The sequence below is a fragment of the Pholcus phalangioides genome, unplaced genomic scaffold (assembly GCF_987345545.1).
Source record: "Pholcus phalangioides strain wild (caught in Gottingen) unplaced genomic scaffold, Ppha-v1.0 ptg000003l_1, whole genome shotgun sequence".
Classification (NCBI taxonomy): Eukaryota; Metazoa; Arthropoda; class Arachnida; order Araneae; family Pholcidae; genus Pholcus; species Pholcus phalangioides.
Window position 1 is genome coordinate 53,127,566 of NW_028301596.1, and position 144,179 is coordinate 53,271,744.

At 36.1% G+C, this 144,179-nt stretch overlaps 4 protein-coding genes across 6 annotated transcripts; 1 reads left to right on the top strand and 3 right to left on the bottom strand.

The window, feature by feature from the left end:
- Positions 1-1,730: 1,730 nt before the first annotated feature.
- LOC149088812 (poly(A) RNA polymerase GLD2-like) lies at positions 1,731-37,851 on the bottom strand. 3 transcript variants are annotated; one of them, XM_089250286.1, is made up of 15 exons: positions 37,768-37,842; positions 37,463-37,564; positions 35,667-36,060; positions 31,800-31,908; positions 31,423-31,611; positions 31,200-31,314; positions 29,882-29,973; positions 28,497-28,560; positions 27,534-27,600; positions 18,151-18,227; positions 17,364-17,492; positions 9,616-9,662; positions 9,250-9,383; positions 8,987-9,102; positions 1,731-1,963 (listed from the first exon to the last, which is right to left on the bottom strand). In XM_089250286.1, the coding sequence occupies exons 3-15, from the start codon at positions 36,056-36,058 to the stop codon at positions 1,806-1,808; spliced, it is 1,689 nt and encodes a 562-aa protein (XP_089106412.1). In that variant the 5' UTR covers positions 36,059-36,060; positions 37,463-37,564; positions 37,768-37,842; the 3' UTR covers positions 1,731-1,805. The 3 variants fall into 3 exon arrangements, with proteins under 3 accessions (XP_089106412.1, XP_089106411.1, XP_089106413.1); XM_089250285.1 differs by having other exon boundaries at positions 37,463-37,851; XM_089250287.1 differs by lacking the exons at positions 1,731-1,963; positions 37,768-37,842 and adding an exon at positions 2,425-2,571 and having other exon boundaries at positions 37,463-37,599.
- A 3,385-nt stretch (positions 37,852-41,236) lies between these two features.
- On the top strand, positions 41,237-85,142 carry Upf1 (Upf1 RNA helicase). Its single transcript, XM_089250288.1, has 25 exons — positions 41,237-41,647; positions 42,876-43,015; positions 49,544-49,633; positions 50,101-50,310; positions 53,408-53,546; positions 54,413-54,486; positions 54,785-54,957; positions 61,905-62,003; positions 62,439-62,547; positions 62,645-62,852; positions 64,112-64,258; positions 64,438-64,526; positions 64,622-64,736; positions 66,961-67,104; positions 67,291-67,504; positions 67,621-67,738; positions 68,115-68,271; positions 68,485-68,627; positions 72,277-72,319; positions 72,429-72,560; positions 73,854-73,941; positions 75,375-75,536; positions 78,186-78,316; positions 83,355-83,480; positions 83,749-85,142. The coding sequence occupies exons 1-25, from the start codon at positions 41,459-41,461 to the stop codon at positions 83,872-83,874; spliced, it is 3,366 nt and encodes a 1,121-aa protein (XP_089106414.1). The 5' UTR covers positions 41,237-41,458; the 3' UTR covers positions 83,875-85,142.
- Positions 85,143-92,170: 7,028 nt separating this feature from the next.
- On the bottom strand, positions 92,171-120,060 carry LOC149088814 (uncharacterized). The gene is made up of 5 exons (XM_089250289.1): positions 119,874-120,060; positions 103,421-103,553; positions 100,426-100,565; positions 95,619-95,727; positions 92,171-92,500 (listed from the first exon to the last, which is right to left on the bottom strand). Exons 1-5 carry the CDS (start codon positions 119,902-119,904, stop codon positions 92,293-92,295), a joined length of 621 nt encoding a protein of 206 aa, XP_089106415.1. The 5' UTR covers positions 119,905-120,060; the 3' UTR covers positions 92,171-92,292.
- A 10,536-nt stretch (positions 120,061-130,596) lies between these two features.
- On the bottom strand, positions 130,597-137,147 carry LOC149088815 (uncharacterized). The gene is made up of 4 exons (XM_089252377.1): positions 137,119-137,147; positions 135,851-135,990; positions 132,909-133,014; positions 130,597-130,810 (listed from the first exon to the last, which is right to left on the bottom strand). The coding sequence occupies exons 1-4, from the start codon at positions 137,145-137,147 to the stop codon at positions 130,597-130,599; spliced, it is 489 nt and encodes a 162-aa protein (XP_089108503.1).
- Between the last annotated feature and the right edge of the window lie 7,032 nt (positions 137,148-144,179).

The following is a 144,179-nucleotide window of genomic DNA, read 5'->3' on the forward strand; positions in this document are numbered from 1 at the left end:
CTTTTTTCAAGCTTTTCTTCAAATCAATGACTAAAATTACCTTCCCAACTCAGAAACTACATTACAATAATTACGACTACAAATAAAGAATATGTATTTCACATATTTGTCATATTTTTTTCTAATTCACCACAATTTGAAGTGGTGCTTCATTAGCATCGATTGGTGTTCTTTCTGTGATTTTAGCATAATATAGTACTTAGCATAATATAATACTGTTAATCTATATTAAAAATATTTGTTAATTTTTTAATAATGAAAATTGCGTTCAAAAAATGTAATATATAGTTGTGAAAAATAATTAAATAAAAATAATAAAAATAATTAAAGCATGACACTTTGCTCACTTTTGGCATCAATTTTGGTGATGATTGACAATTTCCAGTATTTCAAAGACCAATTGACATATTTTTCTTGTGCAAATATGGTCAGCCCAAGAAGAATGAACTAAACCGTACAAACTAGGCTTTCGATTCCAATCGGTAATTTTATCCATTGTCTTACAATTCAGCAATGTAATGCCCTTTTAATTTTTTCCCCCCCAATATCCTGGTTTTTTCAGCGAACTTACGTTATCTTCCGGTTGCTCAGTCACAGTATCTGGCCACCATATTCTAGTCTTGTGCTGCTCAAGTCCAGTCCTGCAGTGTAGATTGGCAATAGTTCTATGAGCAAGGTGAATTGTAATTTTATGCATTTTTTTCCCCCAACTCCAATAATAAAACTATAATTAGTGGTTTGACTAATTTAAGACTTTGGAATGGTGACCACATTCGTTTCAAATCATATTAGTTATAAAATTTCGATTGAAAAAAATATATACTGTACAACTTTTGGTATTTTTCTATGCAAATAAATCAATTTATTTTTTGAAAGTTTTTTGAGAAAGTGGATTCAGTGATGATATTTTTTGGACATATGAAATTAATCATATCTGTTAATCTATATTAATCATATTTGTTCATTTTTTAATAATGAAAATTCCGTTCAAAAATGTAATACATAATTTTGAAAAAATTCAAAAAAAGTCACGTATCCTTCCATTTCTTCAAAATGTGTGTCTTAATGAAAGACAATTTTCGAGAAAATAATTAAAGAAATTCGAAAAATTATTTAGTGAATTGCTAGATGAATGAAGTCATGTAAAAAACCCATTGCTTTTATGAAAATTTCTTTTGTTGATTTTTAAAATGCATTAATACTTGCTGGGGTCAAACGGAACCACAACGCCAGTTACGTACAGAATTTTCACAACGCCAGTTAAGTGTTAATGGAGAAAGATATAGAGCAGGATTTCCTAAAGTTGAAAATATAGATCCAAAATTGTTTTCACTATTTAAATTTAGAAAATAACGCAATATTTATAAACAGAAAGACAGGGATTGATAAATCCCCAGCGCTAAGTCACCATAGCGACTAGAAAATCAGCATTTTGCACTTGGAATTTTCTGTATATAATACAAGGCCGGAAATCCCAGACACCAGAGCCACTACATAAGCACTGTGCCTTGCTTATACAAATGATTGTGCTTAACTGTAGAGTGATTTTGCATGTGTCGCTCATATAGGCGCATAAACTAATTGCACCCACGGAGATACCATCTCAGACACTGGTGGAGAATTGTGTCTTGTAAGAATGCAAGGTGCAGAAAGTTTGGTTCCCAAATACAGCCCCATCCGACATACATTAAAATAAAATAAATTATGTACAAAAGCATCTAAAACAAATATATGTGTATCCAATATATTTATATACATTTTTCCCTTTTTACAATAAATACAGATTTTCATTGGATGATACAATCTCACTTTTTTTTTAATGAAAGTCTTCTCAAGTCTAAAATACTCTCTAGGTTACCGCTCCCTTTTAACATGTTCCAACTTCTTAAAAACACATCCCGAATATAAAAGAAAGCAGAATCCATAAATACCGAACATGCAGTATTCGTTAAATCAAATGGTTCTGAAAGAAAAAAATAATTTATATCAGACATATTACTATTGCACACCACACATAATTTAGCTACATTTTATGGCAGGGGTGTGCAACCTTTCAAGTCCACGGGCAAAAACGTGCATATTGTTATGGAAATCCTGTTTCATCATTATGCCATTGTCCACCTGCAAATATCTGTAGTGCAATATATTATAAATCCCTCAAAATGCCGTCAAGTTGGAGCAATGCCAAACCAGAAATGTGAAGATATGCTTGAATCTTTTAGATTGATCTAGAAACTCTTGTATGACCTCAAGACAGTGGCACCACCAGTTGTGAACTATGGGAAACTTTCTTGAAAATTCTTCGTACTTTAAAAACGATGTGAGGAATAGAGAGGGTGGTCAGTGTTGTACTTTATCCTCAGTGCAAGAACTTTATTTGTAATCACTGTCTGTAAATACATGTAGAATAGATGTTCTGTATAAATAATTTCTGCCGTTAGAAAGGAAACACCGCCTTGCTGACAAACAACATGTGTATAACAGGTCTTCAATATTTTCATTTATTAGGCCAATTATTCACAAACAGTGCATGAAAGGATATCTACTTCCATAAATGTGAGTACCAAGTATCTAAAAATGATAAAATTACAATGATAAAACATTAAATAATAGTTTGAATAACAGTTGAAAGTTCTTATTGAAGTTAAAACATACTTAGAAATCAGAATAAAAAATGAATGCTGGTGGTGACATCTATGAGCAAAAATCTTTAACTAAACATATCAAGTGTAGACGTAAAATAAAAAACAATGGAGTGTGCAAAGTGCAAGAGTGTTATTGTAGATAAAAATGAGGTAATGAAGTGTAAAAAATGTGTAAAATAACATCCTGGCTTCACGGGAATTACAGAGATAGGCCCCCGAAAAATGCCAAAGGCAAAAAAATATGCTTATTTCTGCTTGCAGTGAAGAGAACAGTTTTTTTAGAACAGTTGAAACAAAAAAAAAACCAGCTGACACAGATGTAAGATTGGAACAACAGAAGAGATTGGAGAAGCTCCAACAGGAAATGAAAGGTTCTTTTCATGTAACAATTCAAATATATTGACAAAGCAAAATGAAATAAACAAGGAAATGACTGATATAACAAAATCAATTAGCTACAACTCTCAGTGTGTAGAAGATCTTGTGAAAAAAATGGACAATATGAAATCTGAAATCGCACAATGTATAGACAAACAAAATCAAGAGCTAAAGTTAGAAAACCTCAACCTGAAGAAAGAAGTGAATGAGATGGAAAATAAGAGTAAAAAAAAATATATATTGAAATCAATGGAGTTCCTGAAGTTGCTGGAAATCGTTGAGAAGATAAAACAAGAAATAGATGTACAGGAGAGTACTGAAATAGAGAATCTACACAGCGTGTCAACGAGAAATGCAAATAAAACAAAACCAATTATTGTTTGGTTTACAAGTGAAGCGTCCAAGAAGATATGGATCCAAAAAAGCAAGATGCACCAGCTCACCGCGAACAACATAAATTGGAACTTTACATTAAGCAGAATTTATATCACCAAACATCTCTCCCAAGAAAGTAAACATCTGTTTCTCCTGATGAGAGAATTCAGAAAGAACTATGCTTTCAAATATGCATGGACTAAAGATGGGAAAATTTTCCTCTCAAAGTCTGAAAACACCAGGATCATAAGAATTAGAAATGAGGAAGACCACGGAAAAATATGTAATGATGAACAATGAACATAACCCAATGGACCATCAACAAGAGCAACCTTTTCTGGAGGAAATAAGTGATATAGATAAATTTTTTAAATATCCCCCTCTAAATCCAATAAATATTTCAATATCTTGATTTTAAACATACAAAGCTTGAAATCTAATCTTGATCATTTTTTTAGTGTTCTTGAGATCATTACCAGAATGTTTTGATATAATATGTCTAACAGAAATTTGGGTTAAAGAAAACAAACTATTGAGCTATAATATTAGTAACTATGATTGCATGAATGATCATGAACCCGGATTACATGTATTCCAATTGCAGAGCATACAACAAATCAGGTGGGGTTATCATGTTCATAAATAAAACAATTAAGAGTATTAAAAAACCTTGCCCTATAAATAATATAAATTTACTATAAGTAAATTTATATTATTTATAGAAGCTCTATATATAAAAATTTACCAGATTTCGATATTGATATTTCATTGCTTTATACATCGTTGGGCATTTTGCCTGTTATGGCGTTGTATTTGTATCACACATATACCGTATCTCAGTTTAATGAAGAGTTCAATATTTTTATTTTAAAAAAGGAGAGATATACTAATAACTGGATGTATAAATATTAATATATTAGATAACAAAATACTAAGGAAATATCAAATTATCTAGACAATGGCTGTAAATGGTTTGGATGCTTTGCAGGAATCCGCAACTAGAGAAACAGAAGGAGGTGGTACATGTATCGATCATGCATTTTACAGAACAAAGAGAAATTTGATACAACAATTTACTGCACTTAAAACCAGTATTACAGATCATTACCCAATTCCTATCCAATATTGATTACCAAGACCAGCTGTGTATTAAGAACAACCCGGATTACATTAAGACACAAAAATTAACTACGAAAGATTCAAAAAGTTCATCTCAAACATATCTTTCGAAAATGTTTTTATGAAGATGAAACCAAACAAAAATATCAACATTTCCTAGACATAATCACTCTCAGCTCTAACCTGTGGACTAAATCATCATCAAACATTAATAAAAGAAACAAAAATAACTGGATTACCAAAGAACTAATAGAGAAAATAAAATATCAAAGAAAAATTTTATAAAAAATATAGAAAATATCCCAATACAATTTCGTATGAAATAGAAAACAAAAATTATGATAAAATGTTGAAAATTTCAATACGAAAAGCTAAACAAGAGTATCAAAAGGCTAAATTTGTTGAATGTACTAACAAACAGAAGCAGTGGAAATGCTTAAACTATTTTGTGCTCAATAAAAGCAATGTAAAGAAAGTTCTACCAATTCATCGGCATCCACAAGTTTTAGCAAATGAATTTAACACAGAGAATTTATTGACAGAAACTTAAATAATACAAATGTTGGTGCAAGTACATATAAAAGCGAAAGCAGGAATGATGTTATAAACACAATGGTCAGCATGGATATTGACATCCCTTTCTTGAAAAAAAGAACCAATAAATGAATTAAATGAAACTAAAGCAGCTGGATATGATGGTCTAATTCCAAAAATGTTAAAAATTATTGCATCCTACAATATTGATGTACTTAAACACTTCATTGATTCATCTATCAGTGAAAATTATTCCTACAATGAATTAAAATTTTCTCTTGTCTACCCAATTTCTAAGAAAGGAGACCCAAATGAAATTATAAACTACAAACCAATATCGGTTCTTCCAATTTTTTCTAAAATTGTCAAAAAAAAGTATCAATCAACAACTAACAAGTTTTTTAAACCCTAACAATTATTTGGCCTTGAATCAGTAAGGTTTTTAAAAAATAAAAACACTGAAATGGCTATAATAAAAATCTGTCATTATTTAAATGTTGGTTACAATAACAATAACTACTCTATTGTTGTCTATTTAGACTTGAAACAAGTATTTGATGATGTGGATTTGACCATACTAACAGAAAAATTACATAGAGCTGGTATATGAGGACAAATATTGGAATGGTTCAAAACATAAAAGTCTGTCAAAGTTAATATGTTTTTTAGTAATAGTAATAAATCAGAAAATGTGTAGTTATCTCCAGGTTCGAAAAAGAGGTCCCCCAGAGATCAGTTTTCAGTCCCACATTATTTCTAATTTACATAAACAACTTCTGCAAACTGAAACTAAATGGCCAATTAATTTTATTTGCTAATGACAGAGCTCTGTACTTAGAGGATGATGACATAACAACTTTAAAAGCAAAGATAGAGGATGATCTGAGACATATCAATCACTGGATGGCTGCAAACAAAGTTGAATTGAACGTGTGAAAGATCAAATATCAGATTACTAAAACGAGAAGCTTAAATTCCAACACAGAAATTTTCATTAAAGTTTATCTGTCACCCTCCATCATAACAAAACTGCAACTGCCAAAAAATCCAAAGAGTACATGAATACGAATACTTAGGGGTAACCATACAGAATGACTTGAAATAGAATATTTATTGCGATAAAATTACAAAAAAAAATTTGATTTTACATAGTTCTTTTATACAAGCTCAAGTATTTGATAATGGAGGATTTTTTGAAAGATGTGTTTTACGCGTGGGTTTTCTCAATTATAACTTATGATTTATGTGCTTGCAGTGGAGCATACCATTGTAATATCATGAAATTAAGTAACACATATAACTGAAAACATTGGAAAAATAAACTGTCACACACTAGACATCAGACAATTATACATTTACAGAACGATAAACTTTGCGATGAAAAATGAAGATTGGCTTCAGAGAAAAACAAATAGGACTGCAACGAGCTTCAAACATGATTTTGAATAAAGAAAACAAAAACATCTCTTTCAAAAGCGTTTCTCATTTACTGCTCCTAAATTAATGAATGTGTTTCAGTCAAAAAACCAACTACTAATAATACTAACTGCAAATATGAAATTTACAAATATGCAAAAAACATTCAGAATTATGATGACACATTCTGAAACTGTTCATCGTAAAGATGGATAAATATAAAAATAAAGATATTTTTTTTTACATATTACTGCTTACAATTATATTAAAATTATATAATGTTCTTTTTCTGTAATTATATTGCATATTTGGAGACACACAATGGCAGCTAAACAATGCAACACAAATTCTTTTTGTCTTCATGGAAGTACTTAGCGTCCCTTGGGGACACATAGCGTATATTCGTTATATGTATATTCCTTTTTCTTTTGTATTCCTTTTTTTTTTGTTATTGTCCAATATTTGTGTAACGTGTATGTGTGTGTATTTGTTTACAATAAAAAAATCTGTAATATTCTGCAAATTGTTTCATCCTCTGCTCATTTCAAGGACTTGTGAGACATTATCTGGAACAATATATATGATTGACACCACATGTTTATATTTTATAGGACATTTACCATAATTTTAGTTGACCCAACTTCATTTTGTAAAAAATGTCCTTTTTTTCAATGGAGCTTACTTGAATTTTTATTCTTCACTAAAATCTCGGATTAAGATTATTTTCACAACTTATCAATAACATCAGGGGGTTCTCAAACTGTTCACCCTGATAGAGATTTTTTGAAAAGACTCTTTGTTGAACTGTTCTGAGAGTGAAGATAAGCATTGATTAGGGGAAAGGCTGCTGCTGGTGAAAAAAGTTTGAAATCCCTGGATTACATTATATAAAGTTGTGACTATAATTTATTAATTCAATTAATTTTATGATAATTATCATAAGTAATTTATTTATACAATATTGTTGGCCCTGGGGCCTATACAAGAGGATGTGATTGAAAATGACAAAGATCTTGTTTGACATTGGACAAAAAACTAGTGATAGTGGAGGATTCGGCAATAGAGTTTGGGAGTTTGTTCCATTCACCAGTGGTATAAGGAAAGAAGCTGTATTTAAAGCAGTCAGTGGAAGCAAAAATAGGTTTTAATTTAAGGGAATGGTCGAGTCTTATATTTGGTCAAATATTTATATCAATATTTGTTGTTCTATTTCACATATTTGTCAAATTAATTTTTTCTTCCAGAAGTACATTTAAATAAACTGTTATTTTCAGTGGCACTTCATTTCCTGCCAATTGGGAGTTTTTAGTGATCTCAGTGATAAATTACAGCTTTTTCTTGCAAGCTCTCGAGTAAACTGGTGAAATTTTGTATTTTCACACAGGGAATTCCTAATTTCCAGTATTTTTACCGAGAAATTATGGTTGACTATGAAAATGTATAGCACGTTGTGTGAATTTAAACTTTTCTACCTTTTGTGGGATTGATGGAACTCCCTGGAAGGTCGTAGGTTGTGCACCCTTGTTTTGTGCCATTCAGAGTCAATCACTACTTAACCCCTTCCTTGATATTAATCTAGAAATGACTTCTTTTTTTTTTTTAAGAAGGAAACTTTCTTTTTTGATTCTGTAAATCCATAAGAGAAATATAATATATGAAAATTGTCATTGAACAGATTTGACTACACTATTAATGGAGTCTCAATCGGTCGTGTTTCTGTTACCAAAGACCTTGGTGTTTTCTTTGACATTCGCAGCTTACATTCGCAGACCACATATACAATCTCACCAATAAGTGCTCAAAACTGTTAGGATTTGTTTGGAGGAGCAGCAACAATTTCATATCAATTGCGACACTATTCAGGATTCATGTGCTCCTAAAACTGGAATACTGCGTTATTATATGGAGTAAGTGCAACAATCTATACTCACTGATGCTAGAACGACTCCAGAACAGATTTCTGTGTTACATGTTTTATAGGCAATTCCACATTTACATTAATGACATAAGTACTACTGAACTGCAATATTTTTTCATTTTCAATCATTAGAATGTAGAAGAAGGTGCCTTCGCGTTTTGTATAAAATTGTAAATAATGTAATTGATGATTGTGATCTTCTTTAACTTATAGAGTTTTCTGCACCAGTTCGAAATAGGACTCTTCAATGAACTTATCCCTTGCCTGAACCTGGAACAAATATTTTGCAACGGTCCTCTATTTTTGAGATGTGTAATTTGTATAATCAGTACCCTTTGAAACCCAATACGTTTAATTCAAATATATGAGAATTTCTTAGAATTTATTATATATGATTGAGTGTTTGAATATAGGCCTTCCATTTGTAAATGTACAAATGTACAGGTAAGCAATAAAATATGAATATAGGATTTTTTTCTAAGTAATTACACAATTCAATATTTTAAACAACACCAGCCACAACCGACGTTTTGAGTGACAAGCAGACAATAAATCTATCAACAGAATCTCATGTTTTGCTCTGTAAATTATCTTCACCTACCTTCGATAGAAATATGTTTCCAGTGGCCTCGCTTGTTTTTAGGAGAAGAGTTATTCATTGCAGCAGCTTTGGGTACGACTCCCCCTGTTCTCACAGATATTACATCAGTTGAGTAGCTGGATAATAATAAAGGTGTTTTTTTTAAATAATGAACTAAAAGTAATATTTATGATGATTAATGACAAATTTCAATCTCTTTGAAAAAAAAAAATTCAAATGCAAAATAAAAAAAAAAAAAAAATTTCAACATGAGAAAAACTCACTTAAATTCATTGGCATAATAATCCAAGAATCCCAGAAAAAGTTCTGCTAAGGGAACAGAATTCTCAGAGTGAAATGGTGGAAGATCCAAAGAGAGTATTAATGACCTCACGTCCGAAAATGGATTAAATTTGCTCTGTGGAAAAAAAAGAAGAAACATGCATATAGTTCAATGAATATAATCACCTCTTTACTGTATAAAGAACTATCATACACAATATATGTTCATACACAATATTCGCTAAAAATACATGCCGGTCAATGCAAAGCAATAAGTATGACACGGAGACCCTTCCACTAAGTACAATAGATAACAATACATAAGATAACAACTTTTTTTTCAATCAATGATGAATAAGCATACTCACAGGCATCAATCTTTGAAGACAAGGCAGAACAGGTGGGTGACATTTGTCTAGAAAAAAGTAATTCATGTATCATTGTCTACACAGAAATCTAAAAAAAATTGTATTTTTTCGAACAAATGCCAAATCAGCATATCCATCACATGAGAAAAAAAACGAAAGCAACAAAATATATTTATGAGCATAACATAAGTAACATAAGTGCTATACAGGGTTGTTAATCTTTATTCTTTTTAAAAAAATTGATTTTTTTAAAAAATTTAAATCATGATTTTTTTTATTTTATTGATTTTTTTAAACAAAGTACAATGGAATCTTGATAACTCCACATATATTATTCCCTTGGTTAGCCCAATACTAATTTCAATGAAAGGGAAATTTTAACTCGACACATGTTTGGCTTAACTCTGCTAAGTCGGCTACGATTTTTGTCCCTTTACCACGACTGGTTTTTACAATTGCCCGTGTGTTACCATTATAAGAATTTTTTGACGTTGTCCGTGGGTACTTCGATAATCCTTTGTTTCTTTGTTTTATATGATAAGGGGGAGGGCGTTCATGTGAAGAAGGAATGTTTGAAGCCTCTTGGTTGGCCCATCATTTTAAAGGCGCTTCCATGACAGGTCTTTCTTTCTTTCCATGGTCAGAAGAAGTGTGGATGATCCCTAAAGTGTGGTGTGATCCCTAATGGATGTTGACAATTTCAACATCCAATAGGGATAAAAATCTTAGCTATTGTGAGTTTTGATATTGTCTGTTGCAGAGAATGTTTTTGGTGGAACTCGGTTTTATGATTTCTTGGAAAAGGAGTAAAAGAAAAAAAAGCCCGATTAGATGCTGAATACGTCATTTGGTTATCATATCGACAGCCATGGCTCCACGCGAACTCCATACTTTAACTTTAAAATCAAAAGTTTAAATTTTCAAAAACTAGGATCCAGAAAAACTCAGAGTGAACTCGCCGAAAAATATGGAGTTGCACGGAACACCATTTCCACATTTGCTAAAAATGAGGGGAAATATTTTTTCAGCATTTTTGAATCTTATGAATCAAGCAGAAAACAAATAAGAAATCAGAATTCAGCTATGTAGAGGAAGCAACTCTTTTGTAGTTCAAATCCCTCAATCTCACTTAATCCCATTATCAGGATCAATAATTCAAGAGAAAGCAAAAGATTTCGCAAAAAGTCTCAATCAAGGAAATTAGGAATTATCCTAAGTATGAAAACGTTTTACAGAAAATTATAGACAAAAAATTTGTGAATTTGTGGATGTTAGAATGGACGTAAAAATTGGTTTTAGATGCAGCTGAAATGATTGATTCTGCATGGAACTCAGGCACGAGTGCCACGATTTGGAACTGCTTTTTTTTAAAATCTGATTTTTGTTCTGAGTCTTTGGAAAACTATAATTTCTCCAAAGATTAAGTGTAGAGAAAACATAAATAGCACTATGGGTGATTGTATTCGATGACAAACTTGTAAGTAGACTCTGATCTTGTAACTTCAGGACTTTTAGAAGATGACAATATTCTAGAATCAATCAGCCAAAGCAAGTGCTCCATGTTTTGAAGAAATAGAAACAGAAAGTTCAGATGAAGAAGTATCTGCACCATCTCCCCATGATGCATTAAAAACTCTAGATGTGATACGTCACTTCCTACACAGTCAGAAAAAAGTCGAACAATCGCGATATAAACTGAATAGTGTAGAAATTTTTTTGTTTTCTCTTTGAAAAGAAAAACAAACAAATGTACTTGATTATTTTTCATGAGGTAAATTTTTTTATGTTTTGATTCTATTTTGAAACAACCCTGAATTAAAATTAATGAGAATTAGCATATCATTTAATACAATTGTTAGAATGTATATAATTACATACACAAAAAAGATCGGACAAAAATTTAAAGTGAAATCCCACTAACTCGACATCCGCTTAAGTCGGCATGTTTGTTGATGTTACAGAGAGTCTACTGTATATATTTAAACATATATATTACTAACACACACATTAGCCATTAATCTATATTTTCTTAGAATATACAATTAAAGAAATTTTAATTTATAAAAATAATGACTATTTAAGAAATATTTGCAAACTAAATAATCATATACCTGTGAAATATATCAGAACATTTTATTAAGAAAAACCTTACATTTCTTGAATAGATATCTTATGTATATTGTATTGAATTATTTTACCCTAAATAATTGTTCATTTTCTTCATTAGAAACACTAGTTTTGATGCTTTGTCAACTCCTAATCTGTTTTGCTATTTGGAATGAACTACACCAAATGTGCTGAAAGGATTTTTTTTCAGCGCACAGGCAATTGATACTTTGGCTGTGGTTAGCATGTTCCAAAAAATCTCATATCACTCTCCGTAATTACATCTTTACCTAAAACATTATAACAACTATTCCATGATTCAAAATCAGACATTGTATCAACAACCTTAGGGTTGAAAAAAAAAACATTTTCGGCATGAAATGGCTGCAAATTCTGCAAAAAATTTTAATGTAATTGCCAGGAACCTAGAGTCCCAGTCTTGTTTGATAAATTCAAGATGCTTATTTTGGTCTTCTTTTGTGACATCAATTCCCATATTAGAAATTAACACTGATGAGCTTAGAATAAATGCATCCAAGTGGGCAACTGTTAATATGATTGTTCATATCCCTTTTTATATTCTAAAGACAAGGCCTTTTATTCTCTGATGTGTTGATGCTTCTTTTATCTTCAATTGCAGCTTTTCCCCCATCCTAATACACATTCAGCTAGGGAGCAGTTGTTTTTTGTATAAAATTGATAGTTTTTGCTATGGATTTCAAAATCTCAATCATGTTTTTGACATTTCTTGTTAAACCAATACAGTAGAACCTTGATTAACCAAACACACCAGGATCGAAAAGTGTTCGGAAAAGTGAAAAGTTTGGAAAATCAATTTCGAAACTAATTCAATGAAGCAAAGGAATAAATTGAATTTAAGATGAATTCGTCAGATGAAAAAAAAGATGACAACTAAATCTGCTCCTATTCACACGTTTATTTGCTTGTCAATTGTTTATAACTACATACACTGTACCCAAATCTGCCCCCCCCCCTACATATCTATAGCTTACAGGTACGGTATGTGCAACTGTTTAGAAGTGAATTATTGTACAATAGAGCGAAGCTATCCAGTTGGGAAAAAATAGAATTCAAATTTCAAGAAAATACAAACTGTTGAGCATCATTGACTATAGGAAACTGAAAATAAGTTAAATTGAAAAGGTGTTCAGTTGACAGAGTTGTTCGGAAAATTGATGTTTGGATAAACGAGGTTCTACTGTATTTAGGATTTTACTTGAGATGTCACTATCTATCTGGAATATGTGGTCTTCACAAACTTTGGTAACAACTGACCAATTTCAACATAAGATTCAAGAGAATGACAATAAATATTCCATCGTACCTCTACAGCAAGTATCAATGCACTTCCACATTTTGTATGATACCATGCTTTCAAGAGATGATTGCAAAAATATTTAAATATGCTGTACTTGTAACATGCTTTGTTACAACAGTTATAACCAAATCTTTGGCTAGTATGTTTAAAATGTGGGCACTGCACCCATATGTAAGTCCAGAAAAACCAAGCTCTTCATTCAGAGTTTTTCTGGAAGAAACCATATTTTAGGGGTGGAAATGAAAATTTGATTTTTATAGCAGCAAAAATGTTGTTTATGTAGCAGCATTTATCAGTTTGGTAGCAATTTAAAATTTTGGCAGTAAATAAAATACACAGTTTTTATATACATATATGCAGTAGCGTACACTGGATTACTTTTTTTTTCAAAAACAGTGCTATCTCAGCTAAGAAGGGGGGGGGGTGTCCCCCAAAGGCACGAAATACATAGAGAAAAAAGATTGATCTCTTGAGCGAGGGTCTCTTCAAAATGATCAGTTATTTTTCACCTCTCTATCTTTCCATCACACAGTGATATATCAGACATTGCATTATGTGATTTAATTTTTTTTTTCATTTTCTGTACCAAACTTTTTGAAAGTTCTTGTCACATATATAATACGACTAAATGAAAATATACCTGTTATAAAAAATCCAAAAAATATTTTTATGTACTGTTATACCACTCCTGGAGAAATGATTTTGCTTGTAAATAAATACTTACTGATGTCAGTTTGGTATACTGTAGCCTGCATTACTTTGATAAGTTTCAAGCCTGAATCATTGAACAATTGAATCACTGACAAAGCTTGAAGTTGAAAAACAATAAATGTGTTCAAAGGAAAATAGTTTGCCCTATAAAACTAAATTGGAACATTCGCAAGCATTTAATATAGCAATGATTGTAGTAGAATTACATGAATTACATGAAATTAAAAAATGGCCCACACACAAAAATTTAGATGTTGGAGAATGGTATGCAAATCACTTGTGGTGTTGATATTTTTGCAAAGGTTATAAAAAAGTCAGCTATTCTTGAATTAGAAAAATGATTTTCACTGCAGACCTAGCTTTTTTCTAGAAATTTTAGGAATGAAATGCACACTTGTTCAATTTATGAGATTTAATTTTTCTTACAAAAAAAAAAATTATTCAACAAGTAATGGAAGCTTAGAAAGATTCTGTATATTCAAACAGAAATATAAAAATGTAGGGAAAGTGATATATCAGTACCACTGTCATTTAACCGTTCATGCACCTTATATCCATTACTTTACAGAATTTCTAACGAATTGGCACATGCCAGAATGTGTGTTCTGAGTGTATGTGCGGCTCTAACATATTTATGTTGTCGAGCAGCGCTTGTTTCGTGTTTGTACTGCCATCTGTCTTCTATTTTCTGAAGTAAATATGTATCAATACTGCATAAATGGCAAGAATTTTAATATTATGAGTGATTTTCAATGCATCATCCAACCAGCTAATTTAGTAGGTACTTATTACTCACAGCAGTGTTATCATAACAATATTTCTTTTCTCATTTTATTGTAACTTCTCATTATAATTGTCTTTGGCTTTACATCATAGTTTCCCAACCTTTTTTGTCCCATCGCCCCCTTCTTCGGAAATTTTTTTCTCCCATCACCCCCCCCCCCAAGGCAATCTAACCCGTAGGATCCTATGTCATACCCGTAGCTTCTACCGCCTCCCTGGAACATTACATCACCCCCAAGGGGGCGTTAACGCCCACGTTGGGAATCACTGCTTTACATAATATATATTTCTCTCAAACATTTTATTTTTTTCCCCTTTTAAAATAGCATAGAAAATAAGTAAAGTAGATCCCGCTTATAACTTTTTTCAAAAATCACAACTAAAAACGTTATAAAAGGGAAATGTCTATATATAAGAATTACAATACATAGTTTTTCACGGACCATAGATTTTATGTACTTTTTTTAAAATTTATTAACAAACATTACAGTACATATAGAGATTTAATAGGAAATTATGCATTTGTTATTCCATTAAATATTTACGTGCATTATATGTGTTGGGATTTAGCACAGATGTCGTTTAAAAGCATGAACTACTCATCAATTAACTAACAAAATAACTAATTTATTATAAAACAGAGATTAACATGATCACACGGAAAACACCACCATCATGCTACAGCAACTCCCAAGCTACTCACTATACTGGCAGGAAAACATTGTGACCTCTTTCACTTGCTGCTACAGCAGCGTGGCCACAAACAAACTACAGCAAAGGTAAGCGTTGAAGAAAACATTACAGCAAATATCTCAACAATATGAGATGTAATTTTCAGGGCAAAAACAAGAAATCTTACATTTGATTTATGTACAATGCATCTTTGAACCTAAGATGGTGCTTAACATGCTGGGAGGCAAATTGAATTTTTTGCGGTTGTAACTCTAGAAAGCAAAAGGTTATCTACAAATTTAAGAATTTTTATTCTTTCCTCTATACTTAAGGATTTTTTTTAAACTTGTTCTAAGGTATTTTAACTGAACTGTGCTCAGCAAAATCGAAGACCTTTACTACTTCACTTTCCGAAATTTCAAAGGTCATGAAAGCATTATACTGGCTGTTCTGTGAAGAATTAAATTCCAAGAAGTACAGTTGGGAAATCCAATTTTTTTTTCCTGAAAAAACTGCCTTTAAATGCTACTTGATGCTGTCTTCTGAAAATTTGTCAAGTTGTTTAATGTTAAATGTTTTGGGTCCATGTCACTCTCTTTCGGCTTGATCAATAGAATCACAGGTGGATGAGAAGACCCACCGTTTTATTCCTTTGTTACATGCCGACGTCATCTAACACCTCTATGAGAAGATTCATTTTTTGGAATCTATCTAGTACATCAAATTTGAATAAGAGCGAGGGGGGGGGGGAAAGGGAATTAACCCCTTCTGTGAACTTTTTCTAGCTCTTATCTATTTTGTAGTCTCCCTATTGGTAGTTTATGCTCTGCACACTAATGTTTGACAAAGTGAGAGAAAAAAAAAATGCCTAAATTAATATTGCACCTAACCCTTGAAAGAAACAAACATATTCTTATAGATTCAGATTTTTTATGCTGAAAAAAAATAACCGGCTTCCAAAGAGCCATAAAAGAAAAGCTCCACCCCTCTAGTTTTCACATAATACTTAATTGCTAGCACAAATGACCACAATTTTAGTTTTTTTTAGCTGTGAAAAAGGAGAAAAAATATGCTGTTTACAAGGGAGGGAAATGGCTGATGTGAATTTTTCGAACGTTGTAAGCGGGAATAGCAAAAAATTCAAATGAGAAATTGAATTGAATTGATGTTATGCCGAAACTGATATTTGGAAAGAAAAGTGATTTGCTTCCTCCGGGAATCGAGCCAGGGTCCCCTTGCATACTGAACAAGTGCGCTAACCAGAGAGACACTTTTCAATTCCTCATAACACGCATTAGTAGCATGAAACGCTGAGTGGGGTCATAGCAGTCTCCCTTAACTACAGCAAATTTCGCCCCAGTTGGCATTTTGTATGAAGAGATGGCATTTTTTTGGCCTAAAATATACCGAGAAATTGAATTTTCTGGATGTTATGCCGAAACTGATATTTGGAAAGAAAAGTGATTTGCCTCCTCCTCCGGGAATCGAACCCGGGTCCCCTTGCATACCAGACAAGTGCGCTAACAAATACACCAGAGACACACTTTTCAATTTTTACTACAGAAGTCTGTAGTTAAGGAAGGCTGCTAAGACTCCACTTAGTGCTTCATGCTACTAATGCGTGTTATGAGGAATTGGAAAGTGTGTCTCTGGTGTATTGGTTAGCGCACTTGCCTGGTATGCAAGGGGACTCGCGGGTTCGATTCCCGGAGGAGGCAAATCACTTTTCTTTCCAAATATCAGTTTCGGCATAACATCCAGAAAATTCAATTTCTCAGTATATTTAAGGCCGAAAAAATACCATCTCTTCATAAAAAATTTAAATGTTGTATCCGGGAAAAAAATAACATTATCAATATTCGCAAAAATGAGTCGTACTAAGCTGGAAAACGTTCTAAGCAGGATCGGATGTATATGCTAAAACACAAAAACCACAAAATATATGTAATACAGTGAAACCCTCTCTTTTGTGGACTTTAGCAAGAATGGAAAATTCATTTGTAATCCAAGAAGTCTAATCCAATGGGAACAAATCCCAACCAATGTTTATTTCACTGTAAAACAGTAATAGACATATCTGCAAGGTGACTACTATCTAGAAAGTTTGTGTTTTATGAAAAAAAAAAAATTCACTCACATTGTAAATAATGGATGACCATAAGCACTAACGAATAGCTGGACAAAGTATGATTTTTTGCATCGTTGATATCATGACACTTGGCCCACATTTTCGTAAGGAGAACGAGAGGTGGAACTCTTTCATCCACTGCAATATAAATATATGTAGATGCTACTCACACAGTACACACCATTAACAATATTTTAGTAAGTAATTTTGTACAATAAATCAATGACATTATTTCAGAAATAGAAAAGCAGGAAATAAATTCCAATCGAGCACTTCATCATTTACTTCCCAAAAAATCAGACTAGCTCACCATTTAAGCAGAATCAAGTGAGGCTGTCTTAGCTTTAGTGAATATGTCTTGATGAATCTCACAAAAAATAAATTCTCAAACCTCAACTCCAGAAGAAAGAAAAAAAAAAGCCCACAGACCAAGATTTTTCTATGGAAAATCCAAAAAATTAATAGGCAGGCACACATATTATTGTGAGGTGAGAATTTAAAATTATCCCTGTGTAATCTGTACTATCACTTCAGAAATATAGATTTGGATACCAAAAAAATGTAATTCAACATATGCTTAATGGTTTTCATGTTTGGGGGGAATTATGTTTTTCTGATTAATCATTACTTGCGTGAAGATGTCTAAAAAAAAGTGAACCGTTTCACATGCAGCGCATTAAAACTATATTAGTGCTCTGATTCTGAACTAGTTTTCTACAACATGAGGTTTTTGCGTGATCACAAATAATGGGCTAAGAACATAGGTACAAGAGTCTTACTTTCTCCATAAACTTACTTCGAGCATAGGATTTTAACAGCTGGGTATTTCTAATGCCAACTGCATTGTTAACATTTAAGTCGACATCGACTTTTCTGGGGGTGAAAAAAAAATATTAAGAATCATCAGCGAAATGATTTTGAAATAATAATTTCAGAGAAATCTGTACACACCCAAAAAAGCAATTTGGGAATAAAAAGTGTCTCAAAAAAGTATGAAAAACACCAAACTTACTTGGAGGAAAAACTTACTTCATATCGTTCACAGGATCACAAGAAACTCATACTTCATCACAAGTTTTTAGTTTGTCAAAAAAAAAATTTTTTAACTACTTTTTCTTTCCAAGAAGTGTTACCAACCAAGGGGTCAATTCGAAAAAACAAATACAATTATTTATCTCAATGCATGCTAGTTGGTAAAACAAAAGCATTATTTGCAGATTCAAACAATGAAATTTATTTGAATAACTGCAAACAAAAAAAAGGATCAGAAAATTAGCTTGATCACAGAAAACTGTGTATATAAAATCTGTTTGGTTTGTAATAAAGAATGAATGACGCTTCATTCTGCTAGTAGATACCAATGCAAATTACAGTAACAGGTTGAAAACATTGTAGACAGCCAAATGAAGAAAAGGGTAATCACGAATCAGATTTAAATTGAGAAATAAAGATGTAACAAATTGGTGGATTAGACTTCCATTATAAAAGGGGTGGGGAGGGGGGCAAAACTGCCCTGTTTTGATAAGTTTGTAATCATTATCATGTGACGAATGAGTTCAAAATTCATGGTAATCAATATTATTTCTTTTAAACAATCCACACTCAATCCGATTGTATGACAAACAAAACAACAAAAATAAACACAAACCCGGATCCCAAATCACTCAAGAGGATTCTATGGCTATTGTGTATGGCAGACATCTCAACAAAGCAAGACATGAAAACTGAATGAATTAAAATGAAGCAAATATATTTAGATATACTTCAAAGAACCAAATCATGTAACTAACAGACAGATTGGGTAGTTATTTATTGTATAGTTTTAAAATAGATTCACAGACACAGTAAAAAGGAAAAAAAAATTAGTCTGAAACGTGGCCAGACATCGTCGTGTTAAATTAATAAATCAAACTACAAATGGATTCTAACAGAAAGATAGTATGCAACTATTTTGAAAATTCAAACAGGGAGACAGGTGGTAATATTTCACTATTCCAACTCTTTAATTAATAATAAAAAATAATTTACCTGAAATAAAAAATTATATTTTAAAAAAAAAATAGAAATGTGCGTGTTCAAAAGTAAGTGTAATGCAGTTAAAATAGAGTTTAAGATGAAACATGCACAAATATTCTGACAACTATATAACTATATGAGATACAGTGATCTCTCACCTATTCGTTGGTACAAGGAAACAAGGAAAAAAAGATGCATAAGTGAGAGAGGCATATAAATAAATAGCATTATTATGTCATATCTTTGATTCAGAGTGCAGAAAATTGTCTTATAATTGAGAGAAATGTATAAGTGAGAGATCACTGTACACTAAAGAAGAACCAGAACCATGCAAAAAAAAAATAAATAAATAAAATAAAAACTTTGCTTGGCTCTATCATCGTGTTGACTTCATTGGATATAAATTCCACATACAGTAGACTCTCATTAATCCGGCACATATCAGACAGGGTTGCCGGATTACCAAAATTGCTGGATTACTGGAAGCGAATGAAAAAAGCCTACTCAAATAATATAAACTTATGCACAGACACACGCAGTGACATGTTTTGCTCTTCTATGCTCAAAGAAAACCCACTTAAAAATGCTGGATTACCGGACAGGCAAGACTAGTGCATGGCCGGATTATTGAGAGTCTATTGCACTAGTATATAACTAGTTAAAATAAGGTTTTGCAGAGGATTATTTTCCCCCCTTTGTAAATAGTAGTGGAGATGATAGGCATTTTAATTGATACAGATTAACATCTCGTCAGTTCAATATACTTTACCTTCATCCTCAATGACAAATCTTTAGTTTGGACAGCCTGTTCTTGAGGAATTGTATTGCTGAATATTGTTTCTCAAAATATATATTTCTCAGTTCTCGACTTGGTAGTAAGATTAACAGCTCTGATGTTAATTCATCTCTCACAATGCAGATACCATTTAACATATATACTCGTGGGGTGAGGAGAGACTGCAACCTAATGTGAATTACAGACTTATTTTCTATTTCCACTTTTTCATTTCTATGACACAACTTGCTATAAGGCCAGGAACACAAACGAGTTGAAGAAGGAATACATTGAAAAATACGAGTGCGGCATTAAGATTGCTGAAATCGGCCACATGTACAGGAAGTCGCCATCTATGATAAGTTCCAGGCCTCTTTGGGCAACTTTCTTGTGCAACATGGGTCCACTGACTCTGAAGCTGCTCCTAGTGCCGAAAGACCCAGAAGGAAGTGATCCTAGATAATTCTTTGATACCTAAGGTAGGAGATTCCCTTCCAAACAATAATATCTGCACCTCTCTCTCTCCCTCTTTCCGCTTCTCATGATCTTCCATGCATCATCCTTCCTTGTCTTCAGAAAGGTATAAAAATGTAAATGCCACGTTAAATGTTCATTTATTTTTCACATTTTAGTCTTTTATATTCATTTTATACCAATTTCTTATTGTTTTAAGTATTAAACACTATGTTTATTCTCTATAAAATATGTTTTTGGTATTATTTTGGAGTGTCTAGAATGAATTAATTCGATTTACATTGATTCATAAAGAGATAATTGCCTCGGTTTTTGTCGGTTTCAGAATTTGCAGATTCTTTTTGGATGGATTATTGAAGAAAACTTAGTTATCACTGTAATCCCAAATGGTGTTCCTAACCAGGCCACAGTGATACCCAGCAAAAATATTTGAAACTCACCCATTAATATAAAATTTAAACAGTATCTAGGGAACATCAAACTTCATGTCACCACAAAATATTATTTTCAAAAATTAAAAAAAAAATCACACCCAAGCAACTGAAACATCCACACATAAAAAACTCTCAGGACTTTTGGGATGACCTAATACAGTAGAGCATCGATTATCTGAACACATCGGGACTAAAGGGTATTTGGAAAAGTGAAAAGTTCAGAAAATCGATTTCAAATCTAATTCGATAATGCAAAGGAATAAATTGAAATTCAGCAACAAAAACTTCAAAATAATTAAATTTAACTGACTTATTCTGAAAGTAAATGAAAAAAAGCAGTGAATCACAAAAGAAAAAATTGTAAAGAAAAAAATAAAATGGTAAAACAAATACACATGAGCATGATAAATAACGCCGTCAAACAATTAAAAAAAATGAATCTATCTTTAATTGCTTCAACTTGCTTATACGACATTTTGCAGTCTCATCCCATAATAGTTTCAACATTAAAAATTGAAGAGGGTCAGCGTTAGGCACGATTCTAACCACATGAGACATTTTGTGAAACACTGTTCTCCCTCACTGTGCATTATTACATCTGCCATTGGTTCATTTTCATCACTTTCACAGTCATCTTGATCAACTTGATCGTTCACTTTCGTAATTATTTCTCTGTCATCCAAAAAAATTATATCCCAGATCATCACTATCAATTTTCAACCACTGAGACACATCCTTTTTATGCCAGGCCTGGAATGCAGGGAGTTCGGAGATGAGAGGATTCTCAAGTTCCAAGAAAATACCAACTGTGTTGAACATTATTGACTATAGAAAATTGAAAATGAGTTAGGTTGAAAAGGTGTTCGGTTGATCGAGTTGTTCGGAAAATCAGTGTTCTAAGGTTTTTAACAACTGGCTGTTGCGAAGATATATTTCGGAAAGAGAGAAAATTCAACTACCCAGGGCTCAGCACGGATCATGGCCTCAAAACTAGTGAAAATAGTGACCAAAATATTTAAAAAAGTGACCAAATAGTGACCAAAATGTTTGAAAAGTGACCCAATAGTGACCAAAATAATTTTAGAAAGAGACCAAATGGACAATGAATTTTGATTATTACCAAATTGAATGAATTGAAATTGAATTTAGTTTTCACTAAACTTTGTATTTCAATGGAGCTCATCGAAATTGCTTTTTTTACATATAGCAGTGTGAAATAAATCAAACTCGAATGCATTCTGCTAACCAGAAAAGTTTTGAATAACTTATCAAATTTATCAACAACTATGTGTGAGAGAGTAACATTACATCCTTTCTAAGTAACAGTAGTAATGCCTTTCCCCCCCCCCATAGGGGCTGTTCAAGTATTACGTCATCACATAGATGGGGGAAGGGGGTTTCCGATTTGCTGACTTTTGATGACAAGGGGGGAGGTTGAATAACGCTTACGTCATCAACCACCCTTTATGAAAATATGAGTTAGGATTCAGGGGGGGGGGGCAGAGCTGATGACGAAATTTTGCTGACAAGGGGGGGGGGAGGGGGTCAGCGTTTTGCTGACGGGGTGGGGGTCAAAAATGGCTAAAAATTTGCTTATGTAATACTTGAATGGCCCCACATTGCTATCCACAACCCATCTTAAAATCAATTTAAGCAGGAAAAACTTCAAAACAGGAAAAAATTTTCACATTCAAAGAAGGAAAAAAAAATGAAATAACACAAAATTTGATGAGAGAATTTGTCCCATCTACATTCTAGTGGATTTTTCATTATGTTATGCTATGAATGACAGTATACAAAATGTACTCAAACTCTTTTTTTTAACTAAGTACAAATTGATTTACATAATTAGGTTTGTATAACATCTTCCAACAAATTTTAAGAAATTTACTATAATGATTGATTTTAAAAAAAACTAAAATTACATTTTTAACAATATTATTTTAAATTATTAAATTAAAATATTACTTAAACTACTGAATTAAATAAATTATTTAAATTAACTAAATTATTTTAATTGTTAGGGGCCGTCCAAGTATTACGTCATCATCGATGGAGGGGGGGGGGTTTCTGACTTGCTGACTTTTGATGACAAGGGGGGAAGGGGGGGTTTCGATAATGCTTACGTCATCAACCACCCTTTATGAAAATATGAGTTAGGATTCAGAGGGGCAGAGCTGATGACGAAATTTTGCTGACAAGGGGGGAGGGGGGGGGGTCAAAAATGGCTAAAAATTTGCTTACGTAATACTTGAACGGCCCCTTATACGTTGAGGGAGGGCAATCCATCCCCCCCCCCCCCAACGTCAATGGCAGAGCCTACTGATGTATACATGATGTATATCAATTGTCATCTGCCGCATCTCTAAGACCTTCAAGTCTATCTGCACCTATGGCAGGACTTTCTACTCTTTACCAGGCGGAGGAGGCTCCAAAATAATACTGCCCTTGGGTGAGGGAGAAAACAAATCAGTTTTGAAATTGTTTGGTTTTTGAGAGAAAAATTTGTAAATATATATTTTCCTTTTTTTTTACACACAACATACACCCTTGCAAAAAAAACATTTACTACTTTACCCAGAAACAATATAATTTTGCCCCCCCCCCCGTAATTTTTAACAGAAATGACTCCGCGGTCTTCCCCGGTAAATTTCCCCATGAACCTTGTAAGCACCAACGTGGCAACTTTTTTCCTCGCCAACCAATCGCCGTTTTGCGGCGATCAATTCAAGATGGCTGACAAAGGGCACATAAAATTACAAAAAAATATATAATTTATAACATGAATCAACCAAATATGTGGCAATATGCGAAAATCGATAGAAATATATCGGGAAATACGGAAAATTAGGATAAAATGAACACAAAAATCGAATCAACGACATACGGGGTTTATAAATGCGGTTGATAGAGTTTATGGATGCTGCTGTCAGGGCTACCTATTTTAGCGCGAAAAAAAGTCGCCACGTTAGCTCGGACTCCTCCCGTAATTTTCAAAGAACAAAAACAGTGAATTCGCCCCCACCCGGGGCACCCGATTTACCATGGCCGTAATACGATATTTTTTCTGGAGGGGAAATGTAATTTTACTGCCCCTTGACTGTGAAATTCGATAATTTTGCAAAGGAATTTATTTCCTTTTCTTAAATATACCATTCCATCAAAAATTCCATTCGAGGCATTGCCCCCCCCCCCCTAGTTTTGGATTTGATCACGGTATGTAGCAACCCGGGCCGCAAGTACGAACGAAAATTTACTATCGCCCGGGGCCGGTATCCATTTTTAATAACGGAAAAAAGAGTAAACTCGGCACCCTTCCTCGTTCAACACCCGTGGAACCAGACCCCGCCCTCTCCTATTGCGGTCATAACAGCGACTCGAGACAAAAACGTTGTAATAACTTCCGAGGTCTGAAAAGGGGATTTTTTTACACAACACCGAGAATGGAGCGCAATATGTCGATATTAAGTCAACAATCAGCATCGTGAAGATGCTCTAAATTAAGTTACGGCCAGAAGCGGATAAAGGTCAGTTGTTGACGGCCCCGGGCATAAAAAAAAATTAATATTACGCCCCTTAAATTAGGAAAAAAGTATAAAGTAGGGGCCAAAGGCGCGGTCGCTGTGCCCACCGTTAAATCCACCTCTATGTACGGCTCGCATGCACGTTAACTGAGTTTTCATCAGCCTGATGACCAATTTTCATCTGATTTGGTTAAACTAAACGTTGAATCCGAAGGTTTTTAACAACTGGCTGTTGCGAAGATATATTTTGGAAAGAGAGAAAATTCAACTGCCCCTGCGGGGAATCGAACCCACGTCCTTTCACTTTCCGGGTGAACGCACTAGACTACAGAGGCAACGAATCTCTCAATCTTTCCTTGGAGCTCGTGTACACTGAAAAGGACCGTACATGGACGGCCAGACCAGACTCAGGCCAAGCTCACAACTGCTGACGCTGCCGCTAGATGGCGACTTATGGAAGGATGACGTCACTCTCCGCTACCACACGAAGGTTTTTAACAACTGGCTGTTGCGAAGATATATTTTGGAAAGAGAAAATTCAACCGGAAAGTGAAAGGACGTGGGTTCGATTCCCAGCAGGGGCAGTTGAATTTTCTCTCTTTCCAAAATATATCTTCGCAACAGCCAGTTGTTAAAAACCATCGTATGGTAGCAGAGAGTGACGTCATCCTTCCATAAACGTTGAATTGCAGGATTCTGTGATCTTATAAACAGTTCTCCTTTCGATCATACCTGGGGCTACGGTTTCTTGCTGAGATTTAAATCCAGTTAGAAAAATAGTACGAATTTTATTTCTAGATAGATCGCGATTTTCAGTCGGATGATTTTTTTTTTTATTCTAAGTAAATTCAAAATACTTGCGAGGTTCTTTAACGTTGGCCAGCTACAAGAGTATTCTCCAAAGCGTACTAATAATACGCTTAATACGTATTAGTAGTACGCATCTTTAATATGCGCGCTTTGGTATTCTCCCGCTGCGCGTAAGTTAGTTTTTGCACGGGCTCTCTTTATAAACTCGCTCAATGTAAATGAGCCTTTAAATCGTCATTTCAAATATTAAAAAAAATTAATAAAAGTAACGATAGAACAAACAACAAATGTAACTTGCTCGATGCTCCAAGAAAGGAATTCGGCCCTTAGGACAAACTTTTTAAAACTAATAAAATAAAGGATCAATTTTAAAATAAGATGAAAATGAAAGAACGAGTGGGGAAATAAGAAAGAATGGTAGTAGAGGAGGGGAAAAAATTCTTTGTTGTAAATACGCCTTTTACGCTATTTTTTTCCGACCGGCTTTTCCATAAAATGACGACTCTTAACTATAAGGAGCTTTCTTTCCAAGCGCCTTGAAATCAAGTTATGCTGACGTCACACGGTATGCTCCCGGGAAGATAAAGACGCCTTCATATATATACAGGGGCGTCGGAAGTGTTTCGAACCTGTGGGTGCCAGTCTTGAGATTCATGTAGGAAATTTCGATTTATTAATCAATTCTCTGGGTGCTCGAATCCGTTCTACAAACTTCCGTGGGTGCTCGAGCACCCACAGCACCCCCGGCTCCGACGCCACTGTATATATATATATGGGTTCCTTGTACGATCGTAGTTCAATGAAGGGAGGGAGAAAATTAGCGACCTTGAACCGGTAAAGTTCCTCCTTGAAGAAAAGAAAAACACTGACACCCGAAAAGCGCGCGAGACCGAGGTTTTTTTTGCTAATAAAAGTGGAAAAAGTGACATGGGCCCGAAAATAGGTAATAAAAGTGACCAGCTTCTAAAAAAGTGACTTTTAGGGGAAAAAGTGACCCGTGCCGAGCCCTGAACTACCCCTGCGGGGAATTGAACCCACGTCCTTTCACTTTCCGGGTGAATGCCCTAGACCACTAGACTACAGAGGCACAGAATCTCTCAATCTTTCCTTGGAGCTCGTGTACACTGAAAGGGACCATACATGGACGGCCGGACCAGACTAAGGCCAATCTCACAATTGCTGACGCGTTGCCACCAGATGGCGACTTATACAAGGATGACGTCACTCTCCGCTACCATACGAAGGTTTTTAACAACTGGCTGTTGCGAAGATATATTTCGGAAAGAGAGAAATCCGAAATATATCTTCGCAACAGCCAGTTGTTAAAAACCTTTGTATGGTAGCGGAGAGTGACGTCATCCTTGAACCAGTGTTCTATTGCACAAGAAAATTTTAATAGTCAAGAGTTACAGCAAATAAAATTTGCCCTCATCACCATTTACTATTCCAAAAACTATGTGTTTACTAGGAAAAAACTCAAACTAAATATTTTATGATAAAAAAAACTAAAATAATAAGCTAAAACTAGTTAAGAAAGTGAAATAAATAACTTGAGATGAAGAGGATATCAATCACAATATAAACAAAAGAAAACAAATTATCTTAAACCTGAACAAGAAAGTAAATCATGCCTGATTTTTTTTAAATTAGGTAAATTAGTAACATTAAATGTCTGTCTTAAAAAACATTGGAAGACTATGTATGCATATAAAATCAGACTCTAATTTGACAGCATCATTTATTTCAAGGAATTCTGGCTTTACATCGAATCTGTGTAAATTCTAATATGGAAGATTTGTTAACTAAATATTTCTGGCACTAGTCTAAGTGTTGGGGCAAAATCACGGGTGTAACTGTCAGGGCCGTCTTAAGGGCATCATGGGGGCTCCCGGGCAAAGTGATTTTGCGGAGGCCCTGCCTGGAACATTTTCGAAAAATTCAACTACTTGTTTTTCTGAGGCCCCCCGGCTGGGTGGAGCCATGTGTTAAGATGGCACTGGTAACTGTACATTAATAAATTAAGTGTATTAAGTGTATATGCAAATGTAAATTTTCCAACATTTTTCTTAATTAAATTTCCATTTAAATTACAGAACTTAAAAACCCCAATCACACATTTACAGGTTGAAAGAAAAAAAAAACTCACCTTATAGAGTCTTTAAATCTAAGTATCGGAACTTTGGCTGGAATCAACTCTAAATCATGGAGGAAATCTAAAGGGGGGGGGGGGAAAGGAAAAAAAACCTTATTTTTACACTAATAGCATTTTTATTTGTTTTTGTCTTTATAGCCAGAAAGACAAATGAATAAATTATATTCAATCTGCATGATAAATACAAAAATTGCACAGTCAAAATATCTGCGTGATGTTTCAAAAATTTGCTGATGGATAAGACAATTTAAGTATTCAAATAGGAAAGGTTAAAAAATCTTCCACCACACTTAAATTATTACTATTTATTATGTAAAAAAAAAACCATAGTAGATGATGGATGACCTAACTAATGACTGATTTATTTCATCAATTTAAAGAAAAAACGTATGGGTAAATAATTAAAAAAATTTTTTGATTTAATAATATCTGTGTTACTCAGAAATCACCAACAAATAAAGCAAACACACGAAAAATACAAAACTCCTAATGCATTTTGAGACACAGTGGGTGTCGTCTTCACATACACACACAGAGGAAAAATATATAATCACTAATTCCGCTGAGCAAGGATTCCACTTTGGTTGGTTACCAAATCTAAACTCATGGTTGCTCAACAGAAAAAAATTATATCTGTCTGATTGTAATGCCATGGCTTAGATTCATTATGAGCGGTAATTTTAAGAAAATTTTAATCAACCAACCAAAAGATCCTCTGTCAATGTGATTAGCAGTTATTCATTTTTCCTCTGAAGATGACACCCGCTGTGTGTTGAAATGCAGTAGGAGGTTTGCATTTTCTATGTATTCACCATATTCATTGGTGATTTCTGAGTATTATTGGGCAAAGTTTATCAACTCTTCCATATGTCTGCATTAGACATAGTGATTAAATCAAAAACTAACTATATGATCAAAGTAAAATTTATATTTTTCATGAATAAAATGTAACCCTACCATAATGACTGAAAACCGAATACACAGATGACAAAATATTTGGTGCATCTGCTCTTTGATCAATCTGAAAAGAGAACAATACATAAACATGTAGAAATGCAAACAAAAAAAATAATAACAAAACATTTGTGTACCTCTACTGAGATAGCAAGTTTTTAAGAAGTAGTTTTTACATAAAAAAGAAAAACCTTGTCTAAAATGACAATATTTTTAAGGAAATAAAAAAATTATTATGCAGTAAAACCTGTCTTTACGGCCAAATAATTTCCCCCTTGTATAATAAAAAGTATGTATTTCACAGGATTGGGCTTTTGCCGGGAAAAAAACCACAATGGAAAAAAAATAGAAAAAACCAGGCAAAAATGAAAAAAATATATACTGAAATCAATATTATATTACGGATGCTGTGTCAATCATTAAACTATAATTTTGATGGATACAGTTTTCCACAACTTATTTTTTTTCCATATTTCTATTGATATTATTGAAGTCAATTGATAATATTAATAGTATCAATTGTGAGAGCTTTCATGTAAGTGGTGTGTATTTCATGCAAAATTGTTTAAGCATGGGTTTTTAACAAGCTCATTTCCATTAACAACAAAAGTGGAGAAATGCTACATGCTAAAAAAAAAAAACATTTGCTTTTAATTCTCAGTTGCTCTTTAGTGCGTAAATATATTCAAAGTTTGTTGAACAGTTCTTATATAAAGTGGCAAATTTAAATTTTGGTTGTTGCGATTATCAACCTGAGCAATAGGGAAAAAATTCTAATACTAAAAAAAAGCCAGAATGTAAGGTTTCTAATTGTGTTACTCTTTTACATGCTTTCATCCTGGCTATAATAGCTTTAGTACCATGCGTATGACTAAATTTCCCACATTTTTTTTACTTTTACAGGACCAATACACAGAGCCTTCTTTTCCAACCCATCTCAGTAATGGCAGTAAATTGAGCAATATGGCCAGAGTTGGTGTTTGGTAAAATAGTTTGAAGGACCTGTCTCATCTGATTTTTTTTATTTATTTGAAAGAACCTAATATGATAGTCATCTCTATTAGGTCACTATTTGGTGTGAATTAATTATTTGGTAAGAACTGGTTGGATATCCTGATTTTATCTTTTTGAAATTTATTCATCCTAATAATATATCATTGTTCTTTTTCTTTTTTACACACAGATTTATCCACTCATCTCTGCTTTTCCCTCTCACATATTTATGAAACATTAGTAGATATTGAACATTAGATTTAGGTTAGACTATTCAGAGAATTTACTTAAACATCTTTGTTCACACATATCAATATCTAAGCATATGATAAACTACTAGTATTTAAACTTGTAATAAACTATAGATAAGATTTTTGACATTCACTTTATCTTACCTCATTTCCAGAGAGCATGAGACACATGTCCATATCGCTATTGTCTCCCCCTAATCCAGTCATAGATGAACCAACAACAAAAAGTCCACACTCTACAACAGAAATATTGAACACTTTACGTTAAATAGGATAGACAAATTATTACCTACTATATGCAAACATATGCTTTAATTATATTCCGATAAATACTATACTAGAAAGCATGAAGGGCAAATTTCTCAGGATTGTGAGAGAATAGACAATAGCAGTATAAAAGCATGTGAAAATTCTGTGGTGTTTGGTCAGAACATGATAACTCCAAAATCTTAGTTTAAACCAGCTGTATGTATCGCAAAATAATAACATTCAAAAAGTAGCTTCCAACATGATGGCTATTAAAGGTTAGAGATATAAAAAGCCCCACTTTTCAACAAGAGTCTTTCCGTGAACACTGAAGAAACAATAGCAGCCAGTAAAGCTATTTTATATTCATGCCTGGGATCACAGAAAAAATTTGGATAGTCATGATAAAAATATAGCATCAAAACCCCATTTAAGCTTCTCGAGGTAAATTCATTAAATCTTCTGACCAGTAAAAATCATATCCTTTTATATAGATAAGGGTTTCTCAAAATGGGCAATATCAGATTAGGGGGAGCAAAGAAATCTACAGATAAAACATCAGATCTTATGGGTTCTTTCAGCAAAAGTGGGGGGGGGGGGACCAGAACAACAACTACTATAGACTGTTCTAGACTGTAGTGTCAGAATAGCTATTCATCAGACATCATTGAAGTCCACAATGACAAATCAGAGCAAAACAGCCTTCCTAACAGGCTGAAATAATTGCATTGCAAAGTCAGTCAACAGTTGAAAGCTTAGATTTGTAGCTGGAAAAAGATTATCTTGTGGCATATGCAAATTGCCGTGCTGTGATGTGCACATTTGGTGAAAGAAACACAGCTGCTTTCTACCTTGCTTTTTCTTTAGACACCTCATCCGCACTGGTCGTGCTGAAGATTAATTCCATGTAATTCATTAATAGACCTTACACTAATGCTTAATTGTTAATAGTTCAATAAATGGTTGTTAATCCTTCAAGTTCGTACTTTCAATGTGGAGAGTACCACACGCCATCTCTGGTGGTATATTCAGTAATGCAACTTAGACACTCCATGGTGATGACAATAACAAGCGTCGGGGAAATGTTGGAAGTAGAATGAGGTGTAGAATCCTCTAGAACTAGGTTTTCTAAACGTTAAAGCTCAGTGGCAGATAGATAAAGAAATATAGAAAGTACACTGAAAACGATAAAGTAATCAAACAAAAAAAATCTTACGTGGGAAAGTCTCTTGAAGTATGTCGTGAAGTTGGTTTCTCAAATTCATTTTGGAATCATAGACGGTCTGTGACTGTCTGTGATCATTATAGAGCTGCCATATGTCTTTGGTCAGCTGAAAGCAAATTGAGTGTTAAGCAAAATATCTATTATAGTAATCAACCAAACTGAAATGATTAAACATGAACCTATTGAAATGCATAGCAGCAAAAAAAAATATTACCTGCTCCCAAAATCTCCACAGATTTCTGCTTCGTGGTGGAAGAGGAGAAGACAACTTCTGTCTCTTATAATTTTGATTAGATGTTGAGTCTAAGGCTCTTTTACGATTCGAAATTCTTCCATCAAACTCTTTCTTATTCTGTGACCTATTAGGAACTGATTTCTCATAGTTTGCAACTGGCCGATCTCTCTAGGAAACAGTTTCAAGACAAAAAAAGGATGTTGTCAATCAGCACAAAAAATGACTTTAGCTGCATACCAAAAACTATGAAAAAAAAGCAATTAGTGAATCTGGCAAATAATTATCAATTTCGGTCATTTACAAATTTAGAGTTAAGACATTGAATGGCAGAATTACAGAAGACATGGCAAAATTACCTTGTTATATGTATCTTCACCATATGATGAATTAAAAGAAGCGTGAGGAGCAAGAAAACCATCTGACACAGGTTGCGGAGAAACATCAGAATGTCGTCTTTTACTGGAACTGCGAAGTAAAAGAAAAGATCATTCTGTAAAAAATTGAAGAGTGGGAGGATACTTGGTAATTTTCAAACAAGGAAAAACTAGTACAGTGGAAAAAAAATTGTCCAAATAACCTTCAGAGGCTAGTTAAAAAGAAATCAGAATGATTTTATTTACAGTCGATGCTCATTATAATGACCATGTGTCAGAGCGACCGTTCTATTATAATGATAAGTAAGATAAGTCCCAAATGTTTTAATATGATGATTATCTTGTAACAATAGTTGGGAACCCTTAGGGTAATCGCCAAACCCACCTCTATCTTTTATTTTTGAAACATGTTTATATAGTCGTAATTGTATCATTTTATAATAGAATTATTTTACCTTTTATAACCATGCCCATTTGATTAAATTAATCTGTGATATTTTCATTGTTCATAGACTGGAAAAATATTCAATCTTGATCACATCGACATTTTGAATTATTGTTGTTGCCAATTTTTTTTAGTAAAAGTTCCTTCAAAAAATCTGTTATCGTTTCATTATGCAAATTGGATATTATATTTTCCTATTGGTCATGCTCTGATGTAGATTTTTTTTGAGATGGTCAGCCCCAGGAGTTGGACCGTATCGCACTTCATTTTTCAGGTATAAATAGCCGAAGTCAATTCCATATTTGTTACTACTTCACTTGAGGTAAGGTGATCGCTTCTTGGTGAATTGTCTATTTGTCCTGCTAGCAGTATGATATAACCATTTCACTGGTGCTCGGAACATCATTGACTGCTTCCGGATCACATTATGCCTCCTTGTATTCTCTAGTTATCAGGGTTGTTTGGTTTAAACCACGTTGGTTTAAACCTTGGTTTTAACCAACTGGTTTTTTTCAAAAAATCAGATAAAAGTGGCCTAAATATCATTTTTTCCCTGAAAAATATCATATTTGTTCATTATTAGCCAAATGTTTCATTTTTACTTCATTTTATATCCTTGGGGTACATTCTGACGATATATCTTTAAATGACATAAGATTTTATAAGTGGTTTTTTTCAAAAAGTCTTATAAAAGTGGTCAGAATATATATATATTTTTCATATGAAGTATCTTAGTCATTTAAAGTTATATATAAAAGCCAAAACTTCTCATTCTTACAACATTTTCTAACCTTTGGCTACATTCTGATGCTCTATCTTTAGCAAATTCATGAATAAGGATTGCATCACACATCTAAATGTAGTGGTGTATTACATATTTCACAGGGTTTCTTTTTCCCTTCACAAAGCAGCTACAGTAGTGACACCATCATGCTAGGGGCAGGTGGTCCTATAATCCAATAAAGACACCAGCTGTCCTTAAAGGACAAAGACTAGTGTACTAGTTGTTACATTACCTCACATACATTTTCATTCCCATAAGAAGTAGCACATCTCCTACTGTATATCTCCCAGTCTTAATATTCAATAGTTGTTTTTTTATACTTTCACACACACAGTGTTAAGCCCAGTTAATCAAGGTTCTACTGTATAGTAGTAACAGATTTATGAAAAATAATCAGCTATATACAGGGTGATTATAATTTAAGTTTTGATTCTCCAAAACTATACAATAAGTACTGATCGGAATGACCTGAAAATTTGCATGGATACTCCTGAAGCAATGGACGTTTCTTTCGCAAAAGAAAAAAGTGCAAAATGTGCAAGTAGATGATGCTGTACTTGGCCAGCAGTATAATCTATTTTGTGCAACCACATCATTTCGGCACTTCCACAGCATCAGTGTGTGGATAGAACTTCTATCAAGATGCACATTGCAATACCAGCAAAGCAGCTGCTGAAGACCCATTTTGACAGGATGCACCTTAACCCTTGCAACTACTGGCTGTGGAGGTACCTCAAAATGTTATAAACAGTGGTCATATTGCAAACTTTGATGAATTGTAATCTCCAGCACATTCCCTATATGTTAGAAGTTCCTCATTCCTAAGGAATATGAACGGGGGAAAGGGGGCGCATTTGGTTTAATAAAGCTGAATTGCAAGCACATCCACATTATGACCATGGCATATTCCGATTCTGCTGTTGAACAAGAATTTTTGTGCTTTCAACCTCATAGCCAGAACACGCGGTGGACAACATATTTAACATTTTTTGAGTAAGTTGTAGTTATTTGTTCAATTACTTCATTTTTTTTGTGATGTTTCCGTGAATTATGGACTCGTGCAATGCTATAATTAAGTTATAATTTTGCCTTGACTGGCTATCATTTCCATTCTGCGAGCAAATTTCCCACATGTTGGATGATGTCATTAATTTTACATTTTTAAGTATTTTTTCCCCTTTATCAAATAAAATTGAATTTTTTCAGGAATATTCATGTCAATTTTCAAGTCATTCTGACAATCGCTCTTTTTTTAGTGTTTTGAAATCAGAACCTTAGTTATAATCACCCTGTATATCGTAAATCATCGTTAATTAATCTGCATTATTTATGCATCATTAAATGCATTATATTCACCTAATTTTTATTACTTTTTGCAAAATAGCTTCGTAATTAAGTATACTGAAAGTAACTGGAGAAAAACCTTTATATATTATATGATTAATAATAACATTAAAAGAATTTTCAAACACACAGTAATCCATTGAGTTAAGCAAAAAATAATTAAATGGCAAAAGTTGGTTTTTGTTAAAATTTAATAAATATTTATTGATTAATTAGCATGGGAATAGTGTTAATTACATTAATAAACATTTCATTTTTGTTAATTATTGGAAGTTAGAATGATTTTTCAGAAATTTCATTGTTTTTAATGTTAATACTATTTAAAACAAAAAAAACCGGTTTAAACCAAAAAAACCCGGTTTTTGGTTTCTTTCAAAAAAAAAGGTTTTTTTACCAACTCTGCTAGTTATCCATTATCACTACTACTACTTCACCGCACACCAACTCCGGTCATATATCGCCATACAGCAGTTTCCAACCAGTGGAGTTGGGTGGGAAATGAAGGCTCCATCCACCGGTGGTCGCCCTAGGTTCGGTAGGTAAAGAATTTGCTTCTGATGTTCTATGCTAGTTCATTATCACTACTGTCATCCAGGTTTCTGCCATCAGTTCTCCGTTATCTGTCGTATTGCTTGGCATCGATCGTCATTTCCGATCCTGGACGTCTGATCACCACCTCGGCTCTGGGCCTGCAGTTCTTGCCGCCACTTCTTGCCACGTGGAGCCTCATCTCGGGTTGTGACCTTTGCTTGCTTCCATCAAGGTCCATGACGTCACAGCTCGTGTAATTCAAGAAGGGTCGTCGAACTTCAGCTGCCGGACTATACTGTGATATTTCAACAGATTTGCATGGGGATTGGTATGAATTTGAGAAATATTTTTATGCTAATTTGTTAATCGTAACCTAAATAATTGTTGAAAATGTTAATAAATTTACTTCTTATAAAATTTAAAAACTCTCTTGAATCATTTGTTTCTCTATGATTGTGTGTCAATTGCGCCAAGTTCACCAGATCAGAATTCTGGGTCGTTATGCAGAGACATCGCATATCCTATTATGTTTTCTCTATGATATAGCAATCATGTTTGATGGAATGATTGGGGAAAAGTCATTATAATGAGCATCAACTGTAACATAATAAATCAGTCAAGTTTCATTCAATATGGCATTTTTTGAAATAGTTCCCATTAGTATTTAATGTGGTACTGTAACTGATAACCTATTCATCCTTGATCACAAATGCATATTATGTCTTGTCTAACAAATAACACTTACCTTTTATTAAAATGAAGAGCTGATGAGTGTGGTTGAGGCGTTTGAGACAACATCGGTTGTTGATGATTAATATGACTGTTTTCATGTACATGATGAGTTGCATTAGCATTGGTAACAACAGGTAAGGGATTATATGTGAACGACTGATTAGCATTAAAGTCATGATTAGCAGTATTTCTGTGATTGATGGAAGCAACACCACAAGATAAGATCAAATCTACGCTTTGCTTTAATTTATCAAAGTCAATAGAAGAGATGATTCTTCTTGGATCAATCACAGTATTATTATCGCTTCTTTTACATCTTTTTGGCGTGTCCTGTGAGCATCCAGTGAAGAAGACGGGTGAATCGCCGCTATCGGATGCCTGGCCTATAGTCTCTGGATACTGCATGTCTATGAAAATAAGGAAAAAATATTTTCTATTATACCATGGTAAAGGCATATTGAAATAAAAATTTAAATGCTACTAAAAACAAATTAAAGAGAAAGCATGAATAGTTGATTGCGCATTTTTCCCCCTCAGTTATTACCATAGATTTAATCGCCACTTAACACATTGTAACCTTATAATGAAAATCTCATACATAATTTTTTTTTCTTGAAAATGACTTTTTGAGTTTCAGATTGAGGAACATATTCAGGACCGTAACTAGGGTTTTTGCCTCCCACCAACTTTAAAATTTGATAATTTTGTAATGGTGTTCTTTGTTCCCACGTAAAAATTCCATCCCATAAATTCCGCCAACATGGCAGTTGCCCCCCCCCCCCCAGTTATTGCCCTGTCATATTTCACCTATTCCAGCTTTTGAAGAAAAAGAAATTGGCAATAATCTGCTCTCTACAGAGAAAAAAAAAGAACCCATTTTATGTGTTATTCAATGGGACATCCTATCCGTTTTTTTGCTCTTTCTGTAAAATTGGTAATTTTTGATCTATGAGGTTTTCATTATAAGGCGATGGCATGCAAGATGATTTGATTGGGACCTATATTTTAAAGCAAATCCTGAACATTTGCTTAAGAATTTTTACTCCACAGCCAGAATTTGATCCCAATTTCCAGTTCAAAACACATCGGATTTAGTAATATTAAGACCTTACTGACACTATTATCACCTTCCCTAACACTTCAAGTCTATCTCCTACTTGCGGTCTTTACATTCTCGAGCAAGATACCCCACTGATCCAAACCTTCTGAGATTAGGCTACTGATGTTAACAATTTGAATAAGACTTTTTTGTTTGTTTTCATTAATGAAAGTGTAGGCCTATATTTTTAGAGAAGACCTGCAACACTGTTAATTAATCACAACCAACATACAATACAGCTTGGCACTTGACCCTTTTTCCCTCAGAAGCGTGATATATAGCCTATATACCAAATGAGCAAACATAAACATATATGCAGGACAATCTAAATGCAAAGGCATATCTTGGGGAGCCTTAGCGCATTAGAGATGCCATGATTAGTTTACCTTTTGTTGGGTCTTCTTCGACCACCTACTTATATCTCTTCATTGACTGACTCAGAGGGGGCAGGTCATGATCTGGTTAGGAGGGGGAAATAATTTTCACATCCGAGAGATCAAAACACCTTCCGTTTATTTTCGATCGCCAAGTGCAATGCATACAGAATTAACTTCACATATTGATATTGGTTTCAGTATTTCTTTCAATTATCCACCCTATCTCTAAACTGGATGACTCTCAGTCCCAATTACGCCAGATAAAAGAGATGCATTCAAATGAGTCTCATGGGAGAAATTTCAATGTTATAAACATCACTGATTCAAGCTTACTTTTCAACGATCATGACATTAATGTGAAAGCAGTTCATCAATTCATAAGCTGAACCGATTCTTTACAATTCATTCAGCAACAGAATTCCTATGTGAAGCAAGCTGCGGTATAAACAATTATATTTATAAATAGTACGAGCCAGTGAACACAGTAGCCACATAGAAATACATTGGTTAAAATTCAGTTGATATCGGATCCACTGTTAGTATTATTATAATCCCGTTAATTTGCGTCGAAAAGACTTTGAAAAAAACCGATCAAATAGTTTTTGTATACAATAATATAAACAAAGTATATCTACAACCATCATACACATCACAGATCACCGAGGATCCAGTACTAAAATAAAGAGAGTAGGGAAGAGGTTCATAACACACGCAGGTAACCTCTCAGAAAAACTCTCGCAACTTAAAGATCACATTAAGGTACGATGACGTCATGGTCGAAAAAGGACTTCCTTGACCATACTTTTTGGATAAGATTGCGGGTAATAATATGGCAGCCTGGTGCGTCACAATGTCAGCACTCCAACTTTTGATAGTGTAGATCTCAACTTTTTTTGTAAAATTTATTGTGTGGTGTTTTTCACAATTTCTATGAATGTCCATTCTACTACGGCAATTTGTAGCAATGTTTTATTTCGCGCGATTGGTGATTATTTGCTGATTTTCAGCTATAATAGGCAACTCTGCTCAATTATGGCATAATTTTTAGCGATAATTGGCAATTTTCCGTATTTTGTAGTTTCTGAGACCTTTTTCCGGGTTTTCCTAGGTATAAGTTTGTTGCTCAGCGTGAACCGAATTAGACTATTTCGCGCAGACAGAAACGAGTTACATAATCACGCTACGCGTTTGTGTTTTCCTAGCGAGGCGCATCAGATCAGGGCGGCTATATAAAGTATATGGCTTTGGCATCAGCTACTCTGTCATCTGCATGCTCCCATGGAGGAAAGAATAACAGGAGGTGACATCAGGAACGAAAATTGAAGCCGTTGTGGCAACCCTATGGGCTGACAAGTATAAGCTCAAACAAACCGCTCTTTTCCCTATACTTAACATGTGTTTTGCCAAGGCTGACCATATTTCCTTGAGAGAAATACGGGACATCGGGATTCCAAATACGGGAAAATACAGGACATCGCCAAGTATCGCCAAAAACGATGCCAAAACCAAACAAAGTTGCCAAATATTGTTGAAATTACGGAAAAATCACAGTGGCGGGAAATGATGCATTACTGAAAATTGCAGTGGATTAAAATGTGTTCCAAGAAAAATAAAAACGTTTACCAAGGCAAATGTGGGAGATTAATATCCCATATATAGTTGTAACTATCATAAAATAATTTGAGTTGAAAAATAATTTCAATCTTCGACTTTAATAAAGAATAAAAATTCAAGTAGGCTTCGTGTGAAATACGGGAAAAACCGGGCACTTTTGCCAAAAATTCGGGACGGCCAAAAAAAGAGAAAATACCGGGACTGTCCCGGGAAATACGGGACGTATGGTCACCCTAGTTTTGCCGGATCAAATTCTTTTAAAATATTAATAACTAAATAAATTTAAGTACCATGGCCATTTAATGCGTCTTCAGGTAATCTAATAAAGGGGAAAAATAAAATCTTATCCTTATATAAGGGGTTGTTATATTTTTAATTTATTTTTGAAAAAGGGGAAGATCACTTTTCACTAGGGTGACCATACGTCCCGTATTTCCCGGGACAGTCCCGGTATTTTCTCTTTTTTTGGCCGTCCCGACTTTTTGGCAAAAGTGTCCCGGTTTTTCCCGTATTTCACACGAACCCTACTTGAATTTTTATTCTTTATTAAAGTCGAAGATTGAAATAATTTTTCAACTCAAATTATTTTATGATAGTTACAACTATATATGGGATTAGAGAGATTTATATGGCTTTTTTCTCAGCCAGAAATATCAAGGAAACAGTTATTTTCCGGATATTATGCTGAGGTGAGCTCGGAAAGAAAAGTCATCAGAAAAGTCCCGGCGGAGACGTGATGACTTTTCTTTCCGAGCTCACCTCAGCATAATATCCGGAAAATAACTGTTTCCTTGATATATATGGGATATTAATCTCCCACATTTGCCTTGGTAAACGTTTTTTCTTGGTGGAATACATTTTAATCCACTGCAATTTGCAGTAATGCATCATTTCCCGCCATTATGATTTTTCCGTAATTTCAACAATATTTGGCATGTTTGTTTGGTTTTGGCGATAGTTGGCGAAGTCCCGTATTTTCCCGTATTTGGAATCCCGATGACCTGTATTTCTCTCGAGGAAATATGGTCAGCCCACTTTTCACTCTCGACTCGTCATAAGTTTTTAGTTCAGTGCTTCAATTTATTTTAAAAATTTGATGCATCACATTAATGTCTATAGGAATATGATTAATTAAAATAATATAAAGCTGCAATAAAATGCAATTTCATAATTTTTTTCTTTCAACTGTTTATCTTGCCTTTTTGTTTCGTTCATCATTATCATAGATCCGGAACATTTCGAAAGTGTGTAAATAAAAAACTTTTTTTACGAGCCGCGATAAGTCATCTCTCTGGCCAATAGTATTTAGGAAAATAATCACGTGGGCTGTTTTTTTTCTCTTCTCATTTTGTACCAATTACTTTGCTTTTAAAGTGGTATGTGTACGAAAATTTGACAAAAAAGTTTCGAATTGAATTTGAAATCTAAAATTGTGTCTGTGTTCGAGTTTTTGCCTGGAATGGAGAAATATTTCTATAATATTTTAATATAAACAGCTGAAACGAATTATATATGCTAATGTTTTGCATATATTATGTTTTTCGCAAAAAAATTCAGATTTTTTCAAACACCGCTTTTGGTTATTTTTGCAAAAGGTTCCATGTTGTTGAAGTTAATATTCGAAAACAAATAACTACTAAAATTGTAAAAGCTCTCGTTCAATTGTATAAATATATCCAAAGAATTTGAAGGCAAAAAATCGAGTTCCTAAAGTGAATAGTAAATTTTTAAATGATTTTTAAAAACGGGAATGTTTCTCATAGGAAAGCATGGGAAGCCACGGTTTGTTTGGGCTTACTTGGTCCCTTTAATAGAGCGATCACTAGCTTCATCTGGCAACCCAGATTCCCAATGCTTTCTCAACGGAGGCGCTGATCGCGTCACCTCCTGTTATTCTTTCCACCATGGCATGCTCCGGTTTGAAGGGGAGGAAAAGAAAACACAGAAGAGTGAAGAGAATATCGGTAAACCCGCGGCCCACGACGCATTTGATTCCCCCAGTAGCAGTCGGCCAATCACGCCCGACGTAAAGCGCTGTCGTCAGGCGTATTGCGCCACCTCCTATATACATGTATATAGGAGGTAGTAATTGCGCTCTGTAGGAAAAGTCATGCTGCTTTTCTTACTGGTGAGTGGACGACGCGTCACGCTGGGCGAATCACGTTGCGCGCGGCGCAGGAAACCTGCTCCTAGGAAAACCCGGCTCAATCCAATATTTTCTTCCCTGAAATATATTTTAATCAATTGTGTCTTACATCGGCCCAATGTTTTCGACCACAGGCTGCTTGTGGAATCGACAATTCTGTGACTTTTTTTTTTGGTGACATTTCGCGAAAACCCGTATTTGGCATCTTGATTTTTTTTTGGTAAAAAATATGGTCAATCCGAATCCACGTAATTTGTTTATCTGCTGATGACGACGATTTCGTGTGACGTGCGCAATATTTTCTTTTTCCTATTTCTGTGGAGTAGTTTTTTTTTTTTTCCCTTGTTGTTTTCCTCCTCGTCATTTCTATTCGCACTCCTCCTGCGCGAACGTCGTCTTCGTCGTCGTCGATGTCGGGAATACGTTAGTGGTGGCGAAACACGGTTGTTGTTGGAAATGTTTTGGCCACAAGGGAAACTGCATATTTGATTAACCATATTTAAAATTTGTTATTGTAATAGTTTGTTTTGTTTCTTACATGCTTGTCTGTGGACGGGAATAGAAGGAAAATGAGCGTAGATGCTTACGGTCCGAGTTCCCAAACTCTAACGTTTCTGGACCCTGAGGAAAGCAACGATTTGTTGGGTGCCGATACGCAAGGTTCGGATTTCGAATTCACCGATTTCTCCATTCCATCACAGACTCAAGCCTCTCAGCTTGAACATAATCAAAGCCATGGGGTCCCGAGATCGAGCCAGGTATATAAAAAAAGCATTTATATTACGTTTGTTGCTATGTGTTAAGCCTAAGCTCTGATATGTAAACTTTATCAATGTTATGAAACGTGGGAGGCGAAGAGAGAGAGAGAGGGAAATGTTCGGTTTTTAGTATTGGTTTTGTTCATGGGAGTCAGCGATTTTTTTTCTTCTTTAAATGTTTTTGAATGGTATCGTGCTAATCTACCAATATTGCACTGTGAAATTATAGGTTAGTGTTTCTTCCTAATTGTATTTTTTTTTTTTTTACTTTGTGTACAGAAGATCACTGAATTCACGAACAGATTAAATTTGATCTTTTTGTAAATATTGTTAGTTGAGAATGTAATATATTTGTATCTGAGAATTTGTCTAACCCACTACTGCTGAATTGCACATAAACCCCGTAAATATTACTCTCAAGAACTTCTAACGAAGCGGTATGTGTTGGAATGTAAAAATTTGTAGTCGCCAATGGGAATCAAACCCTGTGCTTGTCTAAATGACTGTTTCCCGTAGCAAGCAATATAACCCACTGAGTAATGATGGAACATACTAGGGCAGAGATATGGGGGGCAATGACTAAGCCAACCAATCTAATGTATATATGTGTGTACATATAAATTTACATCATCTTGTCTTACTCCCAGTCATTCAAGTCTGTCTCTCCGCCTATGCACAGCAGTGAAATAGCTCAAGAAAAAACAGGTGCCCGGATGCACCTGCTGGTGCTAATCACGTTAGCATGATTTACTTGTGGCTTAATAGTAGGCCCTGGTAATCATAGGTGATGGGTATGTAGGAAGATCAGCAATGTTGTAGCAGGTACTTGGGTTATGGGTTTTTTACAGAAGATACTGTAAATGTTCAGGAATTTGTAGCCAGCAAGAAAGGGGTAAAGTGTCCCCTCCCCTTCCCAAGAAGAAAATGGCTGATGTATTTCGAGGAACGAGATCAAATTTATCAGTTGTGATACTGTTAGTTGTAATTTTTGGTTTTATCCCGACCAGACAACAATATTTTCTAGGTTATCCCTTTGTAGAAAAGAAATATACATCATGAATAAAACAAGTTTTATTTTAGTCAGACACAACATTGTTTAACTTTTATGAAGGGGAAAATTGTATAATTTTTTGACAAATTTTTGTTTCATCCCATGTAATGCATGTACCATGATATTGAAGTTTTTGTTTCATATTGTCATCAAGTTTTTCAAATTGTTTTTCAATAGTTGAATGGATCGGAGCCTGTCCTCCAGAATGGATTGGATCGAGATGTTGTTAGCACGACCCAGAGTCTCAATGAGTTGACTTTCCAAGAAGATGAAGAGGATCAGTACTATACCAAAGATTTACCTGATCATGCGTGCAAGTAAGTTAATATTGGTGTTTGAAAAGTTCCTAATTTGCCTTAGGAATTCTCAAAAGATCAAATTTATATCCTTATAAGCCATATACATTCGAATCTAATTTGCACTCCCAGCTGTAAATCGTATATCATTTCCCCTCGTGTCAGAAGCATGAATATGCAATGTACTTTGGGGGGAAATGTGGGAAATGATGTTTGAATGTTTATTTTACCCAGGTCCCAAAGTAGAATATGTTGAAATCTGATGTACGTTGTAGAACAATCACTGTTCCTGCAGAACAATCTGGACAGGGTTCCCAGCGACCTGGAATGTCAGGGAATTAGAAAACGGTCAGGGAAGATATGAAATATTTGTCAAGTGAGGGAAAATTCTAAATACTTGGGACAAGTCGGAAAATCGAAGGAGGAAAAAAATCAGGATAAATCTACATTCAAGTGATTTACCTTCACTTTTTTCATGGAAGATTATTTTTCAGATTCAGAGAATAAAGAAGAATCTTATCAACATTTTCCTCCAGATCCCCTACTGAACAAAATGTCTTATCAGTTGAAGGGTGGGATTTTACATACTGGAAAACAATATTGGCCAAGGAACAATCTGCCCTCTGAGTAAATAGATGAAGGGATCTAAAGTGGAGGGACCCTCCTTTCCATTGTTGAAAACAAAGCCAATACCAGCTCTTAACTTCTTTCTCTCTTCTGAAAAAACATTTTATCCTCCTGCTTTTTTTTCCTGCCTGTGGGTAGAGAACCTTTATATGTTGAAGAATGATTTGAATTCAATTATCTGCGTTAGATTTCCAAGGAAACTGGTATTGTGTGCAAGATCATATACACAATTTGATTTTTTAAGGGGTGGGGTGGTGACGAAATATTAGCATTCTGTCTGTAATGTGTATATTACTGCAAATTCAATGATATATTACCGCAAAATGATATATATTCCCCCCTGTATTTGTGGGTTCTTCCCTTCATTGGATTTTTCCAACAATCGTCATTCACATGTTTCGTTTACAAAATTTGTGTTGTGTTTGTTTTGGATGGCTCATTTGTCTAGTGCTACTGAAAATGTTTCAAAAAGACAAAGAAAAGAAAACTTTACAAAATAAAATTGGATTTATTGACTATGCTTGGCAAAAGTAAGTCTATTGCTGCAGTGGCTCACCATTATGGAATCAATGAATCTACGGTGAGATATATTAAGAAAAAGAAATCTGAAATTCAATCAGCCATGGCTAGCTGCACCTGTGACAGTGAAAACTTTGCATTGCCTATGGAATGTGTGTATTTTTCATACAGAAAATACAGGGTTTTTTCTGGGTACAAGACTGTTACAAAAAAGGTAGTCCAATTGATTGTAATATTATAATGGAAAAGGGTGAAAAAATTAATTTACTCTTCTATAAATGGAAGGGGAAGTGAAACGTCTATTTCATCAGAATTTTATGCAAGTAAAAGTTGATTTCATAGGTTTAAGAAACGATTTGGATTACACAATGTAAAAATCACTGGCAAACAAGCTGCTGCCGACCAGCAGGCAGCTATAAAATTTCCAAAGACTAGAAAATTATTGAAGAGAAGTGATATTCACCTCAGCAGGTGTTTAACGCTGACAAAACTGCTCTATTTTAGAAGAAAATGATGCAGAGAACATTTATCTCCCAAGAAAAGCGAGCCCCTGTTTTTAAGGCAAGTTAAGGTTAACTTACTATGTTGTTTGTGCAAGTGTGTATGGGTACCTGGTAAAGCCCACAGTCATGTTCAAATCTATGAATCCATGAGCATTGAAGGGAAAGGATAAGTCAAAGGTCTCGCACAGTATTTTGGATGAACAGTAGAAAAGCTTAGACTGTGAAAACTTTTCCTGGATTGGTTTAAACAATGGTTCGTTCCAAAAGTCAGGAAGTACCTTGAGAGTGAAGACATGCGATTCAAAGTTCTTTTGATACTGAATAAAACTCTTAGACACCCAGATGTCAATTAGTTCAAAGCTGATGGTGTGGAAGTCCGTTATATGTCTCCTAATACAACATCTGTCATTCAGCCCCCTTGATCGGGAGCAATGAGAGTATTCAAGGCGAACTATACATGTCACTCAATGAAGATGATTGTGCATACAATAGAAGAAGATGCAAATGTAAAAAATATCTTGAAGGTATGGAAGAATTACACTATTGCTAATGCCATTACTGTCATCACTAGAACCATGGCAGCTCTTAAGAGAGAAACAGTCAACTTGGGTTGGATTGACCTTGGTCATAACGTGCGCTCCAGGACATGACTATTTTTACAGAGCCAACTGAAGAGATTATAAAAGACATTGTCGCGTTAGTGAAACAGGTGGGTGGAGAAGGATTCAATGATATAGATGTAGAAGAGAAGTCGAACAGCTAATTAATATCAATTCAGAGGCATTGACCGAGGAGAAAATAATGCAGCTGGTTGCTCATGAAGCAAGCGGTACCAGACGATCAAAATAAAGAAATAAAAGAAAAGTTATCCATGAGGAACTATGAGGATTTAACATAGGGAAAGGGCTTCGCGAGTTTAAATCAGCAATAGATTATTTTCATGATATAGATCCCTCTATAGTATGCTCTTCATGTGTAGAACAATTGGTAGAGGAAGTCTTGTCAACATACTGGATGATATGAAGAAGAAATAGCAAACAAAGAAATCACAATGTTCTTTCAGAAAACATCAACAATTGGTTGCTGCACTATTTTACATTCCCTTATATTTTTGGGTCACCCTACTCTTCTCATGATGTTCAATAAACGAGATAAACAAAAAAAACTATGGTTTCGGTTATTCACAGTTTTCCCATATTTTTCTCACCCCCAGACTGTAACCCCCACGAATATGGGGGCGACTATAATTTAGAGTGATATTGGATGGTTTAGACTTATATATGCTTGTGACAGTGTACACGCTTTTGGTCAGGGAAATTTTTGAATTTGGTTGGGGAAAGTCGGAAATTATCAAGCAGATTTTGCTGGGAACCCTGCTGGAAGAATTTAAAAAAAATGTAGAAAACACTATTATGGGAATCTTTACTGCAAAACATTTCCAGTCAGCTGAGGACTGATTGCACAACAATGAAAAACATTGTTTTGAGGTACCCAGAGTTGGCAAGTTTTCGCCACAGTGGAAAAAATTGCCCCAGCAAAAATTGAAAGAATTCAAAATTTCAACTTTTATGAAACAAGTTCCTAGAATCCGGGTTGGGTTTTTGGCATAAAAAAAACCTGTTTTTTACAGGATAAGCATCAAAAACTGGTTTAAATTGTCAAACTGTCGAAAACCTAAATGAATGCTTTTGGATAATGTTTTGAACACAATAGGTATATAACATGAAGAGCTTACCTTTTTGCATATTACAATGCTTTAATTTTAAACTTTAGTTTATTACAATTATTAAAACCGAATAACATTTATAATTTTGAATTTTTCGATACCTGAAGAATCTAGAACTGATAATTAGGGATGCATAAATTTTGTATTTACCAAATAACCGCGATAAATGTGAAATTTGCCAATTTTGATGAATAAATACTGAAATTGATGTTTTTTTACGAAATCTAGGTAATTTATACTTTTTGAAGTGGAATGTCGTAATTTTGTTCATTACTTGTGAGTGTGCTTGAAAGGGAAACCACAAGCATTACTTTTTTTCCCCCATTTGACGTTGTTAGATGTAAATACAGTCGAGTTTGGTTATAACATAGCCCTAGGTGATTCAAGAAGTGTATGTAATAACCAACATGTATGGCATAGGGAGGTGTTGAAATTAGATTACGCAGCAATGACATATATGCATTATCGAGATTGTCGTGGAAAAAATAAGCTTATGCCTCACATAATTAAAATATAATATAGCATGAATATAGTTTTTGATTGGTATCTGGGAATTTTGGAAATTTATTTAGAAAACGAGATAATATATACAACATGCAGATATTTTTTTAAATGTTAATGAGAGATTTTTTGAGTTTATGCTAATAGTTTTTCCCTTTGAAGTTGACAGTATTGTACATTTAAAAAATTCAGAAAAAATAATCCCACTGATCATGAATTCACCAATTAATAATGCTCTTGAATTAGCCAGCGGTCTTAGCTTGAATTGAGACCACAAATAAAAAGATCACAAAGTTAAAAAAACAAGTAAAAATTCTATAATTCGAAGAGCATAGACGATACAGTTCTGCACAGGAAGACAGGATTTTTTATTAAATGTCAAATTTTATTGCCAAAATAGTTACATTTATAATCAGTGTTATCTGTTGATTAGGAAGTGTAACTCTTCCATCCATGTATTTTCGCATTTATTGAAAAAATTTAGGTCTAAGATATCACCCTTATATATAAGGAATGTTGTCCATAAAAGGTAATTTTTGACTATATTTTCCTGGGGGGGGGGGGGATTTGCAGTATTTCTTTTTTGGTTAAGGTTTTTTTTTTTTTTTTTTTGGTTTGTTATATCCATAGTGTATGTTTTAAGCAGGGTATAACAGATAAAAATGTATAGACGTGAATGGGTCAAATTTTAAGGATTTCACAACCGTATTTTTTATCCACCGGTTATATTATAAGTGTATCCCGATTGCATATGCAACTTTTTTGAATTTTGGAAAATGCTATAAAAAGCATTTGAAAAATAAGGTAAAATTAATAGAAAATAGAGATACTTTTTTTTAAAATGCGAAATTTTTGATTTCAACCGTTTTATTTATTCGAGTTGTTGTTTGTGTGTGTGAACAAAAGTGAAATTTTTCATTTGGAATTCATTATTGTGAAATGCGAAATTTCTGATTTAAAAATTTTTTTGTAAAATTTACATATCTCTACTGATAATACATAATTTTATGTTTCATTTTATCGAAACTATTGATTATCTTTGTTCAATTTACTGAGTCAAAAAGAGCTGTTTATTCAAAATATGTGTGATAACGGATCTGAGGGTTAGGTTTTTGACCTCATTTTCCTTCAGCTTTTATGCTATGCTCTATTCAGATTATATATTTTATGAGAAAACAATATATATATTGTACAAAATAATTCTGTAGAGTGTAGAAAATTATTTTACAATCATATTAAGTATTTATTTATATACAGTCATTTTAAACATTACGTATATTGTATTTCCAATGGGGACTTTTGTGACCTGCAGTATTTGAGATTTTTGATGCGACAGTTTAATCTGTCAAAAACCTGCAAACCTGCCTAGAATCGTAACAAACTTTATAAAGGTGAAATATTTTAAACTAAATAATTTTTTCCCATTTTCGAATAAGCTGTTTTTCTTTCAATTAAACAAATGGGTTGGAGAAATATGAATAACTTTCTGCCAAGCAAGTTGCCAGTAAACAAGTTCTTAATAAAGCATGTCTTTTCTTGATTAAACCCAACGTCACGATAATAACACAGAATTGCAATGAATGCAGAGCAGTGTTTTCTATCCAGCATTTACCCAAGTATCCCAGATAAAAACCAGATCCTATGTCACAATAAGGGTCAGTGAAGTTAGTGTTTATTTCACTCTAAAATATTGATCACTATCACTGACTAAGCTCACAGTATTGTAATTTTTAACTTATTGTCAAGATTTTTTGTTGAATTTTTTTTTTTTGGAATTTCTTGAGCAGTTGCTGGTGAAAACGTGACCCTAACCATGTTACTGTATGGAGGTTATTTTCCTAAAAATGTTTTGTAACGTGCTTTAATGGGAATACCCATTTGCATTTCAGGCAAAATGTAAATAGCAAAACAAGGTACCCAACCAGCTGATTAAAAAAAAAAAGAAAATTTTCACATTCATGCTTCTGGCATGCAGAGGACGATATGTTATCAGTGACAATATTCACCCTCAATTAGGTGCAATGTAAGAGTTATTATGTAAGATTCAACTTTTCCAGAACATAGTGACCTTTTTCTCTGATGTTGATGGACATGCAGACATAAATTTAAAAATTTTGCATTGTCTTTAGATTTTAATTTTTCATAAAATTTTGGGCACGCACCAATGTAAATTTTTTTCAGCGTGGCAACTTGGTGACAGGAATTTATCTAGCCATGAGATATTAAGTAGACATGGGTAGTGAACAGTGAAATTTATCAAAAGCAATCATGGCTCATGGCTGCCTGTCATTATATGGAAAAACTACCAAACCAGTTTACAATGGCACAGAGGTTAAAAACCAATGATTCTCAACTGCAGAGTCCTGACTTCAGTCAAATTGGGCTGTGAGTGGAATCCATCCCCACCACCCGAATTTTTTTCCCAGTAGTTGACTGTTGGTATCAAAAAGAAATGTGCTTGGTGCCTGAATTATTTCTCAGTTTGTCAAGCCTCTGCTTAATATGAATGCTACCAATAACTCAATTAAAGTACTCGATATTAACTCATATTTATACTTGAATATTGCATCTGAAAGGTGAAAATGTGCAATTGATGTTAAATGCTATTTTTTAGACGTTGATTAATTTAGTAATTGAATTATTTTCTTGTAATTTAATTTTTTTCAATTTCAGATACTGTGGCATTCATGATCCAGGTTGTGTAGTGCAGTGTAATATCTGCAAAAGATGGTTTTGTAATGGTAGAGGCAATACTTCAGGCAGGTAAAGGTACTTTTTTATAATATTTAGATGTATGATTTATGAACTTGCTATTAAAAGAATGTGTTATCTTGTCTTCGGGCACTTTTATAGCACTTTCTTTGAACCTCTTCATGCCGTCAACCTTAAGATTAAACACATAAAAAAAAAAGTGATAGTAAAAGAAAAATGGCTAATGATGGAAATAAAAATTGACTATTGTGATTTCTAGAGTAAAAACATCAGTAATTTCTAACATGCGTATTAACATTGATTGTCCCAGTCTTAAGTTGGTACTATTGAAAAGTGATGGCAAATCAATTGAGGGTTCAAAATTGTCACTGTATAAAGAGGTTTTATTGAATAATAATTTTTTTCAAGTCTGTTATGAAAGCCAGTTTAGTAAGAGTTTGAATTGTGTCAGATGTCATCATGTAATTTTTGAGTATTTGATTATATTAGGTTTAGATAACATTGTCTTTCACTTTCAGTCATATAATCAACCATTTGGTACGTGCCAAGCACAAGGAGGTGACTCTTCATAAAGATGGACCCCTTGGTGAAACAGTTCTTGAGTGTTATAGCTGTGGTTGTCGTAATGTTTTTGTCCTAGGCTTCATTCCTGCAAAAGCTGACTCTGTTGTAGTTCTTCTGTGCCGACAGCCATGTGCTGCCCAAAGTAGTTTGAAAGATATGAACTGGTAAGTAAATAAATTTTATAAGTAAAAAAATTCAGTTGCTTATAATTTTTGTATAGTTAGCATTATATAATTTTACAAAAAGTGGAAAACAAAATACTTTGTAGTTGATATGACAAAATTTTTAAATTGCTAGTGTATTTCTTGTGATTTGCAGATGTTTTCTCCATGTGCAGTCTATGTTCGTTATAGCAACCCCTAACTTAAAAAAAATGTATGAAAATTTAACTTGGCTGGCAAATATATTAATTTTTGTTTTTATAAAGGGAATAATGGGTCTTTTCGTAAAAGAACATACTTATATCAGAGTAGTTAATTGGCGAAAACATACTGGGCAAACTAAGCTTTTTCCCAGATATCTTGTTTATCAGGGGTTATCTTTGAGCATAACTCAAAATTAACTACATGATAAATTTTACGACCCATAGATTTGTTTATTTTTCTGAAATTAATGAAACCAGGGGCCCAATAAGTGCATTTATATGACCCAGCTTGGAAAAAGTTCCTGCGACCTATGTTTAGGTAGCAACCCATAGTTAAGAACCTATGCTGTAATATGCAGATTCAACACTGTAAGCTTTGCGTATGTTCATAAATTATTAGTGGGTGAAGCTAGGCCCTTTTATAAAGTTAAACATGCTTCACAAATTCGCCATCTATGACTGGTTGAATTCTGTTGTAAAAACTAAATAAATTTAGCTTTTTTTCATGTTGACCTTTCTTTTAAAATAAAAATCCTTGTAACATCCCTCAACATATCTTTTTGAAATTAGAATGCTAGAAAAAACATAATGAGTGGGAAAAGCATTCACTGTGTTTTAGTGTTCAGTGAAACCTTACTGCAATGATACTTTATACAATTGTAAATTCCCCCACATTATTTTTTCAAATATTTTTTAGAATCGCTTAGTCTAATGTTAAATTTCTCTTGATACAACACTGTCTTTTACTGTGGTAAATCCCTATGAATCAGTATTTTTCAAAGCGATTTTGAAACTACAACAATGATAGTTTTTGTGCTTAAACTTGCCTTTGATATATTAAACTTGTCACCCATCTTTGCGCTTTGAAAGGGTGCCTCCTAATAACATTCGCATCACTGTATTTCCAAAAATGTTGATGGAGTTGTAATTACTGCTAATTTCTGTGAAGTACAGTAATACCCTGACCTAATGTAATACTGCATTTATATCTTCTAGTCCTAAAAATGATTTATTTCAATTAGAAACTTTGAGCAAATCTTTAAGGCTTTTGATGCTACTTTTCTGGAATAGAATCCTACTAGAGTAGAATTGAAATTATGAATAGATACAAGAAAAAATTTCTTATTTCTTTCTACACATTTATTTTTTTTTCTCCTGAAAAATAGAGGCATCAGTAGAAAAATTTACCATGGCTTACGTCATTAATGTTAGAATCAATTACCAATGTAAGTTAGGGTATGACTGTGTGTGAAAGAATAATTATAATATCATAGGAGTGTTATAATCTTTCTATGATAGCAAAACATCTAACTGAATTTTATTATTCGACCAATTTTAATTTTTTTGTGGCGAATAAATGCACATGAAGTGCATTTTGTGATGGTTTTAAGCCTTTTAAAATTTCCCTGATCTGCATTATAACAACCATTGTGGAAATTACTTTACCTTCTAGAAATTTCCACCCATTTTCAAGATTGGTTTGTTTTTTTTCCCCAGATCTCGTGCAGGGATAAATGCTTCCCCCTCCCCTGAAACCAATAATAATAAAAACAAGGAAGATAAGAGCATTTGTCTTTTATTTATCATTTTGTTCTGTACGCATGTTTATATACAACTCCGAGAAGATGGGGAAAAAACAGTCTCTCCTGTTATCTAACTTTGACAAAAACTGAAAACTGATTCCACCCACTGTTGATTGGCAGGAGGGGGGATATGTTATCCGCCAAAGCTCTCTGTACAGATCCAACTGGGCTCGGGATTGTCAAAATGAGTAGGTTTTAAGAGGACGTGATATTTCTCAGAATTGCTGCTGTAAGGGCCAATTTAGAAGAGAAGTCAACATAATATATTTTGTGGAATGTGGTAATGCTCCCTCTCAATATAACTATAATCATTCTGCAACAACATTTTTGTGTGTTTGAATAGCAGAACTCTGCTACCAGACTTATTCCATTGCTGAGATCTCTTCCAGCCCACCTTTATGGCTGAGTCCTTTGGTTAACTTTTTCTGGGTCTGGGAGTATAGTTATTTTAGATTTCGTTGTTTGTCTATTTGTTTTTAATTGAATTGTGATAACCAATGGTAAAAAGCTTGCTGTCATCCATTTTACAAAGAAAGACCAAAATCAAGATGTACTTAAATGTGATTCTTGATACTCTGGGATTCTCTGAGATAATCTTTTTATTGGCACCATCAACTCAACCTTGAATTGAGATAGTCAAAATTGTGTTCCATTTATAGAAAAGGAAAATTTGCTTTTGAAAACCAAATATGATTTGGGTGTGAAATTTTTAATGCAATTCAAATATTGAACTGGAGTAAGTTCAGCTGTGTATATTTTTAAGTTGATCTTCCTGGGGTTGATATATGCAGTAGAATCGTGACTATCCAGCCTAATCTCTTGGCACCATGATGTTGCCAAATCATCAGAGCTGTCGCAAAACATCGCTAAGTTTATTGCAAATTTTGCGATATTTTAAGAGATGTGTTAATTCTCATTCTTACATAAGATAATGTTTATTTGCAGGTGAAAAATTACACAATAAATGATACAAAAATTATGTAAATGTCTTTTTAACAATATGTTGGCCCTTTTTTTTTCTGTAATTTTTCAAAAGGTACAGTACATAACAAACATTTACATTATGTATACATTTATGTATAAAGTGCCGACCTGTACAGAGAGATCACAAAATATGGTTTTTGGTATTAAAATGGTATTTTTTAATGGTAATTTCTGGGGATGGGAAGTGAGAGCATTTATAGAACTCTGGCCTATCAGGCTTTTCTGTCATCCAGCCTGCTCTTTCACCACATTAGTCCATATTCTACAGTATTAGTACAAATATGTGGCAGTAAAAGTAGTATTTCAGGGTTTTTTTTTTTGTGTGTGCAGGGATCCTGATCAGTGGAAGCCTCTCATCAGTGACCGTAGTTTCCTCCCATGGCTTGTCAAGGTACCTCAAGAACAAGAGCAATTGCGAGCTAGACAGGTCACTGCACAGCAGATAAACAAGCTGGAGGAATTATGGAAGGTATGAAATATTTGATAGAATCAATATATGTAGATTTTCATGAATGTCGTAATAGTATCAGAATTTCTTTCATCAATGTGCAGGTGTAAATTTTGCTATTTCATGAAAGAAATTTGTCATAGTCTGTAGCAGTGTAATAATGTGTAATATAATCTCTACAATTTGTAAGAGATTACGTTATAGACTATTTATTATAGTTTATAAATTAAACAATATTTATTTTCAATTGTGCATTTATGCTCTTTCAAGGATTACGTTATAACAGCCATATTTAAATCTGTAAATTTTGTAATCTCCTCTTGCTTTGCAAGGCTGTTGAAGTAATGCATATATATATGACTGTATGAGATGGGCTGTTTTTCTTTTTTTAACTTTCATTTAGTTTACTTTACAGACCTAAGATTAAGGTACATTTGTATAAAATATTTGAGATTGATCTGTGAAATGTTTGCTATCTAAGAAAAACATTTTAGTCTATACTTTTGAGACAGGCTTTTGTGTGTGTGTGTGTGTGTGTGTTTTTTTTTTCTCTTTTAATTTCCATTGAATAGTTTTAATTTTTTACCCTTGCTCTGCTTACACAATTTTTTTCGGGTTCCCAAGGATGACAGCGAAAAGAAGTTCCACTTTAGTTTATTTTGTGGTCATTGTGTAATGGCTTTATATATTTGAAATTCAGCTTTGAAAATGGTGGATTGATGTTCTTTTCATCATACAGTGTGCTGTCAACTAAATGTGTAAGGTTCACAAATATTTTAAATGTCTTTTCTCACACTGTGGTGCTCACTCCAAGAAGTACTTATAAAATACAGAAGTCAAAATTCAGTTTCCCAAAGTTCATAAAATTTTACTTTTCTATTTCTCAGGACAATGTGGATGCATCTTTTGAGGATTTAGAAAAACCTGGAGTAGATGAAGAACCTCAGCAAGTCCTACTTAGGTTGGTGTTTTTCCTCAAGCATTTGATAAGCATGCCTTTTGAGTGGTATTAAAAAATTGCTGAAGTTGTGAATCTTTTAAATTTTTTCATCAACATTCAAATAGTTCTTAATTTTTTCCTTTTGTAGTCTTGTGAATAAGTTATTTTTTCATGCTGATTTTACTTTTATTTATATTTAAGTGATGTAAAATGGAATTGGTGTGCATGTTGAAAATTAGATTTGCCTTACATTAAAATGATAAAAAAAATTGATGCTAACTTGTGTGTGTTTAAATAGAGATGTTTTTCTCTTAATCAGGTATGAAGATGGGTATCAGTACCAGAATATATTCGGTCCTCTTGTGAAAATGGAAGCTGATTACGACAAAAAATTAAAGGAGTCTCAAACTCAAGACAATATAGAAGTTCGTTGGGATATTGGATTAAATAAGAAAATTATATCATATTTCACCATTGCAAAGTCAGATACAGGTACAAAGCTTTTTTCTCCCCCTCTTAATATGATCCCTGATACAGTAATTTTGAGTACTGTAATTTCCTTTGTATAATCTGCTTGTGCAAACTTTTGTGGTACCTTTATCAATAATAATTGATAATCAAATCTTGAGGAATAGGAGAGGTTGATTTATAAAAAATTTTATTCTTTCACTTACTGTGAGAAATTCAGATGTTATGGAACCGTTTTAGCAAAGCTGTTTCAATTACCGGAAAGACTTGAAATTTTGTCAATCTTTTGTGAGTCATGTTTGAAATCTTTCATAGTGTCTTTCTTTTTTAAAAATAACGTGATCCTTGCATATTCTCAAGGGATCTGTATAATCCGTCCAAGGAATTTGTTAGTCAGACATCCATGCCTGAACAGAGATTCAAACCCAGACCTGCATTCGGAGGCTAGCTCCCTAAAAACTCAACTGCCAGGCGGCAAACTGTGTGAATAGTTTTGTATGTACAAGAAAAATCTGTTCTCCCCATTATATTGCAAATCATCACAAAGTGATTTAGCTGGGTACAACACATCTATTTACAATGAGAGTAGCTTAATCCTTTCACTGGGACATATGTGTCCCATACAGGTTCAAAAATTGGTAGCGAAAGAGTTAAGAGTTAAATTTTTGATAAGGTGTTTATTTGTAAGGATGCTGTACTTTTCAGCTATACACTTTTTCTTTAAATTTTTCATTCTATCCTTTTTCTCTTATGCTCTAGATTTCTTTCCATTGATATTTTTTTTTCTTTTAAATCTAAAAATCTTTGAATGTGATGAGGCATGAGCACTACATTCACTCTTTGCTAGCTACTGAGTTGAAGCAAAATGGAGATTTTGAAATAGGGATGTATATCTATTAATGCTGTATAATCCTGTTCTCTCTAAATTTTGTGTATTTGCCAACGCTTTCTCCTTCTGTTTCTTTTGATAAGTCCAATGTGCTCAATTATCTTATAAAATTGGGGGATTATTTTGCCCTAAATGCTGTTCCAGAGCATCTTGTTTTCTACTCGCTATTGTATCTGTCACAGATGCAGCACTAAGTTTTTCGGCAAATATTGGGATCTGTGAATATGCTGTGCCAGCTAGCATATGCTACCGCCATTTAAAATATGTTCTACTGAAGGTATTTTTATAATTCCTATTCTGACCTTGTGGCTAAATATTCTGGAGCTGTATTTCATCCAACCAGTTGTTGACTGATTATATATGGCTAATCTCATGAAACAACTTAGTGCTATAGCTCAAATTCAGTTTCCTAATTTTTAAATATCTCCTATTATTATGTCAAGACTTCCGACTTTTCAGGATTTGGTTGAAAAAATTTTCCCCAACCGATTCGATCCGTTGATAACACCGTTAAACTAGAACAGGATCTGGATAATTGGAAGTGGGAGCCACAATTCTAAAATTTATTGGAAATATTTACTTCTATCTGTTGAACTTGAAACTGCTATAACTTCCACGAGTTTGATCAAAATTGAATTTTCACAATATTTTTGTGCTTATGTTAATACAGCTTTTGAAAAAACGTAATAAGGAATAAAAACTGTTTGATTCATATTATATATATTCTCTGGGAGGATTACTATTATAAATAACTTGAGAATATAAACAACTTTTAATATAAACAACTTGAAAATACATTATCAGTTCTTGATGAGAATATTCTCCTAGTATTCATAATATAGTTATAAATAACAGGAGAATATTCTCATCAAGAATTTAAGAATATTCTCAAGTTATCCTTGAGAATATTCTCTAGAAGGACTACTTTTATGAAATCTTATCAAAAATAATAAGATTCATTCTCAAGTTATTAATAGTATTTCTTCCAGAGAATATTCTCCTCTATGAGAATATTCTTCAATTATAGAAGTCCTTCCAAATAGAGAGTATTCTCAAGAATATTTGTAATAACATGTATTGTTATAAATAACTTAAGAATAATTCTCATTTTCTATAAGAATATTCTCTAGTAATTTATAATAGTAAGTAATCCTTCAAGAGAATATTCTTTCCGTCTCTCTTCCCGTCAAAAAGACAGGAATATTGAAGTTTGTAGCCCACAGTATTAAATTTTAAAAGCAAGAAAATCAAACCAACATGGCTGAATTGCACAATTTTTAAAGAAATATGAGTGTTGGAGAATTTAAGTGTATGTGTGCATTGAAGAAAACATTTTTGTATCTTATAATGAAAGTGATTATATAGGGATAGCTTCCTTCATCAACCAACTTTGGTTAAATTTTTTGTTTTGAACTTATTTTAAAATTAGATAAATTTTCAGAAATAATTTTCTAAGGTTTTAACCTTGAGGTTTCTAAAATCTTCATAACCAAACTTTTTAAACCTCTCGCCATGACCAAGAGAATATTCTCAAGATATTCTCTTGGTCATTTAAAAAAATGAATAATCTTGATTATTTTCCAATTTTTACATCCACGAAAATAATATCATTCTCCGAGAATATTCTCACATCTCTACGTCTCACTATCTTCAATTAGACTTTCAAAAACAAACTAAAGTCAAACCTCACTACAAGGATACCCAATATAGCGATAAATTCTTCTGAAACGATATTTTTGCCAGTCTTGTTTGAAAATGTCTATATTCTAATGTTAAACTGCTGCCTGTCAATATAACCTTTTTACAGTAATTTTTTTTCTTGGTCTGCAGAGCATTGTTATATTGAGGTTTCACTGTATTTAATTGTTTCCTGAATTTCAAACTCAGATTTCTTAACCAATGAAAATTGTGAGCTTCATGATCTTAATTTTGTGGATTCCCAGTTGCAGCCTCATCAGCAATATCAGTTGAAAAAGTTGTTTTTTCACTTTGATAAACTGTTTTTAAAAAAACCCTGGGCATGCATAAGTTGTATTGCATTCAATTGATACAGGTCATTATGAACCAGTGGCATGTAAACCTTACTGGGCGGACTGTATAAAACAGGCTGAAATGGATAAAGTGAAGAGGTGTTAGATCAAGGTATTATTTAGGAGGCACAGAACTTGTAGTCATCTCTGGTAGTGTTGATGTGGAACAATGAGTGTATCTATATTTTATATAAATTAAACAAGAAGTCAAATCAGATCATCATTAGCAAATATCCGCTACCTATTATTGACATTATTTGGGGGAATTTGACTACTACAAAATATATAACAACGTTAGATTTTCAAAGTGGTTATTTTCAAGTATTAATGCATCCAAATGATGTGGCAAAAACTGCATTTACAGCAAGAGATGTTCATTATCAAATTTTGCGGATATCTTTTGGAGTATCAGGAGGTTTGGCAACGGTAGACAGGGCTCCTCCTCTGTTTGTTGGTAAGTGTGTTCACATCTATTTAGATATAATTTTCAGTCAAACCTGGAACACCATAGTGACCATTTACATGAAATTTTTCAAATATTCACTCTAGATGAACTAATGTTAAATTGAAATATGCATTTGCTAGATTGTTTTGGACATATTTAAGTATAATCATCAACAGATATGTATTCTTCCTATAAATGAGAAAGTAAAAGCTATAACTGGCTTTCCATGACTCACCACTCCAAAACAATTGCCACATTTTTTTAGCATGCAGATGGTATCAAAAGTTCATTCCAAACTTTTCAGAAATTTGCAAACCACTTTACCAGTTGAAGAAAAAATTGTGATGTGCCAATGGTCACAAACTGTGAAACATCATCTCAAAGTTAGAACCGTTTTGATGTCTGCTCCTGTTTTGAAATTGTCTTGTAAAAATTGCCCATTTGAAATTCATTCAGATGTTAGTAAAGTTAGTATAGCAGTAGAGAGTGTGTTAATGCAAGGTGGTCACCCAATCGCATATGCAAGTCTCACATTGCAGTCTGCTAAAAGAAATTACAGTACTATAGATTTAGAGTGCCTGGCTGTAATTTTTGCACTGGCAACTTTTGAATAGTCTTCCTGTTCAAGTGTTAACGGATCATGCAACACTTTTTCACGTGTGTTCTTCCAAAAATTTGAATTCTCATGTACAAAGATGGGATATTTAATTATTGGGATTTAGCATTGGTATTTGCCACCGTAAAGGTGTTACTAATCAACTACCCAAAGCATTTTCTGGAGCTCTATTACATTTATGTTCAGAGCATAATGGATTTGCATTTTAATTGGGTTGCTATATTTTTTGAAATATGACATCCATATTTTTATGGGCATCTTTTTCTCAGCCACCTCGTTGGGCGTTTTGCCTGTTGTGGCGTTGTATTTGTAACCTGAACTTAGTGATGGCGAATGTCTTTTCTATTTTGTGACTCGCCTCTTGAACTGACTCTATGGTAAACTGATGAAATATTGCAGTACATGTATTAAATATTATTTTCAAATTTGTGTTACTGCCAGAAAACATTCAGAATTGTGTTGTTAATCAAGTGAAAGATTAAAAATCTTGTCAACAGAATTTTATTTTACAAAAAAAATCCAATTAAGTTGGGTAAATTTCGCCCAGTTATTCCAAAATTCTTGATTCACTCACTTCTGACTTATCTGTATAATTTCCCTTCATACGGTCATTTAAGTGTGCAAAAAACTGCAGAAATTGTGAAAATGTGCCTATTTTCTAGATTTGTATGAATCAAGTGGTTGACTTTCTCAGTTTTGTAAATTTTTCAGATTCGCATAGCGAATGCCAGTCATTTCAAAACTATTAATGAATGTTATCTGTATATGGTATACCTAAATCTATTGTGACAGCCAATGGTCCAGATTCTGGTGTTTTTAGTAATATGTGTAGCAGTCTCTGTACTCACATGTCACACTACAGCATTGATTTATAGGCCGCAAGCAAATATTACTGAAAGAGTAAATCCCATGTATTTGTATGATAACTAAAGTTATAAATAGTACTCACAATAATTGAGACTTGAATCTGAACCAGTTCGCTCTAGCTCTAAGATTGGCAGTACACGACACCATCTTCACTTTAAAATATGAAGGACGGATGGCAGCACCAGAGCAAGAATACAAAAAAGCACAACTTTGATTACATTAGGGCCACACATATACACACAGCATGTTCTGGCATGTACGGATTTGTTATAAATTCTGCAATGGGTGTGTGCAAAGCACATGTATGATTGAGTAGTACTACATTACATCACAGGTACCTCTCCTGCTGAACTCTTTTTGGGCTGTACAACAGCTTTGTTGGACGCTGTACTTAAAAATTTCGGTCTTATAGAAAGTCAGTGTCATCAGTTCAAGAAGCCATTCATTATGTGCAAGCAGCCCAAAATACATAATTTCAATGCAATAAACATAAAAGAGAAAGTACAATTCAAGTTGGTGATTACATGTTATTGGAAATGCATACTCAGTCATTCATCCACATCTCAGCATTTCATTGCAAAAATTTTCTCTGTGGTGACCGTAAAGACATCATTTTTACGACGTTGCACGTTTTCATTTCACAATTCCTTTCACTTGAGCGTCTTACTGTGCCACTAGATGGAACTGTATCAACTAATATTCTTGCCACACATTGTGGGAAGTGCCAATCCAGATCAAATTCAACCATGTTAGATACAAACTTGAACGTCCTGCTTGTTCCTTTCCAAGTGTTTACCGGTTCTCAACCAATGTTTCTGGGTACTAGAGATGTGGTGCCTAGTTTGGCTGTGTGATCGTCAACTCGTCCAAGATGAATCACTAGTGTTAAATCCATCCAAGACTGGTTCAAGGTCAGCAAGTTTCAACTGTGGTGTATGAGGATGACCAACTCTTGGATAGAGAGGATATTCAATTCAGATTACAACCTCGAGTGAAACTCTTTCTGAGCATATACCTTGGCTATGTAGGAATATAAATCCCAGTGCAACAACAATGTTGAATCCACTGAAAAGACATTGTCTGATTAATTCCCCTCCTAGTGCTACCAGTATCAAATGTGATCTTTTGTTTATTTTCACAGCTCATTTTAGCCATGTATGTTATGGTAAATGTGATAAATTGGTGATTATCTATAATCATTGGTTAGTATGCATAATCACCAATCATCTTGGTAAGTTTTGATTTTCAGTGTGTGTGTGCGCATATATATATATATATATATATATATATATATATTTTATTTATATATATTTTATTTATTTATTTTGTTCTCTAAACCTATTCTATAGCTTTTCTATGCCACGTTCGCCACTCATCTACCACTCTTTTTTTGGGAGGGGAATCAAGTTAGTACTTCCGGTAGCTATATACTTTTAATTTGAAACCAGTGTTAGTGAAAATAAAAATACTTAACAATGAGAGTTATTCTCACAGTGTAAACACACACACACACACCGTTTTCACTTGCCACTGAGTTGAGGCAAAATCATGATTTTTACATGACTACAAACCAGGGCTTGACAAATCACAAAAAAATCTAGGTGCTGCAATAAATTTTAAGGAGCCAAATATTTTTTCAGAGAAAATCTTTTTCAATTTTTTCAGGACACAGCATAACACCCCCCACCTCCATGTTAATAGATACACTGACATGAATTCCAAAAATTTGTTGTGTTCACCTGACTCTAATTCAGTAACCACATGTAGAAAATTTTAGGCACCAATTCAATCTTCTAAGTTATGGTGACCCAACACCTGAGATTTGTCAACCCTGCTATAGATGTGCAAGAAGATTTGCAAAAATGACTGCTACATTGACCTGTGATTTCTTGCTGGAATGGTGAATGCTATTTATAGTTAATATTCGAATACCTGAAAAACTTTAACTTGAAGGAAAACCAAGTTAATGAAAATTTCAGCGCTAAAATAACATAAAAGTTTCTGGGGTCATGTAGGAACATATCAAGCAGAAATTTTCCTTATTGCAAATTAACTGTATTCTTGTATTAAAATTTCTACTCTTATTGTCTTGTTTCATACCAATTATATTTTTATTAAATACAGACATGCGTCTGATGCATGGAGATGAGCTGAGGTTACGTTATCTTGGAGAGCTACACAAACCTTGGTCTGGTGTCGGCCATGTTATAAAGATTCCAGATAGTATCCTTTGAAAGTCGATCAGATTTGTTTGATTCTTTTAAAGTTCCACATTCTGTTCTGCCTTCATCAAAAATTATTTTTCTGACTGATTTAAAATTTTAATCTTATAGCTTCTCTCCCACCTATGATAATAAAAAATTTATAATTTCATTACAGTCTGTGTATTTATACTAAATATTTTTTCTTTATCTCTGGTGGTCAATTGATATGTTTGGTTGAATACTTTAATGCTATTCAGTTAAGATAATCATCGTATGGATTCTGATGCTGTTGATCATTGACGTGTTACATGTGATCATGCTACATGTGTTAAATAGTTGTAGTTTCTCCTATTAACTGTGTTGCAAAAATTAGTTAATGAATCTATCTCTTTATTCTATCTGAGTAGAATATTTTGAACATAAGTATTCAGGTGATTCTTTAATTCCTGCAAAGATTATAGTGAAGAAGTGGGTATTGAAATGAAAACCAACATGGGTGTGCCAACAGAATGTACTTCCAACTTTGTGGTTGATTTTGTATGGAAATCTACATCATTTGATAGGTAATTCAGCTAGAACATTTATATAATTTGTACAGGTTTCAAAATTATGAATTCTAGAATTTTATTTTTGATCTACAAATTTTCTCTTTATATGAAGGATGCAAGCAGCCTTAAGAAAATTTGCTGTAGATGAAACATCGGTGTCGGCATACATCTATCACAAGTTGCTGGGCCATGAAGTTGAAGATGTGATCATGCGATGTCAATTGCCAAAGCACTTCTCTGCTCCAAACCTCCCAGAACTGAACAGATCTCAAGTTTATGCAGTAAAGCATTCATTGCAAAGACCCCTGTCATTAATACAAGTGAGTTGGTTTTTTTTTAGTTTATGTAAAAAATCACTTTAGATGTCTTTTGTTCTAATGTGTAGACATTGAAGTGTGATGTCTTACATCAGGGAATTATGCGGAGGGATCAAACTGATGCTGATTTACTATGATTATCAGTTTCATTTCTGCTTGAATAGACAGAATAACAAGATTATAATTATTACAGTTTCCATTAAAATGCCAAAATGGGGCAGCAAAAATATTTATGCAATTTTAAAATGTGTTCTTATTGTCTCACATGAAACATGTTTTTAAATTTATTCGTTTCATCTAGTGTTTCCATCAGATTTTCTTCATCACTTGCACCTCAACTTTTATACATGTAAAGCTACATATTTGAAAATATTTAACTTGTTCTATTGGTACTACATGTGCAAAATTTCTAATTTTAGGGATATATGGTTTTTAATATAGTAAGGAATATCATTATGTAGCAATTCCTCATTTATGTATTTTAATAGTATAATAGTAAATTAATTTAATTAATTATAGTAAATTAATTTAATTAATTATAGTAAATTAATTTAATTAATTATAGTAAATTAATTTAATTAATTATAGTAAATTAATTTAATTAATTATAGTAAATTAATTTAATTAATTATAGTAAATTAAGTTTCTCATGTAACCTGTAAAGTGAAAGAATCGATGTAAAGTAAAAACTGGAGCATTTAAGGAAACTCCTTTTTGCCATTATGTTCATCAATTGTCTAATAAGTGTGTACCCAACTAGCAAATCAAATTGATAAAATTTTATATTGTAAACAAAAATCTTGGATTCTTTAAAAAAAAAATTGCAATTACCATGTAAATACAGAAACTTCTGTGCATTGAGAGATGTTGGTTATAAAATATTGTAATTGTGCATCTAAATTCTTTGAGAAATTGCTATCAGAGACTTCCTTGAATGTATCTTGTATAATATGGTCATTTTTGTTTTTTTAATTTTTTGCAATTTATATCAGATTGGCATCAGAAAAATAATTAGGTGTCTGTACTTTATTCGTGGCAGAAAAGAACAATAGCTAGGCATATTTATTACCCCTAGAAGAACCATAGAACTCACTATGTAGACAAGCCTATATTTCACAACACGTTGCATAAAAGCGCAGTTGTCCACTTTCCATTATCAGGATAATAAGAATGTTTTATTTGCAGTAACTAATACCTACTATACCTACACTGTCTGTAATGTGATATTTATTTGTTGAAATTATCTTAATATTTCTCTGTAGGGTCCTCCAGGTACAGGAAAAACTGTGACTTCTGCTACGATAGTATACCATTTGGTTAGGCAAAGCAATGGGCCTGTTTTAGTTTGTGCTCCCAGCAATATTGCTGTAGACCAACTGACTGAGAAAATTCATCGTACTGGACTGAAGGTAAAATTCTTGGCACAATGCGAAATTACCTAATTAATTTTCTTATAGGGGGTACATTTTTTATATTGCTAAATATTAGTCGGATTTTTATCTTTTTTACTATCATGCATGTTTGTGTTATGAATTAATGGTTTTTAAATGTTTTTTCTGTTTTAAATAATTGCATTCAATATATACAGGTTGTAAGGCTATGCGCTAAAAGCAGAGAAGCTATCAACTCACCAGTGTCATTTCTCGCTCTTCATAATCAGATCAGAAATCTTGAAGGGTGAGTCTTATTTTGTATTGTATTTGATTTTAAGAATGTTTATATTCAATTTTATAGAGCTTTGTATCACAACTGTTGGGATATTAATTTTTCAGGCATTCCGAACTTCACAAGTTGCAGCAATTGAAAGACGAAACTGGAGAGCTTTCATCTGCGGATGAAAAGCGGTATAGAATGTTGAAAAAAGCTTGTGAAAAAGAGCTACTCGAGGTATTTTCCAAATTTGAAAACATTAATGAATTGAAAGACAATAGTGTCATACTGTAATTCAGGATTTTGTGTTCTGCTTGCCCTTTGGGGCGAAATAGAAATAATTTACACAGATCAGAAGATAGTCCTATCAGATTGGTCAAATAAAAAGTTTCCATCCCTAAACAATTTGTGTATATTGTAGAAAATAAGTATGTTTTAATAAAATATCATGCCATCAAATTGGTAAATCTATTTAGCAGGACGTATCAGGCTATGTACTATTTGGGAACAACTGTTGTTATGCGTAATCATGTGACATCACTAATTGTTTTGCTTGGTTCCCCCCCCCTCCTCGGGCTGGGTTTTTTTGGGGGGAAAAATTGTTTTTGAAGAAAATGTATTGCTTTCAGGTTAAAATTTTATTTTAAGGTTAGTTTATGTATTCCAAAAATTGCTACATAGTGATAAATAATTTCTTGGAATCACAATCACACACTTTTTTATAATTCTTCTGACTACCTTTTTTTATGTAAGCGTTTAGGTGCAAGATGAACGTATTAAAATATTACAAGAAACTGCAAACAGAAAATGTAACCATGAACTTGAATATGTAATATATGTATTAAATCTCATATGTAATATGTGATAAACATATCCAAAGAAATTAGTGTTTATTTATAATACATAATTTTCACACACACACAAATCCTTGTATAAATAAACTGAAGCTTCTGTGGAGAAGTAAACCAATGTATGTAAACTGAATTTTCATTCAGAAAATTACATGTTTGCATTACATTTTTATAAGTTTTATACAAGTACATCAGACTTTCATAACTGAAATATCAAGAGACAAAAATAGCATCTCGTATTGAAAAGAAAATAACTTTGTGATTGTTGAATTGAACATTGGTAACGAACACCTTCAATTGAAACACAACAAAAAGTATAGTTTTCCTCCAAAAATAAGACCTAACCAGAAAATAAGCCTTAGCTTGATTTTTCAAGATGCTGATAACCACTCAACCCCTCGAAAACTAGCCTGTTAAAATCGTCAACCAGGTGAGGGCATTCTGTTGCTATACATGCCTTGTATAAAGTGGTATTAACATACAGTAATGTTATTGACATTTGTATTTAATGATAATTCAAGTTATTCTGTAGTTTTAAGTTCCCAAAAATCGCTAATTTGGACAAGTGGAAAACACCTCCAGAGTAATGAATCCTCAGAATGACTATCTCTTCTTAACCAGATCATTTTTTAAATTATTACTGCTCTTTTAAAAATATTTCAGAATTTATTTTAATGAAGCAGGGATATTTTTCAACATTGAGGAATTCAAGAAAAAGAGAAGCACATGACTTTAGCTCCTGAACGTTTGGGATTCGATTAAAAAAGAAAAACTTAATGGTTCTGGTTACATAGCTAAACGTTTTATTTTTGACAAATCAGGACACTTTTGAATACATTTTCTGCAGGGTTTGAAAAATTTGAAGGAAAAAATTCAGGCACCCCACATACACACACACACATTCCTATTTCTCAGAATTTTCATTATTCAAATTCATTCATTTTACCACAATCTTCTTGCTGCAGTTCTGCTTACAACTCAGGGTTCAGATACAATTATGCAGAAGTGGGTTGTGTGTGAAAAATTATTCCCTTGTTGTATGGTCAATTTTATTAATCAAATACATAGTTTAACGTGACCAAAAATGTATATTTAGACATAATATAAGATGTACACATAAATGATGTACATACATCTTTAAATTATATACTTTGAGGTTGTGGAAAAAAGAAATTAAATTTTACCCAAAAACCCAGGTTTTTATAAAACCTGCCCAGGCTGGATTTTTTACAACCCTGTTGCATCCCAATCCAGTTTCATTCACCTCATTTCCAAGACATAACAGGCGACAACAAATCTGACGTCAAAACTTAGAATAAAAATACTGTAATGAAGCTAAATAACTGACATTCCCCCCCCCCCCCACACACACACACACACAACACACGCTCTCATTCTGACCATGTATTGTGTTGGTATAGAATCTGTTTTCTACCTTAAAAACAGCACCCACAAATGCTGAAATGTGTTTCTCAAATTTATATATCATGTAAATGTGTTGCAGTTTTTTCTGAAAGTGTTTTCTGAAAAATTTGTATTAATATAAAAAAACCAAAAGATAAAGTGTGTGTAGTAAATAAACCGAAATAATGTAGCTATATTATTTTTAGGCTGCTGACGTTATTTGTTGTACATGTGTGGGAGCTGGTGATCCAAGACTCGCTAGATTCAAATTTTATTCCATTCTTATTGATGAGAGCATGCAAGCTACTGAGCCTGAATGTATGGTGCCAGTTGTATTGGGAGCAAAACAGGTATTCAACATTAAATACATGTATTAGTGTCATTAATTTTATAAACATTTTAATTAGCTTCGTTGGGAGCATGCGTGGAAATGGATAGACAACTAGAACGTTATTTTTGGTTTTTTGATTAAGTATACATGTAATATTTTATTGATTTAAGTCATCTTGAAACAATTTTTTTTTTTTGGAAAAAAGCTTGTTCTTGTGGGAGACCATTGCCAACTTGGTCCAGTTGTCATGTGCAAGAAAGCAGCAAGAGCCGGCCTCTCTCAGTCATTGTTTGAGCGTTTGGTTGTACTTGGCATTCGTCCACTCAGGCTGGAAGTTCAATACAGAATGCATCCACAGCTCAGCAAATTTCCTTCAAATTTCTTTTATGAAGGCTCTCTTCAAAATGGTGTTTATGCCGGTAAACTTTGAACATTGATCACAATTTTGGTAGCTCTTGTTTAGTAGTGGTTTTTATGATGCATTAATTATTGTGAAAATGTCCCTACTTCAGTAGTTTATTTTATTTAAATTCAGATGAGAGGAAAATGAAAGGAGTAGATTTTCCATGGCCTCAACCAGACAAACCCATGTTCTTTTATGCCTGTCAAGGGCAAGAGGAAATCGCTGGCTCTGGAACATCGTATTTAAACAGGTGAGAAAAGAAAATCATTTGAATAATTTTTTTTCCAAAAGCAAGCAGATGATTTTGTTAGAATTATTAATTTTTACATCACTGCATGCTTGTTCTTTCAATTTGCGTGTGCAGCATGCATACATTGACTAATTTTCAAAATAATTCTCATTTAATTGAAAATGTCATTTGATAATGAATCAATAAATATTTGGCCAAATTCTTTGAATTTGTTCACTTGAAACCCTATTGAACTTATTTATGTTCAGTTAAGCATAAAAACCAGTAGAAGCTCGAAAGGGATTCATTAGAAAATTAAAAATAATTTATCCATTAATTCTATGAAAGAATGAAACACTTTAAAAAGAGAAATTTTTAATGCTTCATCTTTTTTTAGAACGGAAGCAGCTTTTGTAGAAAGGATCACCACAAGGTTTTTGAAGTGTGGTGTCAAACCTGAACAGATTGGAATAATCACTCCATATGAAGGTCAGCGTGCATATCTGGTCCAATACATGCAATACAATGGCTCTCTGCATGCAAAACTCTACCAGGTAACAATAGTTTGAGACTAATATCAATTTCTGTTCAAATTAGTCAAACTTCTAGTTCTAAACTTAGTTTTTTGACATTTTGCTTGTTACAAAACAATTTTTTCTTATTTGAGGATAATTTGTATGTGTATATATAATCACAATATATAAAATTATTGCAGTTTTTGTACAGCTGAGATACTGAAATTACATTTATTCTTTAATTTATCTTAGGAAATTGAGGTTGCAAGTGTGGATGCTTTTCAAGGCCGTGAGAAAGATCTAATCATAATGTCTTGTGTCCGATCCAATGAGCATCAAGGCATAGGCTTCTTGAATGACCCACGTCGTCTAAATGTTGCCCTTACAAGAGCTAGGTAATCAGATGTTTTTTTCATTCAAATGATTGTTGAAGATATGTTAGTTTTAAGTTTTGAATTGACCATTACTTTCAACATTGTGAAGTTTGGATAGTTAGGTTAGCAAAAAACAATTTTCTTCTGTGGTTTTTAACTTCCAGGCATAAGAGAAATTGCTAAAACCTCCTTGTAAAATACCAGTCATATCCTTTTTTCACAGTGTAGGCTTTCTTCAGATTTTAAGTAGGATGGAAAGGAAAAGGTGTTCCATTGAGAAATCTGCTTTATAAAATGTCAGCTCATCATTGCTAAAGTAAAAGGCTTTTAAAAGTAGGTCATATCTCGTCAGTGCTGGTGAGAGGGTTAAATTAATTTTTAGGTGTGTCCAATGATGTTACATATTGAAATTGCAAATTATATTGTGTAGGACAATTTGTCATGAAATGTTATCATACCATATTTTGATTCTAATTTATGTTATGCTGTGTGTTATAAATAAAATTTGATGGTTTGCCAATGAAGGATCAAAAATGTTTTTTTTATATTCTATACAAGGTTAATAGAAATTGATTATAACATATAATGGTATTTTCTTCCGATATTTTAGTTATTTGAAAATATTTTTTGCATTAAAAAAAAATTGAGCAGTCTTAATAGCAGTCCCGCTATGTTTCTTCCCCCCCCCCCCCGATAAGTCGGATCCAAATATGCGTTAGGAGGAAGAGCTGGTGAAATTTTTCGGATGGGGAGGGAGATCAAAAAGGCTAAAAATCTGCTGAAGTAATACAGGGTGATCCAAAAGTCATGCAACCTGTTCAAATATATTTTATTGTGAAAATTCAATCAAAAAATAAATTAAAAACTATATAATTCAAATAAGACATTTGTGGACACAAAAAGAAAGTTTGTTTCAAAATGTTACTACGTATATTCAAATTGTGAGTGTTTTGCATGAATACAAGTGCTTTGTGAAATGGGGATTATTCTTGTTCATTTGTCTTTAGGTGTCCTCACAAGAAAAAATCTGGATTTTTTCAGGGTCTGGTGGCCACAATCCTTTTGAAATAAGGCAGTCATCGCGAAAAATGTGTGTGCAGTATTATATCCATTGTCTCAGGCATATGGCAAGTTGCTCCATTCCGTTGCAAAAAGCAGAAACATTCATTTTGATCTAACAGTGCAATGAATTACAAGATCATATCCCTGTACAGTTCCCCCATCCATTGTTTCTTTAAAAAAAAATGAACTCACACTTTCCTACAGCGTGAAATTGAACGTCACACACTGATTTCGATCAAATGCAGAGGCGTGTTTCATGATAGATGTGTGCATATTTTCGGTGCACTAAATTCTAACATTACATTTGATCTGATCTGGAAGTTTCATCTCCGGAGCAACCCTAACATGACAGGGTTGAACTCCAATTTCTCCAGTTTTTTTTTTTTTCGTTTAGTTCACGCAGTCCATGCGAGCTCATTAGAGATGGATGCTTACTTCGTCTGCGGTCTTCAACATTTCCAGTTTCTCAAAAATGGAACACCAATCGGAAGAATGTTGTCTTATTGGGCACAGAAAATTTTTTGAATTCACTGTTGAATGCCTCAACAGCTTCAAACGAATGAGTTGAAAAATATTGTTCAATCATAAAAATTCTTTGCTTCTAGCAAAAAAACATCTTGATCATACATCAAACAAAGAGCCACTGAGAGTATCAGTGCACATGGAAAATTGGGAAAAAAAAATCCATCTTGAATAGTATAGTGCTGCTGTCTAATGATTCGCTACTTTTTAGTGCATATAATCCGGGCTCTAATCATGATACTTCTTTTGAAAGATTTAAATCCCATAGTAAATCATTTAACCCGCTTTATGTAAATTTTTGCACTTTCATATTTGTTTCTTGGCTTGTATACACTATCTACCAATAAGTATTTGGACACCTATGCAAATGACGATATCTGTGGTCCTGAGATACGTCACGTCCTCCGCCGGTATATATAGTGTAGGAAACAACATCAGCATTAGTCGCATGCAAGATGCCGCGCAGTTCAGAGCTCTCTGATTTCGAGAAAGGTATAATTATCGGGTATCACAAAAATGACCGATCCTTAAGGGACATATCTAGCGAGCTGAAGTACCCAAAATTGACAGTGGCCTATGTGATTAAGAAGTGGAACGTGAGCTGTGATTGTCAGAATTTGCCCCGAGTCGGCAGACCAACGAAACTGGGAGATAGAGACCGACGGGTGCTGTCCAGAGAAATTCGGAAGAACCACACCCAACCGATGGCCCTCATCCGCGAGGAGTTTCAACAGGCATCCGGGAGTATTGTTTCAATGAATACCATCCGTAAGGAAGCACATCTGATTGGTTTTCATGGTCGTGCTGCTGCCCATAAGCCTTTGATCACAAAGTCCAACCGTGTTGCTTGGTTAATGTGGTGCAAAGCACATCGAAATTGGACCGTAGATCAGTGGAAACGGGTTCTTTGGAGCGACGAATCTAGGTTCACCCTCTACCGTTCGGATGGCAGGGTCTGGCGTCTGCCTGGAGAAAGTCTCCTGCCAGAATGCATTGTGCCAACAGTCAAGTTCGGCGGAGGTGGAATTATGGTCTGGGGGTGTTTCTCCTGGTATGGACTGGGACCCTTGGTCCCCATTCATGGTAAGCTCAACGCCGATGCCTACTGCACTATTTTGGATGACAATGTGCTTCCTACGTTGTGGCAGTTTTACGGGTTGGACCCCTATTACTTCCAGGACGACAATGCCAGCTGTCATACTGCGAGGTTAACCAAGGCTTGGTATGCCAATGGGGTTCATCGAATGGACTGGCCTGTCCAGAGCCCAGACCTGAACCCTATCGAGAACCTCTGGGACAAGTTGGATCGCCGAATTAAGGGGTGCCCTACCCGTCCAAAATCGGTGAAGGAACTGACATGTCTTCTCTAAGCCGAGTGGAAGAAAATACCACTAGCTGTCACACAAGGACTTGTGGAAAGTATGCCCGGAGGGTTCACGCTGTAATTGCCTCTCGTGGAGGCTCTACCAACTATTGATTTTGAATAAAGTTAGGTTTTCTTTTCTATCACAGTTGTCCAAATACTTATGGTAGATAGTGTATAAGATTTTGGTTTCATTACTGCTTAATTCTTCAGAATCGGAGGATAAATGGCAGGATGTAGGAGGCACAGGCAAATCAGGACCATGTGGTACAGATCTAATAGCTGAAACTATTTCTGGGTAGATAACATTCCCTTTGTTTTTGCTATTGTAGCCTTTTATGTTTGTTAAACAGAAATAACAATCATCATGACTTGCTGGCTCTCGCCATACCATTGGAGTGGCAAATGGAAGAGAGTTTATCTTGAATCCAATTTCCATAAATGTGCACCACAAGTGTGACAGAATTTAGTGAGACCCAGTTCTTATCCTGGTCACCAAGTTGTATACCGAAGGAAACATGATTCCTTGTTTAACAAAGCCAGTTATGCTGCACTGTATTTTATTCACAGCGTATTTACCACAAATGTAACAAAAGCAGTCTGTGTTATTTATACAACCTTGATGCCATATTGCTGTGTATTTGCGTATATTTCTTGTGCATAAAATAATTGAAAAAAAATTGATCAAAATATATCATTTGTATCTTAATTCCCACATTGCAGGTACGGAATAATTATAGTTGGGAACCCTAAAGTACTCTCCAAAGTAAGAATTTTTGTTCAATTTATATTCGTGATTTTCCAACAATGTATAATGTTTCTTGCAGTTGCTGTTGGCTGTTATGAACTCATCAGTGCTATTTTTCCCTTTCCAGCAAACTTTGTGGAATCATCTCTTGACATTCTACAAAGAAAACAAAGTTCTTGTTGAAGGACCGCTGAATAATTTGAAGGAAAGCATGATACAATTCAGCAAGCCAAGAAAATTGATTAATACCATCAATCCTGTATGTACTCTGAATCAAAATATAATTTTCAGCTTTGTAACATTCTGTTTGATTACTATGATATTGAATGCTTTAAATTCCACTCCGAACACTTTGATCAGAAAATGTTTTTTCATAGCTCTTTAGAATTGTATATTTTCACGTATCGTGTATAAGCTGGCCACCCTACCCTCAAGAACCATTAAAACTGCAAAAATTCGAAATCGACGCATGAGCTAGCTCCCAAAATATGCACATTTTAGAGGGAAAAAAATTATTTCTCAGATACACAAAAAAATGAAAAAGAATTGAAACTTTTAAAATCTATAACCCTTTGCCATTTACTCTGCCAACACCCACAAGACGCAGCAATACTGCTTTTCTATGGAATCAATGACTGTACCATGCAAGGCATTGGAGTTGAATATGTTCAGTATGCTGGCTGGATATGCGAGATGGTTGCCATTTGAGGGCCGCAACATATTATTGTTTCATAGATTGATGCTTTTTGATACATGCCTTTCATGCGGGGTTGACTTAATGTATAGGTTCACTGAACTGTCTTGGGGGTGGGGGAGAACCTGTTAGTGCAGCGATTCCCAACGTGGGCATTAACACCCCTCTGGGGGCGATGGAAAGTCCCAGTGGGGGCAGTAGAAACTACGAGTATAACATAGGATCCTATGGGTTAGATTGCTTTGGGGGGTGATGGGACAAAAAAAAAAAAAAGGTTGGGAAACTGTTTGTGCATGAAGTACTTTGCATAGCAATTACCGTCAACTGTGTCAAACTTGTTGGGGATCTCAGTATATTGCACTGCCTGGGGCTTCTGTGATGATGCAAAAATATCTGTTTTCGTGGGCTAGGTGGAGCTCACTTCTGGCGGGCCAGAATTAATGTGCGTAGAAGCAAATTATCTTGCAAGAGAAATACCTACTCACAGTTCAACAAGGTTTTCTGGTTTCATGCGTGTAGAATAAGCTTTTTCCTTAATTTGTAAATGGAAATCTTAATACTTTGGGAGAAAATTTTCATTATATTATCTGCCATGGCATAAAATTCACATAAACAAATTTCTCTTCACCAATGATTGAAATTTGAAAACTAACTTAAAATGAACAGCCAATTTCACTTGAAGAAATGCAACATAGTTTTGTTTTTATTTGATAGATGGCAGCAAGTGTCCCAGTTCAATGCTGTTTCTAGCATTGGGGGGATAATTATATTCCATATATACAATACAATATACATATAGTAACTTGTGAAGCATTCTTAAAGGTAAAAAAAATTAAATCTAAAATTTTTTCCCGATAGGGCTCCCATTTCATGAATACAGCCATGTATGATGCTAGAGAAGCTATGATTCCAGGAAGTGTATATGATCGATCTCATCTGAATGGAGGTAATGTTACTTTTTCTTCCTCATGTTTGAATCAGTTTAATATTTGAAGAATTATTTTGTGTTATTCAGGGCTCCCACTCGTCCTACTTTTCCTACTTTTTGGTAAAATGTCCTACTTTTGTCCTACTTTTCTTACTTTTTTTACCAAATCCTATCGACAAAATTTGTGTAATTGATTTTAATTGAGCAGAAAATCATTGATATATTGCCAAATATTACAAATGTTGAAGAATGCAATTAATGATTCTGCCAAAGCAGAAATTTTATCATTTTTAAGGTTATTTGTGTGTGTGTGTGGGGGGGGGGGTGTATGTGGACCAGTTGGTTGATTAATTTTTCATTTGCTTAGTTTGAGGGCTCAACAAGTATAGTAGTCCTTAAAAACTTCTGTCTGGATGGGAAAAATAATTTTGTATTTATTACTTTGTGGTCTTGGACAGTAGCTAACATTCATCATTCAAAATTATGGTGCAAATAGGTGAAACAACAGTTTGCATTTCAAAGCACTTGGATACATAGGCCTATTCTAGGTTTGGTGATTCTGGTGCTACCCAATAGCATTCAGTTGTCTTCTGTATTTTTAAGGCATGAAGAGGCATAAACAATATTTACAATGCTCAGCAAAGAGCTAGAAATGGAAGTGCTTCATTTGTCAAAAAAGATTACACTGGCGTTGAACAGTAAAATGTGAACAAATCTCTTTAAAAAATGATGGACAACGCAGTAAAACAGGTTCACCTTGCCTTATTTACATCGGATCTTGCAATCTACACATTTTGCACTGTGCTTCTGAAAGTGGTCTCGAAGGAGCGTCCTTCTTTAAAATGTACATCTTTAAAATTTGCTGTGCCTTTTCGAAGAGAATTGACAAGCTCTGCACTTCGGAAGAAAAGAAAAAAAAAAGAATGTAATATATATGAGGAGAGACAGCAAAGAATTATCTGTGGTTGCTAGTACACTGTTTTGGCCAAAAATTAGTTTTATAACCAAGTCATTTATCATTTTGCTTTGGCTTGAGTCAATCTTATAGGAAACTGAAATAGTGCTATGAAAAAAAAAGTTAATTCAAATTTTTTTTTTTTTAAATTTGAATTTTTTTTAGGGTTTTTTCCCATTATGCTATGATTATGTTGTCTAAGGGGGTTACCCTCCCCCATCTTACTTTTTATTCCTGCGTTTTCCTGCTTTTTCTCATTTTTTGAGTGGGAGCCCTGGTTATTGTTATTGGGTCCCTTTGATCATTTACAAAATATCTCTTTTCTGTGAAATTGTAATTATCAAACTTTATCCTAGAACCAGGTATTTTTTCAATAGAACAAAGTTATAGTTGGCACCAGTTTCAATTGCCCTTACTCTGTGACTTGTTTGTTTTCCCCCTGAAATATTTACTTTATTAATATGAAGATCAATGATTTTTCTCTCTATCATTACAGTAGGTCCAACTTATTACAATCGAGTACATGACCAGATCTCTTACATCAGTCCAGAGAGGGCACAGAATGCTGTAGCCAATCTTCCTGTTCCAGTTGGCATGTTTCTCAATATGGCTCACATTCCACCAAGGTTTTACAATCAACATCAGCAGGCATTGCAAGGTATATAATAAACATATTTTTAAAAAAGTTTCTAATAGTACTATTTTCACGTATGCAATGTGTCCGGTTTTTTTTAGCCCAAAAGTTTTTTTTTTTTTTTGCCATCATTTGATTTGAGCATAGTAATGACAAATAATTTAACCTTACTGTTAGAGACGAATTGATGACTTCACGATAATTTTGGGATGTCTGTCAATGTCATTTTTTTTCCAAAAGAGATTCCTGTGATTTTATTTTTATTTATGAACAATTCGTAACGTTGTATCTAAAATCCTTTTTACAGAGTTGCCAACTGCTACAGATTGTCTGTAGAAACTATGGACAGCATCACAATAAACTACGGAGCTATGGGAGAGACTCTCATTACTATGGAAATCTTTTTAAAAAAAATCATGCCTTTCGAGTTTCTTGTGTTTTACTTATTTTTAAAAAAAATTGCATTGATCTTTACCATGGCGTTGAATTTGTGCACACGTGAGAAAATTCAATAGAAGACAAACTCAAAGCCGATCTGTTCTGTCAGTGTGCGGAAGGCAATCCATACAGATGCATCTAAACCCACCACTCTATTTGATGTCCAAATGCACAAAAACCTGTTTTTTGTCAAAACTGCCCCATGCTGTGTGTTAAAAACAGGTTTTTGAGTGATTCAAAGTGGAGTGGACAGGTTTTTCATGGCGGGTCCAGACCAAAGTTGCATAAAGAGTACCTTTCAAGCGACTTTGGTCCAGACCCGTCTTCATGTGCATAGTGTATGGGTCGAGCTTGCAGAACTTGTGTTGGAAAGAATGTTCTGTGAGACCTCTGATAGGAAGAAAATTTGGATGGGGAGGTTGCTAGAAGGCAGTATATACAGCCCACAAGGGTGTATGCAGGTTGGGATTGCATTGGGTATTCATGAATTATTAAGGGGCTCAGCAACTTCAGAAAGTTGCTTCGGGAGGGGGGGGAGGCTCATGTGGCCCGAGCCTTCTAGGTTCCAGTGCCAATGAGGTGCTGTATTTAATGCATTTTCGATTAAAATTTTAAAAAAATTTAATTTTTTGAGTGATACTTTTTTGTTGTACTATGTTGTCCTGGCCCATGGCAAAGCTGAACATTTATCACTACAGACAAGCTTTAAGCGAATGTTGGCATGTCTGCTTTTTTTTTTATATTTGTGATTTTTGTATGAAATTCAGATTGATAACTGGGGAAATATTTACATACATTCTTCAAGGTTGTCAACTATGATGTGAGTGTAATGTAAACACATTTTCTTTCCACTAATATTTATTAAAATATTAGTTTTTTTACATTTCTTAGAACTTTAACCAATTAAAAGGATTAAACAAACAATTTTTTAGAGTTTTAACTTTTGTAAATATTGCACGTCAAATTATCTTTATCTCAACAATCTGTCAGTCGGAGTTCGTTATACACACGCATCAGCGTCTGTTTCAACTGTGTGGACGTCACTGGCTTGTATCCCAAGTGGCAGAGGTGGGACCACTCACTGTCCCGTGTGGTGGAGGCTCTGTGTCGGCATCAGCTCCGTTTTGCTGTCCTCGTCGAGATCTGCCTTCCCCATGTGAGTTTCACAGGACCAGGTCTCGGTGAAGAGTCGATGTCTCAAAGAGAAGGCTAGTGCTCCATCCCACTCATCCTACGGCTGACAGGAACAAGAGCTCAGTAGCCCTAAGTCGCTGAGTTCAACTTGATTAGACTGTTGATTCACCAGAACATAGTGACGTACTCTGCTAGACGCCTTATTAAATGCTAAACGTTGCGTGTATTGTTAGATCTGTGCTCTCTCAGCACTCTGGTGGCTTTTAAGGGGAGCTTCCCATTACAAGAACCAATCACACAGCAGAATCAATAACCTGTAAAAACTTAACATACTGAATAGTAAAACTCATTTACATATCATACGGAATAAAACACTATTTTCAACTTTTGACATTGAAGTTGGCAACATAGAAAAAGTAAACATTGAAGACCTGGCCAGGGTCCGCAACAATAGGCCTATTGCACATTGAAATTCTCATGAAATTATTGACCGTGAAGTGGTCCGTGGCCCACAGACGGAGTGAAGGTAAAAGCATTGCACATTATTCTTGTATAATTACATTACATAAGATTTATCGCAATTTGATATTGTACAATAATATTTATTTTCTTTATACGAAGTTAGACGAGGACTCTGCGGGATCCCCACCAGCTATCTGCAAGACCCTAAGACTGGGAGAGGAAGTTTAATACGACAAGCTCTAGGATCCTTCACACGGGTGTAAGTGGAATTTATGTGGGACATTAGTAGTCTGACCTCTGGTCCCATTCTCGCCCGACAGCCAGGAGACCCCCACCCCTGACTGCCAGATTTAGTGAACATAACTGGCCTCAGCTGGAATGCCAGCGGGTACCTTAGGTGGTTTCCAGTAACTGAGAGGTCCCTGGGGCCTAAACTAGAATCAAGAATTAATTGAAATGAAAGAATTTGTGAAGGATCCCAGGTCGTCATGTTACATGAGAATAAACCACATCACTGACCGCATTTACTATCTGTGAGAAATGGAAAGTCTTCCTTGATTTTACTTTCGCGATATATTAATTTTATGCGATTACCAGTGTTTATTCTGTATAAACTGTGTATTTTTTTGTATTTTTCAGCTCGTCAAAACCAGAGAAATAGGAATGTCACTCGTAAAGGCTCTGGAACTAAGCAAATTAATGCCAATCGGATGTCAAATGGCAATTCCTTGAATTTATCACAATCTGGTTTCAATAGCCAGGCAAGCCAGGTAGTGAATGTTTTTTTTTTTCATTTTGATTTGTTGTCGATAAACTTATTAGCATTTTTAGAGGTATGAGATTCAGCTGCTGTTTTATTTTTTTATTAAAATGCAGTGCTATTTCAGCTAACGAAGATGATTCGTTTGTACCGTTAAAGTGCATTCCTGGTTTTATGTTTGTTAGCCTTAACACTATTTCCTATGTGTTTCATTGGAAAGTTATCTAATTTGTTCCAGCAGAAACAACCTATAATTTGAAGATAAGCTTCATAAAATTATAACGAGCAAAAAAAAAAAAAAACACTGAACCAAAAGCTGAGATGAAACTTCACAATGGGATAAAGGAGAATTTATAGGAAGATGAGATATTGAGCATATCTTTCGTTTTACACTGCGTATTGCTATGCAGTCAAACTTATGAGCCATACCAAAAAAAATATGTATGAGATAGTGTTTATATGATATATAGTCTGCCCGTTTCTCTCACACACACTCGTGTAGATGGAAATGATAAGTTCTGGGAATGTCCAGTCTGTTCAATTTGATAAGAGTCTCATCCTATGCACCGAAACCATTCAAGTCTGAGGTCTTTGCATTTTCTCTTAGCTTAATCATTCATTTTTCATGAAAGGCTGAAAATCTCCTGATAAAAGGGGAGAGTATATCTGGAAAGTGATTCCTAGGTGGAAATAAACTAATCTGGTTTGAGTGACAGTTACTCATTGAGTTCATTATGATTTTCAAGAAGATTTGGCTGTTTATGCGAGCACATGCAACTATATCAATTAAAATGTTTGTTAGCTGAATCTGTATTGACATTAGTAGAGGCAGAAAATGCTGAAAAGAAACATTTTAAATAACCTTTTAAAGAGATACTTTTAAATTAAAAGTATCCACAGAGATGATGTTATGTATGAATCACCAGTTTGACTGCCTAAAAAATTTTTAAATCTTGGTTATCAGTGTCTAAAATTGGGATGCATATGACTTCCTGCCCATTGGCCAAATACAAGGGGTTCCATCAGGCTTACAGATGGTGTTCCTAGAAAAAAATATCAATCCCTGCAACCCAATAAGTACATCAGGTTTTCTTCAGTGAACAGTAGCAGGAATGGAAAATCTGCTACAATTTCTGGTGGTTATATTTTGCTACAAAAATACTGAAACTCTTCAATTCTGTTACATCTTGCACCAAAAACAAAATTTTCCCTTAAATAACTTTGAAGTTGCACCACAATAGAAGCTGACTTTTCAATATCATTTGCTGTCTCCCACAATTTTATTTCTTGGGGCCACAAATGGAAATAGCTTGAGACTTCCTAGGATTCGGCGCCTAGGCTTTGGACAATGAAAAAAAATGGGGTAAAACTGAGAATTGTCACTCATCCGCAGAACAACAGGGAAAAAACCTTCACTGTTTCCAGCTACTTTTTTATGAAAAAAAGTTGACTCCTTTGATTTATGCATTCCTTATTAATTATTTTTTTAAATGCATCAATTTTACCTGACCGGCTGTACTTGACGAAACATCCGTGTATCCTTTAACAGAACAGAAAATTTTGCGAAAGAATGTATTATCACACTGGAAAAACAGGAATGACTAATCAGTCTTCACCATTAGGAGTTGTGATGCAAAAGCTGTCAGTAAATTCAGGGTGTCTACGATCATGGAAAAGTGATAAAATCCCGGAAAAGTAATGAAATGAGAAAAATATTAAATTTCTAATAAATATTCTAAAAATGACCAGCAAAAGAAGTTATCTTGAAGTATATTGAATCAAACTGAGGTAATGATTAAGATCGAACTCAAAAAAGAAAAATTTTAAATATAAAGTGGGTAAGTTCTGGTAAAAGAAACAAGATCAAATGTTCAAAAATGCTTGAAACTGAAGAGAACAAAAGTACAGCTTATAGATCAGTGGCGAAAACAAGAAAAGTAATTGCCTTTCTAATGAGTGTTTCAAGTCTCCCCGTAGTGAATTTTTTAAAATTAAAGTGATTACCATCTACAAGCTAAATGTAAAAACTCATTTGCAGATTAGTTTTGAAATCTGAAATATCATATGTTAAAATGTCTGTTAAAAAAACCTCTAATTTGTTGATATTGTAGAGAATGTAAAAATATAAATATTAAGAAGTCTCAATTTTTTTGATTTGAAAATTAAAAAAAAAATTCTTGTAGAGGAATTCTCTATGTATACTTTGTGCGGGGGGGGGGGGGGCGTGGTAATCTGAGGTAACACTGTTTTTTAAAGTATAAAGTACTACTGTGTATCAGGGTTTAAGCTGGATAAAAAATTCCTTTTGCAAAAAGGTGAAAATGAAGGAAAAAGCTTTAGCAAAATGCTACAATGCTAATGTAATGATTGATGGATGGAAGTCTACTCGTTTCATACATCCTGTATGCATTTTTGCGTAAATGGCTACTACTTCTTTCGCATTTTACGATTTTCTTTTGCATTTTGCGAAAAATGTGACCGTAGCTTAAACCTTGCTGTGTATGCTATTGCATATATACAAACTATATTTTATTTACTACCAAAATGTTAAAGTGCTATAAAATTGATAAATGCTGTTACAAAAACATTTTTGTTGCTACAAAAATCAAATTTTTATTTTTCATCCCTACAGTAGCTATCTTGAATATCATGCCCACAGACTGCAAAATGGCAAGGTTACACACCCCCCTCTTAGTCTAAAAGAGAAGGATCAGAATGGATATCATAAAGGCAGAAAGTCAAAAATAATGTGAAATCCTCTTTTCAAAAACTGAAATTTCTAATTTCCCAAAAGTACATGAGCATTTGGTGAGACATAGGCCCTCCTCACACGGGTGAACTAAAATCGAACCCGAGTTGCCTCAACGAGTCAAGTTGCCCGTTCTCCCTCACACAGCGCTATTAAAAAATATTCAAAGCCCAGGACATTGAGTAAAAACAGTAGTCTATAGTTCTCCTTAGTTTCCGGTATTATCTTGTTAACCAGGATAGGAAAAATCGAAATTTATCGATTTATATTTAAATCAAAATTGTTACAAAGAAATAAGTGAAATAGTTTCTATTATAAAAGCGAAATTACTACAGAATTTCAGCTCACAGGTAAATACGGAATTTCTTTATTCAAAATGATATCATTTTGAAATGAAAATAAAATGGCAAAATTATATAATTTTTTAATATAATTTCATTTGCTTTGAGTGATTTCAATGGAAACAAAATTCGCAATAAAATGTCTGTTTTCCCTCAATAAGTATGCCTCTCGGTACGTATATGTTGGATTGATTATGATGTAAGTTATTGTTTATTAGTTAAAGTATTGTCACGTAGGATTTTGAGTAGTTTCATTAGATGAAATGGCGAAAGCTGCAGTTCCGAGAAGCAAAAAATAAACTGTAGTCAAAACTACAGACAAACAACATGAATCGTTGTTTACAGTTAAGGGAATGATTTTCCCAGAATACTCCCACACACAGATGTGCGTGTACGTGACCTAAATTAGACATTCTAGGCAAGGGAGAAAATCAGGGACCATCCCTATACGACACATGCTTGTTTTGGTACATGTTGTGAAAGTAGACGGTGTTTTGAAATTTTCTGGAGGTGCTTACCCAGGACCGTCTTTTAAGAGCATCTTGGTGCCCCTGAGCCATGTATTTTTTTTCCAAGGTTCTAGTTGGCAAATTCACTTGGTTACTCCTGAAATTTTTTACCAGATCTAATTTTCGTGATGCCTCATCTTCTTTTGAAATTCCCCCAGGGGAAGGTGTGCCCGGGTGGGCCCATGTGTTTACCACATGGTCATCGTCATCACCACAGACCCGTCATCTGGGGGGGGGGGAAATCAGGGGGCTATTTATTCCCCCCCCCCCCCGGAAATAGTTGAAATGACAGGCCTGGTTTACTATTTCATTCAGTGGCGTCATAGCTGGAGGTGCTCAAGCACCCACGGTAATTTGTGGCATGGATCCGAGAACCCGCAGAATTGATTCAGAAATTAAAATTTCCAATATAAAACTAAAGACGAGCACCCACACTTTCGAAACAATTCAGACGCCCCTGATTTTATTATAATTTCAAAATAGTATCAATTTAAATAAAGAAATCTTATTTACCTGTGAGCTGAAATTTGTCAAAATTTCATATCCTTTCAACTGATAATTTATTACCTATAATATATATACTCTTTTTTTTTTTTTCGAACCGAGCACAACTCAGGTCTATCGCCATAGGCGATTTACTACCTAGTGAGTTGTGCCGGAAGTGTAAGTGTGGGTGTACCTAACAGTCTGAGTGCGTATCTAGTGTTGTGTATGATTTTTCAGTGCTGCCATCTATATCTCAGAAGTGAAGTGAGCGATGTGTAATGACTGAATATATATACTCTGGATTGCTTTTCAGTTTACTCAAATGACGAAAATATGAAGGAATGCTAGAGGCGGTTTCTTGGTTTCTTCAACAAAAGTTGGCGGCGACTAGCATGCCAGTCGCCAAGTGATTGAGTCGCGTTCGATATTTCATCGCCAATACGCCAATTTCCTTGTGTGAGGGCGTCTATTGAAATATGCGTGCTGGTTTTCTGGAAATGGTTTCTCTTATCAGTTGTCAGAATTTAGTTTTCCCGGAGGAGGGCCTTAGTCTGACAAAAACTGCATTTATCTATATTGTTATAGGTGTATGACATGCTTCTGAAAAAAACTATTTATGGATACTAAAAAATTGTGACAGGGTAAGGTGTTTTATGGCATCTGTCATATTGACCGTTCAGCTTTCATTTCGGTTTTCTTCAAAATTATGTGTAAGATGAGTTTCTGATATAAATGCTGTAAGACCATGACTAGTTTCTCTAAATAATTTGAATTCCTTAGGGGTTAAATTCTAAAATTGCCTTTGGGCTAGAATTGTGTTTGATGGGTCTGCGTCTTCAAAAATTCAATAATTTATTTTTTTTAAAAACTTTTGAGACTACCTAATGTTTGACAAATTAAAATTTTTCTGTTGTGATTTTCAGCATAACTGAAAATATATATGTTCTGCTTTATTTTCCTCAGGATATGATGACTGGTTTTTCACAAGGTCCTTTGACTCAAGGTCAGATGAGTATGAGTCAAGTTAGCCAGCCCAATTTTACTGGTCTATCTCAACCAACAGGCCTTTCACAACCTGAACTTTCTCAAGTACGTCTTGTTTTTCCCCATTCAAAAACGTCTTGTATAGTTTTGATGTAACGGTTGTTTTTCTTTTGCTTATTCTTATAATTTGATTGTCTAATGTTATTATTACAATTATTATTATGACAATGTAATAATTATTACAATCATCTGAAATTGGAGAGACAATTTCGGAGACTTGGGTTGTTTTTTTAAATGCTGTAACGGATAAAAGTTCACTAAATTTGATTTGATTTTAATTGATTGTAATTTAATGTGATTTTTTTTTCATCAGGATCCTTATTTAGCTGATGAACTGCGATCACAGACGGAAGGAATGCTGTCTCAAGATTCTACTTACCAAGGAGACAGGGCATATTTTGCAGCCTCGCAAGGTGGCCAGTTCTCCCAACCGTACTGATGGAGAGTGGGGAAATCGTGGAACAAGTAGCCAGAACCTATTTTGGGTTTGATGGTTACTAAATAGCAAAAAATGAAAATCCACCATGAAATTAAAAAAAGTAGCTTGGCTCCTGCTACAAGAAAAAAAAAAGTATCGATGAAGATAAAAATAATAATACGAATGCTTTGCACAATCCCCACAGCGAAATGGTATAAAATAGAGGTGGAGATGAATGATGAAAGTAAGGAGAGGGGGACGAAAGAGAGAAGGAGAGGCTCAGTTATAGCCTGTGAAGATATATAGGAGGTTGCCTTGCGAAAGCTGAGCAAGTGCAGGAGAAATGAATAAAAACAGGTTGTTCTATGCGTGAACCTGCAAATACTTTGTATGTTCAGTTTTTATCTTGAAAACCCACAGCCGCCGGGAATTTTTTTTTTCAATTTCAAATTGGTGATTGTATGCTATTGAATTGGTCACAGTTTTCATGGAAGTGGGCTTCACCGTTAATTTTTTTTTCCTTCACCCTCCCTTTTACGTGGTATATGTGCCATTTTTCTTTTTTGATCATATTTTACCTATAATTTTTCTTTTTTCCCTCGCATAATTTTCTTTTCTCGCCCAGTCAAGGTATGGATGTTGGCAAGGTGGCTAGTTATCATTTGTGGTCTTAACTCAGACCATACAGATATGCTGATAATTATAATTTGTTAATTATTGCTAAGCATATCACTGATATGGAAGTCATGATATTAGACTCACATTATTTTCATTGGAGTACGTGTTAATTCTGCCGATGGTTATATTGTACGTTAATTTCAGTTGACATCTGTTATAATGCGTTATGGTTTTGATTATAGAGTTTGTAATTGAACTGAAACTCATAGTTGTATCATCGAAACAAAAAAATCTATGTTTAATTTTGTGTTGCTTGAATCGTATAAATTTAGTCTTCTGAACTTTTTTTATAAAATTTTGTTAATTACGAACTCTAAGTTTGTTTTTTCCCTAGTAATATGTAAATTCATCTTTACTCGACACTTAGATTTTCAAAACTCAATTGTTGACAAGCAAATAACAAATAAATGACAAGAACTGTTTGTTTGAAATATATCCCTTTTGAAAAATAACTTCTCGACTGCTATCTCATGTGCTAAATGTTAATTTGGAGATGTAGATTTTACTGGGAATGGAAAGGCTTCAAAATGCATGCAGATGACCGGGTCACTCTTAAAAAATGTGTCGTTGACAAATGACTATTTGTTTCAATAAAGCAACTTCACTCAATATATGCATTTTTTTTGTTTTTGTCGTGTTTTTCAATATTTGTGGTTGTCTTTAAAGTTATATTCAGACCTCGCAGCGCTCCTATTTTTCCTACTTTTACCATTTTTTAGAAATGACCTTTTATTTCACCTCAGTCCTCCTTTTTTACCTCAATTCCCTTCTACTCTATTCCTATTTTATCCCTCCCCCTTTTTTTCAGCCAACATCTGGCTAGGAAAATTCCGAGAAACCGCAAAATGTCACTGCTTCCCCACTCCCCCCTTTTTGACGTGTTTTATTCACATCACAACTCGCTGCTGAAAAAGAATTTTTTCCCAGTTCCACTGGAGTAGGGGCGACGACGAGCGTATATTTCACCGCCGCAAACAGGACAGATTCCCCCCCCCCCCTTCAGAAAATAACTTTCGGGTGCCTTTGTGTTATTTTAAAGCATACATGTGGCTTCCCTCAAGTGGTCCCGGTACACTTACAGATAAATTAACCTTATTTAAATGTTGACACGCGGCATATTTCCAGATTACTTAAGTGGCCCGTGACAAATTTTTAACTCAATGAAGTGGCCCCACTCTTCAAAAGGTTAAGTTAAAATGGGCCGCTGTACACTCCCGGTTGTTTGACATACTAGATTCATGTTTATGCTGTGGACGACTGCCGTCGTCTTTGAAAAAAAAAGGTATTCATGAACATAAAATGCAGGCCATTCTAATCGTATCCTTTGGATGTAATGTAACTGCAGGAGGGGTTGCATCAAGGATGTTCAACATTCAGTAGAGTGAGCCATTTCACTGATTTTGAAATGTGTCGCGGGTCACTTAAGCTAACCTATAAATATGTCTGGGTCAGTTGAGTACTCTGGAACTGTGCCGCGGTGATCTCTAACTTTTCCGCGAATCACCTAAATGATCTGGGAATGTACCGCAGCGCACTTAAAGAATGTGGAACTGAGACGCAGGTTACTTGAGTGATCTTTAAAAAGTTTCATGGGTCGATTGACTACCGGAACAATCTGTAAAATATGCTGCGACATATTTACTGATCAGGGAATGTGCGGCGGTTTACTTCCAGTGGCCTTGAACTCTGCCGTGAGTCACTTAAATGTTCGTGAACAGTGTCGCAGGTCACTCAAGTGATATAGGAATGTGCCACAGGTCACTTACGTGAAGTGGAACAGCAGCGCGGGCAACTTGGGCCACATTTGGCCCATGAACGAGTTAAGCGTGCATGTGTCACATTTCTATGGCACCTAAACAGGTTTTTTTTCCGAAAAGCGGAAAAAATGGATCACGATCATTTCAACGGACTTTCAAGCAACAATAGACATTTTATTAATTTCTTTTTGGTTTTGCTATTATACAAGGCGTCCATAATTAAAAGACCCTATTTTGAAGTAGCCTACAGGTGAAACCAATCATCAGAAAAGCGAAATTTTGTGGAGGACTTCATGAAGTGATGGGAATTTGTTTCACATGTCGCCACCAGAGGGCGTTTCACTGTGAATACCTGTAGTAAACATGCAAATTTATGTGATGTCAAGCGGCAGTGGTTATAAAACCTAGAAACATTCGCGGAGATCTTGTTTCTCAATATCTTTGCTGCTCCAATGACGATAAATTTACGAGATCGCGCTTTCTTGGTCAAATTGTTTTACTAAAACAGCAATTCCGCAGTAACTGCTCTACAGAAACATCGGACGAGGATCCGAAAAAGTCCAATGAATGTTAAAAACCTTCGGAGTATGATAACGAGATTTGAAACCACAGTATCGTTGGCTGTTCGTCCTGGGAGAGGAAGTAAATCCGTTTCTATAGACGCAGTACAAGAGGTTTCACTTCAAGTGGAAGAGGACAGAGCTTCAAATTTTGCACTAGTGTCAGGCGTGTAGCACAGGCGTTGGATAGGCCACGTTCAACTGTCTATAAGATCATGTGGAATATCCTCCGGTATTATCCGTACAAACTTTCATTTTTGCAGCGGTTGCTTCCTCATGATTATGGCGCTCTACTCCAGTTCCCACTGCAGTTTCTAGCCCGCGTTGACGTCGATTCAGAATGGTCTTGGAATATCCTCTGGACAGACGAAACGCATTTTCACTTGGATGGTGAAGTCAATACTCACAACTGCCGGATTTGGGAACCAGAAAATCCCCACGCTATCTTGGAGGTTCCGTTGCATTCACCAAAAGTGACGGTATGGTGTGGATTTACTGCATCATTTATTCTCGGTCACTACTTCTACGAGAAGTTACGTTCTACAGGTCCAGTGACATGTTCAATCACCGGGAAGCGATATGCATTGCTGTTACAGAACGAAATTGTTCCGGCTCTGCGAGCACGTCACTGCCTTGCAGACACAATCTTTATGCGGGACGGAGCTCCTCCACACAGTGCAGTGTGTGTTAAGAATATTCTTAAAACACATTTTATACAGAAGAACGTGTCATCAGCTGGCACTTCCCTAATTTATGGCCTCCCCTATCCCCGAACCTTAGCCAATGCGATTTTTGGCTTTGGGACCATATGAAACGTCTGGTATAAGTCGTGACAATCCAAGAACTTTACCTGACCTTAAAGGCAGCAAGCATTTCACGCCAAGTGCTGAAAATTTTCCCGCTCACACTTCGGTCAGTTGTGGAACATGCCATCTTGCGATTACACATGGTATCTGAAAATGATGGCCATCATGTGGAACATGTATCATTGCAGTAACAATTGTAAAAGTTTTTAACAGTTGTTGAAATTGTAAATGTTTGCCTAAATATGTCATTTCTTAATAAAACACCCTCTGGTATGCGACATGTGCAACTAATCCCCTCCCCCCCCCCGAAACAAATTCCCATCACTTCATGAAGTCCTCCAGAAAATTTCACAATTATTTAACATGGGGAAGAAGAAACCGCATGCAAATGTGCGTCACAGTGAATAGAAAGTACAGACGCCAGCCCTGTGAAGTTATTTCAGCGTGCGTTCTAACAGTTGTAACGTAAGGGATAATGGCGCACTTTAGTAATTCCCGCCTTATATTCACTGTGACGCAGATTTGCACGTACTGTTTCTTTTTCTTCTACAGGTTACATTTGCATGCATGGTGTTCTTTTGCTAGTGATAAATTTCAACAGGAATGCCGTTTTAACGTTTGCGGAGCGGCCGTTTCGAAAAGCGCTATAGCGCGTTTGCGTTTCATGTTACACCATGCATTCTTTGATGACAATTGTTTGTATTGTACTATCACCTTTTAACGTTTTTCCCTATTTTCACTCATTGTATGTCAGTATTATTGTCAGTGGTGGTCGTTTCGCTGAGTAAAAAAAAAAAAGACCGACAGATTCAGTTATAGTTTTAATTGCGCGTGTTCAGGGTGTACAGACTGTAAAATGTTTTTTTTTTGTATAGAAGTGTTTGGTTTCCAAAAAATTAATAATAATAATAGTAGCGTTGCTAACAATATCCGTTTCCAGTCTCCATCTGGAATGTCATGGTGCCCGCAGGCTTCGCATGAACCCATCTACTGAGAGCTAAGCGACGTTGCGCCTATCGACATTAAGATTTTAATCCAGAGACAAATTATCGGTGAGATTTTACGAACCGACGGACTCTTCAAGAATGTACCTCAACAAAGGTATGACCACAGTGTCAAGGGACGCTGTTTAGAGCGCATGGACGCCAGACCTCGACGCCAGACCCACAATGTTCATCTTCGGATGGAATCAAGAACTTTCAGAAGATTATGATGTAGATTTTAAAGTTGATTTTTAATTTCTCCCTCCGTATATTATGATGCGTCCATTGACGAACATTGATTATATGTGAATTTATATGTGCAAACTATATGTAATATTTTTATTTATTATTCTGAAGATATGTAATAAAATTTGCAGACACACCCATCCTCCAGGAACGCTTCGATATCTCAATGAGATGGGAAGCGGGGTGTGTTTGGTTTTCAAAGGTTCAAAGGCTTCGCATTTGCACCCACTTGTTTTTTCTTTTCCCAGAATTATAACAACGGGACGCAAATCACGAGGGGAGGGAATGAATACAAGAAATGTTGTGCCGGGAAGGAGATGACAATGGCATTCGGTTAGGGCAGTGTTTCTCCACCTATGGTCTGCGGACTAGAAGTGGGTCCGTGACGATGCTGGCCTTAGGTGGTCCTCGGGCAGACTTATAATAAAATTATTCGCCCGCTATAATTGTTATTGGTAATATCCACACGGGTTAATATCACACGGGCCCGAAGAAAACTGGCTACTAGGGGGGGGGGGGGATGGCCGGGGAATAGGGGTGGTCGCCTAGGAGAGTTTTACTGTATATATAAGGTCTAGTTTAAATTGGTTCCTGCCTGAAAAACCCCACTCGTGTTGCCACTCCTCAAAACTGCTCGTGTGTTGCGAAAATTCTCCTCGATCGGGAATAATTCCGCTCGTGTGGCATCAGCCTAACTTATTGGGTTCTGGTGGCATTATCATTTAGTTAATTTTTTTTTTTTACCTTGTGAATTCACGATAAACTCCATTTATTAGGTATGATCGAATGGAAGAAGGGTGATGAGAACTGCAACAATATCTTGTATGTATATGTATAATGAATAGTATTGTTACGGAGATTGTGTAAATAGTCGTCATTTTTTTACCTGTAAATAATCGATATTTTGTTGAAACCCCCCCTCCCCCTTAGTCAGTAAGTGTCCTGTTGTCAAAATAGAAATGTGAAGGTGCAACGCGAAACTTCCAGATTCTCCCGGAAGGTTAATTTTCCGCCTGTCAAGTGGCGCCACCAATTTGGTACCACGAAATAGAATTCTCTTGAATATTCTTTTTCTCGAAGTTTCTGCCGTACCTATAAAAAAGTGATGCCATCACAAGAGATGGGGGGGGGGGGGTCTGTTGTTCGATCCTCAATGAAGTTGTTTGTCCTCAATGAAGTTGTTTATCCTCAATGCAAGAACTCTTACTTGCCGGCCGCTCTCTGATTAGCGTATTTCTTGAAATCGCTCTCTGTAAATACGTGTAAAATAGCTGTTCTGCGTGAATGAATCTGTGACATCCTGCATCATTCAAGGACTTGTGAGACGTTATCCGGAACAGTATATATAATGATATTTTGAAGTTAGTGATTGACGAAAAACACTTTCCGATAGAGAAGAGACATTTATCAGTAGCAGTCGGGGGCGTATTTACGGGGGAGGGGGGGGGTTGTGGTCAATAAATAGCCCAGGACGACAAATTATAAGAATGAATGGGCGATTTGAATGGTAGATATGGGAACAAAATCTGTAGGGCCCACCGGCGGTAAAAACCATAAATCAGCCTCTGCCAAGAGAGTGTGGGACCAGGTAAGTAAACGTTTAAAAGATTATTAAATTATGAGAAGTGATGAGCATTCGACTTAAGTGACCAAAGGAGTGATCTTGAGAGCGAGGGGACCAGGCTTTGGGCGACCGAAAGGAGTGATCTAGAGCATGTGCAAGCAAATGAGCGACCTAGAGAGTGCGTGAGCTTGGGTGATCAAAAGAGTGACCTATTTGCATCTCCAAACGGAACATTCCGCGAATTTTCTATTGCTTCTTATCATCGAAAGTGGAATAGTAGTCCGCCATATTTGGCGCGCCTTAAGAATATCGCGGCTGATTTTTTTTAAAACCGATAATAGTCTGAGTGCATAATGTTTCAATAACTCCATGTTCAAAAAATGCAAAATGTTTAGTTAGTGTCTGAAAACCAATATATTCACCTTGTACTTTACTGATAGAGGCGGTAAGTCATGACCAAGTAGGGCGGGTAGTGGCTCTTGGGTGTAATGCTGAACTTTCATCAGCAAAGAGTGGTTATGAGATGCAGACAAAATTAAACAATGATAATATTGATAAATTAGCAGATATTTATTAGCGTAAAATAACAACCCCTGGTCAAAGATATTAAAGCAGGTGAGAGCAAGCTATAAATGGTTTATAATATACATACAGTGAAAATCCCATGTGATGATAATAATAGTTTATATTACTATAATCACTCTCTGCTCCCGGTGCACTTTTTATGGTGTTAATGTATTCTATCTCTCTCTCTCTATATATATATACATATATATAATGATACTTCTTTATAGAAATATTTTTCTCTGGTCCCTTGAGTACAGTAATAGCCTGTGTGTAGGCATTTCACTGTATGCACATGCTATGCGTGATAATGTCATTTCGCATGCCACGTTAGCAGATGCGACTACGTTGAATATCGAAGTTCATGAAGAAAAAATTAATTTTAAAAGCCTCTAATTTTTGAATTTTAATTAGAATTTAAAAATTCTCTCTACACAACACTATCGACTTCATTTACAGTGATTTTCAATCTGGTTTGGTTGTATCAGCGCGCATAGAGTATTTTTTTAGATTCTGCGAAGTTTTTTGAATTGAATAAGGCTGTAACACGCACATAGGTAGTGATGTGCGTGAATTAATGGTTACAGTAATTACTGTAACCATTTCTGCTTAACTCTTTAAGACCCTGCATGCACACAAATGTAGTTGGTTACTTTTTCCTCATTGTAGGGGGAATTGTTTTTTTTTTTTAATCTCGGGGAGTTAAGCCCTAATGAAGGATTGTACAAGTTTTGATTCAGAAATATATTATATAGCGAATATGAACTTTGGGGGCTTTCATCAGAGGCAGCGATACACTCAAGGGACAAAGTTGAACTTTCAGGGCGTTCCCATGTCGCTTCCAGGAGTAAGTGGGATTTTATTATATGAAATTTAGCAATAAAATCCTGGAGAAAAAAATGCATGTGAACATGAATATACCTTGTATCATCTTGGCTAAAAAAACTTGAACGATGTGAATTTTTTCTTCACAAAAAAGAAATGATATTGAAAATTTGAAAACACGAATAAATTTTTGCTGTTATTTATGTTTTTCGTGTATTTTTTTAGTACAAAAAATGCAAAAACGTCTTGAAGATTCAAAAAAGGAAAAAAAAAAGCGAATGCTCGGGTCTAAAAGGGTTAAAACGAATCGGTAAAATATTATATATATCTAACACACAGCAAGAAACATTTTATTATTTTTTCCAAGTACATTACATATGTATACACCATAACGTCGAAAATAGTGTCCGTTATTGAAATATAACAAGAAATGATGACAGGAAGAAAGAAAAACATTTATATAGACTGCGAATTCATTTTGAATACCGCCAGTAGTGCGGCCAAGATCAACGCAAGAAAACCGGTGATAGCACTCGCACCTCCGCATTGATCTTTAATGAGTGGCTGCCAAATATTGAGGAGTTGCTCAGTTACATATTTACCATCTTCTTTGCAGTACTTGGCCACTTCGTTTGGTAAACAAGCGACTGCATCTTTTATCATCCTAGAAAGGTGAATTGAGAAAACGCATGAGAGTAAAATAATACACGTTGAAACTGCAACATCCGAACGAATGTAAGACTTATTAGTTGTTCTTTTAAAGATTTGTGTGTAGAATCCAAATGACATTTGAGCAGAAATGATTTTATGTTTGAAACAGTATTGAAATTTGCCTTCGATAAAAAAAATTAGAAAGCGTGTAATCATATATATATCTAGGGTGACTATATGACCTGTATTTCCTGGGACATTCCCATATTTTCGTGTAATTTTGTGGCCATCCCAACTTTTCATGAAAATGTCCCATTATTTTCAACAAAGAATATTGAAATTTTTATTCTTTACTGAAATTAAGTATTAAAATTATTTTCTCAATCCTATGAATTGTATTATCGTAATTACGATTTAAATATTGTAATGTTAACGTTTCCTTCCCTTCATAGAATTCATTTAAATCTATTGCTTCAATGCAATGGTGCTTCATTTTCTGCCTTTGGTGTTTTTTTGGAAATTTTAGCAATAATTACCTTTGCTTGGCATCATTTTGGTGATAACTGGCGATTCTCCGTATTTTTTATCTAGGAAATATGATCAGCCCACATATACCTTAATTCAATAGATTAAAATATTTTGAAACAATATCTTAAGCGCAGTGTTTTACTGCCAGATTTCAGGCACCATCTTCTTTAAACATAGAAATGCCTCAGTTATGGGTGATCATATGTCCTGTTTTGAACATTGTCTTGTAATCATTGTATCATTATTGCTCTAAACATTTTCGCCCGAGTAGAATATGGGTTTAGGGGATTTAGTAAAAAAAGGGACAAAAATTGATGGAAGAAATTCACAAAAAATATATATATTTAAAGCCCTTATAAGCACTTGAAAATGGTTCAAGGACTGCAATGATTTTTTAAGGACTTTCAAAGACTTGAAAATGAACTTTTTTTCAAGGACTGTACGAACCCTGTTATCGAACTTTTACAGTGTAATCCCGGCCTCACAAATCCAATCTCATCTTTCTGTTCAAGCTGTTTTTCTTTTTCGATAGTCCTCAGCAGGGCCGTCTTAAGAGTATCATGTGCCCCCGGGCGAATTGATTTTTCTGAGGCCCTACCGAACAAATTTCCCAAAATTCCAACCAGATCTCATTTTTGTGAGGCCCCTCTTCACTTGAGGCCCTCGGGCCGTGCCCGGGTGGGCCCATGCCTTAAGACGGCACATGTCATCAGTTTCTTTTGTCATTTCTCCCATACACTTTTCGACTCAACCTTTCTTTCTTTTGTTAAACGTTAAATCAATGAAAACGTTTCCAAACGAAGCCGGCCTAAAGCTGGGATTACGCTATATAAGTTACATAAAAGTTTGATAAATGATCTTTTACAAAACTTGAAAAAACTTCGTTCGTGAAAACTCAGTATTGACTATTATGAAATTCAATTTATTCTTGGGCCGGGATCACACTATAAAAGTTTTACAAATGAAACCAATAATCGTATTAGTTACATTCGAGCGAATGTAACCAATAGGCATATTGGTTGTTATTGTTTTTTTCAAGTTTTGTGGAAGATCTTTTATTAAACTTATATAGTGTATTCCCAGCCTTAAGCCGGAATTACACTGTAAAAGTTTTCTAAAAGTCCTTTTATAAAATTAGAAAACTTTTTAAACTCAAACTTTTACAGTGTAATATCGACCTTAAAAGGCCAGCATTGCACTATAAAAGTTTGATAAAAGTTCGTTTATAAAACTTGAAAAATGCAACCAATAGGCGGTTCAGATAAGTTCGCTCGAATGTAACAGATGTGCTTATTGGTTACATTTTTCAAGTTGTGTAAAATAATTTTTATCGAACTTTTTTATAGTGTAATACCGGCCTATTACACTATAAAAGTTTTCTAAAAGCCCTTTTATAAAACTCAAAACATCCAACCCATAAAGCTCATTGGATACATTCGAGCAAATGCAACCGATAATCTTATTGGTTGAATTTTTCAAGTTAAGACCCCAAAATTTAACACGGTAAAAATTCACATGACATCACGCTTTTGAGTCATGGCAACGGAAACGTTGAGAAAATTGACCGTAATACCAGAAACAAGAATGTAAACTATCTGGGCGGCACGAGACAAAATCTGTACCCGTGCGGGACTTTGGCGCCTCCTGCATATTGCCCCCCCCCATAGCCCTACATCCTGCGTCAGGACCCCTGGGCTGGAATCTATCACGGAACCCAAGCAAGATTTTTCATGAGGCTACTTCTACAGTTAATTTATGGTGTGAAAAAAAGAAAAAAGTATAATGGTTTAGTCTTCTGTCCCACAGGGCCGTAACTAAGATTTTTCCCGCCCGGTGCAAATATGATTCAGTCGCCCGGAGTAAACATTATTTTGCCACCCCCCATAACTTTAAAATTCAATAATTTTCTAATGGCGTTCTTTGTTCCCACCTAAAACCGCCACATCCTAAATTTTGCCACCCGGGACAGTTCACCCCCTGCCCCTTCTAGTTACGGACCTTCCGGGCCCACAAGCTAGAGTCCTGTCAGGGTAAGGCTGAGAGGGCGTATGGATGATGCCCCTCCCTCACAACTTATTCAAACAATTTCTAACAAAAAAAAAAGTTTTCACCCCTTTCATCTCGAATTTTGCGCCCCTCCAGAGCAGACAGAAAACATTTTCTAAGATATTTTTCAGCCAATGAATTTTTTTTTACCTATTCACCTCGGATTTAGCTCATCCATGGGCTCCCCCCCCCCCACAAGTGTGGGGATGACAGGGTCCGGGACAATTTTCATAATTTTTTGGTTTTTTCACGCTATAAGTTAACCATAGAAGGGGCCCGTGAGAAGTTTGACGGGGGGGGGGGGGCGCAAAAATCTCAGCCTAGGGGGCCCTGCTCTAGGATGGGGGTGGGGGTCATGCCCTCACCCAGAATTCGTTCTACAGTAGTCAAATGAAAACAAAGGAAAAATTCGGCTTATCATTTGTCCGGTCCCTGAAGTACCAGTATCAGTGCGTTGTCTAAATTGGGCGGTCCATGATGTTAAAATGGCCCGGAACACTGGTGCGATTGGCTGAGGATAAAGAATGAAAATAACACAATGATATAGGAAAACTTACTTGCACTGCTTTTCTTTTGTAGGTGTTTCACCGGCTGGTAGGGGTTTAACACACGTCTGCTGAATTTCAGCATTGTGATCCTTCATGCATTGCGATTGCTCTCGAATTTCTGAAATGACAGAAAATCGGTTAATGGAAGATCAGGTGGCCTAAAGAGGACGAGCAATTCATCAGTTTCACAGCTTATCGCTGGAGATCGCGTATTGGCCCGTGGCCTGAGCATTTTTGAAATAACCCCAACCCCCCTCCCCGACTCGAGCCGAAAACTTTCAGTACCTCTAATAATCCGGAAGCTTGAAACTGTACCTGACGTACGTCGAAAACAGCAAAAATCTTCGCGCTGGTTAAAGATCTTTGCCAACCAGTGTGGAAACTGATCTAGACTTTTTATACAAAATAATCATAAGCGATGAATCGTATAGTGTTACGGGGGACTCTCAGGTGAACTTACGTCTTCACCCACCTTATTAGAATCTAACTGCCATTGCAAAGCGCACTACTGCACAGGAATTGGCAGAGTCATGATAAAGGGGGTTTGATGGATACACCAATTATACGGTTTTCGGTCATCTGAAAGTGATTAAATGATGTTAATTACATATATATATATATATATATATATACATATATAGTCGAATCCCGTTTTAACGAATACCGTTATAGCGAAAATCTCGTTTTAACGAACACTTTTGTAATTTCTCAGATAAGTTTTCATAGGAACAATGCAAAAAACCTGGAATTCCTTTATAACGAAATTTCGTTGTAACGAAGTGATTTCTCCGGTATATTGGAGTTCGTTATAATTCGACTGGATATATATATATATTAAAAACATTTGGTAATTAAAAATTTAATAAATATTTAGTAATTTGGATGTTCAAAAATTGATTCGTTTTTGTTAATTATTACTAGCTATAATACCCGGCGTTGCCAGGGTTTTCTTCAATGAGGCTTTTTTGGATCACGTGATATCTCCCTCTTTCTTTGAGGGACATGCAAACCGTGTCTAAGTTAACCAATATGGCGACTTCCTGCGCCAATCATGGAATAAAGACATCTAGATTCAAAGAAACGTAGAAAGGAATATTTTTTCCTTTATTTAAAGGGTCGCGCGCTAGTTATTTCGATTCCCTTCTTTGAACTTCAAGTTATCCATCTCTGCCTGTTTCCTGCTTCAAAAAATGCTTAATTAAAGCTGTGGAATTTTTTCGATGTACTTTATGGGCCCATAATTAATTTTAAAACAACCTGAACTCTATGAATTTATGCAGTTGAATATCAAAAGACAATACGGAGACATTAATTTTCATGCTTGAGAAGATATAAATAAAAAAGTTGAAATCAATGTTATTTTGTATGAATATCCAACTCAAAAGTTGGTCCGGCTAATTAGTTCATATTTTTAATTTTCTGGGCTTCGTATCTCTAAGCGAACTCAATATTTCAAAAATCTAGAATTCAATAAAATTTTTAAAATTATTGATGTGACAGAAAACCACACCAAATTTCCACATTTCTACAGTAAAATCGTCAATTTTAACACTGATTTCTTTGGGGATCATCCTTTGCCTGACCTTCAAAGTGATGCTGATGATGATTCTGACGACTATTGAAAAAGTGGAAAACCATTATAAAGGTATAAACTATTATACATATACTAAAAGGATTAGAGAAGTGACAAACCACATTGTAAAAGCATACACACGTCTGAAACGCATTGCCAGGGAACCACGGTAACCAAAGTAAACGTTCGGAAAGTGATTGTTGAGGCCCAAAAACCAATGTTGCCCGTTCGGGGCATTTGCCCTGCTCTGACGAAATTTTAAAGTAGCCTATCCTTCAAGTCGGGTCCCATTTGGTATATATGCAAAATTTGGCGATGATCGATCTAAAATTGTAGATTTGTATGTAGTATGTGTTTGCATACACACAAAAAATCAATTTTATATACAGAGATTTTGTAAACACGATACACTGATCGCAGCGACGCTTGTCAGCACCTCCTATAGATGGAAGGCCTCTGCACTGTTTGCCGTAAACGTCATTCGGACTACCTAGCAAGTTTGCCACATTTTGAAACACAACATCCTATTTGGTTTCTTCTTATTTTGGCGTAGAATCTTCCTGATTGGCTCATAAATACCGCGTAGTATCTATCTCTAGGAGGTGCTGCACTTGTACACACACCGAAAAAATACACATTTATCAAAGCAACATTTGTTACATCAAGATTTGGGGTGGAACAAAAACCTATTTGACTCAGTCATTTGTTAACCTATTTTTAAAATTCAAATTACAATGAAAAACCCATTAAAATGCGTATCTTTAGAGTAGAAAAAATTTGTTAAAAAATTGTTGCGTTGTTGCATCTGATTGAAAACGTGGAAAAAGTTGTGAAAAAAACAAAAACATACATACTTTCACATTTATGTATGCAAAATAACGTGATTTCCCACGTATTCGCAAAGGGAGCAGCATGATCCGTCCAGGATTATATACAATGCGTCCATAATTAAAAGACCCTATTTTAAAGTAGCCTACAGGCGAAACCCATTCATCAGAAAAGTGTGAAATTTTGTGTAGGTCTTAATGAAGTGATGGGAATTTGTTTCAGGGCGAAAAATTATGGAAGGAAGATCAATACATATCATAGTACAGAATTTTTGAATTATTAGTTGAATTCAATGGCAGTACAATCCATTAACTCTTCAAGGGTAAAGTGAGTGATAGTAAATAGTGTCTGTGTATGGTTTGTGAAGTAAACTATAAAGTGAAGTGTAATGATTGAATAATATACCGTTGTGTAGGCCTGTTGCTCTCTGCGGCGCGACTTTTTTAATGCGGGAGATGGGCTCGATTTGCGCCTCGAAGTTCAGAACCACTGTGGTGATGATGCGGTTCGAACTCGGGTCCTCGCGATGCGAGGACGTCACTATGACCACTCGATCACCACAGTGGCGCGTGTTTGATACTGGAGTTCACCCCCAGAGGCAGATATGAATTATATTAACATGTCACCACCGCAGGGCGTTTCACTGTGAATACCTGTAGTTTAATATGTAAATTTATGTGATGTCACGCAGCAGTGGTTATAAAACCTAGAAACATTCGCGGAGATCTTGTTTCTCAATGTGTTTGCCGCTCACGATGACGATAAGTTTACGAGATTGCGATTTGTTGGTCAAATTGTTTTTACCAATACAACAATTACGCAGTAACTGCTGTACGGAAATATCGGACTTGGAAGAGGATTTGAAAAGGTACAATGAATGTTAAAACTTTCGGAGTATGATAACGAAATTTGAAACCACGGTATCGTTGGCTGTTCGTCCTGGAAGAAAACCCGTTTCTATAGACGCAGTACAAGAGGTTTCACTTCAAGTGAAAGAGGACAGAGCTTCAAATTTTGCACTAGTGTCAGGCGTGTAGCACAGGCGTTGAATAGGCCACGTTCAACTGTCTATAAGATCATGTGGAATATCCTCCGGTATTATCCGTACAAACTTTCATTTTTGCAGCGGTTGCTTCCTCATGATTATGGCGCTCTACTCCGGTTCCCACTGCAGTTTCTAGCTCGCGTTGACGTCGATTCAGAATGGCCTCGGAATATCCTCTGGACAGACGAAGCGCATTTTCACTTGGATGGTGCAGTCAATACTCACAACTGCCGAATTTGGGAACCAGAAAATCCACACGCTATCTTGGAGGTTCCGTTGCATTCACCAAAAGTGACGGTATGGTGTGGATTTACTGCATCGTTTATTCTCGGGCCCTACTTCTACGAGAATTTACGTTCTACAAGTCCAGTGACATGTTCGATCACCGGGAAGCGATATGCATTGCTGTTACAGAACGAAATTGTTCCGGCACGTTCCGTTCCGTTCCTTGTTGCAAGCACGTCAGTGTCTTGCAGACACAATCTTTATGCAAGACGGAGCTACTCCACACATTGCAGTGTGTGTTAATAATGGTCGTAAAACACATTTTACAGAATAACGTTGTCATCAGCCGGCACTGCCCTAATCTATGGCCTCCGCGATCCCTGGACCTTAACCAATGCGATTTTTGGCTTTGGGAGCATTTGAAACGTCTGGTATAAGTCGTGACAATCCAAGAACTTTACCTGACCTTAAAGACAGCAAGCATTTCACGCCACGTGCTGAAAATTTTCCCGCTCACACTTCCGTCAGTTGCGGAACATGCCATCTTGTGATTACACATGGTATCTGAAAATGATGGCTATCATGTGGAACATGTTTTGTTGCAATAACAATCGTAAAAGTGTTTAACAATTGTGAAAATTGTAAACGTTTGCCTAAATGCGTCATTTCCTAATAAAACGCCCTCTGGTGGTGACATGTGAAACTCGCCCCCCCCCCCCGAAACAAATTTCCATCACTTCATGAAGTCCTCCACAAAATTTCACTTTTCTGATGACTGGTTTCACCTGTAGACCATTTTAAAATAGGGTCTTTATATCGTGGACGCCCTGTATACAAGATTATTATTCAGAGGACTTGCAAGAGAATGCGGTTGAATGAGACATAGATATTGTACAAAAAACTAGAGATAGGTCGGGATTATACTATAAAAGTTTGATAAAACCTCTTTTATAAAACTTGAAAAATTCAACTTACAAGCGCGTCGGTTACATTCGAGCAAATGCAACCGCTAATCTTATTGGTTGAATTTTTTTTTTCAAATTTTATCAAAGAGCTTTTCCAAAACTTTTATAGTGTAATCCCGACCATGGTGGGGGAGTTGTCAAAGTTATGTCGTAAAACTTATAAATTCATCATTTTCTTACTTTTATATAAAGGATTCGATTCGTTGCAGAACGCATGAAAAGTATCGGACAGAGATTTGGCGAATAACGCAGCTTGTTTCATGCTGTCCTTGCAGGTTGCGGCAACATCGTCGAAGCAGCTTTCCGAAGTGGTCAGCGCACTAAGGAAGATCAATACATATCATAGTACAGAATTTTTGAATTATTAGTTGAATTCAATGGCAGTACAATCCATTAACTCTTCAAGGGTAAAGTGAGTGATAGTAAATAGTGTCTGTGTATGGTTTGTGAAGTAAACTATAAAGTGAAGTGTAATGATTGAATAATATACCGTTGTGTAGGCCTGTTGCTCTCTGCGGCGCGACTTTTTTAATGCGGGAGATGGGCTCGATTTGCGCCTCGAAGTTCAGAACCACTGTGGTGATGATGCGGTTCGAACTCGGGTCCTCGCGGTGCGAGGACGTCACTATGACCACTCGACCACCACAGTGGCGCGTGTTTGATACTGGAGTTCACCCCCAGAGGCAGATATTAATGGTCTTGCCACCCTCTTCCTCCATTCTAGTTTAATTTCTAGTCACTCCTCAAATTTGCCGCCCTGGGCAGCAAGCCCACTCAGCCGCCCCTGTCTAGAAATCACTCTTTTGGTCGGTCACTGACCTGGTCCCCCACTCACTCACTCACTAGGCCACTAGGTAAGTAATAAGTTACATACAGGGTGGTTCAGAAAAGATAGATAAGATAGGAAAAGTTTTTCCTATCTAAGAGGTGATAGTACACACCAATAACAAACAATTGCCATCAAAGAATGTATGGTCCACCATGAAAAGCGCTAGCGTGTTTGGAAACGGCCGCTCCGCAAACGTTAAAACGTCATTCCTGTTGAAATTTTTCGGGAGAAAAGAATACCATGCATGCAAATGTAACCCGGGGAAGAAGAAAAAACCGTATGCAAATCTGCGGCACAGTAAAAACAAAAGGCGCGGACGCCATCCCGTACGTTGCAACTGTTATAACGGTTGCATACTGTAATAACCTCACACAGGGCTGGCGACCGCGCCTTTTATCCACTGTGACGCAGACCTGCATATGGTTTCTTCTTGGTCGGCGTCAACAGAAGTGGCCGGTGAATGGAAGCGCGTTCACCTGTAGAGATGGATTGGATCATCGACGACAAGGACGTATCAAGTGTGATTTACTCGATTTAATCCCGTTAATGATTTTGATTGCCCGTTGGCTCTTAGATTGTTTATATATTTATTTATCCGTTACAAGATTCCAGATTAACGATTGCTGATGTTTTAAGATGATTGTATCAATTTTTCATTTATTTTATATTTTGTCTCCTACGTCTGAGGCGACACTATGTTTCTTTAATTTTAATGAAACTTTCCGGATACACCCATCCTTCGGGAACGCTTCGATATCTCTGCGAGATGGGAAGCGGGGTGTTTCTGGTCGTCAAAAGGTTACATTTGCATGCATGGTGTTGTTTTTCCTCCCGATGAATTTCAACGGGATTGCCGTTTTAACTTTTGCTGGGCATTGTTAGACGATGCATTCTTTGATGACCATTGTTTGTATTAGTGTATACTATCATCTGTTTTTCCCATCTTTTCTGAATCACATTATATGTAAGTATGTAAGGGCGCGTCCATAGTGCGCTGCTACCCAGCTCCCGCTCAAACCGCAAAACCGCGGCAGTAGCACCGCTCTCGGGAGCGTCCATATCCATGATCAGTTGGCATCACGGAACAATACCACGTGAGTATGTATTGTGTATTTTGTTGACAACAGATAATATTTATCATAATATGAAACAGGAAAGAATGACGAACGTCCATGAAATGAATAGGAACTCGCCTTGAAGTAGGTGAATAATCGTACTATGCATTACCTCAACTTTCCGAATTGATAAACAGACATTCGACTACATCTTGAACATAATCGATACCGAATGAAAAAAAAGGATGATGGTGTAACTTTTTCATCAACAGAAAATTCTTTTCGAAGAAGGTCTTCAGCCGCTAACTTTTTGCCCGCTTTGTCAACAAAGTTGCGGTTGGCATTGGCTTTTCAACCTTTTGTTGCAAATGACACTTTTCGTAAATACTTTGGAGATTAAAATGTGTTTATGTGTGTGTGTGTGTGTGCGCGCGCGCGCTTCCATTTTATAAAAACAGGAGTAATAAGAACAATGTCTGCAGAGTCAGTTTTTCTAATAGCAGACTCACCGGGCGTGTGCTAAGCTTTCGTTATTCTTTTGTTTTTTCACGTTATAAATCCATCATAAAGGGCCCGTGAAAGTCTGGTCGGTGGGGGGGGGGGGGGTCGCAAAAGATCCCAGCCTAGGGCCCCACTCCAGGATGTGGGGGGTCCATGGTTAGAACTATCCAGAAAATGAGAACCGTTTTGATTCAAGAGTGAATATGACTGCCACGAGAATCTTTTTGATCGTATATGACGATCTGTTCGAGGTGGCCATACATGTTTACCAGCCTCATTTTAGGCGTCGTTTTGTAAGGGGCCATTCAAGTATTACGTAAGCAGATTTTCAGCTATTTTTGACCCCCCTTTGTCAGAAAAAGTCAGCAAAACACTGACCCCTCCCCTCCCCCCCCCCCCCGTCAGCAAAATTTCGTCAGCAGCTTAGAATATTTCATATCTTCAAAAAAAAGGGTGGTTGATGACGTAAGCAACTTTCAGACCCCCCCCCCCCTTGTCATCAAAAGTCAGCAAATACGAAACCTCCCCCCCCCCCCGATGCTGACGTAATACTTGAATGACCCCTAATGCCAGTTTCGGACCTTCCTGCTCGCACGAGAATAACTCACGATCATGGGGAAGAGGGGGGTACTTTCACTGTGTTGCGTGTGTGGGCATAAATTGCTCTCTGTCTAACGCTATGTGTATCCGTACTAAATTTAACTAAATTATTTCTCGATTATTTTTCTTTTTTTGGATCTGAATTGAAAGAAACTTTGTTGTCTTTGATTCTGAACACCAGTGTACTTACTTGCATAATTTGTCCGGGTCTCCATCTGTTATTTCACCTGCAGCCGTTTGCAATTTCAACATGCAGTTTGCGAACTTTAAGGCGCATTCTTCTGCTGGTGTTGCGTGCGAAACTTTGACAGTCACGAAGACAACTGTAAACAAGAACATAATAGAGGTGAAGAGATTTTGTGATTTCACTCGGCCCAAATTTTCATGTCAAATGGACGACGCAGTAGCAGACCCGCAGCGCAATACATTACGTGCGGTGAATATTCACGGATCGTCCCATTTCTCGCTCCCAATTCGAAATATAGATGGCAGCATCTTTGAACACCACACGCTTAATATTGCGTTGGCGTTTACGAAAACAATACTACAGTCGAATCCCGTTATAACGAACCCCAAGAGACCGGAGAAATCATTTTGTTGTAATGAAATTTCGTTATAAAGGAATCGCAGGTTTTAAACATTATTCCTATGTAAACTTATTTGGGGGATTGGAAAAGTGTTCGTTAAAACAAGATTTTCGCTTTAACGGTATTCGTTAAAACGGGATTCGCCTGTATCCGGCACGTAACATTATTCCAAGGAATAAATCGTATTCGTAATAGCGTAATTGATGTAACAATTACGTCTATAGAGAAAATATTTATGAGACGCATGTGCGGTAAACGTGGTAGGTCCGTGTCTTTGAATTCCGAAGAGTAGATAATTGTTAGAAATCGTTTTTTATTAAACCGGTCTAATTTAGCCCATGCGCTTCTAAAAACTTGGATCCCCCACCCGACCATTATTTTTGTCATCCCCGTTCCCCTCTCGGTCTGCACCAAGGCCTTAACGTCCAGGAATGAGGTTTTTTCAAATTCATTTCTGAGTTAATTTCTGGCTTATGATTTTTTAAAGTAAATAAGGTGTATTATATACACTGAAGAGCCAAAAAAACTGGTACACATGCCTAATATCGTGTAGGGCCCCCGCGAGCCCGTAGAAGTGCCATAACACGACGTGGTATGGACTCGACTAATGTCTGAAGTAGTGCTGGAGGTAATTGACACCATGAATCCTGCAGGGCTGTCCATAAATCCGGGAAGTAAGAGGGGATGGAGATCTCTTCTGAACAGCACGTTGCAAGGCATCCCAGATATGTTCAATAATGTTCATGTCTGGGGATTTAGGTGGCCAATGGAAGCGTCTAAAGTCAGAAGAGTGTTCCTGGAGCCACTTTGTAGCAATTCTGGACGTGTGGGGTGTCGCATTGTCCTGCTGAAATTGTCCATTCCGTCGGAACGCACAATGAACATAAATGGGTGCAGGTGATCAGACAGGATGCTTACGTACCTGTCAGAGAGGTATCTAGACGTAGCAGGGGTCCCATATCACGCCAACTGCACACGCCCCATACCATCACAGAGCCTCCACCAGCTTAAACAGTCCCCTGTTGACATGTAGGGTCCATGGATTCATGAGGTTGTCTCCATACCCTTACACGTCCATCAGCTCGAAGCAATTGGAACCGAGACTCGTCAGACCAGGCAACGTGTTTCCAGTCCTCAACAGTCCAAGGTCGGTGTTGTCGGGCCCAGGCGAGGCGTAAAGCTTTGTGTCGAGCAGTCATCAAGGGTACACGAGAGGGGCCTTCGGCTCCGAAAGCCCATATCGATGATGTTTCGTTGAATGGTTCGCACGCTGACACTTGTTGATGGCCCAGCATTGAAATCTGCAGCAATTTGCGGAAGGGTTGCACGTCTGTCACATTTAATGATTCTCGTCAGTCGTCCCGTTCTTGAATGATCTTTTTCCGGCCGCAGCGATGCGTAGATTTAATTTTTTACCGGATTCCCGATATTCACAGTACACTCGTGAAATGGTCGTACGGGAAAATCCAAATTTCATTGCTACCTCGGAGATGTTATGTCCCATCTCTCGTGCGCCGACTATAACATCACGTTCAAACTCACTTAAATCTCGATAACCTACCATTGTAGCAGCAGTAACCGATCTAACAACTATGCCAGACACTTGTTGTGTTATATAGGCGTTGCCGACCGCAGCGCCGTACTCTGATTGGTTCCATATCTCTTTATTTGCATACGCAAATAAAGGGACCCTGTACCAGTTTTTTTGGCTCTTCAGTTTATATATATATATATATATATATATATATATATACACGGTACCTCGGAGTTAGATACCTATCAGCGTCGCTCTTGTGGGAGTTCTAAGATTAGCTCCATCTACTGGATTCTAAGAGTAGTTACATTTCCCAGACATACTTCAATACTTGATACTTTAATGCGTTTTTCATTGGGTCTCTCTGCTGCCCTCCATCAATCACCGGCTATGGCTCCCGTTTTATTTTATACACGACCCACCTTCTTCCACCACCTTGATTTCCTTCCCCTAGACCAGTGTCTCCCAACCTTACTAAAAGGAACCAACTCAATGTCTAAAACAATATGCCGGACCACTTGCGTCCCGTATTACGGGACATATCTTTAATTCCCGTTTTTCCCGACTTTTTTACACATTTGTCCCGTTTCGTCAATGATGCTTATTTGAATTTGTAATAATTATTATTATTAAAGTCGCACAACACACAGACACACAGCGTTTTCATAATATAAATTATATGGCGGTAATTATGGCAAAAGTTATAAGTAGAGCCCGGATTATATGCACTAAAAAAGTGGCAAAATATGCAAATATGCACTAAAAAAGTGGCAAAATATGCAAATATGCACTAAAAAAGTGGCAAAATATGCAAATATGCACTAAAAAAGTGGCAAAATATGCAAATATGCACTTAAAAATGTAAAAATATGCTCTTAAAATGCAAAATTTGCACTTAAAATGCAAAATGTGCACTTAAAGTGCAAAAATAAGCACTTAAAATGCAAAAATAAGCACTTAAAACACAAAATGTGCATTAAATACTCCAGAATGTGCACTAGAAATCTTGAAAAAGTGAAAAATTCCTAAGCATGTACAAAAAATGAGAAAATATGCATTAAAAAAATTACCATGCGAAAAAAAGCAGATGTGTTTTTGAAATGCATCTTTTCTATTTCGTAGTGCATATGTATTCATTTATAAAAAATATTTTCTCACATATATATATATAATACCCGCATATGCAAATAACTTCTACATATTTTTCATTCAGGCATTTTTCAATTTTTAGTTTGTTGTAGTTGCTCAATAACGAAAATACCAGTAAATTATTAACACTAAAAAAAATTAACACTTTAACATATCTCTAGAAATAGCCTTACAATAAAACGGCTAATATTCGTAAAATACTCTATAAATATGACTAAATTTCACCTGCGGGAAAAAAAATCGATGTTATGAAAATATTTATTTGAACAATATTTATTTGAAAAATTATAAAAAAAATTGAGTGAGCTTTTAAATAAACCTTCAAAAATATGCATTTATACTCAAAATTCTTTGATTTTATGCATTTATATGCATTAATGCTAAAAAGGGCCAAAACATGCAAAAAGCATATGCACATATGCATTTACATATAATCCGGCTCTAGTTATAAGTATTGATCTCACATATTTGTCAGGTTTAACGTTTATTTCGGCCATTTTAATTACGATCGGTGATTGTGCCTACTTTTGACAATGATTTTTAATGACAACTGACGATGTCCCAAATACGTATATTTTACGGATTATTATTTAAGAACCCAGTCTCTACCGTATTTTCCTCAATGAAATCGGGTCATCAGATCATTTGAATATAAAAAGAATATTCAAATGATCTGATGACGTGAAATACTGCTCATTTTTTTGAAAACTGAGATTTGTGTAGCAGCCCTTTATTTCCATACCCTTCAGCAATTTCAGCAGTAATTAGCAAATTGCATTTGAAGAGATAAATTGAAATTTTTAGCAAAATTCAGTGATATCTCGTATTTAAGATCGCAATATCCTGCATTATCCTCGATGATGTATGTTTAACCTAAGTATGAAGATAAAATTTTATTTGAACCCATATGGATATATATATATATATATTACTTTCGAGATATTTAATAAGTGTTAATTTAATGTAGCGTTTCCTTATATCCGCAAATTTATACTCTGGAGTTCAATTGTGGCGGCGCTGCTGTAGCAGGAGATCACGATGTTTTCCCGCCAATATATAGAGTAGCTTATGAGTTGCTGGGGGTCACTCTATGGCTGCACGCATACTCGGGAGGAAAGTGAAGAGTGCGACTATAGTCCTCAGATCACGAGAAGAGTTTTACGCGAACCTCCCTCTCTGGAGAGGTTCCATTTCGGCGCGGGGAAAGGATAAAAATTATCCCGGGTTGCCAGTAAAGGCCGTCTTGGCGCAAATCGGTTCTCTCTGTACGCCAAGGTATTCTTCATTCTTCAGTGAACTCCGTCAGTCTTCACGCTTGAGTGAGCTGCGCTTTTCGTGTTGGCGTTTGTTAAAAGATGTAAATTGCTGTTATAAATTTCTGAAGTAAATTAAATTTTTTAATTTAAAAATTTGAATTTTTTATTAAATTTGATATTTTGAACTAAAATATTTGATTCAGAAAAAAATTCGAAGGGAGTAGCGATCATTTAGTAATAAAGGGAGTAAAATTACTTTAAATTAATAATTAAATTCCTAAAATAATAAAATAAATTAATTGTTAAATTACTTTAAATTAATAATTTAATACAAAAGGAGTATTATTTTAATATAATAGTTTATTACTACTGCAAATTATATGGCATTTTCTTTGGTTTAATTTCTATACTGCAGCAAGAGAATGCCACCTGCTAGCAATTAGCCATTCTTCTTCTGTTTACCTTCTCTCATCGCCATCATCGTCTTTATTTCTTTTTTACTTTCTCCACAGAAGCTACTCATATGGGCTTTTTAAATAGGTGACAAATAAAAAGATTGAGCATGCCTGCTTGCCAAGTTTGCAGTTACGTCTATAGCCACCTTAAGGGCATGTCCTCCCAAGGGCAGTGCTGACAAGTATCCAGCCCTGGGGCCCTGGATGATTCTAATAATTTTTTAAAACTATAAATTCGTTTTTAGAGTGACCCATCGAAGATTCCAATCTGAGAGCTGGCTGCAAGATGTGGGGGCCGTGCTTAAGGGCATCCGAGGAATGGTCCTCTCATGCTGCAGCAGGGATCCTGGCTGGGATCTCTCACCGGCCGTCCATTCTGAATTTACAGCGTGGAAAAAACTAACGTGGAAAAAAAATGAACGTGAATCCCCCTACCCCCTTAATTTTGTTGTTCTAGTTTTATTGCTCAACTCCCAGTCATGGCGAATGATAGATTACAATGATATTCCGGTGTGGTTTTTATCATGAAATTGTTAATCAGCCAACTAATCTGAGCTGGAAAAGACTCACCGAGGTGTTCAGACTGAAAACTGCCACGATAGATAATGTGTTGCTGCAATTCAGTATGAGGAAACAAACTTCCCTTATAGCTCAGTGGTTGCCGTAGCGTGATGATGGTGTTTTCCGTGTGATGTTAATGTTGGTCTCTGTTTTATAATAAACTAGCTATAATACCCGTCGTTGCCCGAGTTTTCTTTAATGAGGCTTTTTGGATCACGTAATATCTCCCTCTTTCTTTGAGGGACATGCAAACCGTGTCCAAGTTGAATCAATATGGCGACTTCCTGCGCGACTCATGAAAGAAACAAATCTAGATTTAAAGAAACGTAGAAATGAATATATATATATATATATTTTTCCCCTTTTTTAAGGGTCGCTCAGTATTTCGAACCCCCTCCCCCCCGAACTTCAAGTTATCCATCTCTGCCAGTTTCAGCTTCCAAAAATGCTTAATTAAAGCTGTGGAATTTTTTCGCTTTACTTTTTACGGGCCCATAATTAATTTTAAAACATCCTAACCCACATGGATTTATGCAGTTGAATATCAAAAGACAATACGGAGACATTAATTTTCATGCTTGAGAAGATATAAATAAAAAGTTGAAATCAATGTTATTGCATGGATATCAAACTCAAAAGTAGGTCCGGGGCTAATTACTTCATATTTAATCTCCTGGGCTTCGTATATCTCTAAGAGAACTCAGTATTTCAAAAATCGAGAATTCTGTACAATTTTTAAAACTATTGATGTGACAGAAAACACCACCAAGTTTTCGCATTTATACACTAAAATCGGCAATTTTAACACTGATTTCTATGAGGATCACCCTTTTCCTGACCCTCAAAGCGATGCTGATGATGATTCTGACGTCTATTCAAAAAGCCTCATTACTGAGAGTATTGAAAATGTGGCAAACCATTATAAAGGCATAAACTATTACACTTACGGCCGTATTCACCACTCACGGTCCTGAAACGCGGATCAGTTGAAACCCGTTTCAGTTTTAGAACGAATTTGGCATTCACCAGTGAGTCTCGAGTGCGTATCAAGTGAAACTCGGTTCAGTTGGCGAGTATTTGGCGTATATTAGCTTGGCGAGAGTAGATCCGACGCTGATTGGATGAAGGGTTTTTGATCTTCTAATGAAGTAGAAAACTCAACGGTTGGATTCTTGTGTTTACATTTTTCAACAATTTTTTTTCCATAAGCAAAATATGGTTTTATCATCCCCTTTTTAATGGAAATTCCATTTCATTCCAGCTACTGTTTTCTTTCTTACTTCCGCTATATCTATAATGATGGTTTTTCATTTCGCTACGGAATTGCTAATATTCTCAGATTAGATAAATTATATATCGCACGTACAATCAGCTTATGCGCTTTTCATTGCTTTGAAGAAAAAAAATGTATCAGCATATACAAATTTTATTAATCGTGAATGAAATGAAGGAAAAAAGGACGGTCGCAATTATGTAAAATTTATATTTTAAAAATACTAATAAATTTGGAAATTTTTCAAAAAATAATTTTCATCTGAATATTTTTTAAATTATTATTGTTTTGTACCTGAAATCAAATTTTTAGATACACATATTAAAATGAAAAAGTACAAAATTCAGTGAATTTGATTTCCAAAAATTTTTTTTATGCTAATAGTAATTAGCACTAAAAATTCGTAATTAGCACTAGTGCTAATAGTAATTCTTGTGATGCACATTCAACATTAATAGCTATATTTCCTATTAGTCAAATAAGTTAATATCTGAGACTGATTTTTTGTAATTTGTTGAAACTTGTATGATAGTTGCATGCAATCCTTCCTACACACAAGATGTCCGTCCTCTCAATGTATAAAATGCTAAACCCAAGTTTTCTTTTCAACAAAAAACTGTTCAAACATGTGTACTAGTTTTTTTGATTAGCTTACATAAAAAGTTAGATTCAGTTCAAAACAGTTCATTATATTATTAAATATAAGTTGAAAGGACGTCCTTGAAGCTGAAAGATTCTTAAAAATAAAAAATCTGTAAACAAAGTTTCAAATCTGACAGTCAATACAAGCATTAATGTATGGACAATTTTTTTTTTTTTATGTGTAAAATGCATTGCCTTTGAATCATGTTTAACTAAAGGGTAAACTAATAGCCAAGACTAAAAATTAAAAAAAACTTGACATATATTGATAGATTCAACGTCATTATTCAGCAACAAAATCATTTTCCATCCCTCTTTTTACTAGCAAGATTGGTAGTTAAATCTGGATTTTTTTTAAATATATACTGTATTTACATGATAATCACAATCTAGTAATTCGTTACTTTCAAAATTTACACTGTAACTTGAACATAATTAAGGCACAAATTCAAACTACGTAAAAAAAAACTAACATTTTCCTCACTTAAGAAATAACGACAAATCAATTATCAAAAATAATTTATTCATATTTATATGGAAGTATTTGAGATTGCTAAAAAAAATAATGGTACGTATAACACACACAAACATTGTAAATAAATATTGAGATTTTCTTCCGTGAGATTGAGTCAGCTCGTCTTCAGTGGCCACATTTTATCATAGATGTGTTTTTACCCTACTTTTGCTCCCAAATACTTGCTTCATCTGAAAAATTAAAAACATAGTTTTCATGAAAAAAAATTTCCCTAAAGAATGAAGCAAATCATACTCATGTGTTGCGATTTCAAATACAGTGAAATCATACTGCATAATATGAAAAACGCACATGTAATCAGCAATCACGTGGTACTAGTTATGTAATGATAGATTGAGTTAAATTTATAATATTTAAGTAATCATTGCCCAATGCTGGCATGAACTGCACATAAATAAGGTTCCAAAAAGTAATTTCATGAATTTTTGAATTGGTGTTTTGAGCACGAAAGGTATGATCACACACTAAAATCTCAATAAAATGATATTCTGCAAATCAAGAAAAAATATCATTGTAGAGGGATTGCTGTTGTATTAAGATTAGAGATGTAAAATTCTTGAGAATATTGTAACGAAGGACTACTATTGTAAATAACTTGAGAATATTCTTATTATTCTTAACAAGAATATTCTCCAGTTATTTATAATATAATTATATATAATATCCTAGAGAATATTCTTTGGAAAGACTACTTTTATAAATTACTGGGGAATATTCTTATCAAAAATAATAATTATTCTCAAGTTATTTCTCATATTAATATTCTCATCTCACATCTGTAATCGAGTGGCAGCAGTTTAACATAATACTATAGGAATTTCAAAACAAGACTTTCAAAATATTGATGTAGAGGGATTTATTTTTATATCAAGTATCATTGTAGTGAGGTTTAACTGTAAATAATAAACGAATGAACTGATATTTATACGCAAAATACTGATGCACAAATAGAATGAAATGAGCTGATAATTATATGATTTTGGATAATGAGAGTGCATCACAGAAAATATTTTTTGTTGTGCACGTGTTTTCATTTGTGCAAATACTGTGGATTCTGCTTATAAAAGGTTTTTTTTCAAAAAGTTACCATGAAAAATGTAAGCGGGGAAAATGCTTTAAACAGGAAATCTTAATAAAAATTAATTGGAGTACTAAGCAGGAAAATATTATACATGGGAATGTTATAAGCGAGATCGACTGAATATAGAAGGAAAATATCATGTTTACACACAGCAGCAAAATATCATGTAATAAATATATTATTGTCAAGAGGTAAAAGCTAAAAAAAGGTAATATATTTTGCTTGGCATTAATACAAATATTTTCATATTAGAGACGAAACATTTCATACACAAATCTATATTTTAGAGTGTTGGTGAATATTGTATTGTTTAGAAATTAAAATGCACTACTGTAATGATCTCTTTTTGCCTAGTACATTTTGCGAGTTCTTAATGTACGAGGCTCCTCAAGAGAAAAAAAGGCCCCACAAAAATGAGATCTGGTTGAAATTTTCTAGAATTTACCAGGTAGGACCACAGAAAAATTTCTTGTCTCGGGGAGGGCCCCCCCCCCCCCCCCATCATGCTCTTAAGATGGTCCTGGTTAGGGAAAAAAAATTTTTGTATACAAGTAATACAAAAAAAAATTTTTTGTACACACTGTATACAAGTGACTATTCCTGCAATTCAAGAGAGATATTCATGACTTCTTTTCAGACCAATGATACATTATTTTCAGAGAGGAAAAAACTTCAAAAGCGTGACACTATACCCTGCCATTTTGACCTTTAGGTCAGGACAGTAAATAAGCTGGGGCAACCGGGACACTTCCCAAGGGCCGAGAGAATGGGGGCCCTCACAAAAATGTACACTTTATTTTACATAATAATACTTTCAGGGGCCCCCACTCAAGAAAAAAATCTGCATCGAGAGAGCCCACTACCAGTGCTGTCTTAACGGATGGACCTACCCGGGCCTCACAAAAATGAGATTTGGTTGAAATTTTCTGTAATTTACCTGGCAGGTCCTCAGAAAAGCCACTTGGCCCGAGGGCCCATGGTGTTCTTAAGACGGCCCTGCCCGCTACGACCCTGTTTCAGGTACCATAAAGACGAATTTGTCATTAACATCAATACATGAGTATATTACTCATACAATTCTATCATTATTTGATAATGATCATTTTGTTAGCGAAGTTCAGATTTGAAGGAAATCATAGAAAAGTATCATTACTCACCGTCTTTCGTCACTTGTTGATGGCTTCAAGAAGTAGTTGAAAGCTTTCATTGATCGGGGATAATTACTTAACATATATTTAATACCTAAACGCTGTCACTCATCACCTTATAATTAATAAATTATTCTAAATTCCCTATTTCATTCCGCCTCATCGTTTTAAACAATTCAGCGCGACCGCCATTACTACGTCGATGTTTGTGTTTGCAGCGACGATAATGTTCACTGCGCATGCGCTGAAACTCGATCCACCCTGCTGGATCGCCGATATCGGAGGTTCAGTTTCAGGCTCGAAAAGCTGGTCCGTGGATCTCGATTCAGGGGTGGTGAATACCAATTTTGAGGTGAAACGCGGTTTAGAACCTGGATCGCGTTCTGAACCTGGACGGTGAATACGGCCGTTATACTAACAGGACTAAAGAAGTGACAAACCGTTGTAAAGGCATATATACGTCTGAAACGCATTGCTAGGGAACCACGGTAACCAAAGTAAACGTTCCGAAAGTGATTGTTGAGGCCCAAAAACCATTGTTACCCGACAGTTTTTTTGCCCACTTGGGGCACTTGCCCTGCTCTGACGGAATTTTAAAGTAGCCTATCGTTCAAGTCGGGTCTCATTTGGTATATATATATATATCTATTCTATAATATAAAATCACAAACAAACTCGAAAAGGGCCTGTTGCTAAGCAACCGAGTGACGGAAGTGGGTGAAATTTTTGAGTGACGGAAATCTGTTACGGAAGTGGGTTCGATTCATATATCGATATTCACATTCATATATCGATATGATATCATATATCGATATTGGGTCGATATTCACATATCGGGACCCATTTGACCCATCGGGACCATGTTATGTGCATGTACCAAGAGGCTCCTACATCCTACAGCAGAGCCCTTAGGCTGGAATTTAGATTTCGAGCCCCCAAACCAGCTTTTCAGGGGCCCCTCTGTGATTAATTTATAGTGTGAAAAATCAAAAAGTGATAAGAATCGTTGTGGCCCCTGTCAGCCCTTCCTTTGTGGGGGGGGGAGAGGTCCATGCCGAGAGGTATATATATGTATAATATACACACACAACAGCAGTGCTCCCAACACAGGGTCGGGGTACCCGGGGAAGATTTCACGTATAAGTAAAAAGTTTTCATTTCCAGGGGCCCTTGATGGATCTCTTGCTGCTTTAACGTTGAAAAATTTCGATAGCGGAAGCAAAAGATATATCCAGTCTGGGGCCCCACCAAAAGTATGCGAATTGGTGTCCCGGGTAATTGGTTGGGGGGGGGTCCTGGATTTTATTCGTTGGTAAAACGAATACAAATGAAAATTTTTCATGGTACTCGCTCCGGGGGATGACCGACAAGCTTCCAAGTCGGGGGCCCCATGTTTGCAGGTTTCATTTTGGGGCCCTGGATTTTATTCGTTGGTAAAACGAATACAAATGAAAATTTTTCATGGCACTCGCTCCGGGGGATGACCGACAAGCTTCCAAGTCGGGGGGCCCTATGTTTACAGGTTTCATTTTGGGGGCCCTGGATGAATCTCATTCTTTTCTGTTGTAGAATTTGCAACAGCGGAAGCCCGAGATAAAGATAGTCTGGGGCCCCACCAAAAGTATGCGAATTGGTGTCCCGGGTAATTGGTTGGGGGCCCTGGATTTTATTCGTTGGTAAAACGAATACAAATGGAAATTTTTCATGGCACTCGCTCCGGGGGATGACCGACAAGCTTCCAAGTCGGGGCCCATGTTTACAGGTTTCATTTTGGGGGCCCTGGATGAATCTCATTCTTTTCTGTTGTAGAATTTGCAACAGCGGAAGCCCGAGATAAAGCCAGTCTGGGGCCCCACCAAAAGTATGCGAATTGGTGTCCCGGGTAATTGGTTGGGGGCCCTGGATTTTATTCGTTGGTAAAACGAATACAAATGAAAATTTTTCATGGCACTCGCACCGGGGGATGACCGACAAGCTTCCAAGTCGGGGGCCCCATGTTTACAGGTTTCATTTTGGGGCCCTGGATTTTATTCGTTGGTAAAACGAATACAAATGAAAATTTTTCATGGCACTCGCACCGGGGGATGACCGACAAGCTTCCAAGTCGGGGGGCCCCGTGTTTACAGGTTTGATTTTGGGGGCCCTGGATGAATCTCATTCTTTTCTGTTGTAGAATTTGCCACAGCCGAAACCCGAGATATAGCCAGTCTGGGGCCCCACTAAAAATCGGCGTATTGTGTCCCCGCTACTGGATGTGGGGCCCTGGATTTTATTCGTTGTAAAATTGATAAAAATGAAAAATTCTCACAGGGGGGTGTCCGACAAGCTTGCAGGTCAGGGCTTCATGGAAATGTTGGCAGGTTGTAATTCTGTGCCCCTGAATGTATCTCATTGATTTTTGTGGTTTAACATTGTAAAATTTGCAACACATCGGTAGCCCAAGATATATCCAGTGTGGGGCCCCACTGAAATTCAGCGAATTGAATCTGGGGACCCCCATGGGGAAGTTTTCTGGGGATGCTTGATGAATCTCATTTGTTTTTTGTCGCTTTATTATTATTTTCATTAAAATTCGCTTCTTCAGTAGGCTGGTGCTTTCGCACGTCCCTTTCCCCTTTTCCATAGCACGCTGATGAAGTGGGACGAAATAAACAAGATATGTCCGGGAGAGAAGTGGGGGGGGGGGTTGGCCGCCAAAGGCGGCAGGGGGGCAGAGCCCCCCTAGTATATATATATATGCAAAATTTGGTGACGATCGATCTAAAATTGTAGATTTGTATAGAGAACACAGACAGAAAACCAATTTTATATATATAGATTAGTTATTTCGTTATTTATTTGATGAGTAGTTCATGCTTTAAAACGACATCTCTGCTAAATCCCCAACAATTAATAATATCAGTAAAACTGGGGGAATAATCTTATCAAGTCGCCCTGCGGACCGGACCACCGATGCCATCGTCCCGGACCATGGGTTTATAAACGCTTCCCTAGATTATTTATTTATCACACAACCCAGTAGGCAAGATTGCACTTACACTGGGAGATTCAAAAACGTAAATGAACATACAAGAATCAAATAGAAAAACACTTCATATATAAGAGTAAAGTTAAAATCTTCCACACACACACACACACACACAAGGAAGAAACAAATCCAGCATAAGGGGCAGAAACTAGGTCACGTGGAAGACTGTTCCACAGTCTAGCTCGGTGATTCCCAACGTGGGCGATGGAATATTCCAGGGGGACGGTAGAAGCTACGGATATAACATGGGATCCTATGGGTTAGATTGGGTTGGGAAGGGGCGATGGGAGAAAAATATTTCTGAAGAAGGGAGGCGATATGGGACATAAAAGGTTGGGAAACTATGGTCTAGCTGAACGGCTTAGATCACTGATGGGTGAGCGGGCCGGAAAAAAAACTATATTGGCATGCATTTTATTCATTATAAAATTCTGTTTATAAGAAACATTTCTATAATATTGCTTTAAAATCTGCTGCGGGCCGGATAGAACATCTAAGTGGTCAGCAGTTTGGCCGTCACTGTCCTGAACAAATTATAAACAGGGTTTCCTCTTATCCTAACTCCCCCCCCCCCTTAGTTTGTCAACCCTGTTTTGTCCAACACTGTTACTTGTTGTCCCCTCGCTTCCTTGACTAAATGGTCATACTAGCTAGTTCTTCATTTACACCTTATTAACCCGATGCTAAATGGGCTTTCCCTCTTGTCTCAATTATCAGAAACCTGCCGGCACATTACCGCATTTCTCCTGCAGGGACGGGCTCTAAGTTTTTTTGCGGCCCGTTGAAAAAACAGATGGGGGGGTGGTTGAAACTATACCTACCCCAAAAATTCAAGCTATTGCTTTGTGAAAAAGTTGAAAAAATGTAATAAAAGTATTTTATCGCGTTTTTGCAGCCCCAAAAATAAAGTGGCCGGGTGCGGCCGTACCCTTCGTACCATAGACTTAAGATATAAATAGACCGCGCACGCTATTCATAAAACTTGTCGAACGTGAAGAAAAGATGAGCAGTATTGTCGGGGAAAGAACAGGTTCTGCGCTATTACATTTGGCGCGTTTTCGCAGAAGCTAGGATGTTGCTGTAACGAAATTTGACTCAATTCGATCAAGTTGATGAAAACTTTCCTTCATTTTTTCAATGAATTTCACTCATTTTTATGTGAAATATTTAGGGAGTATCAGATTTAAAAAAATAAATTCTATAAAATAAACAAATATTGGAAAACGGAATTTTTTTATTTTCCATTAAGGGATAATTCTTAATAATTTCTTAACACATGGGTTTTTAAATTTTAATTGAATATATAATATTTGAAGGAAGTGAATATAAACAGTATAAATTTCATGAAATAAATTTTTTGGCACAGTTTTTAATAGCTTTCTAAATATCTATACACACACAGGAAACAAAATATTGTATACAACAAATATATAATGTTTATGTTACTGTAAATTTGATAAATCCGTAGTGCGCGTTATCTTCAGAAATTATGCATAATAGTTGGTAAATATATGCATAATTACCAATATTTTTAGTAAGTTTGATGAATTTCGTAGCATTTATCACTTTTTACGAATGAATCGAATAATTCTCAAAATGAAGTTAGTAAGTTTAATGAATATGGAAAAAATCCATGCTGAAATATCACTTTATTTCAACAACTTAGTTCTGTCCGTATGAGATGCGTGCACTACACATATTTCGCCATAAAAATTAAATTAATAATAAATGCGAAGATAGAGAGAGATTTTTTTTCATCGGCTTAGTTCATGTTGGCTTTTGCTGTATTTATCAGCATATGCAAACATAACCGTTACGAAGAGGGGTAAAAATACTATTATTTTTAGAGGTTGTTATGCATTTTTATGCAAAACTGCAATTGTCTAGAGGGGGGGGGGAAGTTTTCCTCACATTCTATTTAAATAGAATATTTTTCATAAATTTCTCCATCTGAAAAGCATATTTTCTTCCAAGTTGAGCAAAACTCGAATGAACTCACTAGCTCGCCAAATCTCGCCAAATCTTGCGGAGACGTATATTTCAGTTAAAACTTCATAAAACTCACAATTTCAATCACTTATTGCCAAAAATTCTATTAAAACATTTAATAATGATTCATGACATTTGAATTTTACCAAAACTTGGAACTTTAATTGAATTAAATCCAAAATGGAGTCGTTAGAAACTGAGATTACGTCAGAAATCCATTGCATCGTCAATTTAATATTCCAATTTTTAATTTATAAGAAGGGGAATAAGCAAAAAAGTATTCCTTTGTGAAAGGATAATGTTCCTCCTTTCCTAAACCGTTCAGAACATCCGAAAGCTGCACACGTGGTGACCATTCTAATGAAAAATAAGACAGCACTTGGAGATCGTCATACGAACAGCCATAAGGAAAGCATTGCCAGCGAGATTCCCTGACCAGCCTTTCGACCGGAATCACGTGACTCCGGATCTTTGCTTCACATTGTAACCCCTCGCGCGCACTCTATAGTATTATTACTCTGTGCTTCGTACCTACCTAAGTCCAGTTCCAGCTTCTTGGCACAACAGCCAATGGCCCGCATGTTATCTATGGTGGCTATGCTCTAAGTGTCTAAGTTATGTAGACATGGGTGCTTACCCATGAAAGAGCCGATAAACGGAGTCTTTGATGCACGCATCGTCTTCGCGCCTCTTTAATGTTTATACCGACGAAGCTCCACACTTTCCAGCCAGGCTTTTTGTAGTTGCCAGAAGGCACTTTGCAGTTCTGGTAAGGACGGCCTTGGCTTATTGACGTAACAATCGAGTTCGATTGTGTATTAAGCTGGGTTTTCCTAGGATTAGGTTTTTTCACCGCGTGAACCGAATTAGACCATTTCGCGGAGGCAGAAACGTGTTACATAATCACGCTACGCATTTGTGTTTTCCTATCGTGACGCATCACGGTGGCTTATATAGTATATGGCCCTGGCATCATCTACTTTGTCGTCTGCATGCTCCGGTTTAAAGGGAAGGGAAAGAAAACACAAAACGCGCGACGCACTTGACTACTCCAGAAGCAGTCGGCCAATCATGCCCGACGTAAAGCGCTGTCGTGAGCCGTATTGCACTCTGAAGGAAAACAGTCACATACTGCTTTTGTTATTGGTGAGTGGACGGCGTGTCGCACTGGGCGATTCACGTTCCGCGCGGCGCAGAAAACCAGCACCTAGGAAAACCCGGCTTTAGAATGCTTCCCAATGGTCTACGGCTGAAATGTTCCTGCATAAAGCGGAGCACTGCCGAGTCGCGCGAATGAGGGAGCGCCCCCCAGAGAACAAACTGAGATCTCGGATGCAGTGATGAAACGCAGCTAATCGAAATTCTATCAAGTGCACAGATTCCAATATCTAGAGCAAATGCTTACCCAACAAACTTGCCAGCACTTTGAGCTCCATTTTCCCAATGAATTCACCCTCTCGTAATTACGAATTTCTCCTAGTTGCAAGTGCTATGGTTTGAGATCGACTTCTCCCGATATTCACTCGCGATAAATACGAATTTCAGTGGTTGTATTCCAGTGTTGAGACCCCCGGATACGCCCGCCAGTGACTGATAAAAACAACGCGACAAAAAAACTTATTGATTATCAACCTAGAAAAATAATAACTGATACCTAGACGAGAAAGGATAAGATGTTTTTAATGTTATCTTATCTTGTATGTGTATTGCAAAATGGTGACTTCGGCGAGCACAACATGTGTGCGTATATACGAATACATATTTGCTCTTGGTGGGAAGAATGGAATCGATCAGGTGCGTTTTTTTGGAAAAAACCTTTGTCCTCTCACAGCAGTTTATCACTGATCTAGTAAAGGTATCCCTCGCTCTCTCCTGCCCCGTGTTTAACTTATTGGGATGTGGTGGCGGGTACCGCAAGGCAAGCTGGGCTCGTTGGAGATTGACATTATCTTTTTCTTTTCACTTTGTTTTGAACTGACGATAAAATCCATTTATTAGATATGATCGAAAGGAAAAAAGAAGAATGACGAGGGCTGGAGGAGAAAATTATCTACATTGGTATTTTTTGAGGGGTTGGTGTGATGTGACGCGTCAGCGTGACGTTACGCGTCCCGATGGAGAGGAGCCATTTTTTTGAGTAGCAGGTAGGGGGTATATCCCAAGGTGGCAAGTTTTAATGAGTGGGTGAATAAGGGGTTAATTAGTCAAAACCGAACAGGGGGGGGGGGCAAAATCCACCGAAAAGCAGTAGAACCATAAATCTACCTCTGCGTAGAGAACGTGGGACCAGGTGAGAGAGCGACCTAAAACGTTTGCAACCGTGTGAGTGATCAAATCATTCATCGGTCAAAAAAGTGACCTGGAGCACGGGTTCTCAAACCCCCCCCTCCCTCGTCACGGTGCTCTCTTACCACAATCAACGGTTATCCGCGGCTCCCCATACCAAAGGTTTATTTATTTAATGGCTATAATGAAAAATTCTCCCCCACATATTCCCTAATTCTCACTGGAGATTGGAACCTCCCAGGCATTTGATACAAATTGTTTTTTCGGGTTCGAAGACAATTTGTATCAAATGATGGCCGCGAAAACCTTATAGACTACTCCCAGGCATTGATTGTATAAATATGCATTCTACCTCCGTCAATCACCGAATTAATAATAAAGTCCTTGACATTTCCCTTAAATTCAATCTTATCCAATCTGTCTTAGAACCAACTCGAATTATATTTCATTCCAGTTCAATTCTGGGTGGCATTGCCACCTCCAATCGGATCCCAGTTCTTGACACCTCCATCTTCGAGGCGGTTGCTCGGACCACAAAATCCTCTTCATTGATTTTTCCCTTCAGCAATCTGTGCCCCCCTACAAACTTGCCACCAAACCAAATTTTAATAAGGCAAACTACCCCCCCCCCCTGCGAAATTGTCTTCGTTCCCACTTCTCCGATTTCTTATCACTCTTTCCTCCTCCAACAACATTCATATCTTGTGGGCCCCTTTCAAATCGACAATCCTGAAATTCTTAGCTAAAGTTCCCAGTAAGAACGTCTCATCTAAGTACATTTACGACCCATGGATCAATAGAGATATCATCCATTTAAAGAGAAACATTCCCCGTACCGCTCTCAAATACAAAGTAAACAAATCCGACTGACTTAAATCCGCAATTTCTGCCTGCACCCAAAACCTTAAAGACCTCATTTCTTTTCAAAAAACTAAATATCTTTCTCACTCTTCACTAAATTATCTCAAATCCAATCCCTCTAAGTTTTGGAACTTCCTTTGTCCCAAATCAGCTGCCCCCCCCCCCACCCCCATCTCTCGAAACTTCAACTAAAGACGTCTTTTCTCCTGCGGATATCGCCACTGAGTTCAATTTAGCATTCTGCTCAGTTTTCTCATTGGATCCTACCCCCCCCCCCCCCCCACAATATTCATTCACTGACTCCATTCACAATTCTAACCCAATCTAGGGAGGGCATCGTAAAATTACTGAAAAAGCTCCAATCTCGCTTTTTTGGGCCCGGATGGAATCCCTAACTACATTCTCAAATACTGTGCAGAAGAAATCCACTGACTATCTTTTGATTATTTCCAGTGTTTCTCTAAATTCCTCCATTCTACCTTCTGATTGGAAAATAAACAAAATCATTTCAATTCACAAATCTGGGCCTCTTACCAATCCCCTCTATTTCAGACTTATTGCAATCACTTCATCTTGCTGTAAGATTCTTGAACTTAACTTTGGCTGAACATCCCTGAGGTTGAAAAAATAATATCTAAAGTGAAAAAAAGCAACCCGCACGTTTGTCCATACAGGATCTAAAAGGATTATACATAATCTCCGGTAAAAGTGATAAATATCTTGCGAAATTTATCAAACTTACCGAGACGATTGGTGATTATGCATTACCGATATGCTTTACGGATTCAACGCATTTACCGTAACATTTCTATATTTCATCAGCTGACCAAAATCTCTATGTACTGTACGTATATAGGTGCACTGCCCATCGATTCTTTTCTTTTCGAAAAATAACCGTAATATCATATACACTCAAACGTACAATTTTTTTTCTCATCTCGGTCATTTTTCATGTATATTTTATAAAGTTATTTTTTTAAATATGTACCTTAAAGATATTTTTCTAGTAATGTATATCTAACGTGTTTCGGTGCCCCTTATCATTTGGCGCCCGGTTTAATTGCACCGGTCACTGTGTTAAAACTACATTCGTTAAACTACATTTTTTTTTCGAAGCAAATTTTTCGCGCGACGATTTGCTCGTGATCGTCGTATGATCTCGAGCTAATATTTAATATAATCATTTGTAATTCTAAAAAAATATTCAGTCATCGATCAGATTTGTCTCTAGTTTTTTGGCACCTAAAATTACTTCCGAAATTCCTAAAATTACAAGTTTAAAATTGTATAGGTTTGAAAATTCTGAAGTCAGCCAAGATGAAAAGGAATATCTCTACGGAGGAGGCCACCCCCATACTCGCAAAGGATAGTATGGAACCACCACAAAAGAAGTCACGTATGATGGAACTGGAGCCCTAAAATACATTCAGCACCGATTACGCAGGAGTTCAGACGACTACATGGAAGTATGAGGTGACTACCCATTCGACGGAAACCCTTTCTCACTTCTCATTTTCTGGAAGTTCGATGATGAAAGTCACAAGTGCTCAAGTTTCGACGGAGGACTGTGCAGCGGAAATATCTACACTTGGAAGCCCGTTGAGGCCAGTCTCCGAGGCTCGACGCATCACATTTCAGGAAATTTCGCTTCACACTGAGAAGTCCATCGTCGTCACCTCCGAGCAGAAATCAGCCATCATCGCGTCCGAGATAAAATCAGGGATCATCGCATCCGAGTTGATCGTCCAAGATACTTTCGATCTACACGAAGAATCGCTGTCTTCCGTCACATCTGTTAATCAGGACTTGGTGTACATCGAAAAGTCTAAAAAATTGAAAAAGACTCACACGAAATATGTACGCATTGAAAAGCGTCACTAACCATTTCCCAACATTTCGTATCGTTCCCCGAACAGCTTTTACTATATTTTTTGTTCATACGAAATAAATTTATTTTTGTGAATAGGAATTTTAGTCGAACACTAGATTTTGTCTAGGCTAGAACTATATAGCTATCACTAAAAACCAGTGATTAGAGAACGGTCCAGAAGGACCGTTGGGTTGTAATCAATGGGAAGCTAAAACCGAGCACGGTTTATCAGATACTCGTGATACAACTACAGAACGGAACACAACGGAAATGTTTGTAAATTAATGCATCAAAATATGTTCAAAATTAGAACCATTTAGCACAGTGTTTCCCAAAGTGGGCGATGGGACTATTCAAAGGGGCGATAACAGCTACAGGCACGATTGGGGGGGGGGGGCTACGAATGGGTATAACGGGGCGATGGGAGGACGAGAGGATAAAATAAGGACCCCTTTCCCAAGAAAGCCTTCGTAAATATTCGTGCCTATGGGCGAAAAATACCGTAACACTGTGATTTATCGATAAAGCCTTCTGTCGCAAAGTTCAACACCATCTGGGAAATGACTGGTTTTGCTAATGACTGTTCATAACGTCGTCATCGCAGTGTTTTAGTTGCGTAAACACCGGCTGTTCGGCAGTGTCGTCTTAAGGCATTGTCGCATTATATTCACAAAAATAAGATCTGGTTGAAATTTTCCAGAATTTACGTGGTAGAGCCTCAGAAAAATCACTTGGCCCGGGAAAGCCCGTGATGCTCTAAAGACGGCCCGGCTGCTCGAGAACTTACGACACATTATTTTAATATAAAAAATATATTTTTTATTCCGCAGAAGCATGGGGCGGAGATACGAGGGGGAGGGCCCAGCGTCAAAGGTGGAGTCGACTGATCTAATGTATATAGGCATATATAAATTGACATCATCATCATCGTGCCCCCCCCAGACTTCCAGGTCTATTTCCGCCTATGCGCAGAAGGGATCGAAAACTCCAGCCTTTTTTTAATAATCAGTTCCGTGCATCAAGCTGAAGCCGAACACTGCTCGTATAAATCATTTTCGACCATGGCCTCCAGAAGAATGCGCTACTACACCGCACACCAACTCCGGTCATATATCGCCATACGGCAATTTCCAACCAGTGGAGTTGGGTGGGAAATGAAGGCTCCATCTATCGATGGTCACCCTAGGCTCGGTAGGTAAAGATCTTGCTTCGAATGTTCTATGCCCGGATTCGAACCCATGGACCTTGATGGTAACCTTCATAATGGAGGACGAGCTAAAGACGAAGGATGGGCTGACAAAATCCAGCCTTTAGGAGAATTCTCGGTCGCAAATAAGACGGCGCGACCGGGACATTTGCGACTGAAACAAAAACCGTAGTGTTTGCGACCGAAACCACGGGGGGGGGGGGTGAAAGGGAGGGTAAGTTGAAGGAAGATGTAGCAAGAGGGGTGATTTACAGCACTGAACTTGTCAGAAGTATCTCAGGGAAAGGATTGCACACTCAGTTTAACGGACTAGCAGCGTCTGCAATGTTTTACTGTAAAAATAAATAATTCTGTTGTAATTCTGTTAGAGGGGGCCTAAATCGTTTTTCTATTCGCTGTCAATGGGGTGATTATCGTGGGGTAATTGATTTCGTACACGTCATTGCAAACTGCAGTCATTTCGCTGGCGAACGTCTCACAGTTTTTGGCTCTCAGTCATTATCATTATATGGTTTACCCAATATTTTACGAGATGGAAGGAATTCGTTATTTCAGTTCTTTTTTATGTAATCTTAATTAAGTTACAATCACACTAAACTTGCCACGAAATGAGAAACATCAATGGGGTGCATCTCGTATTCATTTTCGTGTGTGTGTTTTTTTGTCCTTCTCTGCTCTATGTATTTTTTTTATCAAGCGGAATACAATATATTGTATTCTGCATCTAGGTGTTCGTCTGTGTTGTCCAACCAAGCGTTCCTTTTTTGTAATAGCTTTTTTGCATTGCGGGCTTTATTTGCACAATAAAGATATTATTATTATTATTAAAAAAAAGGAGGTTAAAATGAAGCGGGCGGATTTATTTTGAATAGATTCTAGTTTGTCTATGTATGGGGAATTCCAGATTTCATAGACATATGAGAGTACAGGAAGGATGTAGGTTTGGAAGCAGAGATGTCTGAGGTGACGGGTGGAGTTTTTGAGGTTCCGACGAAGAAAGAAGAGTTTTTGGAGACACACTTATGAAAGACGTAATCAACATGGAGATTCCAATGGAGATCGGCAGAAATAATTACTCCCAGATATTTATAATTAGAAACTTCGGTGATTGTAGAGTTATTGATAGTGTAAGAAGAATCGAGGGGAAGTCTTTTGTGAGTAATTTTCACAAAGACTGTTTTTGAAGAGTTAAGGGATAATTGCCAGGACGAGCACCATTCCGATACAATGTTGAGGTTATTTTGGAGAGATGCTTGGTCGGGATTCGTTGTGCACTGTTTGGTGGATAATGCAATCGTATGCAAAGAGTCCGATATGCTAATTGATGGAATTAGGAAGATCGTTTATATAAATCAAAAATAATAATGGGGAGAGGACCGAACCCTAAGGCGTGCGACTTAACCTGGGAAAATGGGGAGTTCTGGCCCTTGAAGGAGACAAACCGATTGCGGTTGGTGAGGAAGGCTTCCACCCATTTAAAGTAGTTGAACACATAGGCCTTCGAAAATAATCTTTTCGGAAAGCCTTTGTCGAGCCGCCGCTTTGAGGCGCCTCTGACAAAGGTTGGCGTCACACCAGGGCATACAATACAATACAGATACAATAACTAGCAGGTGATGGCCAGAGCCCAGCGACGCATAGTTTGAAAACCCTGACACAGAGAGAAATACCTGTATTTTTGCATGTTATGCAAGTATCGTGTTGAAGGTCAGCTTTCTTCACCAAACACCAACTCCAGACATATCGCCATACTTCAATGGTTGGAAATTAAGGCGCCATCTACCAGTGGCCACTTCAAGCTCGTTAGGGGAGAAAATATCTTGTTATCTATATTCTTTCCTCGGTTCGAAGCTGCGACCTGACGGTAACCTTCACGGGGGCAGACGAGCATCTTACCAACACGTCACTCGGTCCCAAAAAGTGTGAGGTTCGCTGTGCAGTTCGGATTCGACCCTGAAAGAATGCGGCCTCTACCTCAGAAAGTCTACTAAACCACACATGTACCGCGTCCATATTCCTTTGTGGAACTTTCAACGAATTGGTACACGTTGGAATGTGTAGTACTTGTGTGTGTACGTGTAGTGAGCATAACGTCAAGTTTGTTCCTGTGAAATGCTCGTTATACGTAGTGCTGCCATCTGCAACCGATTTTTGTAACTATGAGTGAAGTGTAATGATTGAACTATTATATCGTTGTTCTCTGTGGAGGGACTACCTCAGGTCTGCCTGGTCTCTGCAGAGAAGCTTCTTCAAATGAGAGCCGATTAGTAAACCCTGTTTGACCATTTTCTTCGGTAAACGTGCCGGAGTCAACATAGTAGTGGTGCGTAAAAACCAGCTTCGTTATCAATAAATGTTGATACGATGCATCTGTGAGTCAAGCTCTCGGATTTAGGAAGTGAGTATCAAATTCAATGCCCGGAAAATGCAAATTGGGTTAACAAAATTGCCTTTTTTGGCTATTGGGCCCACGAAGAAGTAATTTGATACGGACCCACAAAAGCAAACCGGGCCGAAATACGGCCCCTCGAGAAGAAATCTTTCGGCACCCATGAGATAGATATAAGTATTTCATGATTCTCACGAACTCGGCAATTCAGATATTGCATTGAATCAGGCGTATCATTTTCCGAATCTGCAGATGCGGCAACCCTATCGTGGTTGTTACCGAAACGCGATATCGAGCTCTGCATCTCACGGAACAATCGTAAGTAATCAGTTTATGTGTTTCTGCTTCAATTATAGCTACATGATAAGTTCATTGTTTTTTTTAATGGCATTATGTCACCATTGAGGTGATTATCACGCAAAATCTGTCCCAAAAATAACGATAATGATTACAGACGGAAAAAAACGTTTATTGGACTTTTACCCTTGCCATTGGAATTTATCTCATCCAAAATAACAAGGAATTCGGATGGTGAAGAGAAAAAAAGCCTTTCACACATTTAGGTGGCCCTTGATAGAGCATTGTTCCATATCTCGCCTCCGTTAACCTTTCAAGCACTGACGAGATATCTCGTCTCTTATTATAGCACAAGCCTGGATATTTTGTAAAGTTGATTTCTCAATGAAACGATTTTCCTCGCACCTGCCGAGAATCAGAAGAAAGCCTATTCCATTAAAAATGTTCCGGCAGTTTGAAGCGGCTAATAGTGATTGAGGCCACCTCTCAAAGGACCAGTTTTTTTTTCTTCGAGAAGTTTCGCTGAATTTTCTGTCTCTACAAAAGTGTTATTCGCAATAATTGAATTTACATTAACCGGCATTCAGCCAGCGTGGATAAAGCACCGGTTTCAGACGGAATTCACGACTGGTACCAATTTTCACTGATTTCTGCCTGTTCTCTAATTCTTATCAAATGGCACGAATTTTCGCCGAATGTCGCCAGCTATTACCGATTTGTGTCTAACGTCACTAGTTCTTACCCCCAAATGTCACCAATTTTCTTTAGTTTTTTACCAAATAGGCCTAATGTTACATATACAGGGTGTTCTGTTAATGGACCGACAAACTCAGAGGGTTGTTAGTAGGCATGAAGGGGAACAAAAATTGCATTGGAACATGGTGTCGCAAACCACATTGAGAGAGTGGAAATTACGAAAAACACGCAGGTTTTGAATTTAGCGCGATGAATTTTGATCGCGATGGAAATCGCGAAAAACGCATGTAGACTCCGAGTCCGTCCAAAGAAGACGAAAGGTGGTGGTCTCAATCCGTGTCTTTTTAGTATGGGGTCACCTTAAATCACTCGTTTGTGACGTCTGCGGACACACCGGAGGATCTCATAATGCGGGTTGTCGTCACTGCGGCAGACATCAAAAAGCATACCTGGTATTTTCGAGCGAGTTCGGGAATCGTTTCTACGTCGTTGTAGACTGTGCAATGATATCAGCGGCCGCCACTTCCAATAAATCTTGTAATAATTAATCAAATAATCTTTTTGTAATTATTGTTTTTTTTTGTCATTCCAGCATGACATAATAATCTGCATGCATTTTTTACCTTCTCAACGTGGTTTGCGACACCAATGTCCTATTGCAATTTTTGTTCTTCTTGATGCCTACTAAACAGCCCTCTGAGTTTGTCGGTCTATTAACAGAACACCCTGTATATATTTATTGCTCTTTATCTTGTCCCGGGAAACTCAGATATCGACTAGGATAGTGATGGGCAAACTACGGCCCGCGCGCCAGATGTGGCAAAGGTTCTATGCGGCCCACCGTAGGTTTCAAAATAGTAGTAGTATGGAAATTTTGAATTTCAGTGTTTTAAAAAAAATTCATTCCTCCACTTCATTTCTACGCATAAAGTTCCAATTACAGTATTTCCCATCAGTAGCCGTCATGCCGGGAAATTCGAGTCTCAGATTCTGGAAAATTCGGTTATTTTGAAATTCCACTGAATTGGCCAAACGCATATTGTGATCTTTATTAAACCTCGCTTTTCCCCGGCATGACAGGAACGAAAACCCGGACCCCAATATTCAAAAAAAAGCTGTGTCCCTCGAGTTTTATGGCATGCCAGCTGATGCGACGGAGGAAATACAGTATAGTACAGGCCCGCCTTAGCACCACATTAGCCGGCATGCCATAAAACTTAAGAAACATCGGCTTTTTCAATGTTGGGGTCTGGTTCGTTCTCGGCATGCCAGGAAAAGCGAGGTTTAATAAGGGATCACAATATGCGTTTGGCGAATTCAATGGATTTTTAAAATAAAGACAGCATTCAAGAATTTTCCGGAATCTGTGACTCGAATTTCCCGGCATGACGGAAAATATGGGTATTTCCCAGCACGATGGTCTCTCTTTCCCGGCGTGCCGGCTGAAGAAGGGGAGGGGGGGGGGGTTGAACATTTATGCTTAAAAATGGAGTGGCAGAATGTGTTTTGTATACTTTGAAGACTGCGACGGTTTCATTGCAAATGAGAGACAATGGGTTTCCTTTGACGACTATCCTTTACGACTATTAAAAAAATAAATACAAGTACATTTTAACAACTTTATGCATATTTATTGAATACGTGTTCCATTTTTACGTATGCAGAAGTTTTCAAATCGATTTCTATTCATATTCTCACAACTATATTTACTCATGCAAAAAAAGGGGGATTCCCCTTAAATGAAGTTTTACAAAACACTGAAATTGAAATTTCTGTTATTTTGAATCTGCTGCGGGTTGGATAGAACCTCTTAGCGGGTCGAAATTCGCCCATCAACAGGTTAGGACATCGCGATACGGCTTTTAAAGCGGGATGTCCAACCACCCTGCCAATGAGACATCAATTTTCTCAGCTGTAACATTGTTGACAGCTTAAACCTATTTGAACTGTGGAGCCAGACATGGCCCAAGCATTGCCGTCTTAACGCATGGACCCACCCGGGCGCCTCGAGAGAAAAGGAGCCTCACAAAAGTGAGATCTGGTTGAAATTTTCTAGAATTTGCCAGTAGAGCGTCGGAAAAACCACTTGGCCCGGGGGCCCATGTTGCTCTTAAGACGGCCCAGGCTCTGTCCCACGGGGAATATAAGCACATTACCATGAGGGAAAGGGTCATGTTTTTAGACTTCATCCATTGTGCGGTAATATTAAACATTAATGTGTGTGTCTTCCTCTTTGTAATGGAATTAATTCAATATACACGCAGTCTTGGCAAAGAAACGCGCAGCTTTTATTCTTAAGAAGATTAGAAAATAACATTTTAAGAAAATTCCACTCACATGTTCTTTAGAAAACTAAGGGAAGAAATAACACACACACATTTCAAGAGAATTAAAACAATGTTCTCTTAAGAAAACTAGAAAATGAACAAACAACATTTTACGCATATTCTAGAAGAGAAAAGAACATTCTCAAAACTTCAAGCTAGAAGGACGTGCAATAATAATACACACAAAAATAAGATTCAGGTGAAATCAGACTTGAAGAACCAAGTCCAAAAAGCGGCGCAAATCAGCACCAGGAGACCACGGGCCGAAACAAAAGCTGCTGCGTTATCGCACTGGTCCATGTAGAAATCCGACCAGATTTTGACCATTTCGTCGGAGATGTCTTTGGCGTCTTTACCGCAAAACTTTTCGATTTCTTTGGGACCGCAATCGATGATGGCCTCTATATGCCTGGAAAATATTCGGACAGCGTCTACATTAAATTTCCTAACTCTTATCAACATTATGTCTTGATTAGAGTTTTCTTAATATAACACGAGAACCCTTTGATCAAACACTTGGAGTAACTATGGATATACCCTGAGCTATGTCACATTAAATGTTATTCACGATAAAAAAAAAACCCGCAGCCCGCTGTCTCTAATCTTTATCCACTCTGTGAAGAGCAGATACATTTGGTGACTAGATTTCCATAAGATGAGAACGGGACATCTCTCGCCAAATATGGGCATTTTTTATGCGGAATATTGACAATTCGGAACCGTGTCATGATCTTATTATACAAATTCTTTTTGCTCCTTGAATAGAAGAAAAAACCATTAGGACTTTTGGTGCCATCTATCGACAGAATGCAAAGCATCGGAAAAATGAAATAGATTTTTAAACAGCTGCTGCCATCTGATATTTATAAAAAAGGGAAAATAAAACTCGCATCTCTCTCTCTCTCTCTCTCTAATTAATCACATCCTTGAAAGCTACATGGCATCAAACCCTTCATCAAAGAAATATTTTTTACTACTTGAAACTATACAGGTCGCGCAGCCGTACAGCTTTTCAGAAAAACTACGATGAGTCAAGACCGACCATATTTGCATCAGTAACGTACGAACTGAATGTATGAAATGTAAATGTCATGTAAATGAAGTACCAATTGAATGGTATACAGATTATTCAATACTTGTGGTTTATCTGGGCAACACCATTTTGCACGTCTTTTATTACTATTATTTTTTTAATACGTGCCTGAACGTGAAGTTTGTGTTCCTGTTTTAAATGCTTGTTATGTGTAGTGCTGCCAGACTGTCATGATTTTTTCTAACTATGAGTGAAGTGCGATGGTTGAATAATTGTACCGTTGTAGGCCTGTTGCTCTCTGTGGAAGACTTGGAAGCAAGTGCTGGAGTATTTCGTTCTGGACCTCAAACTATATAAGTACTACTATATAAGTACTAGGCTGACCATATTTCCCTGGAAGACAAACGGGAACCGGCGATCACAAATACGGGGAAACACGGACAATTACTAATTTTCGCTGAAAAAAGGTGATGCCAACGATGAACAAAGCTGCTAATTACAACATTAATCTCTGAAAAGTTGCCAATTGACGGGAAATGAAGCGCTCATAGGCGAAGATGTATTTTGAAATGTTTGAGGGGCGCACGGTGATGATGAAGCCAATGCATTCAATCACACATATAGATATGTGCATTGTTACCCGTACACAGGTTTGATGTTAGGGGTGGGCGTATCTCTGCACATGGTTCATAATAGGAGTGGTCATAGAGACACACTCACATTGCGAGGTCCCGGGTTCGAACCTCACTGGTGCCCGGCTAAAGTTGGTTTTCAGCGGTTCCCAACTTCGAAGCGTGAATGCGAGCCGATTCTCATCCCCATTAAAAAGTCTCTCCACAGAGAGCAACAGGCCCACAAACGGTCCAAATTTTTAATCATTACACTTACTTCACTTCTGAACAGGGGCGTAGCCAGAAATTTCGTTCGGGGAACCACTTTCATTTCGGGGGGGAGGGGGACCAAAGTGATAGAATAGTAGATTTGGCCATCTTTTCCCCTTTTTTTTTTGTCATTTTCTCACATCGGGGGGGGGGGGCAGACCCCCCAAGTTCCCCCCCCCCCATGCCCTTGCTTCTGGAATTCAGTACTGCCATCTATAGATGGCAGTACTGAAAAATCAGAAACAGCACACTACACACGCATTCAGAGACTATTAGGTACATACACTCGCACTTCTAGCACAAATCACTAAATTGCCCATTGTGATAGACCTGAGTTGTGCTCGGTTAGAAAGAAAGAAGCTGCGTAACAGATGCCTACAACCTGTTGACACAGTGCGAGGCTACATTTAACATTTTAATGATACCTACCCTTGGGCCACTATCGCCAATCTACATGTTTCTACATGACCTAAACATGTGTCTGTTAATGACACGCGAATTTTATATTCATGCACTCTGATAGTTTCTGTCGTTCATCTTCGAAACACCCCCCCCCCCTCTCCCATGTTATTATAAGAACACATCACACTTACTTGCACCGTTCCTGTACATCGGTGTCGTTCTTCTGTGAAGTCTGGATGCATATTTCAGACACATTCATGGAGTGATTTTGGTAGCAAGAATAGACGTTGTTCATCTCTGTAAAAGGGAAACAACACATCATCATCGTTTAAATAAAAGAATGTGTTGAGAATTAGAAAATGGTTGACGCCCCGAAAACTAATACCGCATCAAATGCGAAAACCTTTCCGTAACGGCAACTGTATTAATGAAATAGATATTGTTCCGGATCTCACACAAGTGCTTGAAATGTACAGAGGATGAAACAATTTGCAGGACTTCACAGATTTATTTACAGAAACAACTACAATCAGCAATTTTAACGAAAAAACGCTGACAGGAACGATCTGTGAATGAGAGATCTCGCGCGTCTCAAAATTTTACAAGTCTATTAATAGTTCTAGAAAAGTGGCGCTTACGTATGGACGGAGAAAAATCTCGAAGTTTCTAGAAAGGTCTCTAAAAGAGGCTCGGATTACACTATAAACGTTTTATAAAAATCCTTTCATAAAAGTTGAAAAATGCAACCAATAAGCGTTTCAGTCACATTCGCGGTAATGTAACAAATACGGTTATTGGTTGCTTTTTTTAGTTTTTAAAAGATCTTTTATAAAACTTTTTAAGTGTAATCCTTGCTTTAGTCACTGTGCTATAAGGAAAGCTACGGCAAAGTTTCTCTATAGCTCAGTGCTTTTAGAGATATTATATCGCCAATCTATTGGACCCATCGCCAAACGTGCCAAATTTGTCACAATTTCGAGGGGTTCACAACAAAATGCGTACAGGTAGAAAAGAGATGACATTATTTTCGTAACAACACTTTCTGGATTTTATGCCGAGATGAACTCGGAAAGAAAAGTCATCTCGTCTATCTCTATCTCTACCGTCTCACTTGGGAGGCTATTTGCTGAAGTTAATCACTAATGCAATTACTTCAGCATCTAACGCCACAGTGCGTGAAATAAAGAAGGCAGTGTCGTGCATCCGGTGGAGTAGATGGTAGCATGCTTGGCCGGAATGCAAGAGGGCCTGGGTTCGTGTACCGCCGGAGACCAGATGACTTTTCTGTCCAGTTATAGATGTCACGAACACTTAAGAAACTGTTAGGCTTCAGATCGTACAGAAATTACACAGATCAGATGAAATGTTTAATTAATTTGACACATTTAAAGAATAACACCGAAACAGTCGTCTTCGACTGGGCCGACACATTGTAGACACAAAAGAATTATAATTAGGTTCGGGGCACACACCACACGTTCCTACATGCACAGATTCGTTAGAAATTCCGTAAATGTATGTGTAAGAGGTACAGCAAACGGGGAGTTAAATGGCAGAGATAAAATAATAATTTCCTGTATTTATATTTTGTGATAAAAACAAAAAATTTATGCATTTGTTTATTTCTCCATAATTATTTCCAGTTGGTACAGGAGATGGAAACATACGCTTCGAAAAGCGAAATACCAAGGGAATAGAGCAAGCAGTCAGTGGTTCTCAAACTTTTGCCACCCGCGGGCGGCTCCTTTACTCAATTCCTGCTGCATCTGCTTCTTCCCAGAATAGTATATATACAGTAGTAGACATTTTCACTTATAAAAGAACCACTTCAACGTATAAACACAAATCAATATCTCCAGCTCGCCGCGACGTCCCTGACAAAGATTGGCAACGCACACTGCAATAGAGTAGTAACACTCTTTCAGGTGAGGTGACTACAACAACTACTGAACCACACTTACACCACATATTCTTCTATGGAATTTCCAACGAATGCGTGTTATGAAGCTAACGTCAAGTTTGTTTCTGTGCAATGCCTGTTATAGTGCTGCCATCTATTTTTGGTACTATGAGAGAAATGTAATGATTGATTATTTGTATCGTTTTAGGCTTGTTGCTCTCTGTAGCGAGACTTTTTCGACGGGGATATCGGCCCTCATTCGCGCCACGGAGTTAGGAACCACAGAAAATCAACTTCAGCCGATCACCATTGTGGCATTGGTGGGGTTCGAACAAAGGTGCTCGGAAGACGGAATGACGATGGTACTACTTCATTCATATAGAATTCATTTTTCTCCATTACAATAAATTACAAAACAATTATTGTTACGGGAAAACATATAAGTAAAATCTAATTTCTCTTTCTCTCTCTCTAGTGGTGCAACTTTTAGTAAAAATGTTGTTTCATAAGGGAAATAACACAAAAAAAATGTCCAAAATCTGTACTCAAGTCCCTCCAGTTTACGGTAAGTATGTGAATGGGTAAGCAGGCATTTCTAGTCAGTAGCGGCCTCGGAAAAATCACTTTGCTCGGGACCCATGATGCTCTCAAGACGGCCCTGTCAAACGTGTTCATATCAATGCTGCATTTTGGTAGAAAATACAATTCCCAGGATATAATACCACTTTATTCACTCAGCGGCTCGACTTTTATCTGATGGGCCCTTTGCAAATCAATCAATCATTAGGGAAGGCCCTTTCATTAGTCAGTGAATGTCAGTCTCTGTGGCGAGACTTTCACACACAGTCTCGCCACAGAGAGCAACAGGCCTACAACGGTTAATTATTCAATTATTACACCTCACTTCTAGTTAGAAAAACTGGTGGCAGATGGCAGCACTACACATAATAAGCATTACACAGAAACAAAGTTTACGTCAGGTTTCACTACACGTACACGCACATTCCCGCATGTACCAATTCGTTAGAAGTTCCGCAGAGGAATATGGACGAGGTACATGTGTGGTTTAGTAGTAGTAGTAGTGAATATATGTTTCAGTTTCGTGGAGCGAAAGTGTGGGGGGGGGGGCTTCATTATGGCGCTTTGAGCGACTATCTTACTTGCCCAAGCGAAATCAGGACGTTTTTTTCTAGGAGAAAAAGCAATTTCTTTTTTTTTTCATTTAGGACTCACTTATCGCCAGAGCGCCTTTCTCATCGCAGAATGCCCCGTAAGTATCTCCTAATGCCTTCACTACCAACGTCACGTTTTTCATAGTGTTCTTGCAAGCGGTGTCGATTTTCTGGAAATCATCTCGGTGCGTTGCGACAGTGCTACAAAAAAAATTAAATAAGTCATTTTAAACAAAAAAATTACAAGTACGAGATTCTAAAATACAGTTAGTCACAAAAGTTTACATACAGCCCCCCCCCCCTCAACTCAAAGTGAATTTTTTGAAGGGAAAAACTAAGACTTTTGGACTTACAAGAAGTTTTAATCGAACAACTCAACATATACAGTAACTTTTCTGGTACAATCGACACGGCTTATTAGAATCTCGGATAATGTTATCATTTGGTATTGTTATCACTTTTGCAAGGAACGGCATTAGAGTTAATACATGCATAGCTGCCAACTTTTGAAAATGAAAATTAGGGAGATTTTCGCGTGCACCCGCATTTTATACTAAAACCACTCCCTAATAAATACAAAAAGGATTTCTTCATATAAAATAGGAATTTTCCGCACATAAAAGTTAAAGCGTAGGGAATAAAATCCCTACTCAAAAATTGAAGTCAAATAAAATAGGGATTTTACACACATGGAAATTACACACATTTCCCAAGTTATCTTTGGGAATAAAATCCCTACGCAAAAAAAACAAGCGAAATTACATGCCAATACTTCAATGGTGATTTTAAAAATATATACAGAGTATATATATATATAATATATATATATATATATATAAATATAAATATATATATATATAAATATATATATATATATATGGGAAATAAATATAAAGGAGAAAAAGAACAGAGGCAAAAGACTTTTTGTCCCACAAGAAATTTCTTAGGGATTGTTTCATGAGCGGGGATTCTTTTTAAATGAAGTAGGGAATTTTTACGGACAATTAGGGATTCTTTGTGATTTTCGTAAAAATTCGGGAGATTCAAGAACTTTCTGGGAGGTCGAGAGATGAAGCTAAAATTCGGACACTCCCGGCAAATTCGGGAGACTTGGTAGCTATGTACATGGAAAAAAATTTCGTTTTTTGTTATCGGGATTTAGAATATTGCTATCAAATTTTTTTCATCGAATTGCAAATTCTAAAACTACAATTTAACCAAACTTAATTTTTTTTCTTTTGTAAGTTATCGTTATCAGGCTGCAAGACTATGTAGGAAGCTAGATGACGTTCTCTCAACCCCCCCCCCCCCCCTTCCTCGTTGACCAACATTTCCGTTCTTAATGTCACCATTACCATTTTCGTGTGGAGGTGCTTTCGCAATGGCCTTACGCTAGTGAAGGCAAATGTTAGCCCAAAAAAAAGTTTTTCCCTTTCCTTCAGTTCTGGATCAGTTTCATTGGGTTGACCCGATTCAAATTTCTTTTCCGGAGAGACTTTCTCAAGGGATCTGTGAAATATATTCTACATAATATTTGTGATACACATTAGACAGCTCCATTCTAACGCCTCACAATTGGTGATTAACAAAAATGCAAAATTTTAGCTTGAAGGAGAAAAGAGGTACCGTTTTAGAATGTAATGTAAAAAATGGAACAATTGAATATTTTCACAACCAATTATGTGTCAAACGGGATGTATGGTGACCGTACTAGCGAACGGGACTTTTTTCGGACATGGTTATCATTCGATTATTGTTATCATGGACCTCGAGTCCTTTCCTTTTTTTCAAACATGCAAACCGAGCACAACTCCGGTCTACCGCCATGGGCAATTTACTACTGACTGAGTTGTGCCGGAAGTGTGAGTGCGTGTACCTAAGAGTCTGAGTGCGTATATGGTGTTGTGCGTGAATTGGTGCTGTCATCTATATTTCAAATTGTGAGTGAAGTGTACGGTTGAACATCTGTAGCGTTGTAGGGCTGTTGCTCTCTGTGGCGAGACATTTTGACGGGGAGATCGGCTCGCATTCGCACTTTGAAGTTGGGAACCACAGAAAACCAACTTAGCCGACCACCACTGTGACGACCATAGACTTAAGATATAAATAGACCGCGCACGCTATTCATAAAACTTGTCGAACGTGAAGAAAAGATGAGCAGTATTGTCGGGGAAAGAACAGGTTCTGCGCTATTACATTTGGCGCGTTTTCGCAGAAGCTAGGATGTTGCTGTAACGAAATTTGACTCAATTCGATCAAGTTGATGAAAACTTTCCTTCATTTTTTCAATGAATTTCACTCATTTTTATGTGAAATATTTAGGGAGTATCAGATTTGAAAAAATAAATTCCATAAAATAAACAAATATTGGAAAACGGAATTTTTTTATTTTCCATTAAGGGATAATTCTTAATAATTTCTTAACACATGGGTTTTTAAATTTTAATTGAATATATAATATTTGAAGGAAGTGAATATAAACAGTATAAATTTCATGAAATAAATTTTTTGGCACAGTTTTTAATAGCTTTCTAAATATCTATACACACACAGGAAACAAAATATTGTATACAACAAATATATAATGTTTATGTTACTGTAAATTTGATAAATCCGTAGTGCGCGTTATCTTCAGAAATTATGCATAATAGTTGGTAAATATATGCATAATTACCAATATTTTTAGTAAGTTTGATGAATTTCGTAGCATTTATCACTTTTTACGAATGAATCGAATAATTCTCAAAATGAAGTTAGTAAGTTTAATGAATATGGAAAAAATCCATGCTGAAATATCACTTTATTTCAACAACTTCGTTCTGCCCGTATGAGATGCGTGCACTACACATATTTCGCCATAAAAATTAAATTAATAATAAATGCGAAGATAGAGAGAGATTTTTTGTCATCGGCTTAGTTCATGTTGGCTTTTGCTGTATTTATCAGCATATGCAAACATAACCGTTACGAAGAGGGGTAAAAATACTATTATTTTTAGAGGTTGTTATGCATTTTTATGCAAAACTGCAATTGTCTAGAGGGGGGGGGGGAAGTTTTCCTCACATTCTATTTAAATAGAATATTTTTCATAAATTTATCCTTCTGAAAAGCATATTTTCTTCCAAGTTGAACAAAACTCGAATGAACTCACTAGCTCGCCAAATCTCGCCAAATCTTGCGGAGACGTATATTTCAGTTAAAACTTCATAAAACTCACAATTTCAATCATTTATTGCCAAAAATTCTATTAAAACATTTAATAATGATTCATGACATTTGAATTTTACCAAAACTTGGAACTTTAATTGAATTAAATCCAAAATGGAGTCGTTAAAAACTGAGATTACGTCAGAAATCCATTGCATCGTCAATTTAATATTCCAATTTTTAATTTATAAGAAGGGAAATAAGCAAAAAAGTATTCCTTTGTGAAAGGATAATGTTCCTCCTTTCCTAAACCGTTCAGAACATCCGAAAGCTGCACACGTGGTGACCATTCTAATGAAAAATAAGACAGCACTTGGAGATCGTCATACGAACAGCCATAAGGAAAGCATTGCCAGCGAGATTCCCTGACCAGCCTTTCGACCGGAATCACGTGACTCCGGATCTTTGCTTCACATTGTAACCCCTCGCGCGCACTCTATAGTATTATTACTCTGTGGTTGGCACACCCTCTGGTCCGTCACACCTTACTTGTTTCATCTTCCCCCCAGGTCCGTAATTAGCATTTCTTTCCGGGAGGTGCACTATGATGATCAATTAGCAAACAAAATGTTTTTTGCATTTACGTTGTGGTAAAAATATATTTTCTTTTTCATTTTTTAACCTTACAAATAGTCCCCTTTTTCAACCCCCCCCCCCCTCGCCCGTTTTACCGGTTGTGTTGAATATATTATGACTTTTTAACAGAAAAATGGCTGGTATCATAAAACCCTTGAGATTTAATTTCTAAATCACAGCAAATTTTTCATCTTTATATACTGTAGCCTCCCAGAAATCGATGTAGTTTCATTACATATGGTGTTCTGATCGAATAAAACAACTCCTTCTTGATTTTTATTTAACATACTCTACTATCTCAGCGTTAATACCGTGATTAAGTTTGAATATATCAGAACATGCAACTTTTCATAGAAGATCACGCAACTCGTGGTAGCGTAAGTTGGGGTATTACTGTATCAAAATAATTATAGGATTTACAATTGCATTCTAATTTATAATATTATGATGAGTTAATAAATATAACGGAGGGGAATGTTGCAGCTTGTTATAAAAAATAAAATAATAGTAATGTGTGTTCTCTCTCAAGGAGGAAATTCAAAGAGGGCCCCGGTCGCCCCAGCCTAGTTATCCGCCTGCACGATAAGTTACCTTAGTGTAAACCGCACTTTTTTGATTTGTTATTAATTTGATATTTATTCTTTGGAAGTGCAGTCTTTGTGTGACGTCATTTTATACACGATAGGATAATGGAGTTCAAGGAAATCCTTGATTAAAAGAAGTTTCTGAAAGAACCATATTTCCGTAATTTTTCACGATTTCCACAGTAGTTTCATATTTTGTGGTGGAAATCCGTAGAAACTACGTAAATTCCATAGTAGTTGGCAAGTATGCTTATAATTAAGGCTAGGATTTTCAGGACATGAAAACTGATAAAAAATGCTCTATAAAAAATGACTATGCCCCGAAAGACCGAAAATTTGCCTTATGAAGTAAAAATTGATACAAAAATTTAACTTTCCAATTTACAGTAACATTAATTTTAGCAAAATAATATGAGAATGAGGAATATTGAGATGCAATTAATTAATATTACACAACACTGTATATAAAACGACGTTTCATGTACAGAGCTGAAAGAAAATTTCGGATTCCAAGAATAATAGGATAATTGGAATTCTTTTTAAATTGGATAAAGTTTTTTACATCCGTATTTGTATGTGACTAGCCGTGTATTGAGAGAGAAAGAAAAAGAAAATGTCAGATAGGTGTGTACCTCTGTAGTAGATAAACTCTTTCACAAAAACCTTTGTAAATAACACCCCCCACAAGTACATACTGAATTCTTCTATTCATTGACTTATCCTATACAACATGTATTGAAAAGTAAATGGAATTTTCTTATCAGTTGGTATTAGAGCTGTGTGTTTGTTGTCAGCAGCGAAGAGTAAAAACATTCTTTCATTATCATTATAGACGCATTTTACAATATATTTTAATGTGCTATAAAATGCTATATATATATATATATATATAATATAGCTATTATATATATAGCATAATATATGCTATATTATATATATATAGATATATGCATATATATAAAGTAAAGGTGACGATGCAATACCGTGAATGATATACAGAGGCCACCAGAACAGTATAAGGCCAATGGCGGGTCTTAGGGCAGTGTGACCTGTGCAATGGCATAGGGCACCAAATAATAAGAGGTGTCGAAACAAGTTGCAATATTTGATGTACATCAAATATTTCAACACTGTACATTAGGGGCCGTTCAAGTATTACGTCATCATCGATGGGGGAGGGGTTCCGATTTGCTGACTTTTGATGACAAAGGGGGGAGGGGGGGGGTTTGGATAATGCTTACGTCATCAACCACCTTTTATGAAAATATGAAATATTTTTAATGGCATCTTACTCGGTGCCCAAAAACGAGAAAAACCTTTCGATTGTTTGTGGGCAATTGAAGTAGCATCCCTCCTATTGATAAGTGCCTTACAGAGCCACTTTAGTGATCTCTAAATGTTTCGCGGATCCAAGTGATCTGGAAATGTGTCCGGGCCGCTTAAGTGCTCTGGAAATGTGTCCGGGCCGCTTAGGTGCTCTGGAAATGTGTTCGAGCCGCTTAAGTGCTCTGGAACTGTGCCACGCATCACTTAAATAATCTGAGAATGTGCTAATTTGAGTGATGTAGAACTGCACTGGGAGCCACTTAAATGCTCTAAAACTACGTCACATGTCACTCAAGGGATCTCTAAATGTGTCACGGGTCGCTTAAGTGTTCTGAAAATATGCCACGGGCTGCTTAAATGTTCTGAAAATTGTACCACGGAACACTTAAGCGATCTGTAAATGTGCCGTTTAGTTCATTTTTACAAAATTAGGTTTGAAGAGGGCAGGCCGCATCAAGTAACCCCCAGGGTTATATTTGGTCCACCGGCCAAGTAACTTTATGTGATTTATTATTATATGACTTAGAGGGTGGGGTCGCAATGAATTTATTAAAGATAAATTTTGAGTTCATAGCCTTCAAATAACATTGAAATTAACAGAAATTGATTATAATAACATATAAAGGTATTTTCTTCCGAAATTTCAATTCAAAAAAAAAAAATTGTTTGCATTAAAAAAATAAATTTTTGATCGTGGAAAAGGGGCACGAGAGAACCCCCCTATGCCCCCCCCCCCCTCGCGTACGTCTCTGATTCCAGAAATATGCGTTAGGATTCAGAGGGGCAGAGCTGATGACAAAATTTTGCTGACAAGGGGGGTAGGGGGTCAAAAATGGCTAAAAATTTGCTTACGTAATACTTGAACGGCCCCTTAGAGAGAGGGAGTAAAAAATAACTTTCTTTGGTATTTAAATAAAATTACCATATAAAATAATGTATACATATAAATAATGTAAAATGACCGAGAGATGGAGAAAAAAATTGAAAGTTTGAATATATGCAGTTGATTTTTAGAAAAAGGATCTATAAGAAGTACACCTATATACATGTTACTGCCAAATCCCGAATCGCGACCGATTTGAGACGGGGCCGGCCACTTCGCGAATGGGCCAAGAGTTTTGGCCAAAATCCGTCTGAATTTCAGAAATGATTCGGGCTTAGACCGGCTATTTCGCAAAGTGGCTGGAAATCCCTGGCCAATGCTTGATGTGCTGATGTCAGGAACAGGAAATCGTTCAGATCGATGTTCACAATTGATCTTGAACATCCATGGAACATTTTGCCCAATTCATATAGTCGATACGTAATTTTCGATTTGATTTTCAATTTAATTTTAAATACAGTACAGAGTATACTACTGCCCCTATATTGGTTTTTATTCCTATTTTACCCGTCAACAAAACTGCAAATTATTTCTTTCATTTAATTTTTGTTCGTCCGAAAAATTATTTTCTTATTCATTATTGGTCGGGCCACATATTATATCTCCCATTTTTGTTTTCTTTTAGCAAACACAGTATAAAATCGAACTGAGAAAAACGAGACGATACATTTTTAATTGGGTTGCTTTATTTTTGAAATCGATGACATCCATATTTGTTATGGGCATCTTTTTCTCAGCCACCTCGCTGGGCATTTTGCCTGTTGTGGTGTTGTATTTGTATATTCTCACTAGGAGATGGAATAGTGATTAGAACTATTCAAAGGGGGCGATAACAGCTACAGGCACGATTGGGGGGTGCACGATTTGTGTGATGGTTTTTTTCTGATGCCCTAAGCATGTGCTTTGTTTTCCTCGTAAGAATTTCTTTCCTACCTTTTCCTCCATCCCTTTCATCACGGATGATCGCCGCTCCTGATGCTACAGTTGAAATGTGTTTAAAAAAAATTCTACTCTTTCTACATTTTTTTCCCAACTTGATTTCTAGCTTGCACTAATCAATCTGCTTTAATTTTTCAAAGATTCCAAAAAGTAAAGTTTTGAGGGGTACCAACCCCCTATTTCTAATTGGTAGTCCGGCTTCAAAGAAAGATCCTTCCATTGGGTGATGAGGATTACGTAGGTACAAATTGTATTAAAATTGACATCATTGGTCAAGGTTCACCCCCTACGATCTTTCGAAGCATATGGGAAAAAGACGTTTTCTGGGGGGGGGGGGGGTGTTTGTACAAAACAAAGAAGGAAAAGAAAAGTAGAGAGGAAGCAAGAAAGTCAGAAATAAAGTCAATTGCCTGCAGGTGGCAATACAATGGTCAATAGGCTTCAGTATATAGGGGAGAGAGAGAGAAAAGAAGAATACGAGGCGGCTATTACGCTAACTTTGAAGGGGCCCTTTAAGTAAGTGGCCATAAAATTAAGGAGTGTTGATGGAGGCGAAAGAGCATGTTTTTTTTACAATTTAAATGGCTCACGTCCCCTTTTCCCTTTTCTCTTATTATTATATTATATTGGGCTGGAAATTGGACCTCTCCCGCTTCATCTGATAGCGATGGCTATTGACGCCATAGCAACATAGGCGTAAACTTCTATAGGGCCCATGGGCCCGAGCCCCCCCAACATTTTTGAAGACGCGGCTCAGCCCCCCCAAAAATTCGTATGAATATGGCTTATTCATTTTGCAATGATGAAAAATTTTTTTTTAACCAAAAGTTGTCCTAATTATGAATTAGTTAATGGAAACAATCTGCTCAAAATTT

Excerpts from the sequence above, each read along its gene's own strand:
- Upf1 (XM_089250288.1), top strand. The coding sequence starts at position 41,459 with ATGAGCGTAGATGCTTACGGTCCGAGTTCCCAAACTCTAACGTTTCTG. Across the intron at positions 49,634-50,100 it reads AGAGGCAATACTTCAGGCAG|TCATATAATCAACCATTTGG; the intron begins GTAAAGGTACTT and ends TTTCACTTTCAG. Across the intron at positions 67,505-67,620 it reads TCAAAATGGTGTTTATGCCG|ATGAGAGGAAAATGAAAGGA; the intron begins GTAAACTTTGAA and ends ATTTAAATTCAG.
- LOC149088815 (XM_089252377.1), bottom strand. The coding sequence starts at position 137,147 with ATGGTAATGGTGACATTAAGAACGGAAAT. Across the intron at positions 135,991-137,118 it reads GTGACATTAAGAACGGAAAT|CACTGTCGCAACGCACCGAG; the intron begins GTTGGTCAACGA and ends TTTTTTTTGTAG. Across the intron at positions 130,811-132,908 it reads GATGTACAGGAACGGTGCAA|GCATATAGAGGCCATCATCG; the intron begins GTAAGTGTGATG and ends AATATTTTCCAG.
- LOC149088814 (XM_089250289.1), bottom strand. The coding sequence starts at position 119,904 with ATGGAGCTCAAAGTGCTGGCAAGTTTGTTGG. Across the intron at positions 95,728-100,425 it reads ATCGAATCCTTTATATAAAA|AAATTCGAGAGCAATCGCAA; the intron begins GTAAGAAAATGA and ends CTGTCATTTCAG. Across the intron at positions 92,501-95,618 it reads ACAAAAGAAAAGCAGTGCAA|GATGATAAAAGATGCAGTCG; the intron begins GTAAGTTTTCCT and ends TCACCTTTCTAG.
- LOC149088812 (XM_089250285.1), bottom strand. The coding sequence starts at position 36,058 with ATGCAGTATCCAGAGACTATAGGCCAGGCATCCGATAGCGGCGATTCA. Across the intron at positions 28,561-29,881 it reads TCATGCTCTCTGGAAATGAG|ATTGATCAAAGAGCAGATGC; the intron begins GTAAGATAAAGT and ends TTCTCTTTTCAG. Across the intron at positions 9,103-9,249 it reads TATTATGCCAATGAATTTAA|CTACTCAACTGATGTAATAT; the intron begins GTGAGTTTTTCT and ends ATTATTATCCAG.